Genomic DNA, 143,752 nt, shown 5'->3' on the forward strand with positions numbered 1-143,752 from the left:
TTAGCTTTACAATATCTGTTCTATGGAACCTAATGAGTGTACTTTTCTATCTCTTCCAATTACTGAAAATGTGTCTTTAATCCCAGGTGAAAAGTGGCTTTGAGACCTTGTTCATCATGAAGTAGTCAGTGTTGTAACTGAAGACTTTCATTTGTTTGTGACATTGTTGCTAGCAATATATTATATAATATTATACTCCATACTAATGGAAAGAGACAAAGCTCAGAAAACTTAGTGATATGTTTTTTAAAAACTTCAGACTTGGTTACTATTGAAATGAGACGCAGAATTCATTTTGTATGTCAAATAAAATATGAAAATTTGGGAAATTCTTTGAAAAAAGCTAGGCCTCAAGCATCAGTATTTGAAGTGCTTCAAGGATGAAGGCCAAAGGGCTTCCATGTTTGTTTTATCTGCCTATATAGACAGAACTGGTCTTAACGAGTAGGCTTTTTTGGACCTTTGTGTTTCTCCTTTTCAACTATCCTACTAGATCAACTTTTTCTTTTAAAGAACATTAAAGTCTAAGTTTTTCCTTTTAAGATATTAACAAAATCATTCTTTCTCAACTCAAATTTTGTTTAAAAATGGAAGTTACAACAGGTCTTTAAACATTATATGAATTGACTTAATTCTCCTTAAAAAAAATCAAATATCTGGTTAAGTCCTTATTGAAAATGATTACATTTGAATGCATTATCCTTGTGTGCCTTTACTTTTATGCAAATAAAACTTGTTTTGCCAAACTTTATTGCCGTCCAATTCCATCTTCTCTTTAACCATTATACCACATTTCCTTCAATCTGTTAACATTCTAGAAATTTCTATTCTGGTGAAACAATTCTGATATCTGGCCTCGTTTATCAATGCTGTTCCATTCTTACTTCAAAATGAGAAAGTTTTTCAATGTTTCATCTAGAAATTGTGGCTTTCTTAGCTCTGTGTGAATTCCTATTGTGGATTTATTCATGATCCTGAGCGCTTCTTCTGAGTCCACTAGGAGATGTAATTTTCCTTTTTCAAGGGGAACTGGATTATGGATTATTGGTAGCTTGTTTTTCCTATATTCAGTATTACTCAGTAATAGCAAAGAGCATCTTGCTGGACTTGCAACAACCTTCTCCTGGATCCAGCTTGAACAAGTCTAACCTTCAGATGTCTGATGTATCTACCGCCTTCTTCAATGTTCTTTTAATAATTGCCTTCTCTTAAGCTTAAGGTTGCAAATACTTCTGACTACTGGGATTTCTCAGTCATGCCTTTATACATCTCTGCCAGTTTTACTCAATGATCATACTCAAAGTATTAGCCCTACTAGGGATTTCATGTTGCACAAAGTGAGCTGAATTGACTCCTTACCTGAGAACCACACTTACATTGTAAGTCTATAATGTTTCTTCTTTTCTTCACTCTGTTTAGTGAAAATGTTGCTTTCACATGTGTTCAAGCTTAATAGAGCAGAGCTATCACTGATGAGTCTCTTCTCATGGTCCACTACATTTCACTGGGTTCCAAATCCTATCTTGATGAATAGCTTTCAAACCCACATCCTCTTCCACATACTTGACTCATACAGTCCTTCATTGATTGCTTCTTACATGAAGCATTGTTTTTTTTAATCTCATAAATATGTAAGATAAGAAAATTAATCAATATGGTTGTTGAGATAAAATATGTGCAAGTCACTACTGCATGAGAGAAATGCAATAGATGTTGAATGTAATTTGCTTTCCTCTTCATTACCCATAAGAAGACTGAATTGTTTTATTCTTGTTTGAACATGGCTCCCCTCTCTTGTTAGCTGGAAGCTATTTGAGAGGAAAGGCGATATCTACTCCCATGTAACAACAGTGCAATAAATATTTTGAATGCTGATTACCTATTAAATCATTTCTGTTTGACTGGGGTATAATAATGACAATGCCATTCTGGATCCTTTGTTCCCATTCAAGCTAAGATTGTCTCTGCTTGTCAATTATATCATCAACTTTATATCATCAACTTATATGAATTTTTGATTAATTGTAATTTGAATACTTATTTCATGTGAATTATCAAGCGATATCTCCTTCATTTTCATTTCACATATTTCAGTTCTTTATCTTTAAATGTGAGAATTTTGTAAATATTTTTGCTAATCTCAGAATTTGAGTCATCAGAACTGTTTTGAATCTCAACTCTGGTAGCTCCATATGATTTCAGCCAAGTTTTACGTGGAAGTTTGTAATCATCACTTCAATGTCTTCAACCTAGTCACTGTTTTAGTCACTGTTCTAAAAGATGTAAGAGTATGTAGGTAAGGCTAGACCTTTGTGATACCACACTAAAGACCTATCTTCATGATTACAGAGCCTGGTACTTATTAGGATAGCACAGTGCATGTGAAAATACGTAAAACACTACAAAACTAGGCATATCTCACATCTTTCTTACAAAGAGACAATAAAAGAAGGTCCACGAATTGTCAAAATTACTAAATCATGCTGTCCCAAGTCCCAAGTTCATCATGCTTAGCATCAAATTAACAAAGGGCTAATTTGTCAGTTGCTATTTGAAGTTTTCCTCAAAGACCCATCTGTTAAAGCCTGACTCCAAGCCATGGGGTTATTGGGAAAAAGTAAAGCCTTTAGGAGGAGATGGGCTTTGTTGAAAAACGTTAGGTCACTGCAGAGATGACCTTGAAGAAGACAGTGAGACCCTGTCCCTTCCTTCCCTCCAGCTGCCAAGATAATAGCTGCCCTCCTGAGCCACACTCCAGAACCAAAAGCAGGGTCACACGACCATGGCTGAAACCACCAAATCAGAGGGCCAGAAGGAAGTTTTTCTCTTTTAAGTCGATGATTTGCTGTTTGCCTGCAGTGGAAAGCTGAAGAGTACAGGTTGCCTCTCTCCTATGTTCTCCTCAGTGCCTGCCTAGCACTGGCAGTTACCTAGTGAATGTTAGTTAGTCACACTAACTATTACTAACGTATCATTTCATAATTTCCTCCTCCTCCTTTCAAAAAGCGAAACATTTATCTTATTCATAACTCTGTTCACTTTTTCACGCTTAGTCACCTTTGAAAGCATATCTCCAGGCTATAAAATCTAGAGCAGGTTATGGAGTCAAGTCTTCGCCATTTATGACTTTTAAATAATTATGTCTGCCTCTTCCATAAAGGTGTAATGCTCACTAGGGCACATTGTTACCAAGTTCGCCAGTAACTTGCATCAAGGACAGCCCTGACACACTTCAGTCTCCACTTTTGTTTTGTTTTGTTTTGTTTTGTTTTGTTTTGTTTTTCAATGAAAATGGTAAGAAAATAATCGTATGTTGCCTTAAACTCATTCAACCTTTAGACTTCCCCATCTCAACCTGAAAGATTTGGGTCACTTTTCAGCGTCTGTGCTAATACAGCACTGCATTTCTTCTGTATTTGTTCCAGTAATAGAAAGATTGAGCACTACAAATTAGGTTTGTTGTCATGGTTACCTTTTTCATTTACTGAGAAATTCTTTATCCACACACCTTTCACATCCCCACACAGCTCAGAAAATTTGAAGTTTCTCACAATACCCCTCCTGCAAAGGGTAACAGCCAAGGCTTGGACAGCAAGGAAGGGGTAACTACACCAGAAATTATAAGCAAACAAACAAATAAACAAAAAATCACAGAGATCAAATATAAAATTGATATCTGTACTTTCTAGTACAGATTAGTGCTAAAATAAAATGATAATGATATAGTTTCCTTAGAAAATAAAGGGAAATTCACAGAGTTGGTAGGAAAAACCCCGTTCTCCATCTCTGATCATGAAGAATCGTGTCTTTTTGAGAGTGCCGCATTAATCAGTTTAATAGGAGAGAGGAGAGGAGGAGGGACAGTGATTGAGCTGTTGCATTGTAGTGCTTATCTTCAAGGCCAGGCTTGAAACCAAATGGAAGTTCTCTTGGTTATGTCAACTGCTGATAAATGAAACTTCAAGTTCTCTGGATAGCTTAGAATTAGATTTAAAAAATAACTTTATTCTTCAAAGACTGTATCCATCCACATACTTAATTTATTCCAGTTCAGATACTGATTGAATAAAGATGATATGCAAATTTAGAAAGGGTTCTTTTTTCCATTAATTCATTAACTCACTTACTGTCTAAGAATCTAAGAACAAAGCATGACTTGGCATATGTCTGATAAATTGCATCCAAAAGGGGGGCTTTCCTATCTCTACCTAGGGAGGGATTTTGTTTTAGTTCAGTCAAACAAATGAGCTGAGTGGTTCATTGTTGCTTCTGGAAAACACATTTTTTTGTTGTTGTTGTTGCTGTTGTTGGTTTGTCATTTTAGTTGTTTGGTAGATTTTACTAAGAATAACAGAGTCAGGGTGGAGAGATGACTCAGCAGTTAAGAGCACTGACTGCTCTTCCAGAGATCCTGAGTTCAATTCCCAGTAACCACATGGTGGCTCATAGCCATCTGTAATGAGGCGATCTGATGCCCTCTTCTGGTGTGTCTGAAGAGAGTGATAGTGTAATCATATACATAAGATAAATAAATAAATCTTTAAAAATAAATAGGTAACAGAATCTATAGCTTAATTACTAATCCAAGGTCAGTTAGATTGCTTCTCGTGTGACCAGCTATGACCTCATGTACATGTTTACTCTATGATGTCTTTAAAATACCTAACTGGATTCTGCTTAGGTGTTTCCTAAGCAATGGCAAGATGAACAAAGCATTAAAATTGCTCAGATGTTCTAGGTCCTATGATGTTAATTGTTCCAGTAACCAGACTCCGAGGCAGAGTTTGGTGGCCCAAATGTTTATTAAGAAATGCTTTGGGGCTCCAAACCTGGAAAAGAATAGAGAATGAAGCAGGTGTGGCTAGGAGCTGAGTTGTGTGATACATACCCAAAATATCCACAACTGACAGCATGAGGAGCGCCAGAGCTACACATAGCTGAACAGCATCCTTCCCAAGAGGAAACTCACCCTTGGTAGGGCAGTTCTCTGCAGCTGAGGCAGCTCTTGAAGGAAGATAGCAAGTGCTGGGGATGCTGCCAGCTGCTAGGCCACAAGTCCCGCACTACAGGCACACTCTAGTATCCACCACCAAACCAAGGCTATCGGCCCCTCTGTTTCTAGAGGTTTATTTTTGTCTTAAATTATGAGTGGGTGTGTAGGTACACACACATGGGTGCTGCTTCCCTCAGAGGCAAAGGCACTGGGTGCCCTGGAGCTGTAGTTACCCAGGTGTATGGGTTGCTGCCTGGCATAGAAGCTGGAAACCCATCTTTGATTCTCTGCAAGAGGAGTACCCCTTCTTAGCCACGGGGTGTTATTGGCTCCTCTTACCTACACATTCCCAAAAATGTTAAATGCAGCTTACAAACACCATTAATTTGACTTTTTTTTTTTCAAAAAAAAAAAATCAGAAGCAGAAAATATTGCTTAATCCTGTTTCCCATGCTTCCTACAAGATAAATAACAAAAGAACTCAGCCTTTGGCAAGATCATTCTGAATTACTTAACTAAAGCTTAAAAATTAATTTTTTAAATACAAAGCACACTTTTATTTGCTAGGGCATTAAGACAATTGGGTGGAAAGATATTCCTTTTTTAAATTTTTTTATTTTTTAATTTTTATTAGGTATTTTCCTCATTTACATTTCCAATGCTATCCCCAAAGTCCCCCATACCCACCCCACCCCCACTCCCCTACCCACCCACTCCTCCTTTTTGGCCCTGGCGTTCCCCTGTACTGGGGCATATAAAGTTTGCAAACCCAATGGGCCTCTCTTTCCAGTGATGGTCGACTAGGCCATCTTTTGATACATATGCAGCTAGAGACAAGAGCTCCAGGGTACTGGTTAGTTCATATTGTTGTTCCACCTATAGGGTTGCAGTTCCCTTTAGTTCCTTGGGTGCTTTCTCTAGCTCCTCCATTGGGGGCCCTGTGATCCATTCAATAGCTGACTGTGAGCATCCACTAATGTGTTTGCTAGGCCCCGGCATAGTCTCACAAGAGACAGCTATATCTGGGTCCTTTCAGCAAAATCTTGCTAGTGTACGCAATGGTGTCAGCGTTTGGAAGCTGATTATGGGATGGATCCCTGCATATGGCAATCACTAGATGGTCCATCCTTTCGTCACAGCTCCAAATTTTGTCTCTGTAACTCCTTCCATGGGTGTTTTGTTCCCAATTCTAAGAAGGGGCAAAGTATCCACACTTTGGTCTTCGTTCTTCTTGAGTTTCATGCGTTTAGCAAATTGTATCTTATATCTTGGGTATCCTAAGTTTCTGGGCTTATATCCACTTATCAGTGAGTACATATTGTGTGAGTTCCTTTGTGATAGAGTTACCTCACTCAGGATGATGCCCTCCAGGTCCATCCATTGCCTCATAAATTCATTCTTTTTAATAGCTGAGTAGTACTCCATTGTGTAAAGATATTCTACAAAGGGATTTTAAAGTGTTTTACCCTTTTATTGACCAAAAGGCCAACCAATCAACACTGCAGAAGTGGGGAGTATCCCTGCCCTTGGAAGTTTGAAGATACAGCCAGCTCTTCTGCAATCTAATTCTTTATAAAATACAGCTTTTAGCCGGGGTGGTGGCGCACACCTTTAATTACAGCACTTGGGAGGCAGAGGCAGGCAGATTTCTGAGTTCTAGGCCAGCCTGGTCTACAAAGTGAGCTCCAGGACAGCCAGGGCTATACAGAGAAACCCTGTCTCAAAAAAAAAAAAAAAAAAAAAAAAAAAACCAAAAACCAAAAAACAAAAAACAAAACAAAATACAGTGTTTATCTCTGTTTTTAGTTTGAAAACTCCAAGCCTTCCTATTACGCTCTCCATTCATCCTCACCCATCTCTTGTTCTATCTTAGTGGTTTTTTAAAGTTTATTTTATTTTATGCATAGAGATGATTCGTACATGTATATGTCTCTATATAGATGCATGCCTAGTGCCCTTGGAGGCCAGAAGAGAGAATCAGTTGCCGTGGAACTAGGGTTGTAAACATTTGTGAGCTAGCATGTGTGTGTGCTGGGAATCGAACCCCATCCACTGCCCACTGCAAGAACAAAGACTCTTAACCACTGAGCCTTCTTTCCAGTTCCTTCAGTTGCTTTTCTTTTTTCTTTTCTTTTTTTTTTTAAGGCTCTTCTTTTTTTTTTTTTTCCATTTTTTATTAGGTATTTAGCTCATTTACATTTCCAATGCTATACCAAAAGTCCCCCATACCCACCCACCCCCACTCCCCTACCCACCCACTCCCTCTTTTTGGCCCTGGCGTTCCCCTGTACTGGGGCATATAAAGTTTGCGTGTCCAATGGGCCTCTCTTTCCAGTGATGGCCGACTAGGCCATCTTTTGATACATATGCAGCTAGAGTCAAGAGCTCCGGGGTACTGGTTAGTTCATAATGTTGTTCCACCTATAGGGTTGCAGATCCCTTTAGCTCCTTGGCTACTTTCTCTAGCTCCTCCATTGGGAGCCCTGTGATCCATCCATTAGCTGACTGTGAGCATCCACTTCTGTGTTCAGTTGCTTTTCTGAAAATAAACAAGGAACTCCATTTTATTTAAAGTCAACTTTGTTAAAATTTTAGTTGCAGCTTTAGGATATCAATCATTGACAAGGGGAATGGGGACGGAAATGGGTTAGAAGGCAGACTAGCGAGCTGTCTTAAAGTTAGCTGAATTACAAAGGACACACACCTTAAACTTGGATTTTATGTTTATTTAGGGCAGCGGTCCTCAGCCTTTCTAATGCTGCCACCCTTTAATACAGTTCCTCATGTTGTGGTGACCCCCTCATTACTGTAATTTTGCTACTGTTAGGAATCATCTTGTAAATATCCTATATTGCCAATGGTCTTAGGGGACCTCCATGAAAGAATGAGTCTTTCAACCCCTAGAGGGGCCGTGACCCACAGGTTGAGAACCACTGATTTAGAGGTTTTTTTTTTTTTTTTTTTTTTTTTTTTGTAAATGAATGGATGTTGGGAGGTAGTTAATGTCCACAGATATTGTGCTATTCTCTTTGTGGGTATAATGCTGGGCATTGCCTGTATTCATGTAATTTTTAAAATATGCTTTTATTTTTAAGAATGTGACATTTAAACAAGGTGTTGTGGCTCTTGCCTGTAATCCCAGCATTCAGGAAAACTGAGGCAGAGGGATTACCATGATTTTTGGGACTGCTTGGACTATAGAACTACAGAGTGAGAAATTCTCTCTTACACTTGCACAAGCGCGCAAACACACACACACACACACACACACACACACACACGGCACAAATCATGGAGAAGAAGCTATGCAAACAAGAGTTGAAACAAAAAATATATTGCAGCCATTTAAAGAATCAGGTTTTGTTTCAGACAAAATGGCCCTGGAGAGGTCTGGATAGATGGCTCAGCCATTAATGGCACTGACTCTTGTTCCAGATGGACCAGGGTTCAAATCCCAGCACCTACATGGCAGCTTACAACTGTCTATAACTCCAAGATCTGACACTCTTACATAGACATACATGCATCCAAAAACACCAGTGCACATAAAATAAAAGTAAATACATTTTAAAAGATAGCCCTGGAGAGAGACCTTGAAGTTTGGACTTTAAACAGTGGGAACAGCTTATACTCATTTTATTTGTGCTATTATCTCCATGTGCAAAAATGAAAGAAAAATTAGATGAAAATTCAGATCAAAAGAGCAGTAGCAACTGCCTCCCATTGAATAAAAGGCACTATGTGCTAATGGTATGATGGTCATGTCCACGCTTGCTTTCTGTTTAAAGTATGCAGGCATGGATCTCTGTGTCCATTAACAATTCTGCATTTACTGCTATGGAGTACACATTTCTAGTGCCAATTTCATTCTGACCTATATCTGATACCTTCAAACACTGTTGACAAATAAAGGGGGCTTGAAAATAACTGCCTTTATAACTTCTTGTCCAATTGCCACACGTGGATGAAACTAAACTGGGTTCACTCTGTACCTAGGCAGAGAACCGATTCCGGCAGGAACTCTGAAGAGCCACCACGATGCAGCCGTGAATGATGAGTAGCACCTACTGTGGCAATTCTTCAGCAAAGATGAGTGTCCACGAAGTCTCTGAATCCTCCCTGTCTCTGGAGCAAAAGACCGGCTTTGCCTTTGTGGGCATCTTGTGCATTTTCTTGGGACTTCTCATTATCAGATGCTTCAAGATTCTGTTAGACCCATATAGTAGCATGCCCTCTTCTACATGGGAAGATGAAGTTGAAGAGTTTGATAAGGGGACCTTTGAGTATGCACTTGCCTGATAGTGGCTCTGATTCATGGTATTCCCAGTTCCATTGAGACATGTGATAAACACATCTGTAATTAGCTTGCCTGTGCTGTTGGAGAGAAAATCATTCCATTCATGACATTCAATAAACATCTATGATTGGTTTATCCACCATGCTGTGTACAATCTTGTGTTTTCCCTGGTCTTCCTCCTCAGTGGAGGTTTCTATCCATAGAGCGGAAACCACACCTCTTCTGCCATATTCTCTCCTCTGATATCTGCCCAGGCTAATGAGCTACCTAAGGGATTTTGCAAAGCAAACCTATCTACCCTCCCCACACTCCTGACTGGAGTCACAGCATAGCTTCAGTGACCCTTGTGTTGTGTGATAATATGTCTTGAAAGAGACAGGAACACAGTTCTACTCAGCCTGGTGATAGACTGGGGTCACTTCTAGGAATATGGATGAAGAGTTACTTATAGGAGCAGAAATGACACAACGGTGAATCACCAATAGCCCATGCCAGCATGAGCTAGTGACAGTTCACAAAGGCTGGGAACCTGGAGTTCAGGGCACAGCCTGCAGGCAGCTCCATCCATGGGTTAGACAGTGTCTCTTTGAGGCAGCTCATGTGATCTGAACCTCTTCCAGGCATCTCGGCTTGTCTGAGATCACCTCTCAGCAGTTCGTACTGCTTATGTACATTTGGGGGAGGAAAGAACTAGGGTATCTGGTCAGTTTCAGAAACTTCCTGGGGCTTTTTGGTTCCTTAATGGACTGTTTTACCTCCCCTTAGAGCATTCTGTGACTTGAGGAACTTCTTTCTAAGATGAGGGCTTGTCTCAGAGGAAATCATTACACAACACTTGGGCTCAAAAGTCTTTCAGCCCCCAAAGGAAAGAATATTTTTTTCTTAAACAGGGATGATAGGTCAGAAAGCTCACTGTGGAACAAATTCAGAAAACTAACAGGCAAACCTTGCAAGCTTGCTGATGTGAAGGGTCTCAGAATTCCCGCCACTCTTCTCTGCCTTGAAGAACCTCCTATGGTGAGATCCTGTAGTGTAGAGTCACCACCAGTCCTGCCTCACACCAGCTTCACCATCCTCCTTCATGGCTAGTACTAAAGAAACAGCTCCAACATCACCCAGTAAGAGGGATAATTGTACTGAGGCAAGGTGTCCAGCCTGCCACCTCTGAAGCCATGCCACCAGAAGCCAGTTGTCTAAGCTCAGTGGACTTCAGGGGAGAGCTAGCCATAGGGTATGAAACTATTCTTGAGGAGGCATGAACACATGATAGACTGTTGTAAACACCAGCAGCCTAAACATGCCACAGGTTTTATCTGGGAAGTCAGAGAGCTAAGGAAAGGATTAAAGTTATCGTGCATGTTCCCTGGGTTCCAATGTTGGCTCAGCAGAGGCAGTTTCCATATCCATGAAGCAAGGGTAAGAAGCCTGGGCTGTGTCTCTCAGGAATGCTGGTAAGAGTATGGATATGTAAAGAATGGAAAAGCACTCTGAAAACTATAGAGCGGGTAAATACGTCATTCTTTCTCTGTCTCCATACCACTCCCAGCCCAGCACTGAGGCTATAATGCTTCCCCCACACCTGAGGTTTGCATGCATGGTAGATATCTGAACTCGGGTCTCTGCTTGCACAGCAGACCCTTTCCCCATTGAGCCAACCCCTTGGCCTCTACAGTTTTTTACCAAGACTCCTAATCGTGTCTGTGGCATTCCCAAATAGCAGCCCCAGAAAGATGCCTGATGGGCCTTCTGTTTGTTTGCTTACTTGCTCCTAGTAGATTTATAAAATATCTATGTTGGCTATGGTTCTTCCGTTACAAGCCTTGACATCAAAGATGCTCTTGGTGCCCCAGGTGGTTCAGAGACCCTCACACCCAGTTGGTAATCTGGCCCAAGAGTAACTCAGTAAATTGAACTCAGCTGACTTTGCTGAAAGGCATCTGTGCCCAAACACAGGGCATCATCTTTGTGATTCTGTGCCCACCCCCACCCCACCCCCCCCGTGCCCAAAATTAATGTCCAACTTACAGAGGTTCCATTCACAAGACTTTCCATTTCACAATATCAGATTTTTATTTCAGAAAGAAGAAAAGAAAGAAAGAGGAGGGAGGGAGGGAGGGAGGGAGGGAGGGAGGGAGGGAGGGAGAGAGAGAGAGAGAGAGAGAGAGAGAGAGAGAGAGAGAGAGAGAGAGAGAGAGAGGTGTGAGACATGATCATAAGGAATGTACCACTTCAGGTCATCAACTCCCAATACACTACCACTCCCAGCATCACACTGACAGGAAGTACTTGATTCATGGCTTTTATTTTTCATGTGTGCATCTTACTCTTGGGAGCTGGGGGTAGGAGAACGGTCATCATCTGTGTTTCCAGAGTGAGAAGTGATCACTATAAAGAGTTGGTTATTGTTGAGATATAATATGGAAACTTCAAGAAATGTTAATGCCTCTAAGAATAGATGGCCAGTATCATACCCAGATGAGCCCCTATTGCCACATACAAGAGCCTGTTAGGGAGAACAGGAAGAAAGATGGTGTCTGTACCTCCAGATAGTTTCCTTACCCACCTGCCTCAAAGGCTCGACTTAAGCTCACCATCCAAGGTTGAATGATGTCATCTCATCCATATCCCCTGACTATCTCCCAGCCACTCTAGAAGGTCTGAACCCCCCTAATGAACAACAGAGGCTATCATTTCCCCGTTAGAGATAAGAGCCTCAAATGAAAATGTCTGCTTGATGGAAGACTGAGACCAAAACTAATTCATACTCACTGAGGTCAGAGAGGCATGCAGCAAGAAAAAGAGACTGACTCCAGAGGTGCTCCCAGCCTCTGAGGGAAGAAAAAGGCTGAAGAATGAAGAAGGTATTCCTGAAGGCAGGTGAGCAATGGATGCTGCCAATCATCCTGGTACAGGCAAGAGAACGTGTCTTGGGTCCCAGCCTCATCTCAGCAGCCTATTGATCTATTAAGTATCCCAGCACCCCCTACCTGAATCTGACACCTGACCTCCTGTACAGAATGCTCTTCTTCTAAGTGAGAGTTGCAACCCCTTATTGAAGAAATAAATTTCTTCAATTAAAGTGGTCTTCATGAGAAGATAGGGGCTAACAAGATTACTCAGTAGGTAAAGGCTCTCGCTGCCAGGCCTGACATTCGAATTTAAACCCTGGGGCAGACATACCTGGAGAACAGACTCCTCTGAGGTCGGCCTTTGACCTCTCTGTATAGCATACGGTGTGTACACTCACACCCCAACACACAAATCGATAGCTGTAAAACCAGAAGAAGAGAGAAGATCAAGTTACAGCTGTCTCTTTATAATTCTGATTCCGGCAGAACCTTACAACGTTAGCTCGGCTTAGTACCAAGGCACTCAGCTGGCAGCAACTGGGTTTTCCTCCGGCATCTGCATGTCCCTTTGTTCAATCCTGTGTTTGGTCACCAATTTACCTTTCCCTTGATTTTAAAAGGTGTGATTCCTATCCATGTCTTTAATGGTTGGTCTCAGAATCATGAGTTAGAAACAAAGTTACAAATAGATAATAAATCCTGCTAAAATAGTCCAAGCAAGCACTGTGCTCAAACCGGCGCTATTTAGAAACAGACATAAATGAGCTCGTGTAAGCCTCACGGTAACTCAGCAGGCCACATGCTGTTAGTGTCTGCATATTGTGTGCCTACGAGGACATTGAAGCATACACGGTGAACGAGTCTCCTGAATTTCCCCAGGCAGGAAGTGGCAGGGCCAGAACTGAAATGGAGAATTTTTCACTCACAGCTCACACTTAATCACTACGTCACACCACAGCAGAGCCACCCGGGCAACTGGAAATCACTTGAATAGCTTCTTATTAGATCCAAAGAGGACTCATTCGATCATCCTGATTGAAAACCAATGACAGAGCCTGCAAGGAGGAATTGCGTGTGCCGTCTTAATCACCAGCTCACAGGTTGGAGCCGTACCGTCTTCTGAGCAAAACTCAGAAACTAGACGTGATAAAAATGGCTCCTCCGCGAGGAGACAGAAAAGCCATTTAGTAGTACCACTGGGAAGTGTGCCCGGTTTGACTCGAGCAGCTTAAAGCGGTTTTCACACTCAGCAGAAATCTTTTTAATACTTCACTAATTCTACCCTCAGTCTGCTCACTTCCTATGCAGAGAGGAGGCAAGGTAAGTAAGGTCAAATAATTTCAGGTAACATTTCCTAACCACAAAATATTGAGACCATCTCTTGGTATTTTGGTTCCTATGCTGAGCAATATGAGGTCACTGGGTCTCATCAAAAACAAGGTGATAAGCTAGGCCTGGTGGCAGAGGCTGCTTCCAGCTCCTTGGGAGGCTGAGGTCAGGAGGATGGTGAGACTCCAGGGGTACAGAGTGAGCTCAGGCCAGCACAGGCAATTAGCAAGGCAAGACAGTTAGAGATGGGCTGGGGAGCTCAGGGGTAGAGCGCTTACTTAGAATATGTGAGGCCCTGGGTTCGATTCTTACTGAGAGAGAGAGAGAGAGAGAGAGAGAGAGAGAGAGAGAGAGAGAGAGAGAGAAACAGAAATAGAGACAGAGACAGAATGGCAGACCATAGAACTAAATTTATCTAGTCCCAAACAACTGAAGCAATATTTTTTGAAGGATTTGTTGTTGTGCAATCTGTAAATTAAAGAAACTTTATTTTGTTTACTGCCTAAAAGGATTAATGATTTACTACTAGTTACTAGTTGATGTGGTACTTACAGTTGGTTCCTCAGGGCTAATGACTGGTGTGGGGCTTTTCCCACTATTCCAGGCCAATGACTGAAAAGTCATCGCTTTCAAGAAAGTTTTTAACCAATGAGCAGAAGCCTAAGGTTGTAGCTTAAACTCTAAGGCCCCATATATGCGTGTGCGACGCTAATGTGGGTTACTGTTGCTCAGAAGAAGGCTGCTGGATGGGGCGGTAAGTGTCTGGGCTGGGCAGAAGCCTCAACTTCATATCATGTGGAAACACAGAGCCTGAGGGCTGGACTGAAGACGCCAGGGACTGTGAGAACTTAAATGTTCTAAAAAGCTAAGAGATGTGGGCTGCATGGATAACTTCACCAGGAAAGATTATTTAAGAGTTTAAATTATGTGTATTTGTTTGTTTGTTTTATCCAAAGAAATGCGTTAAATAACTGTGCAAGAGCCAAGCTTTTGTTAATATTGTTCTCGTTTTCTAGTTTTCTTTGGAAAAAAAAATCAACTTGTAAGGTATTTACAAAGAAATATTACCCCAAAGACAGTATTTAAGGTTGGCGCTTACTGTAGAATTGTGAAAATTACCAGGTGGTTTATTGAACTCCTGAAACATTGCATTAAGAGGAGCCAGCAGAACATAAGCCTTTACTGAGAGCTGTGGCTGCTTTTTGTATCCCAAACACTCATTTTTTTAAGGTTTCCATAATAGCATTATGAAAAACCACAAATATGTGAGCAAATGAAATGTTTCAGAGGCTACTAAATTTTTTTTTTAATTCACAGAACATCATCTTAAGAGACTTAGTCTTTGTTTTTTGGTGTTTGTTTGTTTGTTTTAATTTCATATTCTAAAATATACCTTTTTACATGTTACACAGGTGAAAGTTTTTCTGGGTCAAATTTATCATTAATGATATGTAGATTTTTTTAAGAACTAGCAAAATATACTTTTCAAGGTTTTTGTGTATCAGACAATGGAGGATAATGTCATTAGTGTAAAATGCTTTGCAATGCTGGCATTTAGACCCTCCGTGAACTCTCTTACTGTCCTTGACTACTAACATGCTTTCTAAATGTCCTGGTGACTTCCAAGCAAACATGACCAACAGTCACATGCTAGTGACTTCCCTGGAATTTCTGTTTGCAGAACCCAGTCCCGTTTCCTTGCTCAGGTAGCAAGGGTTTGAAGACGAGAAATTTTTAGTGAAACAAACATAAAATTGGACATCTTATGAAGGAAAACTGTAGCTCCAGCCACAGCCCTTCTTAAATATGTTTGCAATTGCCTGGAACAAATATAACTTTCTTTCTTAATAGCAGCCTTGAGGACCATTCTGAAGTTTGCATGGGAGACCACATATCAACAATACATCAGGGATCTAGCTATCGGGTCATCTAAAACCGAAGCCAAGCGCTCCGTATTATAACCACACTATTGTCTATTTTAAAGCAGAAATACGTAGATTAAAACAACAACCACTATAAAATAGGTAGTTCCACAGTAGATTTTGGAAGATGTCGGTCAGCATCCCTTCCAACTCAGTGCCCAGTAGTGCCAGTCGCTTTCAGGTCCATGTTATAAACGAGGGCCATGGCAGTGCGGCAGCCGTGGGCGACAGTGCAGACCCCCCACATTATGAAGAGACCTCTTTCGGGGACGAAGCCCAAAACAGACTGAGAATCAGCTTTAGGCCTGGGAATCAGGAGTGCTATGACAATTTTCTCCAAACTGGAGAGACTGCCAAAACAGACACCACGTTTCACGCCTACGACTCTCACACAAACACATACTACCTACAAACCATGGACGCCGTCCCCAAGATTGAATACTACCGCAACACAGGCAGCGTGAGCGGGCCCAAGGTCAACCGGCCCAGCCTGCTGGAGATCCACGAGCAGCTGGCTAAGGTAAGCATCCTTCCGTGCTGTTCCCTCGGGGTGAAAACACTGCATCATAAGTGGTGGGCAAACAAAGAGAACTAGTCCACGCCATCTAGCCTCCTTATGCGGCTGTCTCTGGGTCCCAAGAAACAGAAACTGTACAGGTGCTTTGCAAATGTTTACTGACTTGGGAAAGAAGTGCAGAGTGAACTCGGGAAGTTAGGCAATGTATGCTATGGTGTTTGCAGTAAGGACACTCAAGTCCCACTGGGCTGACTGCGCCACACTGAATCCTACGCCGTTTCCAGTTTAGTGTTAAAGATTCCACAGCAATCCTTAAACAAACCATTGTGCTTTCATAGTTCCTATTGTGGGGGCCAGCCTGTAGTCCAGCCACATTGTGGCCTTAAGACACAGCTACTCTGGAGAGTAGAGCAGAGTTATGACTAGTTTTTCTATTTTAAAAAGAAAGATTCGAATTGCATAAGATTCAGCCCTTGCGTCCCTCCTCTTCACACCTTTGCCTGAGGCTCCTGGCTCTTCTAAATTTAAGCCCAGGAGCACAGAAGTGGCCAAACTTCCTGTTTAAAGAACGTAAAAGGGTTCCAAAGTCTCCGAAAGACTCTAATCTATACCTCATTTAGACGCTTAGATTTCTTCTGAGATTTCCTCGGAGATACACTGACAGATCCTGCCTTTCTGACAGCTCGTAATGAATAACCTTCCCTTTTGTATGTCTCTGCGTGTGGTGCTGTGCATGTGTGCCTATTTGCATGCGCATGGTTGTGCATGCACGTGCATGCCTGTGCATTTGCAGGTGTGTGCAGAGGTCGATGCTGGGCAGATTCCTTAGTTTCTTCACCTTGTGCACTGAGGCAGGCTCTCTTACTTGAATCCCAAGCTTGCCGATTCTGTTAGTGTAGCTAGCCAGCCTCCTCTGGAGACCTCATGTCTCCATTTCCTCAGTACTGAAAGCACAGGTGGGACACCATTGTCAGCCTCTTTGTGTGAGAGCAGGAGACCCTGCACACAAACTCTGGCCCTCACACCTACCAGCAAATGCTTTACCCACTGAGCCATCTCCCCAGCCCTGGATATCACTTTGTGGAACATGGTTGCTCTCTGGGAAGATAATTGAGTAATAGTTTCAAATGTGTATTTACTTACAGCTGAGCTTTTAGGAGAATGAAGAATGCACAGCTTATTTTGTAAGCACTCATTTATTCATTTATCCATTCTAGTTTTTAAAAGTTAAATAAATAAATAGCAGGCTGTGTGGTTGCTCAGACCTTTAATCCTAGCACTCCAGAGGGAGAGGCTGGAGGATCTCAGAGTTCGAGGTCAGCCCTGTCTACAGAGTGATTCCTGGACAGTCAGGGCTACACAGAGAAACTTGATCTTAGAGCATGGGGATTGGGGGGAGGGGGTGGCAAAACAAAGTTAAACAGTCTGCTGTCGCCCCCAGCTGGGCTCAGGACAGCTTCTCCCAGGAATGATTCTGGCATGGGCTCTTCCCTTAGTTTCTTCTCACCTTCCTTCCAGAGGAAAAACATCTCCAAAATTTACTCTCTGAGCTGCAGGGGGCCCAGCTCTCTACTAGGACTTCCAGAGGAAGAGTCTGTGCTCTCAGTCCGCACTTGTACCCTCATCCACAAACCTTCCTTGTTTATACCCTCACACACAAACTTCATCTGTCCAGTGTGCTGCATTGGTGGCAAGGTGCAAACCTTAGACTTTGTCTGAAATATCTGGTGCTTTAATCAAAAGAAAAAAAAAATAGCATCATGGCTATTCAGTATCAGCTTCCATGCAGGGTTTGTTTTGTTTTGTTTTTGCCGGGATTGGGAAGGTAATTTGAATTTCAGACAAATTGCTTGTTAGTTTCTTTCTCTAAATGAGGAAAAGGAAAGGAGACTGGAAGAGACAGGAAGAGAGGACAGGAATGAAACAGAGGGTGGAGAGGGGGGCACGACGTGATGGCTCTAAGTTCTGGAAGGAGCAGAAAGAGAAGTTAAACATTCGCAAGGAGCTTCCAACTATCTGAGGAAGTAAAAAGAACCAAAAATGTCCAGAAAAAAAGTCGTGAAATTCCACCCCACCAAGTCTTGAACACTATACTTAACTTATAAAGCTGCCCTCTTCATTGAAAGTGATAAAAAATTTAAATATTCATTCATCCACTCACACAATTTACAACAAAGAAAAATAACACTTTAGTCTTCATTAAGAGGAAACTGGAAGCAGGGCCTGATTGTTCAGGTCACGATTTCCAGGTCAGAAAATTATGACCAGGGTTGTCCTAATGGGTAAAACGAGGGTAGGGAAGTAGAAGTTCAGGGCTCTCCTGGGTTACAGACAGAGATTGGGATCGGCTAGGGGTGCCTGGAAAGACCTTGTTTCAGAAGTAAAGCTCAAATTTAAAACAAAACAAAGCAAACAATCGAAAATGCTTAGTGATGCTGTGCTTGCCCAGAGTGTATCATACTATAGGTTCAGTCCCCAGCCCCATTAAGGAAAAGGGTTTTGAGTTGAGTGGAAGATACACTGTTCTTAGGACCAACATTCTAGAGTGAAACGTAGCTTATCTGTAAGTTTTAAACCCCTGGTTTGTGGAGATCTTTCCACTGGGGGAGTCATCCCAAAAGCAAGAGTTTTTTTGGGTGTGCCTTTGATGTGGCACAGTGAAGCTGTCTGAGATGCTTACCATGTTTGGAATGGACAGCGTATGACTAAGGCATTGACATTGTTTTGTGCTCTGCTCTTTTCTCCATAGGGTAGGCCTCAACAACCTCCCCATATCAAAGCATGTGCAGTGATTACCTGGTGTCTGATAAGCATTAAGTTTGCAGTTTTACTTCATAAAAAGAACTCTGCTTTCAGTTCCCCTTAGGTTTTTATTTATTTTTATTTAGATTTAGATTGCATGCAATTGAAGCTGTGTATTACTTTTTTTGTATTGGGAGAGAAAATCTTGTATCAGCTAGTCTGCCTTTCTCTTTAATACCCCTTTATTTTCTCTTCTCTGAATCTGCAATACACAAATGGAAATCCTGGTGAATGGATGATCGTTCCATAGAATTAAAAATTCATCCATGAGAGATTATGGATCATCATTTATGGAAGGCAAAGAAGCAAATTAATTCAAATTGTAAAGAAAGAAAAAAAACATGAAGGATGCAATCTCAGAACTTTCCATCCGTGAGACATTAACAGCATCCAGATGTCTGTGAACCCCTAGGCAGAGCTTAGCAACCTTCAGGTCCCCACAAGCCTCGACTCAATATTTGGATGAAACATTGAATGTGCTATTGTTCTGGTGTACAAAGGAAGCATTTATCAAAAAGTAAAACAAAGATTTGCTTTACCACATAAAAGGTGATTCTGCCTTAAACTACTTCCAGGTAATATTAAAAAAAAAAAAAAATCAGCCAGGCAGTGGTGGCACACGCCTTTAATCCCAGCATTTGGGAGGCAGAGGCAGGTGGATTTCTGAGTTCAAGGCCAGCCTGGTCTACAAAGTGAGTTCCAGGACAGCCAGGGCTAAACAGAGAAACCCTGTCTCAAAAAAAAAAAAAAAAAAATCTTGGATGTGTTCTCATTTCTACTTTCTAAGAAAGCAAAAATAGATTGCTGTAGGACATGCCCTGGATTAATTTCATGAAAAATTAGATTCCATGTGTAGTTTCTAAGGTACAGAAAGGGTGCATACCCTTTCTGCTCCTATGTATTACAGTCAGCGAAGAAAATGGCATTGGCTCTTGTAAATTTACTATTAAACATTTAGTCACAAAAGAAAATATAGTCATAAAAATTCAAAATCACTGGCCTTGACATAAATATACTTAAAACTTCAAAACACTAGCAAGTTTCATATACCTATGAAAAGAGTTGTCAGTCCTACATTGACTTTGCTTTTGAATAATTTAGAAACTCATTGCTGTCCTGACTTCTCTATGTGGTGGTTTCTCTGCCCTGCACTCAGATAACGTTCTCTTGGTTTTCTGAAGTCCAAGTGATGGATTGAAGAACGGTAAAAATGGCATCCATCAAGAAAAAAAAATCTTCATCTAATAGAGAAGTTTAAATATGCACTACATTCTTTATATGACTTTATGGGTTTTTTTTTTTTTTTTGCCATTATTAATGCTCCCATCCTCCAAATCTAAGGGTCAGAGTTGCCACTGGGGCTCATCAGAGAGCCCAGCAATCTCCCAGACCAAAGCCTCACAGGTTTTACCAGAAAGCATAGGTTTCATCCCCAAAACCGTGTCTATAGAGCAAGTGACTAAGGCTTTCTCATGGGACCCCAGGCATAGGGACAGTGATTAACTAGAGTACTGGTAATAAAGGTAGACTCTCCAACAAAGCGACAATTTCTTCACTCATATTAGCACAGCCGTAATTTTCACGCTTTTGACGACTGTAAGTTTTAGTCATGAGAAGTAAAAGCTGTCACTGGGACGTGACTTCAGGTAGAAAGCACTTGCAGCAACACCTAGTGTGCGTGTGCAGGGCTGAGTCCAACTGGCAAGGGAGAGAGGTGGAAACAGGAGACTGCCTCTCCAAGTGCTCTGAGGCCAGTCACCCAGAACAACAAAGAAACCCTATTTCAATCAAGGTAGACTGCAAGGGCTAACACCCAAAGTTGTCCTTTGACCTTGACACACATGCCTCAACAAGTTCTTGTCTGCATCATACACACAAACACATGCACATATGCACATACATTATATCCAACACAAACTCATGCATCATACATATCCATATACCTGCACTCACACATACAAACACACACACACACATATGCGCCGACATCACATTCACATGGCACAAATGCATACACCATACATACTTACACACCCACATTCATATACACAAACGCATACACATGTGCACACACAAAGGCAAATGTATAACTTGTTCACACACATCAGAAATACAGACACACACACCACTCACAACTGAAAATAAAATTTGCAGGTGATTGTTAGCTGCTTTATGTTAAAAGAAAACACTTTTTTAAAAAAGATTTATTTATTTATCTTATGTATGTGAGTATACTATAGCTGTACAGATGTGAGCCTTCATGTGGTTGTTGGTATTTGAATTTTGAGACCTCTGTTCACTCCAGTTGGCCCTGCTCACTCTGGTCAACTCCTCTCACTCAGTCCCTGCTCTCTCCAGCCCAAAGATTTATTTATTACTCTACATAAGTACACTGTAGCTGACTTCAGATGCACCAGAAGAGGGCGTCAGATCTCATTAGGGTGGTTGTGAACCACCATGTGGTTGCTGGGATTTGAACTCAGGACCTTTGGAAGAGCAGTCAATGCTCTTACCCACTGAGCCATTTGGCCAGCCTGAAAAACACTTTTTACTTGATGTGGGAAGAGTACCTAATACTGTCATCAGAAACTGACTGTACTATATAAGCTCAGATGAGGTAGCCCATGCATGACCCCTAGCTACTGACCACTGAAAATGAGGCTAGTCTAAGCCAAGATATGCTGCCAATGGAAAATGCACATTGACTTTTAAATATCTAGTATAAAAATACTTCTATAAAATCTTCCTGGCACTTTATACTGACTCTAAGCTTGAATGGTAATAGTTTGGACAGACTCAACTGAGTGAAGTATAATCTAAATAAGTATAAATCTGCCTTGTGATTGCAGCCCCTACTACAAAGTGAGGGACCATGACTGCTAACACACCCTTACATTTCAAATGTCAGTAATACAATTTCCTATAAGAATTTTGCAATCTGATTATCTCTATCTAAACTTAAGCTCTTTTGCCAGAAGATTTTTCTCTTTTATCGTAGTTTTTCTCCCTTGACTCCATTGGCTTGTTTATCTTTTTTGCATTTTAAATTCATTGAAATCCGACCACTTTTGTGTTGTTAATGGCGGGATGGCCCCTGAGCTGTCTACCATCCTGCAGCCTTAGCCATGGCTGGAAAGAACTCACCAAGGGAAGCCATTAACTCCCAGGGTAAGATACAATAACAACAAAATTATCTGCTGAGGTTATTGAAATACTTCCCCCCTCCCCCGCAGAGTTTTGTGGCTATTGTTTTGACTTGGCTTTGAAAGATTTAAGAAACAGTCCATTGATCCACTCCTATGTTTTGTTTTGTTTTGTTTTGTTTTCTTTTCTTTTCTTTTCTTTTCTTTTCTTTTCTTTTTATAAAAATGCAGAATGTGACTGTGGCCCCTGGTTCAGCTGACAGGGTTGCTAATGGAGATGGGATGCCTGGAGATGAGCAAGCAGAAAACAAGGAAGAAGACATGACTGGAGTTGTGAAGTTTGGATGGGTGAAAGGTGTGCTGGTGAGCAAAGTCCTGTGCTTACACTGAGAGCCATCCCTAGGATCCTGTTCACACTGAGAGCCATGCATGCCCTAGGATCCTGTTCACACTGAGAGCCATGCATGCCCTAGGATCCTGTTCACACTGAGAGCCATGCATGCCCTAGGATCCTGTTCACACTGAGAGCCATGCATGCCCTAGGATCCTGTTCACACTGAGAGCCATGCATGCCCTAGGATCCTGTTCACACTGAGAGCCATGCATGCCCTAGGATCCTGTTCACACTGAGAGACATGCATGCCCTAGGATCCTGTCACACTGAGATCCATCCCCTATGATTCTGCTTACACTGATTGCTGTCCCCTAGGTGATCCCACAGGGTTTACCAGCCATCCCTGGACACCAGAGTTACTAGGAAGGTTATTTGGGCTTGGTCCTGCATCACTTTCAATCCTCACTTTGATCCACAGGTGCGATGCATGCTGAACATCTGGGGAGTCATGCTCTTCATTCGCCTCTCCTGGATTGTAGGAGAAGCGGGAATTGGTGAGCAATTTCCCCTCCTAAATAATTTTTATGTAAATTGCAAGCTTAATAACCAACTTGGTCTGCCTTCAGTGCTGCAAAAGATGAAGGTCGCAGAAGTCATTTACACTTGAGCACTTTTCTTTTCTTTCTTTTTTTTTTTTTTTTTTTTTTTTTGCCTCTGACAATGTCAGGGAGGAGAGATCGGGGCACTAACTCCTATGAGACTGGAATTTTCCAGTTTTCCCAGTGAGTGAATAGTCAGGTGAATAGTTCGAGCTTTGTATAGAGTTTCAAGCATATAAGTGGATAAAGCGCATTCATTTCAAATAACTATGGTAGCACGTTGGGATATATTAATATTTGCATTTTATTTGCCTCGGACTATTCTGCTTATAAAAACCAGCAAAACTTCACTAAGCAAAAAGGACTGGTGATAAACTGGTAAAGATGTATATACAAATACATATGTGTCCTGATTAAGAAAGTGCTGCCTTATAGAACATTTTACAAAGAAAATAGCTGTTACTGTCACATACAAGCAATAAAAAGCAAATTCTCAAAATATTCCCAACTATAAGCTTAAAATAATAGTTGAAATGACCCCAGTCATTGTAAATGATAACTTACAATGTAGGTAACCAAATTTTTTTCTGAATAGAAAAAAGTAATATTATTCCAGGAGTTATGACTTAATGCTTTTCAAATTTCCTAATTTACCACAATAATCAACAGTGTTATGTTCTATATGTGTGAAAACATTTGGATTGAGTTTTGAGGAGAGACTCAGAGGGAATATTGATATGAAAACCCAGAAGCTCAGCTGGGCCTTCATATGCTGCTCAAGAAGATATCTTAATTCGTATATGAAAAGTACCTGGTGTTATCCACCTCCTCCAACATGCCCTTTGAACCATCAGCTGACAGCTAGAGCAGGAAGGCTCCACTCTAACAGGGAGCACTGAGCCAGCCCCATCGGTTTTTTTCCATGTTACTTGTTCAGCAGCTGCTATGTTCCTGACAAAAAGGCTGCTTGCTGGTTTGATGATGCGTAGCAAATGAATGCCTACAGCCACAGGGTCCAAAATAAGTATATGCTGTTCCATGGAAAAGCTGCAGCTTAATATTGCCAAGGCTTTGCTCCAGGGCTTCATGCAAAATTAGGTTTTTAAGGGCAGTTTAGTAACTTATTGAGATCATCAAGACGCAGTTCTTTGTGTGGAGGTGTGAGCACAGAGAGCCAACGGCAAGAGTAATGCTTTCTAATGTATGTATTTAACACCCATATGTTTGGGCAACAATCTGAGCTTTAATCAGATCTTACTCTACTCTTCACAGCCAACCCAGTTTTACATTTATTACAGAGGCACAAAGGATCCTCTCTTTGCCAAGCAATTTGCTTCAGTTTTAGACATTAGTGTATCCAAACAAAATTGTTCCATTTGTGTAGTTGCATCACTCATAAAAGTCAGTAGAGTTCATTCTAACCCAACAGTGCGTAATGGGTTTTCTTTGTTTAGAGTCGTTGGTGTTGTTCTTTCTCATGCTTTTTTTAAGTCTCAGAACAGAATTTAGTGAGTAGCCGAAATATCTTTTCAACTTACATAGTTATAAACCTAAAGCTAACTGGGTTAAGTCAACATTTGGTCCCATGTGGGTTTGTGCGGTGTGATTTTCTCCCACATTTTGCTGACTTCCCCACCCAGTGTAGCAGATATTCCTTTCTAGGGTTTGGATTGCATTTATATCCTCCTTCAGGCCCTGGATCGTTTTTGCCAAATCTTTTGAAATCTTCATCTGGCACTTTCCCAATGTCAGCATCTTTGAGTTCAAGTCTGTTGTTTTGGATAACTCTTCTCGGGAGGGAGTCTTCTTATTGTGCTTCCTGCTCTTTAAGGCTCAGTCTCTGGTACCATTTGATGAGGCAGCTTCTGCCATACACAGAGACACAGACAGACAGACAGACAGACAGACAGACAGACACACACACACACACACACACAGATACAGACATACACAAACACATACACTTTGCCAGGGGAATGTCCAGCTAACCCTGTGTTCAAGCTTACTTCTCTAAATTGGAGAAGAAAAACCACAAGTACAAGTATTTGCTTCTTGCTTTAGGCATAGTTTAGAGGGAGGGAAAACAAAACATTTTCAAGCCAGGACCCAGGAGACACACCAGGTGGAATGCGGTGACAGTAGTTACAGCCCACAGGCAGCCATGTGGGACTCTGAGCCTGGGCTGCCCAATTCCTAAACACATGTGATAGCCTGAGCTGCGGATGCCATCCGGTTGTTTCTCTCTGCTGGACACCTTTCTGGGGCAGTATCATCTCCAGTTAAATTAACCATTATGCAGGGACACTGGGTGGGAAACAAGTATGTGACCCAGAGCAAGTTACTCACATTCTTTTAAGTTTTACTTTGCAGCTAAAACATAGGAAACATGAGTTAACTCTCCCCCAATCAAGTATTTGAAGATACAGTTAAAAAATCTTGCTGAATCGGCAGATACAAGTGGAGATGGGCTGATGTTAAACTACTCTTCTTGCTGCAGAATGAGCAAGAGTTATCTAAGAGTGGAATAGAAGACTGCAGAAGCCTGGGGTTCACTTTCGAAGCTCTGAACCTAGCAAATGCGGGCATTTTAAGTAGGCATCTCCAGCACTTCCTGTGGTGGGTCATGCAAGGGCCCAACACACTGGAAGCTCTCTCAGCCACCTTTCACCCTGGGACTTGTGTTTTGTCTGCTTAATTGTGAGAGAGAAGCAAGCTTCTCACTGTTTTCAGGTAGAAAGTGGTGGTCAAGCCATTTACAGACATGTATGCAGCACCTTGCGTGAGGCAGGGATCGCTCAGGAGACAAAGACGGGAAACTAATGGAGTTAGCCTGGGAGTAACATCATGCCATGCAAGCTTGTGGGCCCGTACAGTGTCTAGAGTGTGCCAAATATCCATCCTCCAACATCTGAAATGCAAAATAATGTGTATCGGCTGGGAGTAACTTACATTTCACGGCACCAGCACCTGAGGCCTCACGGGAGAAGGGAAGCGGTGCTCCTCCCAATGTCGCCAGAACACAAAACACTTGGGATGATTGCCTCTTACAGTCCTTTCTAAGGGTCTGTGGCAGGGGTGTGGTGAAGTAGGAAGGCCTGCCCTATGGGTGGAGAAACACTCTGGGCAGAGCTGCTGAACTCCCCACAGTCTTCTTCCTGGATTCTGCACGAGCTTCTTTGAAGAGTCTGATACGGGGGAGAGAGGATAAATTCCCTTCTGTCCATCTTGGGTTCATTGCCTGCGGTCTCACGCATTAGACTGCCAGACTGTCAGGTTAATGAGAAAACAACATGTTTATTAATGCATTATGCACGCACATGGGAGGACTCCATGGCGGGTGCTGGTTCAGAGGAGTGGTTAGAACACTTGACAATGAGAAGGGAATGTGAGTTTCTTTGGTGGACAAGTGAGTGTGGGTAGGAAAATAAGTAGAGAGATTTGCTAGGAGAAAAGAACTGGTCAGGAAGGCTTGCTGGATTCCTGTGGAACCTTCTGCGGGCTGACGGGGTTTGCACGCGTCTCTGCGGGTGGTGTCAGTCCTTCCAGATAATGGAAGCAGGAACACACTCACACGTGCATGCGCCCACCTGGGCACATAGGAAAGCTGAGGGATTTACTTGAGCCTGCTCTACTTATGTTCACTGTATAGCTCAAAAAAAAAAAAAAAAAAAAAAAACCCAAAAAACAAATCTTTATACCATGGGTGATATATTCTAGCATGTTATTTGCATCTCTCACACTACCAACCACAGCTGAACATGCAGGAGGCTTTTCATAAACATAGCATTTATGAGTGTAGTGGTACACTGACAGAGTAGCCTCCATGAGTACTGCCCTTTGTGCACCATGACAGGGACTTCACACATCCACTCTGTAGTTTAACTGCCACTTGGGTGTCAGTAAATTCTGACGTCACACAGCAAATAAGCGAATGTCGCTAAATTTGGTTCTGTCTGACTTACCCAGCTCCTAATGAACAGTTTGCTAATGAAGCCATTTACCTGGAGAGTTAGTATAACCTTCATTTACACTAACAGCTGGAGGCTGTGTAGAACTTCATCAAAGACCAGGTTCATCCTACATTTGGCCTGAACGAAATTGTTCACTCGAGGGCAACAGAGCTCTGCACATTCCAAATCTTGAATCTCTTAGTACCCGAATGGCAGCGGGCCCTTGGCCAGCTTGTTAAATTCAAATGCGATCTTTCAGTGACTACATAGGTTTGTTTGCTTTTATGTAAATGACCCAATGAGCTGCTCCACCATTTAATCGCACTTATTTTTCCTCTCTCAACTGAGGTCTCGGTGTGATTATCATCGGCTTAGCCGTGACAGTGACAGCCATCACAGGTTTGTCCACCTCTGCTATCGCCACAAACGGATATGTCAGAGGAGGTAATTAAAAGTTGTAAGCCAGATCTTCACGTGTAAGGTAAAAGCAACACAGGCTCCATCCAATAGCTCACCACTGACCTTTCTGGGGTGTTGTCAAAGGTAATGCAAGCTGGTTCCTTTCCTCCCGCCAGGCAAAGGGGCGCAAGACAAATGAAGAAGGATTTAACCTTTGTTAAATCCCCACCTTTCTCCATCAGGTTCCTCTCAGGCAAGAGAGAAGGTCAGATGTCATGTTTTCTCTTTCTCAGCCAGGGTAGTTTCTCTCCCAGGACACCAACAAGAGTCAGCTTTTCCTTTCCAGGGCTGCACTTTAGACTGAGTTGACTCTCGGATGCCACCCTTCATCATAATGAGTGCCTCTTGGACCTGATCTTCATGCCGGGCACAGCAACTCTACCTTTGTACAAAGAAACCCCACTGGGCCTAAAGCACAGACCTAAAAAGTTAAATTAAAGGCAGTAGAGCTTGCAGGAGTGGGTAGTCCAAGGAAGAAGAGTGAAATGTAATATCTTCTGTCTTTCATTGCTAACAGGTCTTGGAGTTCTTATAATTCTTCTTTCCACCATGGTAACCTCTATCACTGGGTTGTCAACTTCTGCAATAGCAACAAACGGGTTTGTTCGTGGAGGTAAAATCTCTAAGATATCTAATATCCACGTCACATGCTACGGGTAGGCACAAGTTTTCTATATACTTTCTTACTGATGGGCACAAGGAAGTGAGAGGAGCTGAGTTCGGAGAACAGCTTGGTGAGTGAAGTTCAAGTCTACCCAGGCCATGGCTAACAGAATCCTGGCACGTGACAGGTCCTGCTCCAGGTCTACAGAGTTCTTGAGGAGAGCTCTTATTTTTCCAGGTCAGTCTGGACACTTCTTGCTGGCGTTTATCAGGAAACGACTCCTCTGTGTGGCTACGGTTTTAAAGTACAGTACATTTCAGGTGTCTCCCACGCTGTCATGGAATGGGACCGCTTAGAACGTTTCAGGTTTCTGCAGGGAGACTGGCCTTCTGTGACCACTTCCTGAAGTAATGGTGATTTCTCTGCCTGCTGGAGCCAAACACCTTTGTTGGGGGTTTTGCAGGTCTGGGCGTCATCATCATTGGCCTGAGCGTAGTTGTGACAACACTCACAGGTATTTCTATGTCGGCTATTTGCACAAACGGAGTGGTGCGAGGAGGTAAGCAGATTCACTTACTTGTCATTATAAGCTGTGCTTGCATATCCTGTCTAGAACTGTTTAATAGCAAAACGTGAAGATGCTAACTGGCTCCCAAGGCTTAAAACAAAACAAAATAAAGCAAAATTTAAATAACAGGGTAAAATTCTTCTCAATTAAAAATGAAGAGACTGGGAGAAAAGGCCCCTTTGATCCATTTCCTGTGAGGAATCCCACTGGGTTCTCAGTACCTGGGTGAGCCACACTGGCTCCCTCCTGGGCCCCCTCAGCCTGGGCGCTCCCCAATATCCTATCTCATGGTGGTGATTCCCATATTACCAACACTCTTGCACCCAGCCTTCAGGTTCTCCCTAAACACTGCTTCTATTGAGAACCATAAACAAAAAGGAAATTTAAATAAATAAATAAATAAATAAATAAATAAATAAATAAAAGAGTTACCATCAAGTTTCCAGGAGCAAGCAGGCCTGTGTAGAAAACAAAGTAGGTGAAATCTGTCAGTGTTCTAGTTGCCCTCACCATGTTCATGGGGACACCACTGATTCTTGCCTTGCTCTTTTATCCACATTCCCACTGCTTAGGGTTTGATGGTGGTGGTAGATGTTTCTGGTTTTTATGATTTATTTTTGTCTTTAATTATATGTGTGTGAGTGTTATATGTGGTGTATGTCTGGTGTGTATGGTGTGTTTGTGTGTGGTGTGTATGTCTGTGTGTGTGGTGTGTATATGTGGTGTGTGTCTGTGGTGTGTGTGTCTGTGTGTGGTGTGTATGTATCTGTGGTATATATATATATATATATATATATATATATATATATATATATATGTGTGTGTGTGTGTGTGTGGTGTATGTCGGTGTGTGTCTGTGTATGTCTGTGGTGTGTGTGTGTCTGTGTATGGTGTGTATGTATCTGTGGTATGTATGTATGTGGTGTGTGTCGGTGTGTGTCTGTGGTGTGTCTGTATATGGTATGTATGTCTGTTTGGTGTGTGTGGAGGGGAGGGTGTTTTCCAATCAGTATAGGTGCTAGAAGAGGCCAGAAGATAGAGTTACAGATGGTTGTGAGCTACTTAACAATACACACTCTCAACCACTGAGCCATCTTTTTGGCATGGTTTTGGTGTAGTGAGAGAATGTCTTACTCTGTGGGGCCAGACAGGCCTTCAGTCCATGATAATCTGCTTGTCTCAGCCTTCTAAATTCCTTGATTATAGGCTTGAGTCCCACCTCTGCCCCTACATCCGACCCCCCCCCCCCCGGCCACACATCCCCACCACCACCACCACTTCAGGGCCTTCCAAACATCGCCCTACCCACAAGACACCTTTTATCTCAACTTATATTTTATTAATTGACTTTCGAAAGATGTATCCTATTTTATGTGGATGAGCATAATGCCTGAACCCATGTGTGTGTGTGCCTGGTGCCCGAGGTGGTCAGAAGAGAGCATCAGATACACTGGAACTGGCATAGCATATGGCTGTGAGCCACCACATGGGTGCTGAGAAGTGAACCTGGGTCCTCTGCAAGAGCAGCAAGTGCTCCTAAGCGTTAAGCCAATTCTTCAGCCCCTGTTTGTCTCTTGTAACTGTCCAGCCAGTTTGCTGAGCCAAGTTGACTTTTAAAAACCCATGGGGATTTGCTCTACCAGATGACATGTTCCATTCTGAGGACGTTATCCACAGTGAACACAGTTCCTTCTCTGTAGAAGGTGGTTTTGCTCTGAGTTTGCTTGTCACAGGTTGACTCTGCAGACCCCGTGACTGGCTCCGCCTAAGAAGTCACTGTGGTGTTTGTGTTCCTCATCCAGCCTGTTTGCTGGTTTCTTGCTCAACCTGTGAGGTGCTCCTGTTCAATTTTCATGTCACAGGAGTGGGTAGCCATAGACAAAGCTATTGCTTAGTGTTCAAGGAAGAACACTGGTTCCAGGCCCTGTTCCCCTGGGTTTCCTTTCCATTTCTTGTTCTTATTGTAAGAATTCAAGCTTCATTAGGCTAAAACCAGAGAACAAAAGTGGGAATACACACCCCAAGACCGATGCTCACTTTACTGACTAGCTATCAGAAAAGCTGATGCAATAAAATGGAAGTTAGAAAAGAAAAGATCAACTGCTTTGTTCTTCAGGGTCAGGGCTTTATGTAACTCAGCCTAACCTCAAATTTACAATGGCTGAGGCTAATCTTGCCTATCTAATCCCCCTACCCATCACCTCCCAAGAGCTGCGATAACAGGCTTGTGCCACAACACCAGAATAAAACAAGTTCTGCCAATTTGTTTTCTACCCTGGTCTGTCAGTTTCTGAAAACTTTGAATGTAAAATTTTTATTTGTTACCATATTAATTTGGATACTGTAGTGATTTTTTTTTAAAGACAGCACAATTTGGGTAAAGCTTACTGTTATTATTCGTAAGATTAGATTAGGATTCCACTGGTAAGTTTTGATAGAGTGAACTGTATTGTTACTTACTTGCAAACTGTGTACAGAGTCCAAGGCAGAGCTGGCTACAAATACTCATGATGACATAGGACTCCCTAATTACTAGGGCTCGATAATATTTTTATTGGGATGATTATACTTAGAATTTAGAGACTGAGCTCTTGGCATCCTGCTCCAGCTGACACCCGGTGCTCTCTTGTCGCAGGTGGAGCCTACTACCTGATTTCCCGGAGCTTAGGGCCTGAGTTCGGTGGGTCAATAGGCTTGATCTTTGCTTTTGCCAATGCAGTGGCTGTCGCTATGTATGTGGTGGGATTCGCGGAGACTGTCGTGGATCTTCTTAAGGTAATTAAAGCTTTTCTGTTGTACCCACAAAACAAACAATGCAACTTAACTTTCTATTACAGGGCCCTAGGGGATAGTTTTATGTCAAGGTAAGAGGAGGAAAGTTCCGTATTAGGGCAGGGGCCCCATGCATGACCTCAGGTGACCTGGCTTTGAGTTCAGCTCTCACCTTCCCATCTGAGAGACTCTAAACCAGTTTCCTATCATCTGAGGCTTATTTTCTAAAGCTGAAAGAGGAGCTAATATTACTGCTTTGTGCATTTCACAAGAGCTCAGTACCAATCAGGTAAAAAAGATGTATATGGAGAATGTGTAAAATACGAAGCTTTGGGTAGACAGCAGGCATTCTCTCCTGCAGCCACACTGCTGTTACACACAAGGTTCCCGAAGGTGAAGAAAGTTCGAACATGAGGACAACACTCTGTACAAAATGAGGACTTCCTTAGCTAAGTGTCCCCACCCACCCAGGTGCTCTGGGAAGAAGCTCTGTGAGCCCATGTAGTGTGGCAACTCCTCACCTTCCTCTCATGCTAATAAAAGGTCTGATGGAAAACAAAACAAAACAAACAAACAAACAACAAAAAAAACCCAAACCTCTCTGGGAGAAATTACATGAATAAATGAGCTCATTGTGTATTTCTTAAGGTATGCTCTCTCCAGGAGACGCATTACTGAGTCTGTGTTCTTTGTTCTTGAGTTAAACAACACTAATTTTCTAGTATTCATATTATAAGAATAATTTTTATTCTTCTGAAATTCCCCTTGGCACATAAAAGTAATTAGTCCTTTTGCTAAAACACAACACAAAAGGTGTGGATGTACATATATGCTTTTGGGTGCTACAACAGTTCCCAAAGCTGTGACTTGAAGGAATTTCTAACATCTCTAGCCCCTAGCCTTGCCTATCAAAGGCCTACATCACAGATAAAATAAAATTAGAATTCTTTTGACTCCTGGAACTTATGAATATTTCATTTTCTTATTGTCGTATGTGGCCCCACAACACACTGTACTTGTGTACAGTATCTCTTCTTGTTGACTGTTATAAGGAAGACTGAATGCAAAGAGCTATCTCTAATCATCTGAGAGATTCCCTTTCCCCAGGAGAGCGATTCAATGATGGTGGATCCAACCAATGACATCCGCATCATCGGTTCCATCACCGTGGTGATTCTTCTAGGAATCTCAGTAGCTGGGATGGAGTGGGAAGCAAAGGTGAGCATCTCTAAATAACACTGTGACAAGTGCTGGCCAGGCCCCGAGTTCATCACAACAATGAAAGGAACACCATACTCACAAAGAGAAGCTCATTACAACAAAAGACGTTAAGTCCACGCTAAGCAGGCATCATAACACTAAGCACCAAGTCTGGTCACGACTGCCTTATTTCACCTTGCTTCCTGCCATTGTGGAGACACAGCCAGCAAGACTGATGCACCCTTATGTGCAACCATTGTTCATAACAGCAGCATCACACACTGCAGACCCAGGTCTCGTCTTCACTCGCTGAGCAGAAAGGAGGGCAATAGATTAAACTTCACCTGTGCAAGGAGAATGTCCAGATTTGAATAGTCGACATGGTTGTTGCTTCAAGTTGTCCCCTTCTCTGTGGTGTCACAGGCTCAAGTCATTCTCCTGGTCATTCTTCTCATTGCCATTGCAAACTTCTTCATTGGAACTGTCATCCCATCCAACAATGAGAAGAAATCCAGAGGCTTCTTTAACTACCAAGGTAAGTCATCACGGGTCAGATTCCTCTCAGTAAATGTGTCTGTACTATTCTCTCCATTATTACCTTTCTTACCCCATCCGCAGTCATCGGAATCCCAGTGTGATCCAGGAAAGGGCCTAGAATTGGATTCAGGAGGCCCTGTTGGGTTGGGTCTTGACTCTTGATCATCAGCTGAACAGGTTATACATATCCTGTTCAGTTCTTAGATTTCCCCACTAAATGAATAATGACAACATCCCAAGGAAAGTTTAATGTAAATATGTAAAATATTTAACATTTAAAAGTAATTTTGAAAAGTAAATCTTTTTCAGTTGAAGATGTGAAAGTCTCTTGTGAATCCTTGAATAATGGGTGGTCACTAGATAGTTAAAGAATAAGAATAGAAGCTACATGTAGGGAAAGAAAGCCTGGAGCTGGGGAAAAAATGATCAACCATTGCAGAACACAAATGTTAAATCAAGTCCTCTTGTCTTCCTGGGAGACTTTGTAACGTCCAACCTTGCTGGAACATGATCTACAAGAATCACTGTCAAGCTTTCAAGCATTATGAGTTAGGGGACTGGTGAGATTGCTCAGCCTTTCATAGCAGCTCACAACCTCTGTAACTACAGTTCTAGGGGATCTATCACCCTCTTCTGGCCTCTGTAGTCACCAGGCAGTCACACAGTATACAGACATGTATACAAGGTAAAACACATACATTAGAAAAATGGTTATGGGTGAATTACTTGTGTATCTCCTTGTGATCTCCCCACAACATGCACATTTGACTTTTCTTTCCCCTATTCTGTTTCTTTTACGTTCATAATTTCTACCCTAGTGTACTCAAGAGCACACAGCTGAGGTACACATCACATACATGTATATGTACATATATGTCATATACATGTACATCATCTACATCTACATACTCATATCTTCATTATGTATGTAGTTGCCAGTACCTGTGACACCCCTCACTATTTTTAAAGTCATGTAGTTCTTTTATTTGCTTTTCTCTGCAGTAGTTTTTTATTTCTTTGGGCTTTACTGTCCTTTCTTTTCTACCTTTCCCCCACTTTACATCTTCTGATGTTTTCAACTTTCTTTCCTCCTTTTCTCACCCTGCATTCCTTTTTTTGTCCAGCTTCTTCCTCTTTCTCTTCTTTATGACTTTTCTCAAGATTGCTTCCTTTTTGTCTAAGCAATTTGGTGACAGCCTCCAGTGTTGTTAGTGCCTCACCATGGTCCTATTTGCTGAGAATTTGGTAGAAGGACCTAAGGTCTGAACTCTGGAAGGAAGAGTTGAGAGAGTAGAAGACTAGGAGCCAGTCTGCTGTCCAGCCTCCCTCCCACTGCTCCCTACAGTTCATGGAAGTCCAAGAAAGGCAGATTGTTTAAAGATACATAGACTTGAGGATGTGGCTGTGAGGGGGGAGGTGAGTATGGGCAATATATTTGTGAGGGAGCTAACATACTCCTGCAAAAACTATGTTTTTTTGGTGGCAATATGAATCTTTATGTATTTTTAATGTAATTTCATGTAGTGCACTCTGACTATAGCTACCCCTCCCTAATCCTCTCAGTTTCCCCACAGGCAGAACTCCACGCCCTTTCTCTCTCTCTCTCTTTAGAAAGCAGGAACAGAATAAAAAACTAAAAACAAAGAAAACTATAGAAACACACACACATTTACACAAAACCAAATCCAGCAGGGCAGTGGTGACACTCATCTTTAATCCCAGCCCCCAGGAGACAGAGGCAGGCAGATCTCAGAGTCTGAGGCCAGCTTAATCTACAGAGTTCCAAGACAGACAAGGCTTCACACTGGAACCCTGCCTCAAAACCCAATCAAACAAAAAGACATTAAAACACAAAATTGGAAACCCATAGTACTCAAGCAAAAGAAAAAGTCCAAACAAAGCAATACAAGATAAAAAGTCTTTAAAAATAACGTTGAATTTCTTTTGTGTTGGCCGTCACTGCTCCTCATGGACCCTCTCCTAAGTGTGGTTCATATGCCCAGTGAGACTAATTTTTCCTTCTGCAAGAATTCCTTATCCTTTCCATTTTCTTTGTATTCAAGAAGACAAACAAGCATGGCTTCTAATGACATTTTCAAAGCTCCTTCTAGATGTCTTAAGACTTAAATGTGTACCTACAATGATAGACACCTCGGTACTCAGAAGGATAAGCAACAGTTTCAAGTTGACTCTGCTGCAATTCTAAGGATCTGTTTCCACTTATAAATACAGAAGTCAAGAGCGTAAGCTTCTCCTATGTGGAAAACCCAACTCAGTGATGTTTCTCTCACTTCCATTTCAGCATCTATATTTGCGGAAAACTTTGGGCCAAGCTTCACAAAGGGGGAAGGCTTCTTCTCGGTCTTTGCCATCTTTTTCCCAGCTGCTACTGGGATTCTTGCTGGTGCCAACATCTCTGGAGACCTGGAGGTATGAAGTTTCCTCTGCTTTGTAGCTCTGGTGGTGGGAGTGTGGTTTGATTATGAGAAGCTATACAACTAAATACGACTTAGAAGATGAGAAGTCCTGGAGACTCAAGAATAAGGGTTTCTACATGATGTCCTAGTTACTTACAAGCTCTTTCTCACCCTCTCTCTCCTTTCATTCTAAATATGGCCTCCCAACAATATAGTGCAATTCTGAAGTCTTTGTTCAGTGGCACCCACAAACAGTATACTCACAGTAGCTCATTTTCCAATAAAATGAACAGAGCTCAGTGAGTTATTATGAGAATCACACCTTCCCCTGTATAATAGATAAGAATACAAGACATTTGAAGAAACACAAAACAAGCAACAACCAGCCGCACGAACACTTAGACCTCAGTTCACAGCGTTCTCCATTAGGTGCTACTCGGATCACTGTGTCAGCTACAATGGTGATTTCCATATTTCAAAGAGGATCACTTACTAGCTACAGCCAAAACAAAATCAGACTTTGTGTTTCTTGCACATATATGTTGGAGATTATAGGCCATCCAAAAAAAAAAAAAATTAGAAAATCCACTTCAAAGGAATCCCAAGGACTTAGAGAGCCGTCCTGTGTCACTTCTGCCTTAAGATTTATCCCCTTCTTCAAGGTCCTAGAGTAATCACTTCCTGGTTCACACTCTACCTCGTAAGCAGAGGACTGGGATCATAAAGGACAGCTTGCATGAACCACTTCTGCTGATATCCCATTGGTCTGGATTTTGACTATGTCCTTACCTAGTTCCAAAGGATTCTACAAAACACATTCTGAAGAATAGCAACTCTGTAACCCAATAAAGTCTGAGGTGTTCCAATATTACAAGGAGAAGGCTTAGAACATAGGAAGAGTTTCTTTTGAAAAAAGGACACTGACTTTATGTCACACACACACACACAAAAGAAGACACAAATCTTAACATATTTATAATAAATTTCAGAAGATGAGTATTTGCAAGAGTCATCAGGAGATATGTGTTAAATGAAAAGCATGCATGGGCCAATCAATGAGCTTGTAAAACAAAGATACCAAACAAATAGCTGTTCAGTTGGTCAGGATTGGTTTCTTCAAGGAGGAGTATGAGGGGAAAGGCTGGAAGTTAATTATTAGGGAAGAACAAGGCAATCCTGGGCAGAGGAAGCAAGCAGAGTCTGGTGTGAGAAACCTGAGGACAGCAGGGAGTCTCTTGCTTGACAGCTGAAGTAAACCTGATGAGGCTGGGAGGCCTCACCAGCTTCACCCAAAGGGAGCTGCTGGGAAGATGCTCTCTGTGGAGCATCAAACTCAGGGGAAGCGGGGACTTTGCCTTTGGGTTTATTCATTGTGTATCTTCAAAGATAGCATGGTCTTAGTAGATGCTGACTGAGTGAGTGGGTTAAAGCACTTAGATACTAGTGACCCACCGTCATGGTAAATTCTTGAGCAGAGCGTTGATGGCAAAAGAAAGGTCATGTCAAAAGTTAAAAAGTCAAAACCTGTTCAAAATGGTTCAGCTCCTTCCCTCATTTAATACAATTTAGTTATGAGCTCCTGCTTCCTCTGTAGCCAGGAAAGTTCACTGATAGGCGCTTCCAGAAGCTACCAGCAGGCTTTTAAATTGGAAAATATTGTACTTTCTTTAGACTCCTTAAAAACAAGTTGCTTAGTTAATTCATCTTACTTCATGCCCGAATTAAGGCCATTCGGGAGAGGTAAAAAGCTCTGCTTTTGTTAGAGTTAGGAACAATGGAAAGAATGTCTTTTACTATAAGCCATTACAGATTCTATTCCATCCTGTTCTTTTAACACTGGTTTCACCTTATTGGATTGATTTTATGACATAGTACACGAGGAAGGGGAGGCTTGGATTTAGCAAATGAGGCTAAAACAGGTGACATCCTCCCACCTCCTATCCAGTTATGCTCAAATGAAGTTGACGTGACATAAGCACGTCACCCAGATCCCATGAAATTTGTGTGTGGGGTGAGCATGTGCCTGCTGGTGTGTGTGTGCGCATGTGTGAGTATACTTATGAAAGCTCCAGGTCAATATGGACACTTGGTTTTGTCATGATATACCGGAACCTGGGGTCCATCAACTAGGCTAGACTGGCTGGCCAGTGAGCTCCAGGCATCCACCTGCCTCACCTCCCCAGTGCTGGGATTGTCAGCATGCCCCGACACCTGTTTGCTTCTCAGACACTCATGCTTATGCAGTCAACACTTTATTGAACCACCTCCAAGTTCCGAATGCATTCTTGAGCAATAAAATACAATGAAAAGACCATGTAAATTAGGAGACTAAGTAGGGTCTATCTCAGCCACCCTGCCCTCTCCTCCTTCCTAGGAGCTGTTTTGTTGCACATGCCTGCTCTTTGGCACTGGAGACCATAGGATAGAGGGAGGAGGCTGGATGCACTTGTATGAGCGCTTGCATTATGCAGATGCTCCTAGAAGAATTGGAGCCTATGGATTAGTAGCTGCCCAGAGCTGATTACACCCATGTGGGGCAGTTTTGCTTGGTTAAGTCATGATCTCCAGTGGTCAGGTTGCACCCGCATTCACCAAGTGTGATGTTTTTGATCAACCTGATCATTATATTTAAGTTTTAAAAACCAATGCTCAAATTTCATTTGCCTATATTGATTGCTCCAGGAGACTATTGTCTGCTGGAATTGTACTTAATTTGGTATTTATTGACTCCTCCTGATTGTCAGGTAACTGCCCTGGATAAGAAAAGCATGATGAAAATATTTGTATAAAAATTGAATTAAATATAATTGATATGCTGCTTGGAAGTTGGTTTGATATAATTTAGCAGTCCCGTTTCCAAATCACATATACTGCAGTAAATGAAGTATCCTGTGGACTCAATTTAATGTATGTCTATCCATTCATAAGCAAGAGAAAAGGTCACACTCCAGCCTAGGCTTGACCTTGTAAAATGACCTTGTAAAATGAAGAGACTGGAGAATTTAGGAGATGACCCTTTTTTGCTCAGCCAGAAAGGTTTCTCATTTGGTTGGTTGGGGTTTGTTTGTTTGTTTGTTTTAATTAAAGACAAGCCTAAGCTCAGTATAAAACACACTTATGCCCAGATATTGTCAATATGCCTGATATGTTTGTGTATCTGATGCATCTACATACAATTCACAAGGAAACAGAGGTCTGTTGAACTTCTACAACATCCCTTTCGATGGGAATTCAACTGTCCTTAATTGAGCACTGAGTTTTTGTTTATTTGTTTTTGTTTTTTTACCATTTGGATTTGTTTATCAAAAATAGAACTACTTTTCTCCTTTTTCTTTTTATTGAAAATAGATTTTTTTCATATGATATATTCTGATTACAGTTTCACCTCCATGTACTTCTCCCAATTCCTCCCCACATTCTCTCCCATTCAGATCCACTCCTTTTCTGTCTCTTTTTAGAAAACAACAGATACTAAGGGATAATAATAAAGTGAAATAAGATAAAGCAAAAAAAAAAAAAACCCAAATATAGAACAAAATAACCAAACAAGAAAAGAGTAAAAAAAAAAAAATCAACACACACACAAATAAATGCATATAGACACAGAGATATACATGTTCACAGACACAAGAATCCCATGAAAACACAAAACTGGAAGTCATAATATATCCATAAAGGACTTGTAAGGCAAAAACAAGCAAACCTGACTTAACATGACAAGACAAAGAACCCCCAAAGACGCTGATGAGTTGGTTTTGTGTTGGCCATCTTCTGTTGTGCACTGGGCCTGCTCTTGGGAGTAATTTATTTCCCCAGTGAGACTCCCTTGTAGAAAAACTCCCTTGTAATTACTCATTTGCAAGTGGCTATCAATCAGGGACTGCTTTTGGGTTAGGAATGGGGGTATGTATGTACTTTTCTTTTCAGCTCTAGGTCCCCATCTGGTACAGACGGGGGCAAGCTCTGTGCATTTATAGGCGGCACCAGGTTTTATATTCTGTTGTTCACTCTAAACCAGTGGATCTGTACCTGTGGTCATGACCCCTTTGGGGGCTGCATATCAGCTATTTACATTATGATTCATAACATTAGCAAAATCATATTTACGAAGTAAGAATAGTTAGTTTTATGGCTGGAGGCCATCACACATGATGGAGTGTATTAAAGGGTCGCAGCATTAGGAAGGTTGAGATCCGCTGACAGTCTGCTCAAAGACTGGCTCCTTGGCGCTTTGCTAGTTGGTTTCTTTAGCTTTGCCTTAGGGAGCATAGTTTAACATTTTGAGAATACCGAAAAACTCCTAGCGCTCTGATCATTATCCAGTTTATCCTCTCCTCTGCATAATGTTTCCCCAGGATCCCCAGGACGCCATCCCCAGAGGGACCATGCTGGCCATCTTCATCACCACCGTGGCCTACATAGGTGTTGCTATTTGCGTAGGTAAGAGAAACACCTCTGAGCTCAGAATTGCAAGGAGCCCAGTGGTTCTTTGTGTCTGATAGATTTCAATGAAACAGAAGTAAGCAGAAAGGTTTGGGTTTTTTGTTTTTATTTTATGCAGCAACTTTACTTCCTTTCTTAGTACTGAAGAGTTTGTATCTTGGGGGTGGGGGTGGGTGATGCAATTGAAATGCAGTGCAGGCATCTTCAGATCAGTGTCCCGCCTTGCCACCCTTGCTGACTGTAGTGTTGAGAAAGCTATCACTCCCACACTCAGTTCTCTTGCCCTGTGAGGTAAGTGTGAACCAGAGCAGAGCAAAGGATTAAAAAAAAAAAAATCAAAACCTAAACTCAAACATGGCAAAGGAAACCATGAAAGATGGCGAATTCACAACAATATCGCCAACTTGGAAGTGTCATTGACACCAACTGCCAGAAATCAGAGCAGCCCCAGCTGTTAGCCGTGTGGAAGCCAGCTCCATGCTTCTCAGTGAGCAGAGCGTGCATGTGTGCCTCTTTCTTCTGCTCCCAAGGCAAGCTTTGTATCTACCTGCTGCCTGAGGCCACACCTCCTCTTGGGGCCATTGCACACTCGTGCGCTTAGTGGGAAGGAGGGAGTGTGCTTTCCAACAGGCAGAGAAGAAAGCCTCTCCAGTGCATAGTGAGAAATGCAGGCCCAGCTTAGACAACTAGGGAAGCTGGGGGCCATGTGACCAAAGAGTAAACTCTAGTAGCCTCTGCTTAGTATAAGAAAACTTGGGAGAGTCTGTGTATCTTAAATTGGTTTCTGAGGAAAAAATGACAACCAAAAAGCAAAAAGCTAACACTATTGCCTGTCTTGCTGCATCTCGTATGAGGAACCTGGTAAAGTAAAGTCCTGTGGCATTCCGTGCTGAGTTACACAGGAAGACATTTTCTGATTCAATGCCCTAGGACATCAACAACCAAAGAGTAACACTGAAAGCCACCTGAGTTTAAGTCTTCCAAATGTGGTTTTAGGCGAGCACATGTGTGCTTAAGAAATAGAAAAGTTGAGGGAATGAGTAGCTAGAGAGGCTCTTTGAGTTTCAGGCAGCAATTTGTGTCTGTACTTTGCCAGGCCATGAAGACCCGACATAAAGAATCGATGTTAGCAGTGGCTCATGGCCTGACATTTCAGGACTTGGGACAGATCTTTTATGCAGGTCACAAAATATGTGGTTCCAAAAAGATGGTTGGATGTAAAGTGGCCATTACAAAGAGGCAAAATCTAGGTGGATATTTTTTTCTTAACAATCAGCAGTCATACGTTCAAAGTGTACAGAGAGGCTAGCAGGTGACCTTTCAAGTCTGTGATAAAATGCTTTAGGAATTTCATGATTGACAGAAGAATATACTTAATTCTCAACCCCTACAAATAATTCCTTTTCTATCTATCTATCTATCTATCTATCTATCTATCTATCTATCTATCTATCTATCTATCTACCTACCTACCTATCTGTGATATATGTATGTTCACATGTATGTTTGTATGAATGTGCATTTGTGAGTGCAGATGCATGTATACCAGGAAGTGCATGAAGATCAAAGGACAGCCCGAGCCTTCACCCTCAAAAACAGGGTCTCTTTGTTGCTTACTGTTGTGAACAACAGTCCAGGTGACCTGCTGTCCTGCAGACAATCACTTGCCTCCCCTTCCCATCTCAGCACAGGAGCATTGTGACTCCAGGCCTAGCTTTACATGGGTTCTAAGGGTTCAAATGAAGGTGCTCATGTACGTACAGTGAGCACTTTACTGACCGAGCCATGTCTCCAGCTCCTGTCCTAATGATGAAAAGGCTTATCTAGGATTAGAACCAGTGACCTCTCACACTAGAAGTAAAGAGCATGCCCTCAGACCAATGAGCCACCTTGCAAGCTGTCTTTAAGGTAGTAATAATAAAAGACAACACTGGGGGGAGTGAAAAAGCAAAATGAGAAGCTTTAGTAGTTGACACTTGGCTTACAAAGAACCTTTTATATAGTTTTTAAAAATCCTAACATAGAGTTTACATACATATCTATATATTTCAATAACTATCAAATACATAATGGCAGAGATTACAGCCAGAAAAACCCATAGGGGTAGTAAAAAATTAAAATATATACTGAGTCTCTTTTCTTTGTTTCATTTCCGTGATATCTTATTCATATACATCATTGTATCTTCTCATCCATGACCCTATGACACTTTCCTACACCGCCTTCCCCTCCATTTGTTACACTCCCTCCTCCTAAGTTCCAACTCTACTTTCCCATCATATATATGTGTATGTGTAGGCAGATGTCTACGTCTACATTTATGTGTAAGTATGTAAGTAGATACAGATTTAGATCTAGATTCTCATATGAATGGAAACCTGCAATCTCTATCTTTTTGAGTCTGTCTTATTTTGCTTGGCATGATAATTTCTAGTTTCAGCTATTTTCCGTCAAGTAACATAGTTTTCTTCTTAAGAACTCACGAGAAGGACCCAGGTTCCGTTCCTAGAGCCTACATGGTGACCCCAACCATCCATGACTCCATTTTTTAGGGACTCCGGTGCCTTTTTCTGACCTCTGCAGGGACCAGGCACATACATGGCACACACAAATACATGCAGGCAAAGCATGCATACACAAAAAGAAATAAGTAAATCTAAAACAAAGTTTTGTTTTTTTAATACAATTCTGTTTCTGAGAATCTACCCTGGAGAAATATTCTAAGATTGAGAAGAAAAAGTTAATGCATAATGATATTCATGAGGCAATGTTTATGGTATAAAATAATAGAAGTATTCAAATGTGTGAAATTAATTAAATAGAAAGAAGTCTGATTGTCTCATCATTAATATTAATGGTTACTTAGGAAATGTTAATATTTTATCCAGAATATTGCCTTATTAGTTATTTTGTTTAGTTCACATACAAGGAGATGGATTCCATCACAACATTGACATAGGCATTTGTCAGTGCACTTGGTTCTTCGTCTTCACATCCCCCTCCCACCCCTGCTCTTCCCCACGTCTTCTTCCTGACTCTCTCTTCCCCATGTCCGGTTTCCTCTTATCCATGATGTCCCATTAGCCTCTCTGTCTTTCACGTCCATTCTCTCATAATCTCCATTCTAGCTACATGACCTACAGACACATACATACACACACGTGCATGTGTAATTTTAAATCTAGACTCTACATCTGAAAGAAAACATGTAGTATTTGTCTTTCTGAGCCTGGTTTGTGTCACTTAGTGTAATGATGTTCAAACATGTCCATTTTTCTGCCACTATCCTAATTTCATTTTCCTTTCTGACAGCACAAAATTCCACTTTGTAAACATAGCACATTTTCTTCATCCCTTCATATGCAGATAGACATTGATGCTACTTCTATAGCCTGACTATTGTGGACAGTGCAGCTGTAAGCATTAATGTGCATGCATTTTTGTGATATGTCTACCTAAAACCTCTTGGGTATATATCCAAAAGTATATGTGGGTCTTACATTCAATCTATTTTCAGTCTCTTAAGCAATATTCATGATGGTTTCCATAAGGGACTACACAAGTTTGCATTCCCACCAACAGGACTAAGAGCTCATCTCTCACCATATCTCCACCAGCCCATGTCATTCTTTGCTTTCTTGTTTTCTAAATTAATTTTATTTTTTGATATTGTACTATAACTACATGACTCCCTGCCCTTTTTTGTGTTTCGTGTTCCTTTAAGCATCTTCTGCAGCATGGCTTTGGTGAGCATCACTGCCTTAGCCTGTGCCTGTTGTGAGATGCCCTTGTTTCTCCATTGATTCTAAGAGATAACTTTGGTGGATGTGGCAATCTTGGTCGACAGTTACTTGCTTTGGAATATTTCATTTCAACTCTTCTTGGCTTTGGGGTGGCCTGTGAGATGTCTGATGCTATTCTGTTGCTTCTGCCTTTGTATATAAGTTGGCACCGTCCCTTTACAGCTGTGAAAATGCCTTTTCACTCTGTATTTTTGACATCTTGATGGAGAATCTTCTCTCCTCACATCTATTTGGAGTCTTAAATGTTTCTGGAGCTTGAATGTCTGTGTCTTTCTCTGAATTTAGAGAATTTCTGTTATAATTAGTATTTTTTTTCCCACCTGTAGTGCTGGCCTCTTTCTTCTGTGCTGTAGGTTCTGAGCTCTAGTGTCTTGTTCACATCCCAGAGCCCTCAGACGTGGCCATGCTTGTTCGCTGCTGTGGGTTCCTATGCTGACATCTGAGGGCCATGCTCTATCAACCCCACCCTCCATCTCTGACTTTCTTCCCTCTGCCTTTGAGATTCCCTGGAACCAGTCCTGCGGCAACATTTATTTCAGCCACCGGTTTTTTGTTTTCAAAGCTTTTGTGTTCTTGTTTGTTTGTTTTGCTTTCCAAAAAAATCTCAGTTGCCTTGCTGACGTTTCACCTCTATTGCTGATCTTTCCTGTTTTCTCTGTGTTTGCTGTTTCTTCTCTGTGGTCTAGATCAAATTCATCTAATAGTTTATAATTTCTTTTAGGATATTGATCATATTTACAAGACAACTGAAGTTGTCAACCGGCATTTTGCACACGTTGCTGTCTTTGGGTTTAACATTTGTGGAGTTAGCTCTCCTGGATGAGTCATGCTGCTGGTTTGCTGAAGTTTCTTTTGTTTATCTGTTGTAATTTATGCATCTCCTGGTTTAGATATCTCTTCTGCATGATGTTTTTTAAAGGGGAAGGTCTTTCCTGTTTAGTCCCTACTACCAATCAAGAAGGAGGGAACAAACCTCTGTACCCACAAAAACATCAAACCACGGGGACCACATGGGAGCAGCCACAGCTCTGAGATGGAGGCAGAGGACCTCACTTGGCACTGCCGAGGGCTCCCGAGGGCTGGAGGGTGCAGCTGCTGGTTTTACACACACCTCTAGAACTTCGCAGTTCTTGGCCTCAAAAGCATTGAGTCCAAATCTCTCTCACTGCTGCTGCTTCATGAGCTGGTGAAATCCCTGTCTTTCCAAATAGTAACAGAGGAAGTTAAGGGCATGAGGGCTTTGGGCTTCTGGGGGCGGGGCGGGAGCTCCCTGATCTTCATCTAGTTTATCTTTCTGCAGTGGTTTCTGAGTCCCAGCCATGGGCCTAACTACGCAGATGCAGTTAAACACTTTCCCCACATTTCTATTTGGGATGAAGTCTAATATTTTGTATTCCATCTTTTTCACCAGTGCTCACATAGGCAGACACCATTCAACCATCTTCCCAGGAGATATTGTCTTCATTATTAAAGCATTTGAATTACTTATACATGACCTGAACAAGGAGGGCGCCAATAGACATGCCAACATGAACGGGGGTGGGACATCTCAAGGCTTCATCCCTACACAAAAAAACTATAGGGAACTAAGAAACTCTGAGAATAGAAGAAATGGTCCTCCCTAGGGAAGAACACAGTAATTTGTGATCCAATATCACATGGTCAGCCCTGAAAACATAGACAAGTAACAGTATACAGACAAAGCATGTTGTATTTGTATGTTTAGAAATGCACTTGAGAGCACACACAAAGACACTCCCATATGTAACAACAATTAAGGAAAAAGAGGCCATGAATTTGAAAGTGCAAGGCAGGTGGGTATGTGAGAGGCTTTCAAGAGAGGGAAGAGAAAGGCAACTGATATAATTACATTATAATCTCAAAAAAAAAAGGTTTTAAAAATTGCATCTAAAGTGGAATTATAACTTTCTAAACTGTGTGCAATTAGTTGAAAATAAGGCTGCAATTTTTTAGTTATTAGATTTCCCCCCTTGACTGTCTCTCAGGTAAAAATAATTATTAAAAATCATGTGGTCAGTAGAACTAAGGTAGATATGGGCTGTGTACATGTTATGCCAAAGCACTGCACATTTTGGGAATGAGAGAATAAGAAAGAGTCTCTGCAAAAGCCTCCTTACAAGATCGCCTCGGGAACAAGGACCACACAAGGCAGTGGAAGCAGCAGCTTGCAAAAACCAGGGTGTTTGTTCTGCATGGGTCTGACCAAGGCCCTCTCCACACATGTCATGTAGCTTGGTGTTTTTGTGGGACTCCTAACGGAGGGAGCAGGGCTGTTTCTGATGCTTTTACCTGCTCTGGGGACCCTTTCCCTCCTAGCGGGTTGCTTTATCTAGCATCCAGGTTGAGGGGAGGTGCCCAGTCTTATTGTAACTTGATATGTCATGTTTGGTTGGTATGCTGGGAAGTCGGCCTTAATATGTGGGAGAATAAATTAATTAAAAAAAAAAGTCATGCTGTTCAGGACTCAGAAGCTAGGGGCTCTAGCAACCATGTCCCCAAAAGGATCGACTGTATACACAGGCTTAGAATACATATGTTCAGACTCAGTGCCAACTTAGCGTGTTTTCAGAACAAAACCCTAAGAGAGCAGGCCTCTGTCAAAGGGATGACAAGATGAGGAGATGGTGTGGGGCTCAGGGACTTAGCTCAGCGCTGCAATGTTTGCCTCACAAATACAAAGCTCTTGATCAATTTTGTCCCAACACTGAAAAGGAGCAAGGGGGAGAATGACAGACAAATGTTTCCCCAGCCGCCTGTGTGGTCCGAGATGCCACTGGCAGCATGAATGACACCATCGTTTCTGGGATGAATTGCAATGGCTCTGCGGCCTGTGGGTTGGGCTACGACTTCTCAAGATGTCAACACGAGCCATGTCAGTATGGGCTGATGAACAATTTCCAGGTATGTACTTCAAAAGGATAGATAGATAGATAGATAGATAGATAGATAGATAGATAGATAGAAAGATAGATAGATAGATGATAGATAGATAGATAGATAGATGATAGATAGGTAGATAGATAGATAGATAGATAGATGATAGATAGATAGATAGATAGATGATAGATAGGTAGATAGATAGATAGATAGATAGATAGATAGATAGATAGATAGAAAGATAGAGTTTATCGGTGTCTGCATTTTCAGAATATCAAGTCTAGTGAAGCTTTTGGATCTGCAAATGATTAAATACTGATCTGAATTAAGCAAGGAGCAGGTGGTGTGGGAGGGAAAGAAGCCATGCAGGTGTTCTGTGGTGGGAACCTGTCCTTTGCAGGCACTGTTATTAGGGAGACAATAGGAGAGTCCTGTCACTCAGAGGGGAGCGCCATGCTGTTTCCTAGCTTCCAGTCAACAGTGTGAGATATCGTACTGGACAGGAGAGGCACAGGCTAGGGAAAACTCGGAGTGCATTTTGTATACAGGCTTTAGAGCAGAAAAATCTAAGGCAAGAGACAGGGTGAGGAGAAATTGTGAGTGAGAAATTTGGAGAGAAATGAAGGCCAAGCAACATGGAAACGTAGGACACAGTACGGACTAATTGTCCTATGTGCTTGGTAAGGAGAGGAAGAAGTGAATGGGCCGAGAAGCCTTCATCCATCTCATTTAACAGCCGACAGACTCAGCTGAAACCATTATTCCAAAATACAACTCAAGCTGACAGGCTCCTCCCAAACATGTACAATCTGTTCCCAGGGTCATAGTGATGCTGCTATCGTTTTCATTGTTATTCTGAGGCAAAGCATGAGTGTTTCAATTATGTCAAAAAATAAAGTTATGTTTAAAGAGCAGAAGACAAGCAAAGGTTTGGAAACACTTAGGAGAAAAGCTAATACCTTAAAAAAAAAAGTTGGAAGGCAGCCACGCCCCTCCTCGCACCTAGTCGGTACCACACTCTGGGGTAGAACTTCCTCCCACCAGAGCTACAGGGAGCACAGGGGGAGATGCTATGAAAATCCTTGGGGTGGGTGGGGGGGGGACGGACCTTCCTTCTTTAGTCTTTCCGTGTTTTCTAAATATTTTTGTGGTGGGTGGCTAGTGCTTGGTAAAGAACGAAAAGAGGTCATTTTATCTTGAAAAGAGAAGTGTTACAAATTCAAGAGGGAAGCAGGGTGGAAATCATTAGTTTATGCGTGGGAATTACAGGAAGTGAAGAAGGAATAAACTGTGTTCAAGAAGAGTTAGCTGTTCAAACCGTCTGTTGGGTAAACTGCGTAATCCAAACCACTCTCTTCTCAAGGTCATGAGCATGGTGTCCGGGTTCGGGCCCCTCATCACTGCAGGGATCTTTTCGGCAACACTGTCTTCCGCCCTGGCCTCCCTCGTCAGTGCGCCCAAAGTATTCCAGGTAATACAACCGTGAAAGCGTGCACTGTCTTCCCTGCCTCCGAAACAAGCTGAAATAGCGGTTCCCACCAGCAATCACTTTCCATCATTTTCTGCAACCGTTAATGTTTGCATCTAGCTCAAGTGCTGTGCCTGCCACATAGTCAAGATCGATTCCGATAATATAAAGAATGATGAGCCGCGGTGTTAACGTGCGCCTCGGATTGTGCATCGCTTAATCTTTCCCAAATCTTCTTTTCGGAATCACCTAGAGAAAACGAGTGCACATAGATACAAATGACAAATGTCTCCTCTTTTTTCCCATTAGGCTCTGTGCAAGGACAACATCTTCAAAGGACTGCAGTTCTTCGCAAAGGGCTATGGGAAAAACAACGAGCCCCTGAGAGGGTACTTCCTCACTTTTGTGATAGCCATGGCATTCATTCTCATCGGTGTGTAGTTTTCTTGCACTACAGAAAGCCAAGGACTCTTCTGACTACTCGGCCTTTTGCTCGTAGAGTCGTTAGCAGGTTTATGGTTAAGACTCCGTCTGGGAATGCTAGTGTTTGTCTAAGAGGGAAGTGAGACAGTTTAGTAAAGAGGACCTTTGAGGAAGTGAAGGAGAATCTACCCTTCTGTTCTCTGAACCTGAATATTAGAAGCCCATCCAGCCAAATACAACCGAACCCTCCCTTCAAGTCAGTATGCTCTCACCACGGCAGCTCCTGCTCTATGCACTAGCCTGATAGCTCTAAACGGCAAGCAGAATTATGTAGGCCAATGTTTCCACAAATGTAGTTCCTTGACCAGCCTCTCGGAATCACTAGAGTGTCTCTGAAAGTCTAGATTTTGCAGGCCCAATTCCAGGGCTGCTGAGTTAGAATCGCTGACGATTTGGAATCTGCGTTTTACAAGCTCTCCAAGTCCCTGCCCCCCAGTCCCCCCCCCCCACACACACACTAAATCTTTTGAAAATCACTTACCTGGATTGTGATTTTGTTTCCTTTCTCAATCCCAAGCAATCTAGAAGTAGCCACATGATCTTGAAAAGAGGTATTTGTCAGCTATACAATCCTTGCTCTCCCTTAACCAAAACCAAACTAAGGGTTCTCCTTTGTATGTGAAACTCTAGGAGCAACTGCAACTTATTTGGCTTATACAATGTGTATGCAGTTGGAAAAGGGCTACATATAACTCCAATTAAATTTGTTAGATTTTTAAGAAAATAAATAAAAATAGTTTATATGAAGATTCCAGTAATATAACAATTATAATCTAACCGTAATATTCAAACTGTTGCCCTTTGCTGTATTTAAATGTTTTATTACATTTGTGTGTGAGTGCCTGAGTGTGTTTGTGTGACGTGGTTTGGCTGAGCAAACCATTACCTACTGAGCCATCTTACCAGCCCTCTTCTTCAGCATTTAAATGATCACACATTCCACTTTTTAAAAATGCATATATTAAATTATCTCCATTAAAACCATTGAGAAGCGCATGGGTTTCCGTCCTACAGAACCTCTTGACTGTTTATATAGCAGACAAGGAATCCAGGGCCTGGTACATCAGAAACTGCTATAGAGGAGTTGTTGGTGTGCTTAGCTCTTGTAGAGACAGAGGTTTGGATTGTCTATTTTCTAACTGGCAGGTTTTTCTTGAGTCTCACTCCGTGGAAACCTCGGCTGTAAGTATGTATATCGTCTCAAAAGAAAAAAAAAACAAAAAATCAAAACAAAACACTAACTTCTTAAACTTTGACAGCTGCGAGCTATGTTTTCAATTTCCAGAAAAGTGGCGCTTCCAGGCCTTAGCAGCTGCTCGGCCGCCCTCCCGCTGCACACATGTCACTCATACTGTTCTTCTCTTGCAGCCGAGCTGAATGTCATTGCCCCCATCATCTCCAACTTCTTCCTGGCCTCATATGCGCTTATTAATTTCTCCTGTTTCCATGCCTCGTATGCCAAATCTCCAGGTAAGCCTAAATGAAAACATAAGCCTAAGCAAACAGTTAGTCTCGATAAATGAAATAAGTCCGTGAAAAGTGTTCAATCTGTGTTTTTATGTTTTCTTATATCTTTGTAGGCAGCATAATCCACTTTATTTTGGTGAGTTGGGGGATGACTTCCGAAATAGAAAAGGAATCATATGAGCAATGGCCTTTTTGACCAACCGTAAAGTCAATTTTCTCCTGTGGCAATAAATTATTCATTGCAAGAGAAACCACATTTATTTCAGCAGTAGAAAAACACCACTATTTATTTCCAGGGTAAAAGTGACCACAGGAGTGGAATAAATGTATATATTTGAGACCTCCTCACTATCAATTTGTTTCCTGCCCATGGTGCAGAAGAGAAGGATGAGCGGTTCCCATAATTACCTGCTGAATGCGGGCAATGCAGATCTACTGCCGTGCCCACGCTGGGGGCATCGGTACACAACTGCTCTGTGGTCTTAAATCGTTTAAAATTCCACACCCAAGAGCTGTCTCCTAGCTCATCACCCCTCATCTCTCATTTGCTCCCACTGTCCTTCTGACCCCTCCAGAAAGTCACCTGAGGGTCATATGACTCTCAGAAAGTTCTTCACTGTGAAGACTTTTCCTCCAAGCTACTAAATAAGTATTCTTTTACGATTTGCCCCCATCCTCAGCGTGTTGACAATGATGTTTGCAAAGAGACTGAGGGGCCTGTGTCCACACAAGGCCACTGGGTTACAGAAAATAACTGAAGATGTTTAGTGTAGTGTGGTTTGTCTTTAAACACAAATCCACAATCCTGTGCCATGTTTTGCTATTAAAAACAAAAACAAAAACAAAAATAAAACCCAAAACCCAAAACCAACCAAACAAACAAACAAACAAAACCAAACAAGCCAGCTACAATTATCAGAAGAGTAGAAAGGAGTAATGGGAAAGAGAGAAAAGGGGAAGAATATTTTTTAAAAAGTATGCAGGAAGACACCTGTAGATACACAAACCCCAAAATGACTCTCAAAATCCACCCTTCCCCTCCCCACCCACCTGACCTCCATCCTCTGTCTCTGAGAGGAAGCAGAACTAAGAACACCTGGGGCTTCTCTAATGGCGTTCCTGGAGTGCTGTTTCCACCTTGTGGTCATTGAGGGAACTGCTCCTCTAGACAGACTCCCGCTGAGTTGCAGTGACTCCAGATTTAAAGTTGCATTGACCCAGTGACCAAATGTGTCCTACAAATCAGGTTTTCCCATCCTGACTGAGCTGTTTCCTAGGCTCTTTCACTTCAGAAAACTAATAAAACATAGAAATCTGTGTGTATAGGAACTGTGACAGACACTTTAAAATCTAATGCTGTACATATCAATGTGTTGTGCCTAAGGACCACAGATAGCAAAATGTCTCCTCTTCTGTGAGATTATTGCTCATTGCTTCTGATGGAGCAAACATCGTCTTCTTAGAATAAGAGTAAGGCAGGCTACCTCTATTTCTCTGTGCATGGAGCAAAAGCTAACCAGCTCTCGGGAAGACAGGACATTCTTCTGCCCACCTGTTGCCAGGACACCACTTTTTCCAATGTACCCTCTTCCCTTAGCTTCCTGGTGGTGTTGATTTTATATTCTTGAGGTTTGGTAATTTGGGAAGACAATCAGGACTCACAAGAAGCACAGAGGCGTCTGTGACCATCTGCTTTTCAGGCGCTTTCTATTTCCCAACGTTTACAGCATCATCTTTGGTACAAATACTACTTTTGTAGATCAAGGATGCAAGATCATAAAAGAAAAAACAGTTAAGAGCTAGGACATGGACCTAAAAACTACAATTTTATGCCAGAGGAGGATTTGTTAACTGCACTTTTATAGTACAGAGTGGTACAGTAGCATTGATGTGTGCAGTTTTTCTTTATTATTTCTCCTTCCAGGATGGAGGCCTGCATATGGGATTTACAACATGTGGGTATCTCTTTTTGGAGCGATTTTGTGCTGTGCAGTCATGTTTGTCATCAACTGGTGGGCAGCTGTCATCACTTATGTCATTGAGTTATTCCTCTATATCTATGTGACTTATAAGAAGCCAGGTAAGAGAAAAAAGGCCACCTAGAATGGACTTCCGTGGCTGTCTCTATCCATCCATTTGTATGTTTACCATGTAGCTTCCGTGTGCTTACATGTAGTGTGTGCAAGGCAGTTCATCACAATGCTATGTTACTTAAGGACAATGATGATTAGCACCGTGGAGCTCTACACACGCTGTCTGCTCATTTAATCCTCACGGTGATGCTGCGCATTTGGTGATGGGAGGCTTGTTTTAGAGACAAAGAAATTGGAGTTCAGAGTGTTGGTCATTTACCAAAATAAGAGTCAGGGTGTGATCGAGCTGAACTCAGGCCTCACAAGTGTTTCCTTCTGTCACCTTCTTCCACTGTCCTAATGAAATAAGACCCTGTCTCTCAAGGAGCTCTCAGACTCAGAGAGGCAGTTGACTATAGCACAGCATAATGCATCACAAGAGCCGTGTAAACACGCTGCTGAGAATAGGGCAAGGCGTGAGCAAGCTCGGAGCTGTTCAAAACTCTCTCTGGGTTCATAGCTCGTGTTCACAGAGCCAACTACTCTGCGTGAGTTTAGTGAATATTTGTTGAATGAACAAAGTAAGTTCTAAAGCGGCATCAGGCCATGTGGAGGTGGTTAATGGCAGGGCAGGGATGAGGTTCCGTGGAGAACAGGAGTGAACTGAAGATGCACACACGGCCTTAACAGAGATAGAGTTCTTGAAGACTCAAGAGAAGGGCCATGAGGTGTCCTGGAAGTAAGAAGTAATCTGGATACTGTGGACACTGAGGCCTGAACTTCAGCTCTTAACTTCAGAACCCAGGAGGACGGAGAGCACAGTTAGAAATACCCAGGGCTCAGAAGTCAGCATTCAGAAGCCCAGCTCCACCATTGTGTCACCGACATTATTCTGCCAGCCAGGCAGAGATGGTAACAGCCAGTCCATACTGTAGCATGTATAAGCAATTTGTCCTTTGATATGGATGAATGGCATATCATATATGAACATACCACAATACATCTCTTTTGTTGATTGACAGTTGATGGGCATATAACTATATTCACTTTGGGATCTATATCTATATATAATTTAAGTGGATCTCTGTTTTCATTTTTGTTGAGTAAATGCCTAGGACTAAGACTGCTTATACATGGTGTATGTGACTTTTCTTCCAGATTGTCTGCCAGAGTAACACCGTTATTTTCCCCTCCAAACAGCAGTTTATAACAGCGCCCTAGCCACTCCACACCCTTGGCAACATGGAGACTTTAAAAAGCAAGTCGGTTGCTTTTAAAAGTCCTTTTTAATAGAGGTGTAGTCTTAGCCACTGTTGCCTGTAGGCTTAGATTTTTCAAAATATACTTTAAGAAGGGTTCTTAAAGGCTTCAACCTACCTTCTAGTCCACATCTACTAGAGGTAGAGGAAAAAAAGAAACGTTCATAGGAAACAGGAATGTGAGCCTGTTTAGAAATAGTCCCTGGGTGCAATTCCAGTCTTCAATGTCAGGATAACAGCAGCAGTCCAGTTCAGTCTGAGACACCAAACGTAAATCAGTAGCAGTTGCTCGATCCAGAAGAACCCACGAGGCTCCACCAACTTGGCATGAGTCTGCAAACGGCAAGAACCAGCCAGAATCCCATGAGAAATGCTTTGGCTAGTTACTGTCCTTGAAGTCATGACATGCAAAGTCCACTGAAGCCCAGCAACACGTTGCAAGGAGAACCAATGCAAGAGCACCATTCACTGTCTGTGGAGTTGAACTTATATTCTTTCCAAACATCACAACCCTCTCAAGCTTCCCTCCCAGCAGATCACATGCCCTTTCATAAGACAATTTCCAGGAAGAAAAAAATCACATGACCCAACTGAGTTTCCAAAGAAATCAGAAATTTCCACTTCAGTTCCCCAATTGGCATTTCCCAGTGACCAATGACACTGAGAATCTTACTTGCCATTCATATATCTTGTTAGGCAGCTACTTAAAACTACGCCTCTTGTTGTTGTTGTTGTTGTTTTGCTCAGTTGTGAGGCTTCCTGGTGTATTCTGGCTCCTCTTGCAGTGTGTACTTTCTATTTTCCCCAGGCCTGTGGCTTCTATTTTTATTTCCTTGGTTGTTTTTATTAATACAAGTTCTTAACTTTTATCAGAACTAGTTGATTTTTCTTTTTTCATTTGTATTTGTGTGTGTGATCTGAGGCATCTTTCCTTAACCCAAGGTCACAGACATTCAGAGCTTTTAGTAATTGATTAAGGTCTATTATCTACCATATGGAGCAGTGTAAGGTGTATTTTCAGTAAGGTTTGTCCTTTTACATATGAATGTTGAATTGACCAATAGAGGTTTTAGCCTCAAAACAATGAATATCAGGCCAGCAACTTAGTTCACTAGGTAAAATAAGCCACATAAGCTTGATGACTTGCATTCAATCATTTGAGCCTATTTTAGAAGGAGAAAACCCACTCTTAAATCTTGTCCTTTCACCCTCCCCCCAAGCATCATGTGCTGTGAGATGCATGTGTTGTAGCATGCATGTGCTGTGACATGCATGTGTTGTGGCATGTGTGGGCTGTGACATATATGTGTGTGACATGTGTGTGCTGTGGTATGCATGCTCTATGACATGCATGTGTTGTGGCATGTGTGTGCTGTGACATGCATGTGCTGTGACATGAGTGTGCTGTAACATGTATGTGCTATGACATGCATGTGCTGTGACATGAGTGTGCTATGACATGCATGTTCTATGGCATGCATGTGCTGTGGCATGCATATGCTGTGACATGAGTGTACTGTGGCATGCATGTTCTGTGGCATGAGTGTGCTGTGACATGCATGTGCTGTGACATGAGTGTGCTGTGACATGTATGTTCTGTAACATGAATGTACTGTGGCATGTATATGCTGTGACATGCAAGTGCTGTGGCATGCAGTGTTGTGGCATGTATGTGCTGTGACATGATTGTGCTGTAACATGCATGTGCTGCGACATGCATGTACTGTGACATACATGTGCTGTGGCATGTATGTGCCCACTCAGATTCATGCACAATAATAATAAAATCAAAGGACGGACGTCCTAAGGTCTGCTGGTCTGGTACGTAGTCAACGCTTCACATCACACTGTTCAGTCTGCAGCTAAAACCCTCACAGTCCTCACCCTGCAGAGCAAGCCCTGAAAGACTCTCATCAGAGGCGGGTCTGTCAGCTCATCTCTGGCAATTCTCATCATAAAACTTAAGAGAATCCAGTTAATTTTTTAAGCTTACTGTTTCTGAGGCAGGGTCGAGTGCTGAGCTTCCTCTCTTGAAGGTTGGTTTCTGTCAGGTCAGACTCTCTAAAGAGCCTAAACTCTCCTCATTACCCCCACAAGTAAGAATTTCCAAGCTAGTCAGCAATGCCACTCAAAATATAAATATATTTCTGTGTGCACACTACTCCCGCATAGAGAAATTTAAGAATTTTGTTTCTAATTTAAGAATTTGTGAAGGCCTTGAGCTTTCTGCCTACCTGGTCATAAGCAAGGTTTCTGGGGCTTCAGATTTACAGTGTGATCCTGGCTGGAAGGAAGTCTCATGCCTAAAGGTCACATGGGTGCTCATGGGCGTGTAGGATTCCCATGGGTGCTCGTGGGAGGGTACAACACTCTTTGCAGGAAACACTATCTAACTAACTTGGATTCTCATCACTGTTTGTATAGGCAAGGAAGGTTGTAGAAGAGAATGGCTTATTAAACATTATTCAATGCATACAGAGAATAAAAAGGTTGATTTGGGGGAGTACAATTGCCTCCTTTGTCCGCAGATGTGAACTGGGGCTCCTCCACACAGGCTCTGTCCTATGTGAGTGCTTTAGACAACGCTCTGGAATTAACCACAGTGGAAGACCATGTGAAAAACTTCAGGTAAAGTCGGCTTTCGGGATCCCATGGTGTTTCACATTACAAGAGTCTTTCCTTAGAGGAATCAAATGCATCGGAGTCTCTGCAAATTCTGTGGGCACATTTCAGACACGCAAAGTCACATTTCACAGCGGCAGAGGCCTGCTTGCTTGGCTATAATCCACGCTGTTACCAAGGACAGAAATGAGTGTGTTTTCCTTCTGTTCTGAGCTCTGCCCTCCAGGTGCCACAGCTGCTCACACTGCTGTGGCCTTTTCCAGGCCTAGAGACAGAAAGGCCTGAAGGAGGTGACTTCAGAGGGACATCCCCCAGGTCCTTGTGCACCTTAATCATTGGTTTTATCTACGATCAATCTGGGGCTTCATGATGTAATGAATCCCCTGCAGAGAAGTTATAATCTTAGATCTTCGTTAGTTATTTATTATTTCGGATGGTGCCTCACAACATGGACTAGCAAGGCAGATAAATAAAAATATCAGCGAGTGAGGGAGATTTGGGGTGACATATTGCACACCAAGGGAAGACAAGGGAACCCCGGGTACAGGGCTACCCTTTCCCTACTTCCTACTTTTGCTGTGATTAATTAAATGAAAAATACTAAGATGACAGGATGTAGAGTCAAGATAACTCAGGAATTCTGGTGGGAAATTCAAGAAATAATCGAGGAAGGGGTGTCTCATTTCTCTTAGTTTTCTATGCATTTTATTTCCCTTGAGGGGTTCTGGGCTCACAAGCCTCCGGCACGGGCCAATTCTCATGTCTTCTTTGCTTTCAGACCCCAGTGCATTGTCTTAACAGGCGGACCCATGACTAGACCCGCTCTCTTGGATATAACCCACGCCTTTACGAAGAATAGTGGCCTCTGCATCTGCTGCGAAGTCTTCGTGGTAAGAGCCACCTCATCTGGAAGCAGTGCTTTCTCTCTCTGTTCACAGTGGGTAATGTTAGGTGGCACAGAAGATACCCATGGAAACAGGAAAGAGAAGAAACGGCTTGGACAGGAGTTCACCTCCTTGAAAAAACAAACAAACAAGCAATGTAACCGTGGATGTAAATAGATAGATGAAATATATTCCTAGTTTCTTAGGAGACCAACTAAAAGTGATAAATATTCTTAAATGGTGGTCTTTGAGTCAAGAACTGAACTGGCTCCTTAATAAAAGGAAGGCATCTGGGCTGAGCGAACCAGACCAGAGCATTAACTAGCCTACAGAAGCCAACGAGAAGGAAGCAGACATGATGGTCTTAAATGACCATACATGGAATTCAGATGAAATGTCTGGCATTACAGATACCTAGGGAATTGAGCTCAGTTTTCTGTGCCTTTGACAAACAGTCAGAATCGAGCTAATTCCCTTCTGTTCACGGAACATGTTGAGGACTAATATCTCATTGGAGGTATTCAAAATAGATTCTAAGAAGTCTACCATAATTATTTACCAATTCTCCAAATGGGAAGAAAGCATTGAAATTAGAATAAAAAATATGTCCAGATCCTCCATACTAGCCTACGTCTGTATGTCTCCTCATGTTCCTTTCTCTCTCTCTCTCCTCACTCTGTCCCACGCTCTCTGTGCGTCTTTCTTAGTTGGAATCTTTACCGACACACGCTTATATTACTAAATACTTACCTGTTCTTCAAAGCATTTCCCCAGTTTCTTATTTGATCCACAAGCACGAAAGAGGCAGAAAACAAAGAAATGCTTTTTTCTATTTTACTAACTGGAAAAATGAGCCAGGAAAATAAAATCATAGACTGGGCCATACTGACAAGAAAATGCCAACTGGGATGGCAGAGGAGACCTGTCAGGGCACCTCTTGTTAGGCCAGGAGGAGAAAGCCGAGGCAGTCTGACCCCTGGGAGAACTGCCACAATCAAAGATCCCTAGTTACACTTCCAGTATCTGTCAAAGAATGGATGTGGGGAGTCATGGCCAGCCCACACTGCAGTGATGTGGCCGACTCCTTTACTATAGACCACCCTGAGAAACACTCCAACATCTTTTTAAACTTAGCAGTATCCTAATGCTGTGGACGTTGGCCACATCTCTTTCCTATCTGCTTAGATGACAGTAACTCAAACACTCTAACTAAATACAGTTATCCAGTAGGGGGTGGAGAGAGAGCTATTGGGTGGGCACGATTGACATGTTAAGTTATGGCCAACCATGACTCCAGAGGATTTATTAAAAACTTATCAAGAGCCTTTCTCTCTTATTATCAAGTTTAGTGCTCTGGATTAGTGGATTTCATTTTGGCCAATATAATATAGGAACCGGTTTTGATGGAATAAGCAGTTTGGGGTGTTTTTCTTCTCTAGCAATTTAGAGAAAATTTGGTTTAGCAAGAAATAAAATATCTTCAGGACTGGAGAAGTGAACAAGAAATATAAACAGTCATATAATGTCAAGGGAGAAAAGCTCTTTCACAGAGATTTTAAAAACCCTGCTTTTAATTAACCCTTTGAGTCTTTAACTGCACAAAGGACTATGGTCCTAGAAGACCCTATCCTGCGAAGCAAGGGCCGAAGTCATGTGATCTGGTAGCTTCACGAGTGTTGGACAACACTTCGTTTGTTGTGCTGATGTCTCCATGAAAGGCCCACGAGCCCTGCTCCCCAGTGCTTAAGTTCTCTTGGGAACAGAAAACAATTATTGCATCAATTAAAGCCTTCCTCGTTAGTTTCTTCCTGTAAACTCCTTAGGCTGTGGATGCATTTTTAGATTCGAGGCTCAGCTGTCAATCATCTTTCCAGGGGAACAGATGGAGACGGGTGCAGGGGGAGGCAGCATACCACTGGAAATTTTTCCCCAAAGTATGCAGATGATGGTTAAGCCAGCCTTGTGGAAATGTTAAGTAGTGACAATGGAAAAGGAACCGAGCTTGTGTTTTCCACTCTAGGAAGCATTTTCCCCTGGGCCTTTGAAGCTAACAGTCAAGTTTGGAATCACTGTTTTGACATTTACTAGTGTTGATTTCCTTACACACATAGTTTAGTCTCTCTGAATAAGAAAGCACCTGTTTTAAGGTCATTGTGAGAATTATACTTGCTTTCAAGCACTGTTTTATGTCTTTCAAATACTGAATGCTGGATTAACTTTCTTTGTTATTATTGATAATGTTGTTGATGTTATTATTGTGGTAATATGATCATTGCTAATTCCATTCCTGAACTATGGGGTCTTCAATAAAACCCAGATACCCTCAATCCAGAGAGTAGATTGCTAGACCCCTATTCACCTAACTCATTCGGCCATCGAAGATCTCCTTTCTCTTCCTCCCTCCTCTTGTCTTTTTCTTATTCAACCTCAAAACATCTGATGAGGAACACTAAGTCCTTTATGTCAGTGGGCCTCTATCAAGATCTTAATAAAGCATGGCTGTGGTGGTGCATGCCTTGAATCCCAGCATCTGCAGGCAGATCTCTGTGAGTTCGAGGCCAGCCTGATCTATAGAGGGGGTTCCAGGACAGCCAGAAGTGTTACACAGGGAAACCCTGTCTAAAAATAAATGTTAATAAAATAATAACATGATCAAATATTGGAAGAATGAAATGATCTGTGAAAGGCAGTAGGATGCATGGTGAGATGGCTCGTGGGCCAAATCAGAAGAAGGGAGATATTAGCCTTCTGGTAGTTCCAACCACAGAAATAATGAAAGCAAAGTCATGAGACTCTCAATATGTAGAAGCATAAGTTGATATATAAATGCACAGATTTCTCAAAGTTTCATTGTTCAAATTGGGGAATTAATTCATGGGCTCATGTTTGGAAAGTTAATCTCTGCAATGTATTAATTGGATGGTAGAATCCATTTTTGTGACATATTTGAATATTGGTAATTATGTTCCAGGATGTCTCCCCTCCTGTTAGTTTTTAACCTCCTTACATTAGCATTACAGTCTACTTTCATATTAATAAGTATGCTACAAGGACATCATAATCCCTTTTAGCCAAAAGAGATTGTACATGAAATATTTTTATGAGTTCTCAGTATGGCAAATTCAGTCATTAAAATAAATCTCTCTGATACAATTAATGTTTAATCCAGATTTTTGTAATACTAACAGACATACATTAGACTGTGTTTCTTTAACTAAGCAGCACTTTTCCCAGGGGCTTACAGTCATTGCAGGATAGCTCAGAGCTCTGATGGTCTACCATCTTTCTAGCTGTTGGTTGTTCTTCTATCTGATGGTTGTTGTCAACAGTAAATGACCCTCAATACAACATTCCTCCTCCTCCTCCTCCTCCCCCTCTTTCTCTTCTTTCCCCCTCTTCCTCCTCCTTCTAGTGGGTGAAAGCTAGAGTGCCCAAGGAGAGACTGGTAGCTTAAATGTGCTGACATCCTGGAGGCCTGAGTGAAACTTCTCCTCTAATAGCATGTCTTTCTCTGGTCCAGGACTTCTGGTTCAATAACCATCCCCCCACTGTCTTGACCTTTTTTGTCATCATTGAAAGTTCTTGTTTTTAGACTAATACATGACAATCCAATTGGTTTTGTAATATTGGTAACTTCTAAAACATATACTGGAAAACAACTGACTATACAAAGAACATGACCCAATTTATACAGAATTTGAAAATGGAAGGGCCTGAGAGCCGAACTATTGCTACATGGTAGAAATATGTGCTATGTGTATAATTTAAAATTTTCTGATTGCCAATTAAATTGACAAAAAGATCGATCAAGTTATTTTTAATAATTTCTCTTGTTTAACTCAAATATGTCCAAAATGTTATTTCAACATACAGTCCGTATAAGTGTTGGTGGTATTTATTTTACATATATGTGTATGCTAAGGCTCTCTTAATATGAACTCCATCGCAAATGCTGAATAACAAGGTGCGGATAGGAGCTGTTATGCTTGGCAGTGATGACCCAGCAATTGCCTTACTTGATAAATATATTTGTCCTCAGGAGAGGATGCCCATTGTATCAGGGAGTCAATCCAGAGCCACAGTTAAATCCAGCACTCTGCCTCCCAGTTCAGTTCCATTCCAGCTGCCCCAGAGCAAATACATTGTAGAATTAGCCTGGAGTTTCAGTGACATTATAAACACCCATTTGCAATGATAAAAGTCAGCTGTAGGTAGGACCTAGTACTTTTCAAGCTTAGTACTAGATATCTTATTTACTTAAAATAACCATGCAGGAAAAGGGGTGTTTATTCCCATGCCCAGAATAAGATTTCAGATCTGAGAGATAACCCATGAACTGCAAAGTAGACAAGCCAAGGGCTAGACAAGTTTTCTTGTATCCCAAAATCTGTTGTTTCCTATCAAAGACCATTAAGACTGTCATTTTAGATGCAGTGTGAGGAACCAGTAATGTCTAGGTCTCCTGGAAACTTACTACAACTTCAGATGCCTAAGCCTTACTCCACACCCTCTAGGGGTTGTCCACTACTTGTATCAAGATCTCAAGGAACATGTATGAAATCTACCACATCCAAACAAAATACAACTCTTTCTATAGACTGAAGAAAGTAGGTGCTCCATCTGTCCTGCCAGCTCTAAGGCAATAACCAGAAACACCTTTTGAACTGAATTAAAACATGAGAAGAGAAGAGCTAACTTGATCTTCATGGAAGAAGAGTTGCTAGGTAAACATTGGGTCTCCAGAGTTAAACCTTGAGATCATAAGGTGCCTGAGCATCACCATGGCTCTCTCCCTCAGCATCACCATGCCTGCCTCCTGTTCTCTGAGCTTCTCTCGCTCCCCTTACATCATAGACTTGTGATCCCTTGTTCCCACCAAATTCACTGAATGAGGAAGAAGCATTAACTCGCCCAACTATAAATGCATGGATTCAAGAGAAGCGTGGGATAAGGGAATTTTTAGCAATCAAAAAGCAGTGCTTAGGCACTTACAAAACTGTCGGGATCTGTGGCTTGGGGCAGGCATGCTTGGGGTCCCAAGAGTTCTGTCTGCTTCTTGACATTGGGATCTAACTGAGATTTCTTTAGGATCTGTAAACACGGCTCTCACTGTTGAGTCACAGGTTGGCTGTGAATTTGTCTTGAGCCTCTTTGGTCACATCCTGTTTTCCCTGTGTGCTGTCACACCCTCGGCTTTTCTTTCCACTCTTCACAAGGCAGTTATTTAAGGTGTTATTAAACCTGGGCATTTGGGGGTGAACATGAGTCGTGTGAACAGTACAGGTCCTCTCCAAAAACAAGGTTCTGGACAAACTTCATTTAAGGAGGTGCCTTTGCCTCTGTCCCATCTCTTAATCTAACAGGGTTTTACTGGTAGTTTTATCACCTGGTAACAGTAGTGTGAAGTATAATAGCAGGGCTTCTAACCAATATTTCCTTGTGTCCTACAGGGACCTCGCAAGCTGTGTGTTAAAGAGATGAACAGCGGCATGGCTAAAAAACAGGCCTGGCTTATAAAGAACAAAATCAAAGCTTTTTATGCTGCAGTGGCTGCAGACTGCTTCAGGGACGGTGTCCGGAGCCTCCTTCAGGTAAGGCAGGGTGTGAGTACAGAAGTAGCATCCAGGCAGATGATGCTCCTAAAAAAGATGGCTAGAATTAGGCCAGTCACAAGGCAGTGTAGGAGATCAGCGCAGCGGTCGGGGACCTCAGGATAAGCCAGCTAGAACTAAGGCTGAGGCTCTATTACCATGAACTAGGAATGATCCACCGGAAATGGAAAATCGGATGCCTTTGGCCAGCATCATTCCGTCCCCGTGCTCACTGAAATGTGATGGGTTCTGGTGGTTGAGGACTTTCAGACTCCTGCGTCTCATACGAGCAGGTAGCTATGGTCTGCTTTGGCATATTTTTCTCTTTTTTCTTTTGCAAATGCCAGGTGGGCAACTGCTAGACTCCACTAATAAATGCATGTGGGCCAGGGCAGAAAATCTCCGCAGCCTTGGGAATTATTTCCGGAACATTAAATAAATGTGATCGTCTCTACAGCTACATGCTGAAGTCTGCAGTCTTCTATCCATCCCCGGTTCTTCCCTTTGCCCGTCCCTCTTCTACTTCCATGGTGACTATAGAAACTTGTTCTTCAGTTCTCACCTCTATAATTTGGAGAGAAAAAAAAATCTTTAAAACAATTCAAGAGACTCTCCAAATGTAACATTTGTATATTTCAAAACAGGTAGCCAGTGGCCCCAAGGACGTTAGATGGCATGGTGAAAAGCAATAAATAGTTATCTGGGAGATAAATTGGTTCTGCATTTGCAACATTCCAACCTCTTCGCAGCCCTGGCTCAGTCAAACAGCCTTTGTAGTCTTTCTGGGACTTCTATAATACTAACCTGAATGGAAAGCTATGCCCACAGTGGCATGACTGTTATGAAAAACACCAACCACTTTCTCATTGGATTTGAAGCCTATTCTATAGAAGGGAACTCATGCCTTTGAATACAAACTGGTCAAGAGCCTACGGCTAGAGAGATCATAGACCTCCGAGGAGAGGGTGCCCTTCTTCTTTCTCTAAATGGACCTGATGATTATATCCATAGACTAGTGCTGGTCCCAGCCTTCATCAGCTTCCTTTTTGCAATCAGTGTTACCTAATGATGAGACCCGCCACAAGTTAAAGTATAAAGAATCAATTTCTGTGCGGTGCTGGGCTCTAAAAGGGTTGTCAATATTACCCCCTTCTAGGCTCATGAACACCATAGGAGTGGGAGGATAGAGAACGTAAGAGTTGGGGCCGAGGTCTAAGCTGCTACAAAACAGTGTCTTCTGGATATGACATGGGCATCACACCCACAAACTCACTGCAACTGTGGTTACCTGCATAAGACTTATATAAAATCTTACCTGTGACCATTTCATTGTGTATGGGGGAGGGGCCTCATGCGGCTCCACCCCTTCCAGAAGGACTATGGGCAATTCATAGGTGCTGGAGGAGGGAGGTCATTTTCTTCAGTGCTGTATTCACCAATAGGTTGACTGCATCCAGTTAGTAGCCTCACATATATTCATGTCATGCTCATGCCAGTGACCACATTTGAAACTCAGTGGGCTATGGCAATGGCCACTGAAACTGGTGGAAGCCTGTTAGGGAGAAGAGCTTCGGCAGGAGGCAAGGGGTGGAGAGGGGACAAGGGAGGATAAAAATGCTTAGATTTCAGCATAGACATGAGTACATTTGTCAACGAATTTTTTTTAAATATTAAAATAATCATGGAAATGAAAGTAAAGAAATATACAAATAAATATAAAATAATGAACGTGCAGCTTCACAGGAAGTGTGTGCCAAGTGTGCAGGACAGGCTCCTGCTAGCAACCCTTGACTTTGTCCATGCCCTTCTGTTCACCACTGTGTCCCCTAGAGTGGCTGCTTCTGGTAATTTCTTTAGTATATTCATGACTTAGGTGACCTCTCTTTACGCTCAGCTCTCCTTATTTTTGTCTGTCAATATCTAATTAAACTTGAAGATTCAGTCTAAATGCCACCTCTCCATGAAGCTGTGCGACATCAGCTGGAACACAGGTCTCCCTTGGTACTTCCACAAGACTCTGTTGCATTTATTCGCGAGTTACAATTGCTTAGGTATAACTTGTCTCCGCCACACTATTCCAAGCTCCTACCACCAGTGCCTCAAATGTCACTTTGCAATTAATACAGGCTTGATAATATTACCACATTAAATGTGATTAACCGGAAGTCGTATCTTGTCCTCTAAAGATGACTGAAGTTTCTGATATGAAATATCACAGCTAAGGACATAGTCACGCAAGAGCATTCTGTTTGGGAAGTGCAGCTCAGTCATTTTCAACAAATAATACGAGGAAATTTTCAATGGTCCTTGTATACAGAGATCTCTGAAATGTGGATTTTTACTGTTGACGTCATTTTGGACATCACAAGTGGAAATGGAATCTGAACCACTGCTATAACGTGCACATTGACAGTTAAGCCAAGCCTTGCTTGGCTTTAAATTATTGAACCATTTTTAATGAGTGTGTCAGAACTAATGCAAATGACTGCTAATTTAGCAAGGCTACACTCCTGTCATTTGAAATCCATTTACGAGTGAGATGATTTAAAGCTGATCTTCCTATTTTATGCTTGGGTGCGGGCATGAAGGACATGCATTAAGATGTAATCTAATCTTCAGAATCTTCAGAACATGACTTCAGTGCTCTTTGACGTCATTTGTCACTTGCCAGTGTAGTTTTACCGGTGCGGTAAGGACGGCTCGTGTGTTTACGTCCTCTGTTTAGGCCTCAGGCTTGGGGAGAATGAAGCCAAACACTCTCGTGATTGGATACAAAAAGAACTGGAGGAAAGCTCCCTTGTCAGAGCTGGAGAACTACGTGGGAATCATACAGTAAGTGATGGCTCGGGGACGAGCCTTTATTTACAATGTGCTAACCGGGGCAGTATACAATCTGTACACACAAAGCTCTCTTGCCTCAGATCCAGTTGCCAGAAAACACATTCTTCACCAAAGGAGGAGAAAACCCCACACTGCCCATAAACACTTGGAAAGGGGTGGAGTAGCAGAGGAAGTGAGGTGGGTGATACTAGAGTCAAGAAATGCAAATGTGTGAGGCTCTGACCTAAAAGCCTATGTACTAGATTAGAGGGCGTGTAGAGGGAAGGGGGTTTTCTTTGAAAACATTTAGAATCCAAGTTTGGCTATTTTACCAACAAACAAGGTGGAGAAAGAAATCTAAGCAGATTTCAGAACTGCATACATCCCCAGTGTCTTGTAATTGATGCAGCATCCCTGTGCTTAGCCCCCCTCCCCCATCTCAAACACTCAATTCAAAGGGTCAAGACGACTGGGCCTAGTCACATCAAACTGAGGAAGCCTCTGGCTCTTACAACATGTTAGCAATTGGTCTTCTCAGCAGTAAAACTCAGTGTTAACTAAGGTGGTCCAAGCTTGCACTAGTATAAAATTGAATAATTTTAGCACAAAAGAGAAGACAGGAGGAAGGTAGCCACACATCTACCCTCCGTTTCTTATTTCTAGTGTTTGTTGTTGCTTCAAGTAAGATACACCGTTATTGCTAACATTGGGCTGTGGTTACAACTGAATATTGTCTTACTATACTCCTTTGAATATAAGATTTTAGTTGTCTGCACCACTCTTAGGAATGGTTTCTTTTCCTTAGAATCGTCTTAGTTTTTAATGGTATTTAAAACAACAAAGTTTTAGCTTGCAGGGGTTTTTTTGGTTTTGTTTTGTTTTTTGTTTTATTTTGGTTTTGGTTTTTCGAGACAGGGTTTCTCTGTGCAGTCCTGGCTGTCCTGGAACTCACTCTGTAGACCAGGCTGGCCTCGTACTCAGAGATCCACCTGCCTCTGCCTCCCAAGTGCTGGGATCACAGGCATGTACCACCACTGCCCGGCCTTAGCCTGCAGTTTGATGAATTAGAACTCTAACAGTTATCTTACTGTACCCAAATCAAAGTGTATCAGGCTAAATTGTCCATAAAGGTTCTAGCAAAACATCCTATCTTCTCTTTCTAGCTCCTAAAAGCTGCCCGTTAGTAGATGTGGCTGGTGGCACTTTTTTCTCATCTCCAATCCAGCAATGGCCACATTGGATCGGCACCTTCTGTCACTCAACCTCATTTTCAAACACCTTTGTCACTGTATCAGGCCCAGGCAGCTATTGCAAAATACTCTCTTCCTTCAAAGCTCTTGACCTTTTTCCTTGTGAGGAAATACAGTCATAGGTTTTAGGAATCACGATGCCCTTTAAATCTGCCTATAAAAGAACAACATCTTTTAGGTAAAACAAATTGTCTAGTCTTTCATAATCAAGTTTAAATAGAAATAAGGTTTTCTTTTGAAGAGTTCTGTGTTAGGATAGACCTATTTTGTTAATTGAAGATAATTTATGTTTTGAATTTTGAGTGGATATTTATATTATATTGAACTTCTTCATATCATTCCCTGAAAGTTCAAGTTGAATTCTTATTGGAAGCTTGTTGCTTATGGTGACCAATCACAGACTACAGTGATGCTGTGGAGGGTGGCCTTATTGTACGGGCTCTGGGTCTCAGTTCTGCCTATGTGTGAACAGGGCACTTCCAGAGGCAAACGTTTAGTAACACAAATAAGAAATGGGCTTGCTTTCAGATTTACGATGTGTACTACAGGATGAAATAAACCAAACAGCTTTCCCTTCTCTTCTACGTCCTTTACTCTCTTTAGACTGGTGCAGAGAAGGCATCAGAGCCATCTGCAAGTATGTAGGATTTCCAGGGGGAGGCTCTTCTCTGAACACTGGAAACGGTTTTTGTTTGTTTGTTGACAAGGTTTCAACTACGGAGGCCTGGCTGTCCTGGAAGTCACTATATAGATGGGGCTGACCATAAACTCAGAAAACTGTCTGCCCCTGCCTTCTGACTGCTGTACTGGAGACATTTTAGGCCATGGGCTTAGTGTCAGACATCACTGAAGATGTCTGCCCAGTGGCAGAGAGGAGAGGCTGATAATCAAAAGATTTTGCAATCTATAAATGTTCCATTTTAAATACATCAGATTATTTAGATCACTTAATAACAGATTGATTTTTTTACAAGTATGTAGAGATCTCTTAACAAAAATATCTAGCTGGTGGGACTATTTTAACAAATCAGCTTTAGGGTGAATAGTCTATTTACCTCTACACAGAATTTATTTTTTTAAAGGCACAAAGAAAGAAACAAAACAAAACAAGACACTGGCTCTTAGCTGTATTCTAAAGTGAATTTTAATAGTTTCATGATATCAAAATCCTAGAGATGAGTTTAATGTTCACCCCAAGTGTGAGGGTTAAAGAGAACACTGGACACATTCTAATGTTGCTTCCTCTTTCAGTGACGCCTTTGACTTTGAGATTGGCGTGGTCATAGTCAGAATCAGCCAAGGCTTTGACATCTCTCCGGTTCTCCAGGTACAAGGTAAATATTTTCCTTATCCACTCAACAGATGGTGAATTGTTTTAGGTGGTTGGATCAGAACAGCGCTCAGTGTAAATAAAATGATTATGCCTTAGCCCATGGTGTGTGTGCTCCCTCTGTGCCTTCTCATGGAAAACACATGCAGCCTTTGCCTTGGTTATCAGAGATGTAGACCAACTCAGGCTAGTTAATGATTTTTCTTACTTCAATACCACAGCATGGAGGTAAATAAACACCTCCAGTAAAGTAGCCTGCCAAATTAATTTTTGCAAGATGTTTCAAAAAATGAAGCTGTTTTTGTTTTTCCCATGGCAAAGCATGTATTTGCCTTTAGGTGACAAGACATGAATGAAATGAATCTGAATGTGTCATGCCTGTGAATCACTCACTTAACTACCACACAGGCAGAAAGACTCATTCTGACTAGCAACTGTTTCTTCTCTATAGATAATTTGGTAGAGTTGTTTAGTCTTAGAATGTAAACATATTCTGTTGGTATATGAGGTAAGGAGAGCATATAAGAGGTATTTCTGAAAGATACAGAGAGAACACAAATATCCTCTTCAATGGAACTTAATGGAGTCCTCTAATGACACTGAGATGAGGGGATATTTTGCGATGGATGCCTGTCGTGTAATATGCAGAGTGTAGGTGAAGATGTTAGTGTTGATGATAATAATAATAATAATATGTTAATAATAATTAATAATCCTGGTTTATACACTTAAGAAACTGGCACTGTAGTGGGGAAATAGATATTACTGTGATTGTTACATATGAATGAGAAATTGTAGAAAAGAAGGCATATATAATCCCAAAAAGGCTTCCTGGAAGAAATATGGTTTGGAGTTTAGCGGATAAGTATGAGTTAGGTAAGCAATGTGGAGGGAGAGAAGACTAGTAAGACTTGGGAACGAGCATCTCCTGCCCAGAGGTGAGTGTGAGGAAAGGCTGAGATGAGAACTGGGAAGGGGTGGGTACATGCACAGTCAGAGCAGACTAGTACCACCAAAGGGGAAAGTATGACTGACTCTTACTCTTAGGGGCTCCCTGAGCTTCTTCTACCATACTGAAAAAGGCAGATCATAGTTGGTCACCAACAAGAATGCTCAGAAGAATTTCAGTGAGGATATAATGGTCAAACATGGGTTATAAAGTTGATACTATTTCATTCATTTGGGGCATGACTCAAAGAGGCCTAGAATGCAGGAAGGAATCTCATTTTCTTTCATATGTGAAATCTAGATTTAAATATGTATACATATGCATACATATATGTGACATTGAAGCATAAGTGGGTATATTTGGAGGTAGAAAGGGAACCAGTAACAGAGGGCAGGACAGATAGTAGAGGGTAGTCAGGGGGTACAAATATGAGCAAGACACAATGATATATATGTTTGAAAATGTCCAAAAACCCCACAAAATAGTAAGATAAGAAACTAATTTTTTTTAATTGCAAGGGTATATATACATAGTCTAGATTTCTCTAGAATAATAGTGTTGGAATCCTTGTTCAGGTCTTGCTTAGGCAGCCATATTGTTGAGTTGTCACAGGAAAAACTTGCCGGTCATGTCTAGGAGACACTCTCCCACAGCAGATTTCCTGGTTCTCTAGCTCTTACAATCATTATGCCACTTCTGCCATGCTGTCCCCTGAGCCTTAGATGCATGAGCTGTGTTGTAGATGTGCCAGTTGGGGCTAGGCAACACGCGGTCAGTTCTTCTCTGCATCTTGGTCAGGTATGGTTTCTGTCATTCTCCCCATCTACTGGAAAGAGAAGTTTCTTGGATGAGGAATGAAGACTACTCTTTTAAGGCCCTGAGTATAAGCCCTTAGAATTCAGTTAAGGATGTTGCTGCTTTAGTAAAGTGGCAGTGGTATGTTCTCCTCTAAGATCCATGACTTCACGAGTCGTGGGTAGCTGGCAGGTCTCCAGAACTAGGCATGGTCTCCCTCATGTTGAGCTGGCCTTAAGTCCAATTAGAGAGCTGTTGGTTACTGCCAAGCTATAAGTGCCACTATTGCATCTTACCATGCTGGTCATTGTTGTAGTTCATGGACATCAGAGCTGGGTAAGGCTATGAACTGCTTCCCTCCTATGGAAGCTTCCATAGAACCTTCTGGTACTATAAAAGCTAATCCTCAGGAAAAAGGCTTCCTGGTCAGATCCACCTTGTAGCCTCGGAGTCCTGTGTCCTATCTACTTTGACTTTTTTTTCTGGCTTTGCTGCCGTTATGTTTTCTATCTAAAAGCAAGAATGAAAAACATGCAGCTTGCATTTAGTTTGTGCATTTGCTTTGTGTATTATGTTAGTCTCTTCAAGCTGATATATGTGATGGAGCTGAAAACATCACCTCTACTACCTCTCACTGCTCCAGGCACCGGAATGTACTGCGAGTTTATTCCCATGAAGCCACTACTAGAATATGTAGTGTTTCTCAAAGAATCCTGAACTACAGCTCCTTTAAATTTCCCAAAGAACAAGTAGTGTTTAGATCAGCTTTGATGTTTGGATACTTTCTACTTCTTAACTAAGATGGGAAAATACAGTTAGATGTTAATAAAATAAGTACCAACTGTCTAGGTAAACAAAAATGCAATGTCACACAAATACACAGAGAACATGTGAGATAAAAACAAACAAACGTAATGACAGAAATTAGCTTGATGCCACAGCCCCATGCTTTGTTATGAAGCTTCAGTAATTTATGGCACAAGCCTCATAGTAGATTTTGGATTAGAAAAAACAAACTTGCAGTTCATTATATTATACTGTAATGTAGGGCTTAATAAGAGCCTGATAAATCTTCAGTATTGCATTACAGTATGTTAATGATTATCATCATAGCTTTCCCAACATGGGCACTGCAGTGTCATCACAGATTATAATTTAAGGGAAACATTAGCAATTCAGAGCCCATATACTACAGTTAATAAACCACTGAGTAGAAATCAGCTTTCCTGGTAATTTACCAGCTAATGGCAGTCGTTTCTATACTGTGTCACAGACTCATACGACAATAACTTTTTGTATAAATAAGATCGATGCTCATAACATTATAACTCGTTCACTGCGGCAAGTCACCCGGTACTGATGACTAATGTTTCTTCTTAATAAATTAATTTATTGCCTGACAACACACCAAAAAAAAATGTGACATTTCATATTTTTCACATCCCAGAGGTATTTAGCAAGTTTGCCAATTACAACAAAGAATCCAGATTGCACTGGTGGTAAACAAAGTGATAGAGTGTGAGTCACAATTGAGTACCCTGTGTAAGTACCACGCGATTTATGACCCGCTCAGAGCACGGTGATACTGCTGTGTCTGATCGAGTGGCTTTGCAAAATAAAGACAGATGGCCTAGCAGTAAATAATTGCTTGATTGGAAGGCAGGGCTGCAGGACTGCTCCCTGCCATCCTGCCGTCAATCCAGCCTGACTCCACCTAGGCATCAGCAACTGATCCATGTAAGCACGTGCGGCTTCAAGGTGATTGGCCAAGGAAAGAGTTCTAATTTAATAATGAATAAAGGAAAAGGGGGTTGTGAGATGGGCGAGAATACGACTGCCCTCTGGCTTTCTCTGCTCCTCCTTCTGCTGTCCTTAAGATTCAAAGCAGATGGTGAATTATAAGCCCCTAAATGACGTCTTTTTAAAAAATGGCACAGTAGAACTCATGAGGCAATTTTGGCCACTAAATCCAATTTCAAAATGCAGTCTCTCCAGTCATTTACTGTGTGGCTGGTTTATGAAGCACTTGGGAACACGGTGATGGCTATTCAGCAAAGTCTGGGTATCTGGTCTCACTAGAGTTGTTTTGGGGTGTGCAGGAAGAAAGTTATTCAAAACCTGCTCTCAACTGACAACCTCAAGGTCATTTACTTCCTCCACTACAGCCCTGGAATTCTCTCTCAAAATCTATAACAGCGAAGGGCAGGCAGATATCATGATTGAGTCACTGAAAAGGAGTAAAGAGTAGCAGTTCTCAACCTGTGGGCCTTGACCCTGTGGGAGAAAACAGAGATGTTTACATTATGATTCATAGCAGGAGCAAAATTACAGTTATGTAGTAGCAATGAAGATAATTTCATGGTTGGGGGTCAATAGAAAATGAGGAACTGGGTTAAAGGGTCCCAGCATCAGGAAGGTTGAGGCCCACTGGTAATGGGGATTAAACAATAGGGTGTGGAGGCACATTCCTGTAACCCCAGCACTAAAGACTCAGAAGTAAGAAGACCAGGAGTTGAACGAGAGCCAGCCCAGGCTACAAAGTGAGCTTGAGGCTAGCTGAGGCTACAAAAGACTCAAAGACAGGGGTGACAGAATCTAATGTTAGAATTAGACGCAGAAGACATGTCACTAGCTACATGACCTTGGACGAATCGCCTGGGCTGGCTATGCCCAAGTTTCCTTTAGAACGAAATGCAAACTAAAACCAGCTTTCCCTACACACGAGCATCTGCAATGAAAACTTCCTAAATACCGTCGTTCCTCAATCTTCAAAGTGGAGTTGTAGCTGTGCATAGGTGCACAGGCTGCAATCCCAGCACTTGGGGTGAGGAGGCAGAGGTTAAAGACAGCCTCAGCTATGTGCAGACTTCTAGGCTACAGAAGAAAACCCTGTCTCAAAACAAACCAAACCAAAAAGGCAGTAGTGATGGTGGTGGTTGTGGCTATGGCTGTGGAACGAGTAATCTTTAATGTCACCCTCCTGGCTCCATTAAGTCACCTCCTCCTTTGTGACTAATGGTTATTTTTGCAACACAACTGGCCTGGCCGGGATCCTTCTGAAATGTTTTAGCAAAGTCTACTGTCCTTCCTGCTCCTCATTTCCAGTGAGAACAAAGGTGTGCGGTACATCAGATATAACTGAAAAGCCAGACCGTCGAAGGCCACTTCTGTTTCACACTGTGATGGGAGGAGGTGTCCGGGATGGGGGTCTTCCAGCTTCCACAAAGTAAACAATGAAGAATAATCTCTGACAAAAACTGGAAACCTCACTGTGCAGTGGAGATGGCCCCACTTTGTGGCCCTGAGACCCAAGATGGCTAGGCAAGCTGATTTCACACTTTGGCCTGTCTCCTCCTGGATCTGGGGTTCTGCAGTTTGCTTGTCCTGGAACAAACCTCCGGAGTAACTAAGACAGCAAACTCCTTTACAAAGGAGGATGTAAACCATCTTTGCCCAAGCAGAGCACTAGTTGGGGTGCATGGTTAGTAGCTAGAGACAGAGTGGGCTGGAGCCTGTCAAAAAGGGAGAAGCTCGTCCTCTATGCTGCCGTTACAGCCATCTCCAGGAAACTCACAGCTAAACTCCTGGAAAAGACTGTTCCAGCTGGAGCTCTGAGAGGCCTCCCATACAACCCAGGTCATGAGAGCCCGCCCTAAGATGACAAGCTCCAGAACCATCACGGGGGGTATGGCTTGGCATCCTGTGCCTGCAAATGTTTTAGTTTGTTTGATGAAGAGGCTGGCAGTTAATAGAAACAACTGTTAAGTCATCTTAACAAGCCACAAGAAGGCCTTCCCACTGGAGACAGAGACTGACGCCTAACTAACCTCTGTGCTCAGGTCCTGACCTTGCTCCATGACAGTCACGCACATTATTTAACCTCTCGGAACTCTGGTTTCTTCCTGTACAAAACAAAGAGAATAATTGTAGCTATTTCCAAGCTGTTTGGGAAAGAATAAACCATAGTGCCCAGAGAGTGTGCAATAAGCGGTGTTAAAACAGCGCCTGGCCCTCTCAAACGCTTCATGTGCTTTTCATGAGAAGACCCACTTCCAGAAGAAACAGAGAGAGAGAGCCTGCCTGAGGCACACATCACTTCTCTGTTCCTCCTGAGGCTCCAAGGCGGACTGCTGTTTATTTGTTTTATGAAACTCATCGGGTAGGGAAGAGAAAGTGTTCTGATGTCTCAGTCCACAGGAGGCCTGAGGCATAGAAAGACTGAAGCCACAGAAAGCCTGCTGTGGAGCTCTCCTGGGCTGTGGCCCTGACACACTGTAGATTGTCCTCACCTTTTAAAGTCAGGGCAAAAACGACCCGCCCGAACTCTAACACCATCAGCCTTCCTATGGCTGCTCTTCTTGAGACCCTTTGAAGCTTTGGGGAGATCACATGGGTGACTCGATTCTAAATCTCAAGCCACTGGCAAAAGATTAGTTGCTAAACCTGGAAAGGGGCCAGGTGGTTCTGAGTAGCTGGCTAACAGCAACATCCATGGGGTGCGACAGTTCTGACAGATTTAGTTAATGTGGAATTGCCCCTTCACAGAGAGCTAAGGCAATGGGTTCGGAGGGCTGACATTTACAGAAGTCCTAGCAGGGTTTTGTAACAGGGAATCTACATTTTCTGCATTCTCCCTTGGAGCAGGGCTTACTTCCCAAGGCTGGATTCTCAGCGGGCAATGAGATAGGAAATCTGACACAAGTTGAAGAATATGCGTGTTAGCTCAGCACTGTCCTGTGACTGTAAACTCTCACTTGCTAAGGTCAAGGAGAGATATTATATTATATAAAGAGAGGGAGAGGGAAAGATAGGAGAGAGACAGAGAAAGAGGGAGGGAGAGAGAAAGAATTTGAAACTAGGAACTTCCCAACACAATCAAAACTCAGAGAAGCTAAAAAGGCAGCCAGATACAACATCAAAGCCTGGACAGTGGCCTGAACCTTCTGAAGGAAATTTTGCACAGTTTGACTCTCGGTTTAGACTCAAGCACTGTGCACAACTTCTCAGCCACTGTCTGGCATTCTCTCAGAAACCTCAGCTCTCTTTCCTTCTTTGGCTCTGGGGGCTCACACCATGAGGTTGTTTTGTTTTCTCTATGTAGGAGACATAATCGGTACCTGATATTTTGTTCACTGCAGTTTATGTTCAGAGATCAGAGATGTTGGTTATAAGATCTGAATATCTTTCCATAATTTGCTCCCCACCCCCTTTGGCCTTTTGAGAAAGTCTTGTAGTAGCCTGAGGCCGGCATTAAACTTACTTATGTAGCCAAGGAGGACCCTTCGCCTCCGACGTGCTGGGATGATGTGTGCGCACTGCCAAGCGGTACCTTTCTGTGGTTCCTGCTCTTAGTTTTATTTTCCAGTTCAGAGGCCTTGCTATGTATGCAGGCATTCATGCTCAGCATATGTGTCCGGCATACTTCTACAATTGTTTCTGCTGCTGTTTGAAAACCTTACCTGGTAACTTGATCCGTCAGTGACTTAGCAGTGACATCATCTCACTAGATGGGTTTTCTCAATGGTTTAAATAAGTAGCCATTCTTGCCCTCACAAATAAAAGCCCCGTGACTTCATGCTGTTTTTCAGAGCCAGCTGTTACTACTTCCTGAATACAACTTACTGAACATATTACATTTTTATATTATTTTTTAATTAGGTATTTTCTTCATTTACATTTCAAATGCTATCCCAAAAGTCCCCCATACCCCCCCCTGCACTCCCCTACCCACCTACTCCCACTTCTTGGCCCTGGCATTCCCCTGTACTGAGGCATATAAAGTTTGCAATACCAAGGGGCCTCTCTTCCCAATGATGGCCGACTAGGCCATCTTCTGCTACATATGCAGCTAGAGACACGAGCTCCGGGGGTACTAGTTAGTTCATATTTTTGTACCACCTATAGGGTTGCAGATCCCTTCAGCTCCTTGGGTCCTTTCTCTAGCTCCTCCATTGGGGGCCCTGTGATCCATCCAATAGCTGACTGTGAGCATCCACTTCTGTGTTTGCAACATATTACTTTTTAATGATTGAGACAGAAAATTATCAAACCATGTGCATATTTGCATGCACTCTATTGTATTATTATATGGAATGCTAGATTATGCATAAGATTGTTCCTAGAGACTTTGTTCCTCTGAGTGAAGGTGCTGACCGTGTCTACTCTCTTCAGACGAACTGGAGAAACTGGAACAGGAGAGATTGGCTCTGGAGGCCGCAATCAAAGACAACGAGTGTGAGGAGGGCAAGGGGGGCATCCGAGGCTTGTTTAAGAAGGCCGGCAAGCTGAACATTACCAAGCCAGCCCCCAAGAAAGGTGAGCACTTTTAAATCTTAAGAGCATGACTTCAAGGTGGGCACAAAGCTGATCATCACGAAGGGGCAGAGGAAGCATCTAAGACCCTGAGTATGGGCAGGCACCAAAACATCACTTCCAGGAAAGTGGCATCATGAAGCACTGTATGCCTCCTTACTATTAAAAAAATATTAAAAAAAAAAAGTTAGCTAGTGCTTAGACAGACTGGCTGCCTCAGAATGTCTGCTGAGATGGAAAAATAGAAAATTTAGAACCAGCAATGCCCATCAATGTATCTTCCTTACAAATATGCAATCCTTACCTTGCAGATGTGTCAGGGGCATATAGTTAGCTAGTATACAAGGCAAAGGAAATACAGCTAGAAACATCCCTGTCACTAACCATAATGAGAGACTTGGTGCTCTGCTTACACGGATTACTGCCTGTAGTTTTAGTTTAGTGGTAAGCTTATCTCTGCATGTCTGGAAGACATCCCGAGGACAGAGGATCAAAAATGAGAGAATTTGTTTAAGTTGTAGAAACAGGAGACTTGTTTATCCATTTACTTTTGAAAATCACCTTCTTTCTCAATGGAGAGTAAGTTTGATTTTAATCAGGTCCACAGTGACCTCTGCTGGTCGAAAGTCAGAATGCACATAGAACACCAGAGACCGGTACACACTGGTTCACTATCAGGGGCAAGACCCAAACTGAAGCACTGCTGGCTCCTGGTCTAGGGTGACAGCAGCATTAGAAGACCACTTTCTGACCTGTGAATAATCCAATTCTGTTGCCTTATGCTGGTGCATGTAGCCCAAGGTTGAAATTTCACCTTGGTAACATAAGGGTGACAGGAAATACAAACACAATTTGTATCCCACACATTGTGCAAAGCCTTATTTTTTGCACCAAGTTTAAAAAAAAATCATTTGTTTTTAAATGTATGTGTTTGTGCTTGAGTCTGTATAAGTATCAGAAGAGGACACTAGATGACCTGGAGCTGGTGTGTCAGGGGTTTATAAGCTATCTGACATGGGTGCATGGCTCCTGGGCTCTGAACATCTGTCCTTCAGAAGAGCAGCACTCAAACACTGAGCCATCTCCCCAGCTCCTTCTCAAGCACTTTAAAACGTCATCTCCCTCCCTAAACAGTGGCACACACCTTTAATCCCAGCACTCGGGAGGCAAAGGCAGGAAGATCTCTGTGAGTTCAAGGCCAGCCTGGTCTACATAGTGAATTCCAGTATATCTAGAGCTATGTAGAGAAACTGTCTCAATACACACACAGACACACACACACACACACACACACACACACACACACACACACACACAAGACACACACACTCCCATGAGAATAGGTTTGAATCTGAAGTTGGAACTGATGTAAAATTAGTAATAAGGGCCTTTGAGGTGGCTCAGCAGGTCAGGGTGCCGGCCACCAGACCTGATCACCTGTGTTTGATCCCTAGAACCCACACGGTGGAAGGAGAAAGTAATTCCCCCCAAATTGTCCTCTGACTTCCATATGCATGCTATGGCACATATGTGCCTGCACATACACATGTGCAAAATAAATAAATGCTTAAAATTTGTGATTAGAATAAGGCTTTACATTTTTTTCTTTTCCCATTATTGTCTTATTTGTATATTAGTCTCTAGTAAATGACACAGTCTGGAAAAGCAATGGAAAGTTCAAAGTCAAAGCTCAGTCCCCTGCTCTTCCGATTGAGAGGGAGCACGGACGTCATTCATCCTCCTCCCATTCTGATTGAGAGGGAGCACCAGCGTCATTCTTTAAGCAAGGCTTGTTCGAGCCTCCATTACAGCACTTGTTTTGGTTCGGAGGTACTTTTTCTGAATGTCAACCTACCATGGTGTTCAGAAAAACAAAGTCATAACGCTGTGTGCTTTAATGCCTAGGAGTTCAAACACTGCTCTACAGGGGTTCTACACCAACCCAGGGGGGGGGGGGTTTGAGGTGGTGACAACTCTTTTGAGCTATAGATCAAGCCCAAACCTGCAGGCTCTCCTAATGGTTCCTCCAGGAGTTTTGATTTGCATGGAAGGAAGGGCAGAGTTTGGTCCATTCTACAAATAAATGTACTTTCTGTCTCAGAAGTCTTAAGGATATAAAAACAATCTGAGATACTTGCCTCAGAACCGACAGGCTCAGAACGTGGCAACAGAGGAGAACAGAGCAAAGCACCCTCAGAACCTGCTAGATCAGAGGGGGGCCCTGAAGAGGCTCCCTCAGAAGCCGCTTTCGGCGCTGCACTGAGCAGCAGTGCCAGCTCTGCCTCTTCACATCAGAGCCAGGAAATAACAATTCTCAAAGGCAAGGACACTAGAAATAATACGGACGGCATGCCAAAGGATACCCAGTGATGAGGATTAGGAAATAGGCCTGGCTCACCTGATACTCCATCTTTGTATCCATGTCAGAGTCAAAAACTTTTAAACATGGTGCTGGAGAGATGGCTCGGTGTCTAAAGGCACTGCTGTTTGTCCAGAGGACCCAATTCCTAGCACCCACATGGCAGCACACACTTGTCAACAGAAAAAGTGTAACATCCTGGGCTGAACTCCAAGGATGCACATAAAAGTAAATAGGGATCGGAAAGATGGCTCAGCAGTTCTCTTCTTCCCGAGGAAGAGGACCAGGTTCAAGCCCAAGTACCCACATCAGGTGGCTTAAAACCTGTAATTCCATCTCCATGAAGATTCAATACGTCTGACCTATCACACACACACATGAAAAAAATAAAAATAATCTTTAAACAAATTAATAAATATTTTAGAAAAATATTTATCACTTCTAAATCCATGTCTCCTGGACTTTTTTTTTATCATTTACAAAAACTCATACAACTTAACCTTAATTAAATTTAATTTAAAATTTCAGAAGGTTGGGTACCTATTTAGCGTTGTCACAAACCATACTCATAACTGGAGCATAACTGGACTAAAACAAGCGCACATGCCTTTGTAGCTCTTGTAATTCACTTCTTCTGAAAAGAGTCTTTTTATTAACATACAGAATTGGGGTTCATGATAGTGTTTTTCAGGCAAGGTTTGGTTTTGTTGTTCCTTCCCCCCTTTGTCCCCCTTCCCCCTTCTCTTGTTCCTACCCCACCCCCTGGCCTCCTTCTACATCCATGTCACATGTGACACTGTTCTCCCCTCCCAGCCATACTCACTGCTTATGCTTTCATGGTCTTCTGAACAAAACCGAAACAGAATAAAAACCCCCGTAAAGGAGGAAAGATTTACTTTGGCTCAAGATGAGCCATCATGACTTGCTTCATCTCTGGCAGCAGAAGCCCGAGGCAGACGCTGTTCAAGTCGGGCAGACCACAAAGCACACAGGCCCTATGAATCAGAGCCAAACTATAATGGAAGGACCACCTCCACTGAACTACTTCCTCCAGCTGTGCTGAGCCTCTTAAAGGCTCCTCAACCTCCCCAAACAGCACCATCATCGGGGGGGGGGGCCTCAAAATGTAAGCTTTTCATATTTGGGGGTATCTTTGACATTTAAGCCACCACATGCTTAAGTTATAATTCCATTGTGAGAATAAGGAGCTAAAACTAGCCCGCTGTTTCTGTCCTCAAAAGACAAATAGATGCTCCACTGTGTCCTCCATTTCAGACGGCAACATCAGCAGCATCCAGTCAATGCACGTCGGGGAGTTCAATCAGAAACTGGTGGAAGCCAGCGCTCAGTTTAAAAAGAAGCAGGGAAAAGGCACGATTGATGTTTGGTGGTTATTTGATGATGGAGGTAAGCCATCCAAAGTGTTCACTGAGAAGCAGAACTCCTGCCTTGTTATTTTAACAAAGTTCGCGTATATGAGAAGGGTGTCGGCTCGAGAACCCAGTTTCTGAGTTCCCAAAGACCACAAGTCATTTAACAGCTATGATAATGGGAATGGATAAAAATAACACTCTCGTCTTTTCCTCTCAATTTCTCTCATCTTCTCTGTGGTTAACTCACTCTTTATTCCAGGGTTAACACTGCTTATCCCATATATCTTGACTCTCAGAAAAAAATGGAAAGATTGTAAGTTAAGAATCTATGTTGGAGGAAAGATCAACCGCATCGAAGAGGAAAAAATTTCGTGAGTAACTTGTGACTGACCTTTCTGGGTCCTCTGAGGACAGGCTGCTCCGTTGCTTTAAATGTCTTTGGGAGAACTAGGTATGAGACATACCATAATTACCAGCACTTGGGAGGCAGGCAAATCTTTCTGAGTTTGAGCCCAGCCTGGTCTACTACATAGGGAGTTCAAGGTCAACTTAGTTCACATGTTGAGTTCCCAGCAAGCCAGGACTATATAGTGAGACTGTGTGTCTCAGAAGGAAGGAAGGAAGGAAGGAAGGAAGGGAGGGAGGGAGGGAGGGAGGGAGGGAGGGAGGGAGGGAGGGAGGGAGGGAAGGAGGGAGAAGTGGAGGGAGGGAGGGAGGGAAGGAAGTAGAGGGAGGGAGGGAGGGAGACAAACAGAGACAGAGACTTTTAAATTAAAATTGCATCATATCTTGTAGATTTTTCATTAGTGCAGTCACTGGGAGCTGAAGCATTCATGTGAGAAGAACAAATGTCCAAGAGCATGGCTTACTCACACTGTCATGAGAAACCTGGGGAGATGCCAGCAGCTCTTGGTCTTTCATGCAGGCTTAAGTCCTGAGATCTGTGACTCCCAGAATCCCCCAATAAAGACAGGACTCTCATTCCATCAGTTTTCATAGTGTCTTCTCCCTCTGAGGAGAATGTAATTATAGTATATCCGTATGTGCATTTACATTTTATAGCAAGAATATAATTATATTTATATATTTACTTTCAATGGAAAAATTACAATGCTCATGCAATAATATTGTACATATTGATTCCTCTTATGAAGTGGATAGATAGATAGATAAGTGGATAGATAGATAGATAGATCTAAAGAGAAACAAACAAAATAAATAACAAACCAAACTGAAAATCATTCCAATGACAAGTCTGGGGGCCTTAGTACAACCTTTACAAGATTTCTGTAGCTTTAAGTTAAAAGTACCAATTTCCAGGTGGCAGCGGGTGGAACAACATATAGCCACACACTATTAGTCTGTTGAAAACATTATAAAAGCTTCTTCAACAAGAATGCCAAGTTCTGGTAGCAAAAAGAGTTTCCCATTCTCCCTCAGGAAGATGAATGCAGAGTCCCCTTTGCCCTCTCAGTTCTCTGCACTCCTGGGATCTCTCTATTTTTATCTCTTGGATTTTATTTTTATGACAAGGTGTCTGTGAGTATGTCACGCTGGCCTGGAATTCACTGTACAACCAATGTGGCTTAACTCACAGTTCTCCTACTTCAGAGCACTGAGTTAGCAGGTGTGACCCGCCTCAGCTGACCGCTGGGCTTGCTTTCTGCCTTCAGTGGAATACACTTAACATCCTATCAAGTATGTTAGTTAATGCAAATCAAAACTGAAAAGCCTCTGTCTGAAAGCCACACTGATTGCTTTTGATACCTTAACTCAAACACAAAGGCACTTTTGATAGAAAGTAATTACATAGGCACTAGTGATGTAGGTTTTTTTTTTCTCTCTCTCTTTTCAGAATGGCTTCACTTCTCAGCAAATTTAGAATAAAATTTGCAGACATCCATATAATTGGAGACATCAACATTAAGCCAAACAAAGAGAGGTATGAATTGTTTAGCAAGCTCTGCTGACCCCTGCTTCTCTTTCTCGTGTTGCTTAACAAAGGGTGAAAATGTAATGCATTTACTGTAATGACTTCTCGATAGATGTTAAAGAAATGCTTTCACTATGTGCAGAACCACCCAGTCCATTTTAACAGAGAGAAGAGGGTTTTGGTGAGAAACTTGAGGAGAGGGTCCCCAACCCAGGGTGTTTTTGGTTCCAGGTACTCAGTGGCTCAATGCTTGGGGCCTGTGAACTTTTAATGGAGGCTCTAAAGCTATCTGAGACCTAGAATGGTGATTTATAAACCCCACTCCCAGAAAATACAACGCTGAAAGTTGAAATAATCATTTAAATGTCTCCAAAGCATGGCAGCATTTAACTCTATCAACTGTCTAGTTTCTCAATCCTATTATCATCTTAGTCATTTACAAAATGCCATAGGCCGGGAAGCTTGGCCAACCAATACTTGTATCTCAGTTCTGCAGGCCAACCAATCCAAACTCAAGTAGCTTTGGGATATGTATCTGTGAGCATTCTCTTTCTAGTTGAAGCTGGTCACATCTATGTCCAATGAAGAAAGAGTTCTGGTATCTCTTTCTCATCTCCTAAGGCACTGATTCCTTCATGGGACCTCCATCCTTATGACTCTATCTAAAGATAAGTGCTCCCTAAAATCCCCACCTCCAGACTTTACAACATTGGTGGTTTAGGTTTCACCATGTGAACTTTGGCCAACTGCAAACCTTGCAGTTCTTAACAATGGTATCTGAAAATCATTGGTATCACAGGTTATGTGTTGTCAGGATATCTCAAAGTTGCAAGGATATTGCCTGGAATCATGATCAATTATAAATTAAATGAATTGGGACTGGAAAGATGGCTCAGCGGTTAAAAGCAATAACTGCTCTTCCAAAGATCCTGAGTTCAATTCCCAACAGCCACATGGTGATTCACAACCATCAGTGGTGGGATCTGATGCCCTCTTCTGGTGTGTCTGAAGACAGCAACAGTGTACTCTTATATATAAAATTAATTAATTAATTAAAAAATACGTTAAATGAACTGCTTAGACTTATAATTTAGCAGCTACAGAAAGTTTTCTGTTGTTAAGACTAGGCTATATTTACTCTATCTTATGGATACAACTTAATACATTTGACTTAGAATAGACTAAGAACTATTAGCCCACAAAGAGAACCACACAGTGGAACATGAAGGCTTCTAAGTGCCTGGTGTCCTACAGTCCTATTGGACCTTCTTTGTTTCTGCTTCCTCTGGAAATTCTTAACAAGCTCTCATTCTACAAACCCCAAGTCTTCTCACCTCTTCCCTTCTTGTAATATAATGTTTCTTTTATGAATCTGATAAATATCTAAAAATATTAAGACTTACAGGGCATTTTATTGACCAGATAAACTTGAACTTTGTATTGTTTTGGGTGTCTTTGAGCTCCCTAAGGCTACAGGTCAGGTATAATGCTTCACAAAGCACCTTCGCTAATAAGAAAGTTGAAACGGATATAGGTAACCAGAGATGCTTCGTAACATTTCCTGTATCCTATATACCTCAAATGCCCGGCGTGCTTATGCTTCTGCACTCACAAGTGTGGAAGTAAAACAACTTACTTATAATTCCCTCTGGTAAGTGGAAAAACTGTTCTTATCAGAACTGGATTGTCGTGTGATCTCTTTTCACTTAAAGAGTTGTAGGTCATTGGGTCAATGCCTCGTGGCGTTTTCAGTCATGGGACCCAACAGGTTCATTGTGTGATTCCAGTTGGTAGAGAGAATCCTTCATAACAAAACAATCTGAACAAGTTTTAGCATGAAGCCCTTAGTGAGTGGGTTTAGAGATCATTGTACATCCTGGTAGAGAAACTTTTCTAATATCTGGGGGGCAGGGGTAGCCACTGCTTCTCTTTAAGCCCTTGTTCTTTGCTGAGCACAAGTTAGTCACCCAAATTAGTCTTGTAGTAGTGGAGTTTGTCTTCATTGCTTATCTTCCTAAATGAGTAGTTATCTCCCTTGTCCTTTACCCCTCAACCTGGTTTTATCTCCTCAGAGAGTCCTGTTTCCTTCCTAGTTTGCCATCCTAGCCTCTGTTCAGCTGCTGCAGCCACTGCCCTATGTCCTTATACTTTCTGTTCTGTCACTGAGCCTGTGATATGGTACCTTTATGAACTGGCCTCTCCATTCTTGGAGTACCTACTTGTCACCATACAGACACATGTTGTTTTACTATAACGACCCTTGCCCCATGATGTCTTCTTCTCAGGGCATTTTCATTTTTGCCCTGTGTCTAAATTTTATTCCATACACCATTGGTGTCCCTCACACAATGCTATCCTCCTCCTCAAAGAGAATGACTTCCCTTCTGTAAGAAACCAGTAAATTAGGTTTCAGAGTTTTACAGATTTTCTCCCTGCTGTATCAAAGTTGCAAAGTAAACTAACATACAAGAATGGAGGTGCCTATTGTATAATGTCCTGAGAAAAGAGGCCATCTGCCAGAAAGAGGGTGCATCTCTCACCTGTCTACTACCCTTCGGCCATTGCTTTGTAAAATGCCATGGACCCTCCTGGCAACTCACTCCCCAGGCTTTGAAAGTGGCCCTAGTTTAGAACAGAAAGTAGTTGTTTGGTCCATGGCACCCATGGCCTCTGGCAGCAAGTTGGATAGTGCAATCAAACAGAGAAAGCTCTTCTGGATGGATGCAGCGCCAGGCCACCGATCTAAGACATCAAGAGAATACTGACCCAGGAGCTGGAGAGGTGGCTTGACAGTTAAAAACACTCGCTGCTCTTACAGAAGATCTAAGTTCAAGTCCCAGCACCTACGTGGTGGCTCACAGCCATCTGTATGGGATTGGTTCCCTCTTTTGGTGTTCTTGGAGACAGAGCACTCATATGCATAAATAGGTGAGTAAACAAATCTTAGAGAGGTGGGTGAGGAAGAATGCTGTCCCAAGTTCAGCTCCCATCATGGTCTTCATGGCTGAGCAGTCTTTGTCACCACTGACAACTATCCCCAGGTCACTATTTTTGTCTTGTTCACCTGGTGTTATACAAAGTCAGTGATTTGCTTGTGGAGGCTAGTGTTAAATTATCTTTCAATCACTTTTGGTAAATCTTTCAATAACTGTGAAATGTCGCCACCTCAGAGGCATTTGACAGAACAAAAGCCAACTAAATGAGAAAATAATTGAGCATGAGAAATGTTGGATATATAGTGGTTAGATTCCATTTTTATTGTATAAACTGAATTAAAAGTCACGGGCCAAAGACAACAATCTTTATATGGAAATCAAGAAGAAACTGAAGGCAATTAACTAGATAATTTAGCTTAAAGATACTAGATGTTAGAGTAATCCAAAAAAGAAAAAAAAAAACGAAGAAAGAAACACTATTAAAGATTACTGTGAAGAAAGAAATCTTATGTAAGCCAAGGAGAAAAATTTAAATTCATATCCTATTTGTGAAATGCAAATATATCATTTTCCTCTTTCCCTTTCCCCTCTCAGGAAGAAAGCTTTATACAGTTAACATAATGCTAAACCTTGGTATAAAGAAAATTACATAGAATGCAGGACAGTTATTAGTTAATTTTAAAATGATGAATTAAACTTCATTTATATTTAACGGCAGATATTACAGATAAGTCTGAGAGTCAGTTAAAAGGCACTTTTTTAAAAAAATCACATGGGGCCTGGAAAGATGGGTCAGCATTAAGACCACTGGCTGTTCTTCCAGAGGACCAGGGTTAAATTCTTAGGACCTACATGGTGGTCCTAATAACCATCTATAACTCTGGTTCCAGTGAACTGTTCTGGTGTCCCTGGGCATCAGGCATTTTTGGTGCATGGACATGCATGCAAGCAAAACTCCCATATATATAAAATAAAAATAAATAAATCTCTTTTTTCTTCAAATTTAAAAAAGGAAAGAAAAATTAGGTAAAAGAAAATGGAAACAATGACTGCTTTAGGATCAGCTGGCTGGGACAGCAAAGGGCCAGCTAGGGACAAGCAATCAGAGGAGGAGTGGGCAAAGACAACCTCCTCGAAATGCAGTGTCCTTAGCCATGTTTCAAATGCAAGTGAAAGAAAACCTCATAGTGATTTAGATGACAGAAATGATTGTCACATACAATCAAGTACAAGTGTAGGCTGGTTTCAATTAAACAACCTAGAAAATAAACTTTATAACAAAGGACTGATTCTTTTTTCATTTTTCCTGTTCTATCTTCTTGAATAAAGCTGCCAATCAAAGTTTATTTAGCTTATCAAAGCAAGATGACTGACAATAGCAACTAGGACTTGTTCCCATCTATTCAGTAGGAGAGAAAGTCTCCTACTAAACTAAAAAGTCTCTTTCTAGTCATTGAAGTCAGGGCTTGTACTCCACTGAGGATACATTGTCTCCCTATACCACAGGGCCATAATAGGCACCATAATCCTGGGTGTATATTGGTTCAAAACTGAGTTTTGCTCAGCCCTTGTAGAAATGTGTCAGTATTAGTTGATGCTGTAGGTGGAACAGTTCTCACCAGAGATACTGTGGAAACAACTACAGATTTCCACTCCACCTCTGTTTCTTGGGCAATCATTTTTATGCTGTATTTTTGAGCCAGGTTCCAGATGAGATGCAAAGAAAAATCTAACTCTACAAAAGTAAGAACAGGTAGAGTTTAAACAGTGCTTTCCACATTAAAACCAAGTTCTGGAGCTGGTCAGCATGGTGCTGCCTCACTTTCCCAAGGCACTCACCCACACCATCCACTGCTCTCAGAAGACTACCAGTGGCCATTGTCACTCCCTTCTCTAGGCCAGGTTAGCTACACCAAGGACAAAAGTTGGAGCAATAATCCAGGATCTGAGGTCGGACTCTGCATCTTACTGACTGTCTTCACAGCTCTCTAAAGGCTGACACTGTTGGAAGTCACAGCAAATGAAAGTATTGTTGAAAGAATAATAGGGTCACTTCAGTTCTCTTGCTCATCCCCTACTTTCTGTGAGTCAGCACAATAGAAATCTATGGCACTCAGTATCTCTTCAGTCCTTAACAGAGGCTTACTGGCAGAGACAATTTTACTCCTTTGTAATCTCTGCACTTTTATCTGCAAATCCTAAATCAGGCCAGCTGATAGGATAATTAAATTCATCACTTCGTATTTTAATGTCTTAACCCCAAAGCGTATGGATTCTAATTATCATTCATCCCAAAGTTACTAAATTGTAAGTAAGCTAAATTATATAAAACCAAAGAAAATTATTCATATTGAGACCTTCTCCAGCAGAGGTCTGAAGACAAGTCCTTTCATAAATTATAAGCTTTACTTTGCGCTTTGGTTTGAAGAATAAATCTTAAGAGATTATCATGTAAGACAAGAATGAGATTCTCCTTGCAATTTTTAAATGTTCCATAGCTCTCACACACAGCTTCTCGCTTTCTCCTCAATGATTTATTTTTAGATGCCCTAAGATGGCCTCAGATTTTTAGGCATTAAATGTTATTGATTTTTGTCCTCTCGCGTAACACAAACATGAATAATAGTCATTTGAAAATCTCAGACAGCAACATTAAACATCAGGACAAGGACACCATTATTTTTGGCAGACATTTTTGCACAAGAAGTGTTAAGCCTGTGGGAGACCAGGCTAGTTTCCTCTCTGCCCAAAGCCTTCTTAGCAGTGGGCATTGTTACTTGACTTCCAGTGAGGAGGGTCCCCAGCTCTCAATGAAAAGAGATCATCTCTCATCTACAGAAACTGATAGTCTCCCATTGATCAGCATAACAAGCAAATGGAAACTCAGGTGTGGACTTAAGTGGGTACAGCATAAGTGTGTCTTTATCCACATTATGCAGAAAACATATCTGTGCATTAATAATACTGATGATCCTCACAAATGAACAAGGCCTCAAACACACCACCGCTTACTTTCACTATGGAGGGAGTGCTGTGCCCATGGTTTCCCTCATTGCAAGTTCCCCTGCAAAGATGACTCCTAAAAGATTTGCATACTATTCAGCTCTGATTCCATGCATCTGTGAAATAATGAGTCCATTTCCCACTGTGAGGCCTCCTTTACAATTCCAATTTCAGCTGGAAAGTCTTTGAAGAGATGATTGAACCTTATCGGCTTCATGAAAGCCACAAAGATTTGACCACTGCTGAGAAATTAAAAAGAGAAAGTCCATGGAAAATTACAGATGCAGAACTGGAAGCAGTCAAGGAAAAGGTAAGGACTTGTCTTCCTAAGTTTTCACTTTACTGTCTAATTAGATCAAAGGGGTTGATTTAAAAAATGAGACATCTGGTCAACCTGTCTTCCTGAGCACCCTGCATTTTTAAGTACTTTTCAATCATATGACTGCATATAATCGTTTAGAAAATCTTTTCATTTTTCTTCCTAGAAAATGACCTATTTTTAACTTAACAAAACAAGTTATTAGTTCATATTGTGATGTCTCCTTTGAAATTTATTTTTAATAATCTAAAATAAGTCATTAATCATGTGATGTGATAAAGGTAAGTTTAACACAATTTAAACAATAGCAGAGACCTTCAACCTGTTAAACATAGCTGTGAAAATTTAACAAAAACATCTATAGAAATTTATGATGTTTTGTTTAGAATAAAGAATACAGATGTTGTACCTGGTGCTAGCAAGATAGCTCATCAGATGTCCTGAGTTTAGTCCCCAGGTCTTATTGTTCAGGCAGAAAATATATTCATAAAAAGTTGTCCTCTGATATCTACAAACAGTGCAATACACATACAGGAATAATAAAGTAATATTGCGTGTGTGTGTGTGTGTGTGTGTGTGTGTGTATGTGTGTGTAAGTTGAATCTGGCACACACCATAAGGTGAATGAAAAACGATGAGCTTTCCTAGACAGCCTGTAATGCCAGCATTCTGGAGGCCGAGGCAAGAGGATCACAACCCCTAGGCCAGCCTGAGGCAGACACAGAACAACCAGGAGTTTCTCTCTGGCCTGAACTTAAATTCAACTGGTGGGTAGTACTGATAATGAAAACAAAACAAAACACCAAACAGGGATGCTGATCTAAGTACAAAACTCAGCATCTTAATTGGACGTTAAAGAACAAGAGTCAAAGGAGCTTCAAAACTACAAACACAGAAAAACTGTATTAGGATCTAAGCTGGGAAACTTAGAGGAAGAAAATATTAACTCTTCCAGTATTAGGAAAACAACCCTAGGATAGAACAATAAGTATAATTGTTCTAAGAGACATAGTGTATAATTAAGCAACGCAGACACCTGAGGCTGCTTCTGAACCAGTGAGATACAAAAGTAAGTAGTATTCTCATCACTGCAAAATAATTTTCCAATGAGTTTACTGGTGGCTTATTACAGAAAACTAGTCCCATAGGAATATTGTCAGGGAGCTGAAAGAAAACAGAATAGAACAAAACCTATCATCTTAGGCTATCAAAGCAATAGCAAGATTCAATTGGCTTTCTTCAAATGAAAGCCTGTTCCCAAACTCTCTGTTCTAGTCTTTTTGTTTGTTTCTTTGTTTGCTTTGGTCATCTGTCGTGTTTGCTTTACACCCCCAGAAACTAATTAGCCACCATATTACAGTGACAATTCAGACTCACTTTACATTTCTAAAATTTCCCATGAAGCCTTGCAACATTAAATCGTCATTTTTAAAAGCACACCCTATTTATTTTTAGAAATGGCTTTTAAAAATGATATCTTCTGCTTATCTATGACTTGAGGTGAGGAGATAAATTCTCATCCAGAATTCTGGTAGACCTGCACTCAACTCAGTCTAAATACTGTCCACAGAGTTACCGTCAAGTTCGACTGAACGAGCTCTTACAGGAACACTCCAGAGCCGCCAACCTCATCGTGTTGTAAGTGTCGCTGGGCAGTTATGATTGGTAGGAAGAAAGGATAGGGTGAGTGGGCTGATCAGACTAAAGGCCCATGACTCTTCCAGTGCGAAGTTTTGGGGGTTTTTGTTGTTGTTGTTTTTTGTTTTTTAAGATAGGTTGGCCAGTATAGGAGTGAAGGAAGATAAATGTCTCCCTTAAGACAGGATGACAGAATCCTGGGGACTTCAGCAGAACTTGCTTGAATTTTCTAGCAGTCCAACAACACTCATGGGGCTGGGAACATGTGTCCATGTTGGACTGACACTACCCTTATCGGCCTACATGGTCCAGGCTCCAGGAGCCTGACCTCTGAAATTTCCTCCCAATAGCCCAAGTGGGCCATGGGGCTCGCAAGCATCTTCCCTGTGGGTGCTCCCTGAGCTGTGTATGTCCGTGGCTAACTCTGTACAGTGTACAGTGTGGGAACAGGTCAACAAAGAAAAAAGGCCACGAGCTTTTCCATTTTCATTTCTTATCGCATGGCCCTACCAATGTTAGGAAAATACCTACTGAAAATATTACTCATGAAATGAAGATTGGTGCTAAAAATGGGGAAATGTCCAACTATTTCATGTTTACCTCATGAACTGACCCAAATGTCAAGAAGTATGTGTCTTAAAGTATGTTGTGGCCTGAAGAACTGCCACATCTAATGTCCCCTTCAAAAAACCAGGAAATATTGCAGGCAAAAGTAACTGCCTCCATACGATGGATGGAGATTTTTGATTAGATTCTTTATTTAATGAAAAATCAGAAGTTACAATTCTATTTTGTCTGTATAATGATTAAGCCACTTTTCTCATTTATAGATGTTTGCATTATCTGAAAAATGCATCAATTTAATTTCTGTAGTCAAAGTAACGGCTGTGCTTTCCTCTGGGGCGGGGTGGTGGTGGTGTTGTGATAAACCTTTCGTTACTAATTCAGAAGAGCAGATAATGTCCCTGCCGGCTGTAACTTTCTCTTTGGTTTTAATTTTTCTTCCCTGTTGTCAGGAGCCTTCCAGTGGCAAGAAAAGGATCTATTTCGGATTTGTTGTACATGGCGTGGTTAGAAATCCTGACCAAGAACCTTCCTCCTGTGTTACTGGTTAGAGGAAATCACAAAAATGTCTTAACATTTTACTCTTAAAGCCTGAAGGATGAGAAATGTTGTGCCTTGGTGTCTGAATAATTCTGAAACACATCTGGTTCTTTGTGTTTTAAAACCTCTTCTATGAATATACAAACCTCTGGAGACTAACCTAACCGATTCTACATAAGTTTTGTCTTTTAAAAAAAAGTTATTATTAATGGGAGGTTTTTTTCCCACTAGCTTAAAAAACATTGAAAGCCATGAGACTCCTAGAAAAACACTTTTCCGTTGTTGCTGGTAAATAAGAAATTAATAAAAGCTGGCTGACATGCTTACAGGATATGCTAATCTAGCTGTGAGCTCCAGGCAAACTTTATCTCGTTTCTGTAGAGTCTGCCGCATGGCCCTGGTGCAGGCCACAGGCCCACAGCGGGCTCTCCTTAAGTTCTTATTGACAGGCTGGTATGGTGAAGGCAGGTGGCTATCATAGGAAAAGGCCTGCTGGGTCAGTGGCCTGATTCTGCTTGGCCTCCTGAGAAGTTTGTGAAGATTTAAAAATCAATATCTGGAAACTCTAAGAAGGACTGAAGTCTACAAAGTGTTCAAAGCAGTTACCTAAATAAGGTTTATTTAATGCAGCGGATAATAAGCTTACCCTCTGATCACATGTAGCTTACACTTGCTGCTAGCTGGAGGTATATTAGGTAGGTGAGCAAGAGACCCATGTTCCACTTACATGAAATAGAGTCTTAACATACAAATATCTATTGTCTTCCTGGCTAAATATTTTGGTATTTCTACCTTAGTACTACTTTATTTTTTTCTCTCTCTAAGTGGTATGCATAGATGAAATAAAAATCGATGATCTCATAGAAAATTAATTTCACAGGTTTCCAATCCACTATTAAAAATGTATCCAGATCCTACATTTATTTACTTTCTAAATATATAGGTATTTAACCCGTGCTTTACAGAATAACAAAGATATAAATGGAGACACATGTAAAATTTAAAAATAGAGGTGCTGATTTTTCTTCTTGTTAGTGTGTGTATAATATTTAATCACAGAAAAAATGCTTATATGATAAATGGCTTGCTTTTGGTTTGTGTCATTTCTTGGCATATTTTGACTGGGGGATGTTCGTGGGGGCAAATTGACCTGAAATAAAATCACTACATTTTGTTTGCTTTGGCAAAGTAGTGTATTTTCCTTTTCTGCACTGTGAAATGGTTCGCTGACGTAAGCAGGAATATTGCATCGGGTGGTCCCACAATGTTTAATGATAGGGTTCAGGATGCGTGTTTCTAACCTTAGCTTCACTCAGAGGTAGGCAGAACAGAAGCAAGGAGCAAGGCCTGAGCAGCAAGCTTCCCTAGTCCACCTCCGTGGACTTACCTCAGCCTCTTGGCCCTGAGGCTCTGAAACCTGACTATTGACCAAGTGAAGCAGACCCAGATTCCTTTGAAATACTAGAGTGTGTCTCTAGGAAAGGCATGGCGTGTATCAGTGAGCAACACGTCCCCTCGCCGTCGACCTGTTGGGATTGGGAGGAGTCTGGAACTGGAGGAAGGAAATGGTGAGCAGAGATGTGGGGGCTAAGGACTGGCTTGCCCAGCAATCTGGAGCTGGAATGTTCCTTCATCGTAGCCCCAAGAAGGGAGAAGAGTGCCTGGACCTTGTACTCCTGCATGATTAGGGTGGCTCCCTGGCTGTGGGCTGCCCTGGAGGGTGTGTGAACTTGTTCTCTGAAGGGAACTGAGGTCTGTCTCCCAGTTCACAGACAGACAGCAAGCTCTTCACTAACAACTCTGGGAAAGGTTAGCATCATTTCTGCCAAGGGGAGAATAGACTAAAAAAACAAAAGCTCTCTCCTCTCAGGCTGGCCTGGGTTCAAGTCTCCGTGTATTAATGGGGCGCACTCCTTAGGCATTAAATGATAGACTAAGCCTAGGTTTGTTTGTTTGAGGGTGTTTGTTGTTGCTGCTATTGTTTTTTTGTTTTTGTTTTTGTTTTTGTTTTGTTTTGGTTTTTTTTGGCCAGGTAGGGTCATACAGTTCAGGGTAAATTCAAAAGGACCTTGAACTTCTCCTCCTGCTACATCTACCTCCCAAAGCCTGGAATCTCAGTTCTACACTACCTTTCTAGCTTATGTGGTGTTGGGGTTGAACCCTAGGCTTCATGAACGCTAGGCAAGCACTCTCCTGTAGCTGGTCTCTGCTACTTTGTGGACTCTTTTTTTACCACCCTTGATCCCCACCCCTGGTTTCATCCCCTAACACTGGATAGGAGAGAAAGGAGAGAGAGAGAGAGAGAGAGAGAGAGAGAGAGAGAGAGAGAGAGAGTCCTGAATCTAATTTCTTTCCTTTTGTTTCTTCTTTGAGCATGCCTACTAACAAACCACAACCAACACCCTTGAATGACCACCGCCTATTGGGGCTCTAGCAGCAAAGAGGTGGCAGCAGTGACAGAACACTATCTGCCACTCGGAGCTTTGGCACAAAGGGAGGGAGTCAGAGGCAGGAGAGGGAAAGCACGGCTTTCTCTCTAGAACTTCTAGAAAGAAAGGCAGCCTTCCCAGTGCCCTGTCAGGTTTAGATAGGTGAGAGCTGGGTTGGACTTTTGACTTAAATTTAAGACAGTGTTTAAGCCCCTGAGACTGTAACACTTTGTTATGCCCAGCAATAGAAGACTGAGAGTTGCTGGATCTGGTGGTGCAGGTCTGTAATTGCAGCACTCGGCGGAAGCAGCAAGATCAGGAGTTCAAGGTCATCCTCCTCAGGGAGTTCAAGACCAACCTGGGCTATGAGAAACCCACCCCCAAAACAACAAACAAAACAAAGGCAAAGCAGAAAAAGAAAAGAAATTTAAAGAGGCCACCCACTAGAGGAGTGGTCCTCAACCTGTGGGTCCTGACCCCTATGGGTAGCAAATGGACTATCCTTTATATCAGATACTTACACTATGATTTATAACAGTAGTACTAGTCCTAAAGTTACAGTTATGCAGTAGCAGTGAAATAACTTTCTGGTCGGGGTCACCACAACACGAGGAACCGTGTCAAAGGATCTCTGCATTAGGAACCCTGAGAACCAGTGACTTAGAGGTCGGATTAGCACAAGAAGCAATTTTCAGTCTCTACAGCCTTTCTGGTCTCCAGTTACCTTAGAACACCTTCCTCTACCAAACTCTTCAGTGTCGCAGCACCTAACCCTTTAGGGAGTCTGCAAATGACAACTTTGTTCACAGCAATCTGCCGATTGCTCATTTACTGTTGCTTTTCCTTGTATGTTTTTAGGGCTGAGCAGTCAGTGTTAGCTACCCAATCAGGGGACTCATCTCTGGAGAAGACGAATTTTCCCTCTCTCTACAGTTGTTAATTGGCTCTAGTTTGTCATGCAGGGATGGAGGTCTCCTGTCCACGTTAGGGTATCTATTGGTGTTGTATATGGGGCCACTATGCATTTCCCAACTCGGATGCATTTGGAGGGGCTGGCTCAGATGGCTATGACCCACAGGGAGGAGCAGGGCTGTGCTTGCTCTTATCAGTTGAGTTGGCTTCTTGATGAGACAGGTTCTGGGATGTAGTTAGTGCCATTGCCTTTCTCTTAGCCACGCCCGGCTTCTGTGAGAAGCCTTAGTCTGTTAGGGTATGGGTGGGCACTGCAACTGTAGTTACCTCCCTTGTCTTAGCTACACCTGGCTTCTGTGAGGGCCCCAGATTATGTGAATAATTTCCACCCCAGCATTATTTCCTGATGGAGAAGTATGTACAGATGGAGAAGTATATACAAAAGTATGTATCTGGGGATGTGACTAGGGAACAAGCTTAGCTTTTCTTCTTTGTACTGTGTTATTGTTAATGTTGTCTGTGAACTGTTGAGCAGGCTTTGAAGCCTTCTAGAAGCTCACTAACACATTTGGAGTTTTGTCAGTCTTCCTCTTAAGAATGCCAACTTGGGGCTGGAGAGATGGCTCAGCGGTTAAGAGGACAGACTGCTTTTCCAGACGTCCTAAGTTCAATTCCCAGCAACCACATGGTGGCTCACAACCATCTGAAATGGGATCCAATTCCTCTTCTGGTGTGTCTGAAGACAGCTACAATGTACTTATCATATATATATATATATATATATATATATATATACACATATACACATATATATGTATATATACACATATATATGTATATATATACATACACACATATACATATATATATGTGTGTGTGTATGAAATAAAAATAAATAAAATGCCAACTTGACCCATATCTTGTAATATTTTGCCTATAAATGACCTATATAGACATCTTGGACATTTTCTCCTCCTCCTCCTCCCCCTCTTCCTTCTCCTTCTCAAATATTGCTTCACCACTTTACAAGTTCAAGTGCTGGTCTTGGTCACTCATGTCTGCCAAAGTCTCTCCTACTTCAAAAGATCGCATCCCACTGTGAGACTCAACAGAGCCACTAGTCCCAAGCCATCCTAGTCCCAAGGTCCCTGCTGAATCAACTTCCTTTGTATTGCCAGGTGGACATCGTTCCTTCTGGCTCGGTGAACTGAGGATCAAGCCCAGCTTCCCTCAGTCTCCTCAGTAACACACACCCTTCCTCTAGGGCCCTCCATCTCCTGATGTTCACAGAGACCTCAGATGGACATGGCCAAGTGTTCCTACAGGCTCTACCTAGCCAGTTCTTCAAGGGCTGATTTCCCTCATACTGTCTCAGGTGACAACTCATTCAGTCTTAAGGAGGTCATTGCATTGCTCAGTTTTTCCTGTCCCACATGGGTTAGATTGATCCCATCTGTTCCCATGTCCCACAGCCTCAGTAGTCAGGCTGTTGCTAGTTTTTTATTGCTTGTTTAGAAATCTTCCCCAATCTTTATGGTTTCCTGTACTAGACAGTTGTTAAGGCCCCTATCTGCATGTCAGATTAGAGATCCCCACCCACCCCCCATTTATCTTTTAAAGTTCCTACACAAGGGTGACTTTCTGTTCCTGTTGCATGTTTTCTTCCCCTTTCTCCTATTACTTCCATAAATTCCGGGTTCTTGGATCCCAGGTAGGGCTTCTTAGCACAGACCTAATTTGTACTCTTTTCTCATCGGCCCCCAGCTGTAAGGAATGACAAGCCAACACTTCCATGTTCTCCTGTTTTTTATCTAATTCACCTGCCAAATCAGAGGCGACCAGGGAGAATGCTAACTGTGCCTCCCTTTCTCATCATACTTTCTCCTGCTTAGCTCTGGCTGCACAGCTACCAGGCCCTACTTGCATCTCTTCTTACACCTAACAGTGGACAACACCTCCACAGCCTCTTGCCAACACCCGCAGCTCTTCAAACACTGCAAAATTTGTCTGTACAGTTGTGGGAGATGAGAGAGAACTATAATGCCTTTTCTGTCACAGGTTGCATAGGAAAAGATTTGGCAAAAATCCCTCCTGAGTCATCGCTGTCCTGAAACTAAAATGTGTGCTTGAGGCTGCTTTGTCCACTCAAGGCTTCATCCTGCATGTCAACTGCTCTGCCTTAAGTTAGCCAGTCTCATAAGAATGTGAGGCACCAGCCCCCTTTAGGACTAGAAAATCCAGTGGGAAACTTGCTTGCTTGCTTGCTTGCTTGCTTAAGCTTGCTTATGTACCCTTCTCTAGAAGTTAAAACTTTTTCCTTTCCATAATTTTTGGTTTAGTTTGGTTTGGTTTTGGTCTTCCAGACAGGATTGCTCTGTGCAGCCCTGGCTGTCCTTGAATTTCTCTCTCTCTCTTTCTCTTTCTCTCTCTCTCTCTCTCTCTCTCTCTCTCTCTCTGTGTGTGTGTGTGTGTGTGTGTGTGTGTGTGTGTGTGTGTGTGTAAACCAGGCCCTTCTCCAACTCACAGAGATCCACCTGCCTCTGTTTCTCAAGTGCTGGAATTAAAGACATGAACCACCACCAGCTCCCTTCCATAATTGTGTGCTCATTTTCTTAAAACCCCCAGACCCAATTCTTATACTTTTAACTGTTCTCAGAGCACTCAAGTGGTGGACTCCACTCATTAAGTGGAGTGTCACTTACATGCCAGTAGTACACCTCATATAGAGGAAGACTCTGGGATTTCTTGCATAGACACTCCAATTCCTGATGGTTCAGCCTTTGTTACACATCTCACTACTGATAGCAAGAACCATGAAACCACCCCTAGAGCAAAAAACAGTAGCTATCACACTCTGCATAGTAAAGGACCTCTGTGTGGGAATTCCCTCCTCAATTGCTCTACCCCACAGACTTTTTAGCCTCAGTTGCATGGCTTGCTACCCATAGCCAGGACCATGCAACCACACCTCCCTGACTCATTCTTGGTACCCTTGTTTGGATACTAAGTGTTGTATAAAAGACTTTTCTCATAGAGATGAAACATACGCACACACGTACACAGTTACTCTCCCCAGAATGGGAACCCAGGAAAATTCAAAGCAACAATTGACCAAAGTCCAACTTCATGAACCAATATCCAACGAGTTGTTCTGGGGTTGCTAGCAGGGGTAAGGATGAGAACTTACTCAGAGCAACAGGGAAGACTCAAAAACAGTTACAGCACTGAAAATCCCACCCCAGCACAGCTTCTACCCCTGGAAGCTGCAACCTGGAGCTTTCTGCACAACTTGCCGGCAGCCCAACACCAGGGAGGAATCTCTCAGCCTCTGAGGTCAGCCTGGCTGGTCAGAGTCCCCTCCACCCCTCCTGCCCCAGTGGTTGCTTACAGTTTCTCAAAGCTGAAGAGGAGTCTTCAAGAATGTTTCAAGTTTCCAGTTTCCCAGGCACATGGTCTTTTGCTTTGTTTTGTGAGTTTGTTTGCCTCTGCACAATGAATACACAGAAGCGTAGAATCCTCCTTGGCCTTCCCTCCCCTCAGGAAGGCCTTCTCACATGCATAGGCCTCTTCCCACCAAGAAACCAAGACAACCTCCCCCATCTTTTCCTTAGCACACAAACTCCTCTCTTCTACCCTGAGAACTTGCCATCCCTGAGAACACCACCCCGTATATCAAAGTAATCCTGGTTTCCAGAAACACCTACCACCCCATCACCCCAACACCTACCACCCCGTCACCCCAACACCTCCACCTGTCATGGGTCCAGGTTGCAGCGGCTGTTTGGTTACTGGTGTGGACACAGTGATATACTCAGGTTGAAATCAGAAAAGGTGGTATAATAATTCATACTTGGTTTTGTTTCTAATTTCCTTTACATGATGACAAACTATTTAAGAATAACACCTTAAAAAAAGGAAGAGGCACTTGCTGACAGGAACTTACTATGACTGCTCTTTGGGAAGTTCAGCCAGCAACTGACCAATTCAGATGTGGATGCTCGGAGCCAGCCATCAAACTGAGCTCAGGGACCCTGGTGGGGAAGCTGGTAGAATGACTGGAGGAGCCGAGGGGGGTTTCAACCCCATAGGAAGAACAACATCAGCTGGCCAGACCACCCAGTGCTCCCAGGGACTAGACCACCAACCAAAGAGTGTACAGGGAGGATCCATGGCTCCAGATACATAGATAGCAGAGACATTTTGTCTGACGTTAGTGGGAGGGGAGGCCCTTGGTCCTGTGGAGGTTTGATGCCCCAGCTTACGGGGATGCTAGGGTGGTGAGGCCAGAGAGGTTGGGTGGGTGGGGGAGCACCCTCATAGAGGCAAAAGGGGGGGGGGAGGAAACTGATGTTGTGGGATGGGAAGCTTGTGGAGGGGTAAACAGGAGGTGGGATATCATTTGAGATGTAAACAAATGGAATAATTAATAAAAAAAAATAATAAAAAGAAAAAAGGGAAGATTTTGCTTTGAGTCAATGCTTCCAGAGTTTTAACCACTCTTAGTTGCCATGGGGGAGGCTGAAACATCTAGTAAATGGTGAAGAGAAGATGGAAACTGAGGAGGAAAGGACAGAGCTAGGGGAAGGAGCCCAGGACAAGAAACACCTCCAAGAATACTCCTTTAGTGACCTACTGCTTCTCAGAGTGTCTCCCACCTCCCCAAAATGTCAATGAATTATGAATCAGTCAGTGAATTAATTACTGAAAAGATCAGAGCCTTCATGATTCAACTGAATCTTGATGGTTGGCTCCAAGAACTAGGATTCAAGCCTTCAACAAATGAGCCTTTTAGAGGAAACTTCATACCCTAACCACAACAACGTGATCTTGGATATTCCTGAGGGAGAGTTAGGGAGACATAAATAACTAGGAGAGTGAAATGGGGTTCTCTGAGATGGCAGTTTCTGGTTCCCAGAAAACCTTTGGAGGAGAAACCAATGAAGTGAGGACTTTTGCTTCCTGGTCTATAATGTGTGACCAACCAGTGTCATGAGCTCCTGCTACCATGACTCAAACCTCTCTGCTTTATCTTTATTACACTGTGATGGACTGAAATCTGAAAATGTGCATTGAATGAACCTGTCTTTCCTCAGATTGCCTCTGTCAGGTATTTTGAATTTAGTAACAGAAAAGCAACGACTACTGTAGGGGGCAAAACAAAATGCCTTCAGTTCTGTACTGTCCTTCTTTGTGCTGTTTCCCATCCTAGTGCAGGAGACCATTCCATCTTTGTAAGTAATACGGGTGTGTAGTGAGAATTTGGGTTTCTTTAAAATACCACAAAAATATTGCAAGAATATGTTTTCATTTTCATCCCAGGTGTGGGATATTGGGCTGCTTCAGACTGTCCACAGCAGCTGGCTGTGATTTGCCTCATGCTCTGGTGGGGGTATGATTTTGCTAGCTGCAGATAGTGTCTGTGATTGTGTGACATTTGGAATTCTGGGGACTTTTCAGAGGGTATATAAATGCTAGAGCCCCAAAAGGGATGGTGGATTTTTGGGTGTTGTTGGTGGTCACAATTTGTTAAGTAGTTGTGTGCAAAGAAGAAATAACAAGAAATTAGATATCCTGACCACAAAGATCAAACTTGCCCCAGGGAACCCCTAATCATCAGGAAGTGGTCTAACAATGCTGCCCCCTTTCTAGCCCCTGACTTGATTCAGGGATCTCTTTCCTTTCCTTTCTATACTTTTTTCTCTCTTATGTAATGTTAGGGAGTTGAAAGGTGGAAGAAAAAGGGTGGAAGAAAGAAAAACCCACAAAGTAGCAAAACCCAGCTTCATGGGTGTGTGTATGGGAAAATCTGGATAATCAAAAATTCCTTTTACTTTGACTCAAATTGTAAATGCAAATGGATTATAAACATTTGCATGAAGAGTGTCTAGGAAAATTGTAAAAGAAAAATTAGTTGATATGCTGGAATAAAATAAATGCGGCCCCCAATGGCCAGATGGAACCTTATAATGATGCTCTGATCAGGGACCAGTCGACAGAGACAGCTACATTATAAAGTTATTTGTGTAGTCCAATAATACTCTTCAAAGATGAGAAAGGAAGGCATGCTATAAAGACGCACCATTGGCCAGGCAAGATGGAGAAATGCCATGCTCCTCAAGGGTTTCCCCATTCAGTCCGTGTAACCTGCCTCCATTTACAGTCCCTTCTGGCTCCAGTGTTCACCTCATATTAGACAGGCAGTTCAGCTTCAGTCTTTCAGTCCCACTCAATTGCAGATGGAGCAACTTTTGTGACTTATCTTAATGATCTCCGTTCAGCTTAATTTAGAAAGCAGCAGACATTCTGAATGCTGTCTGTTCCATAATTACTAATAAACTTATACCACAAAAATAGTGCTAGGAACAAAATACTCTGGCCTAACTAGTATATTTAAGGTGATGCTGAGTCTATCAAAATGTTCAGCACAACAGGTTTGGTAGAGCTGGTAATAGTGATTAAATGCGAAAACATTCTTTCTAGGGTGTGATAAACCCACAAAAATTCCTAAAAGTAAATCCTCAAAGCAATGATATCGACCAGGATGAGCAAACAAAGCATCCTAAGGTCTGGACATGGGCTTTAGCCAAAGCTCTTTGATGATTGTCCTGTGTGCTTTTGGTCTAAGAGCTTTTACACTATATACTTCATAAGAGCTAAATGATGCTTTTAAGTGTGATAACAATAACTCATCCCAGAACTATAATTATGGAGATTGTGTCTCCTGACACGTCTGCATAATCTAGAGTCAGCTTTTCATGATGGCTGCCCTCGTTAAGTTAGATTGAGTATGAAGTGTCTTCAAGAGAATGTCACACTCTTAGACTTTATGTTAAGTATTCTGACCCCCACCAAACTGAGCACAATGAGGCAATAATTTGTGAGTTAGTTTAAATAGTTTCACACTAAGAAATTCTCGTGTAATTAGCTTCTAAGCCACTTAACTGCCAGCCCATTTTGTATCAATTTAGAGAGCCATTTCTTTTTTATTTTTATCTTATACGTATGAATGTTTTGCCTGCATTTAGGTAAGTGTAATTCATGTGTCCTTGATGCCCATGAAGTTCAGAGGAAGGTACCTGATCCCCTGAAACTGTAATTAAGATGGTTGTGAGCCTTTCTGTATGTGCTGGGAACTGAACCCAGGACCTCTGCAAGATCAACCAGTGCTCTTAACCACTAAGCCTTCTCTCCAGCCTGTCCTATTTGTACACTTAAATAGTGTTCATGGGGTCTCGGTGCTGATCCCATGAAATTAAAATCCTGTTTCTGTTCATTGTCTTCTTCATGAGAACCTTGTAGAAATAGCCATGTGTGGTTTCTAATTTACACACTGACAAAATATTTTCAAATATGTCTGCACACACTTCTGGGGTACACAAGATATTCTGAGAGGATTCCCAATATCATTCTTTTCTAAGTGTGTGTGTGTGTGTGTGTGTGTGTGTGTGTATAAACCAGAGGTCAACCTCCAGTATCATTTCTCAGGAGCCATTTACGTTGTTTTTATAGGCCCCAGTGGGGTCTTCTTTCTTGTTGGTTCTTCTTGAGGCAGTGGCAGGAGAAGAACCTTGGTAGAGGGTAAGGCTTTGCCTTAGGAGATATTTAGGGTTGCTGTATAATAATAAAACATTTACATATCAAAGTCTAGGTTACCTTGCTACTGTACCTGACTTGCCTTTTGCATTCCTCAGAGGCCAGAAACTGCAGACTAGCATTTAGCACCTCATCCATAGCTAGAGCCTTTTCCCTTTTGTCCTCTTTGTCAGGCTAGGTGGAAGTTTGGAGCAAAGAACTAACTTTCTTCCTTTCTTTCTTTCTTTCTTTCTTTCTTTCTTTCTTTCTTTTTCTTCCTTCCTTCCTTCCTTCCTTCCTTCCTTCCTTCCTTCCTTCCTTCTTTTCTTTCTTTCTTCCTTCCTTCCTTCTGAAAGTATAACAAAGTAAAAAACAAAATTCTAGGCCTTTAGGCCCAGACTTGGGAATGTGGCCTTTGTAAAGGTATGCTAATCATAAAACAGATAGCAACATTCCTCCACCCACCCGCTTCCTGGGTTCAAAGAGTACTCAGTCAAAGAAAGTCACCCTGACCATTACCGGAACCTACAATGCAAATGTGCTATTGTTAGGGACTCTTAGAAACTGTCTTGAGAGTTAACAATTACCAGGTATTCCTTGTGACTCTTGTAACTTTGCACTTCCTTGTGACTCTTAACTGGTATCTTTGGTATCTTCCAACAACGCCCTCCCCACTTCCTTGAGTTGTGGTTTCTTCCTTTAAATACCCCCTTATCCAGCTACTCGGGGCGCCACGGTCCTCTACCCCTGCGTGGTGTATGACCGTGGGCCCGAGAGCGCTCTTGAATAAAAATCCTCTTGCAGTTTGCAACAAGACCATTTCTTGTGGGTGATTTTGGGGTGTTGCCTCTTCTGAGTCAGAACGTGGGGGAGTCCTCACATTGTGGGTCTTTCCCTTCCTTCCTTCCTTCCTTCCTTCCTTCCTTCCTTCCTTTCTTCTCTTCTTTCTTTCCTTCCTTCTCTTTTTCTTTCTTTCTTCCTTCCTTCCTTTCTTTCTTTTTTCTCCTTTTTCCTTTTTGTTTTTTTTTGTTTTTTCGAGACAGGGTTTCTCTGTGTAACCCTGGCTGTCCTGGAACTCACTCTGTAGACCAGGCTGGCCTCGAACTCAGAAATACGCCTGCCTCTGCCTCCCAAGTGCTGGGATTAAAGGTGTGTGCCACCACTGCCTGGCTTCTATTGAACTAAGAACTGCTATTGAGCCAGGAACAGAGAATAACACTCACAGAAGGAAAAACTTTTACATAACGAAAATATACATAAACACACAAATTCATATACAGATTCACACATGTGCATACATATATTTCCATTCAAACCAATTGGGTTTAGCTTGCATACATTCTTGTAATTACATATTTACACACACACACACACACACACACACACACACTTATATATGCATTTGATTGAGAGCAAAAGACCAAGCACCAGTGCAGAAAGAACTCACTCATTCTGAATGAAAAATGAGCTCCAATCTTTATTGCATTGAGAAAGAAAAAACTTCAACCCTTTTAATGCTAAATTAAAACCAAGTTTGTAAGAAGAAAGCTTTGTTCCTTTAATAAGACTAAGCCTGACTTGTTATTAAGAAAAGACCTGTTCTGTCCCATGGCAAGGAGAAGGCTGCTTGCTCCTTCTGGTCTCTTTGCAGTTTCTTCTTATTTCCTCTTCCCCTTGGCATTCTGTCCATTGTTCTCTTAGTTGTTTGTTTGTTTGCTTGCTTGCTTGCTTGCTTGTTTTTAATGCTACATATAGTTTCTAAGTTATTCCATTCTGTGTTTTCCTTCTAATCTTGCTTGATTTTCCTGCTCTGATGTCACAATGATGTTCTTACTCTCAATGCCTTTTCTCCCAGTGCTATGCCTACACTTCTTGAGTTCAGTTCTGTCTAAAACATATGCTGTCAAAAATGTTCTCCTCAGCTCAGTTCTGACTCTTCTTTTTGTCCTCAGCACTTATACATCTTTCAGAATACATGATCACATGTTAAAAAGTTCATCACAAGTTTACACAAATCCAAATCATAAATGGAGTAAGTTTACAACAGTGAATGTTTACATGCATATCCATTAGTAATAATTATCTGGATAAACATTTATCACCTGTCACAGTTCCATAGGTTCATTGAAAGTTAAAAAACCATAACTAAGTTATTAGTGAAGTTCTGTATAGATAAACCCAGTCAATATTTTATCTTCTGTCCTAGCACCTATAATAAATGGTTAGTTCTATTTTTATGACCTTTAGTTAATGGTTTTACAACCTTTTGGAATGTGCTGTTTAGCATAAAGTTTAGTTACTACCTATAAGCAATTAACTGGTGACACATGGGAGACTGGCAGAGTTCTCCTTGCAGTTTTGACTATCAGAAAAGGACCTAATAGCAGTCCCACTATAAAAGAGTTTAATAGATACTGATGCAATTTTAGGAATTCTTATAGAATCATCATTAAGAATTAAGAAATCATCTACTTGTCTATATAACATCACTACAAGAAGTCCATCTTCATAGATCTGCAGAGTTCTGCTCAAAAGGGTGGGCTAATATTTAGTGATTGTCATATATGTTTAATAATAACAGGAAAGGCATATTAATAGCAGAAATCTTTCCTAAAATGATATTCTCCTGGGCCTTGCCTAGTGGCGTTCCATCGTAGATGTTAATCTAAGGCAGTCATCTCAGGAAGATCACTTGTTATTAGCTTGTCCTATGATGGCTCCTGACAGACAGGGTCTTTCATTGACCAGGGACATGAGAAACAAGATTACTTTGGCCCATTTTTGGGGCATGTTTTAAATTCAGATAGAGTTGGCTAGCTGAGACTAAGGGCAGCTTTTTACCACTGCTTGCATATCTTCCATTCCTGCATTATTGTCTGAGAAAATATACTCCCACTGAGAAGGAACACAAGAGTTTTCAAGCCCCCAAATCTGAGAAAGCTCCTCTATGAAGATCCTCCTTCACAGGACAGGTTGGATAGAAAAACAGTGACACAGGCCAGAGGTCTGAGACATGGGAAGACAAGCAAGAGATCAATACTTGTGGTAAATGTGTTGGTTTGGATGCATTAGTGATGCACCCAGCCACCAACAGTGCTCTGTGCCCTGTTAAGAAAAACAAATTTTTTTTTTTAATTTTTTTTTAAGATTTATTTATTTATTATATGTAAGTACACTGTAGCTGTCTTCAGACACTCCAGAAGAGGGCGTCAGATCTTGTTACAGATGGTTGTGAGCCGCCATGTGGTTGCTGGGATTTGAACTCCGGACCTTCGGAAGAGCAGTCGGGTGCTCTTACACACTGAGCCATCTCACCAGCCCCAAGAAAAACAAATTTAAAATCACTTCCACTTGGTGTAATTTAATCAAGAGTGAAGACAGATTTGAGTTATTACCTTCTTTTCCCCTGTGTCTTTGTCACCTTTGTCTGTTCCGTGAGATTCAATCTGTGCCTGACTGGATGCTGTCTTGTGAATCTTACCCTGTGTAGGTCTGTGTGTCTGCATCCCCAACAAAGGACTTTGCTCTCTCTCTTTTATACAACAGCACCAGAGGCATCACATGGGGGGGGGGAGGAGATGAAGGATACTTTACAGAAATCTTTAACAGTTCTACAAGGGATTAAATCACTGACTCCAACTGACCCAGATAACAAGCAAACAAATCTTTTCAAGCAATATTCACATTTTGTCTTCAACATTTATGGAAAAGAATCATTTTATAAGGTTGCCTTCAACTATTTGCTGTTTCTAGCATCTATTAGCATAGCATGCATTGCTCTCTGGATCAGAGAATGGAAGAGGACATAACAAGATTACAACTAGGAGTTAGCTGGGGGTGGGGGTGGGGGGCAGGATGGGACGGGACCAGAGAATGCGGCCCAGGGAAGGAGCGTTTCCAGAAAGGCAAATCAACTCTGAAATGAAGGATCTTGATTCCTCTATAGTCATCTTAGCAGACCCAAGGAGCATGGGCAGAGACAGACTATGACTTGCCATGGTCTCCCCGGGACACATGGAGACTACAGAGAATGGTAGGGGACAGACATGGACTCTGACTCCAGGGTTGAACAGCAAAGCTCCCACTTGATCCTCAAGTTTCAAGCTGTCACAGGGGCATGCAGTTAAATTAGTCAGCAGGACTGATGGCTGTATCTTGGTAGAATAAACCATGGTGGGAGGATGTTCAGTTCTTAAGTGTGGTGGCTTAGATTTCAGTCCAATGTTTATTTTGAGCTAATTTCCACTGTCTTTAATAATGCCCTGTCATGTGTAACACCTCAGAATCCAGATACCTCTTTTCACTTGGCACTTTTGCTTTTCAGTCTAAAATAACCTCAAATGAAAAATGATCAGAAAAACCACTTTCTATACCCAAGTTAACAAAAGATACTGCAAGACACATACTAGCTTGGTGCTAAGTATTGTAAGCCAAGCAATGTTTTTGTTTGAATAGAACACTCAGGTGAGCACTTGGAAGCATTCATGAAGTTATATGACTTTTGCTAATCTAGAACATGAGATACGAGACCGTATAACAAGGCTAAGTGAGAAGAAATGATTCAGTAAGTGATACGGGAGATAAGATGAGGGCAGACATCAGTTACTCCTGGATGTAAAGTTTCTGGAGTGACACGAGGTCTGAGACTAGGAAAAGGGAGTCCTTTCAATTATTAGAAGAGAAGCGGGGATTCCAACAATTTCTCATGTGAACTCTCTTCAGAAACTATGAGAGAAAGAACCCCAGCAAAATGAAGGAACAAATTAAGAGAGAGGCCCTTGAACCATGCTCCAGTGTGAGAGAAGCTCAGCCAAGGTTTTCAGAAGGACAAAAGTCACCACCACAGACCAGAACCAGACCATGGAGGAGGGGGCTCTGGGCAAAACAAAAGAAAAAGAACAGGCCAATTAGAGGTAGCCCCAGTAACTCAAGTGGAAAAACAGCTTGAGACTGCATTTTTTTTTTTTTTTTTTTTTTTTTTTTTTAGTATGACATTATTTATGTCACTAGAGAATGCTAGAGTCATGATGAAATGCATTCCAGGAATGACGTAGAAGTCCTCACTAAGATACCCCCAGGCCTGGTGCTTAGGAATTGTTTAAAGACATATCCTAATTCAAAAGGTGAACTCTATATTCTTTAAAAAGAAATATCATCACACAATCTAGAAACATGCAAGTAAATTCCAGCACAAAAAGCCCAGAATGTTGGGAGTATTGCCCCTCAGGAGTGAGACTTGGAGTGGGTGTGTGCAGAAGTTTAGGGAATACAACATGCCTGATTCTTATATTTGAATAACAATATAGGGAGGAAACGTCTTCAATTAAAATAGAGGAACGAGGGAGCTGGGGAATATAGAATAGTTCATAAAGTACTTGCCTAGAATGCATGAAGCCCTGGGCTCTACCCTCAGGCCCTGACAAAATCAGGCATGGTGGCTCACATCTGTAACCCACCCCTATAGGGGCTGAGGCAGGAGAATGAGAAGTCTAAAGTCATCCTTTTCAAGCCCAGTGTGGGTCTTACATGAGATCCTGTCTGGAAAACAATGAATTGAGAAAGTGAAAACCAAGGGCAGAGAGAGCCCCGCCTCTCTCCCTGAGAAGCTACAGACATAATGGTTGCCCACCCAGCTTCAGGGAGGCAAGTCTAGTTAAATGCTGTGGGTTCAAAAGAGAAAACTCAAACAAGCAAACAAACGTTTTTAACAAAATCTCAATCATTCAATTTTACCAAAGACGACTTGGGAGCCAGATGTTGGAGTGAAAGACTACTAGCTCAGAGGGGCAGTGGAAGCACCCAACTGACCTTCTAAGTCCCCAAAAGGAAGTTCTCCACACCATCTCAAAAACTGTTCAAGCTGAATGTCCCTCCCTTAAATTCCTGTTTGTCTCTCTATCCATCTTCCTGACATCCTCTTACTCTGAACTTTTTTCCCCTGTGTTCACTTCCTGTCAACTTGTTGCTTGCTCTGCCTCTTGACCTCTGGTTGACTTCACTTAATCCTGTTTACAATGAACAGAAAGCTCTTGGATGAAAGGTCTGTGCTAGACCACACCACAACTAGAAACAGGTCTGTCCAGTAAATAACACAATCTGTGGGTTCATAGTGTGATGACATATCCTGCAATAAACAAAACGAAACACCAGGAGAGGTACTATATGGAAAGAAGTGGTTTGGTGTCAGGAAAATGGGGTAAGCAGTTAAGAACTGGAGAATTGTGGTCAAAGCATATACACATTTATATGCAAAACTGAAGAGAATATATGTTTATCTATCTGTTCCCGTGGACATGATTGTTTGTGTGTATAAGGTGCCCTCCAAAGCCAGAGGACATAGTTGGGTCTCCTGGAGCTTGAGTCACAGGCAGTTGTGAATCACCAATGTGGGTGTTGCTAACCAAACTGGGTCTGATACAGGAACACTGAGTGCTCTTAACAGCTGAACCATCTCTCCAGGCCCAACAATAATCTTGTTTTAAAGGATTAAGCACCAATATTAAGATTTCTGAGAAGAAATAATGCACAGGAGCCCTCCTTACTAAACAATGCGATCACCATCTGTCTTAGTGTTCTACTGCTGTGAAGAGACACCATGACCAAGGCAACTCTATAAAGACAGCATTTAACTGGGGGCTTTCTTACCGTTTCAGAGGGTTAGTCCATTATCATGGTGTGGAGCAGGCGGGCATGGTGCTGAAGCAGTAGAAGGGAGAGGGAGAGTGGGGAGGGAGAAGGGGAGGGGGAGAAGAGAAAAGGGAGGGGGGAAGGGAAGAGGGGGGGGCAGGCGCACCTGTGAGGGCTTTTGAAACTCACGGTTAGACTCCAAGAATACAAAGGCTGGATCAATTTCCCTCATGGACTTTGAATCTAACCAACAAGTAGACATTAGGCAAGAAAATACATGCATGTGCAGACTGTAATAAGAAGAAATGTAAATAAAAACATTCTGAGAGTAAAGAGCCTGGCCACCACAGGTCTAACCCTAAACCCACCTAAAGGTGGAAGGAACAAGGAGAAGATAACCTCGCACTGGCAATGACCTGCAAGACACACAGACACATCGTGGGACTGCACAATAACAGATGCTTTAAAAGAGCTTCAAGAAGTGTAGTGTATTGCACACCCATCAGGGGAACCAATCGCCCCAATATGTATAGTCGGTATTTCTATAAAAGTGCCTTGGGCCTTCTATTTATCTTGAAAATCGAAGTGCACCACAACTTGAGTTCCACGTGTTTATGGTATAGTCCAGATAAAACCGGAGACTCCAGAAAGATCTTTAATTATCCTCTCTGGAAAAAAAAAGTTTGACTCCCAACTACCGGCGAGGGGGTGGGGGTGGGGGTGGGGGTGGGGGTGGGGGTGGGGGTTGGCTCCTTGTTGCTTTGGCTGAGGTCAAGGAATTTTAAAATGCCCTGCAGGTCCGGTGGTGGAAGGCAAAAGATCTGTTCAGGTCAGGGCGAGGAAAAGCACGTAGGAGGGCCGCTAGGCGGAGCGCGGGGCGGGGCAGCGGCCTCAGGGCCTGCAGGGCCTCCAGCGCCATGCCTCTCCTAAGCGTGCTGCTGCGCGCCCGCCTGCAGGCCGCTCTGCTCCGCGGGCGTGCGCTCGGGTCGGCGCGGAGCCGGAGCTGCCGAGGAAGCCGAGGAGCTCCGGCCGGGAGCGCGCGCGCTGGTGAGGGGGTGGGGGGCAGGGGCGGGAGCGCGCACGGGGTGGGGAGGATTAGGGCAGTTCGAGAGAGCGCGCTAGTGGGGGAGTTGGAGCGGGAGCGCGCTTGGAGGGAGCCCTGGTCTGAGCAGGTAACGGTGAGCCAGGGCCTGGCCTGCAGCGCGGGGACGAGTCCATTGCGGACCCCGAGGAGGGGAGCCTGGCGAGGTCGGTGCCTCCTCTAGGCCGCGCTCGAGCCCTTTGCGGAAGGCCGCGTCCCCTGTCCTGCGCGGTGGGCTCGTCCAGGCGGGAGATTTTCGGCGGGTAGGCTCTCGCACGCTCATTGCTTTCTGCTTTTTCCACGCCCGCCGCCATGCCCTGCTCGGAAGATGCCGCGGCCGTCTCTGCCTCCAAGAGGGCTCGAGCGGAGGATGGCGCTTCTCTGCGCTTCGTGCGGCTCTCGGAGCACGCCACGGCGCCCACCCGCGGGTCCGCGCGCGCTGCCGGCTACGACCTATTCAGGTGAGAGCCGTGGCCCGACGGCAGGAATGCAAACACCGAGCCCGGGTGCAGTCGTGGCTCCGCAGAGACCTGAGTTCACCTTGAGCAAATTCAGTAGGGGTTTGGGCGAGCGGAAAGTAAAGGGTTATAACATTTCCAAAGCGTTACTGTGCAGCGTGCGCTCCACCCTTTCCAAGTGGAAGGTCCGGATGTGCAAGGCTTATTCTTGACCGAAGTGTGACTGTCTGCAGTGTGCACGTTAAAGTCTAGGAAAAGGATCTATGGAAGCTGTGTACTTCTCTTATCCCGTCCAAGGACTGGGAACTTAAGGAGCTCCATCCAGGGCTAGCTTATGAGGTGGCTCAGTGTAAAGTCACCAAGCCTAATGACCTGAATGTATGCATCTAACATGCCCTGTCTTGGGAGAAATTAGATACTATGGCCATTTTCTACATAAGCGGGTGTTTGCTGTGTATTGGGAATGGCTGATGTTACAGAGTGAAAATTCCGTGTGACTGAACGTACTCTTCTACCACATGCCAGACTTCCAGCGCTGCTCATTGTAAAGTCTGAAGTTTCGTTGGATCAGGAAGGGAGCTGCAGTAATAAGAGACTACAGTAGTATTTGGTAGATGGACTTTCTAAAATCGCTTGTGATCAGAGTCCACCCCCAAGAGCTGCTCTGGGAGACCAGCTCTCTTCGGCCACTGAAGTTCACAGCCATAGCGTGGAAGGCAGGGGGAATGCAGTGCATCTCTGCCTCTCACCTGTGTTTTTTTAACATTTTCTTCGGGAGGTTCATTCTCATCAAGAGAAGCGTTACAAAAGTAAAGTATAGGTTTATATGCGTTCGCAGGCTCGAAGTGTGCCTAGCGGAGTGAGGCCCATTGAGTGTTAGATGTTTGCTCTTTGGTTGGCTTTTCATATTCTTTCTATGAATTAAGTCTGCCTTCCTGCTCCTCATGCTAATTTGCCAGCCTTCACTTTCAGAGACAAAAACCACAGAACACATAGCAGAGACAATGTTGGCATCTCCCTGTTCCCCACTCCCACATTCAGGGTTTTGTCTTCTTGCTCTGCCTAGGTGCTAGGATTAAGGGCCTGAAGCCATCTTTCTAAAGCTAAAAGAAAGTGCCTACTACCTTGTAAGTAAACCTTTTTAGGTGAGTTAGGAATCTGCCATAAGGTTGTTTATAGGATCTGTTTATATGAAGTAATGGCACGCATTTTATATGCATTAGCGTAAGAAGGAATGTTAAAAACACTTTAAAATACTGATTTGCCTTTCAGTGCCTATGATTATACAATATCACCCATGGAGAAAGCCATCGTGAAGACAGACATTCAGATAGCTGTCCCTTCTGGGTGCTATGGAAGAGTAGGTAAGTAGCTAAAGAAGCCGGTAACTACTTCTCATACCGGTCCTTTATGATAGCGTCTGTCATCTTAGTGTCCTTAGTGTCGTGTGGCCACAGTGAAGAGATAATGCTTAGCCCATTTTAAAAACAAAACAAAACATGGATTCACGTGTCTGCTTTTCCTTTTTTTTGACTTTGTATTTCAAGTATGTTCTCGAGCTAATAGGATGATCACATTGACCCAGTTGTTGGCTCTCATAACTTCACAGAAAAGCGCAAAGTTTAGGTGTTCTTTAGTTGGAGCTTTTCCAGTCTACAAATGAGGTCACATTCTTTTTAAATAACTATTTGCATAAGAAGATGGGGCCATAGAGTGATGGGTTTTTGGCATTTTATATTATAGGGGAGAAGCTGCCAGATTGTCTCAACCTACTGAACCTTGGCTTGTCTGCCTCCTAGAGATTAGAGTGAGGGGCCGTCCACTCTAGAGAAAAACCTTGTATCAGTTACTGCTGAGGAAAAGGGGGCTGTGAGTTCGTGGGTTTGGATTTTTCTAGGGCATGTCACTTGTCTAGAGCGTGAATTCAAAACTTGCCAAAAATATGAATGCTTTTTGTAGCTTAAAAAAAAATAGGAGAGAAAAATATCAAGTCCTCGGATAAGAAACCATAGCACTGCCTTATGCATTGTTGAACCTCCGGTACTTTGGCCGCCCAAAAAAGCAAAATGGGTTTTCCTGGTCTCTAGCATCATTGAATTAAAGTCCCAGGCCAGAAAAGCAAAGAGTTGGAAAGAGGTACCATCTCAAGAAGAGGTAGCAGCTATTGACACAGCGCCTTCTACAGGTTACTCTGAAACATAGTTTTAGATACTAGGATTACTGAGGTGGGCCTGTTGGCCAGGCCAGCAAGAAAGCTATAAAATGCTTCCCATTTTTAGAATTGAAAATGTACAAGAGTTTGATATTTGATGCATAGCTATACATATTTTAGTTCATCAATGTGAGGGCTTTGGCCATTACTCATGTTCCATGCATACAGGTCTCCTAACCTGAATAATGAAGAGAAGCCCCGGGTTCTCTCCTAAGCTCTGCTGTTCAGTTACCCTGATTCCTTCTTCCCATCTAGGATCTGCATATTCAACTCTCCAGTCTTGAACCACAAGCTGGGCCAGAAAGATGGCTCAGTGAGAAAAGCACTTGTCACAAAAGCCTTGACGCAAGTTCCATCCCAGGGAACCTGCGTTTGCAGAGTTGTCTTCTGACCTGCCCCACACATCATACACTTAGGCAGTCATGATGAGTGACTGGGGGTGTGTGTGCTTGCTTACTTTCCAGCTCATTCCAGCAATCCATAGCTTGCATCTGCAAGTCATGTGGTCGGGCTTTGAGATTGTTTTTAAACTTTCTAAACTAGCTCTCCAACTTTAGTGGTATAGTATGATAAATGTACTCTTTAAGAATGATCTGTTGAATGCCAGGCGTGATAGCGCACGCCTTTAATCCCAGCACTTGGGAGGCAGAGGCAGGCGGATTTCTGAGTTCGAGGACAGCCAGGGCTATACAGAGAAACCCTGTCTTGAAAAATCAAAAAAAAAAAAAAAAAAAAAAGTGATCTGTTGAAATTAAGATGAATATGTGAACATTAGAGGAGACCATGGTATTTAAATTATGCCAAAAATAGTGTATCGTTTCCCCTTACCATTTAAAATAGCCACTGTTTTCTGATTTTGTCTTTTAGCTCCACGTTCTGGCTTGGCTGTAAAGCACTTCATAGATGTAGGAGGTAACATTTCTTTATTCTATGAAATTTTGTAGTATCCTTGCCACTGGGAATTCGTAAGTCTGAATATGCAATAGCATTGTTTGATGGTGTCTAATTTTTAATGATCATATTATGTGAAATGCATATTATCTACTAATAGCAGGCACAGTGTGATGAAGGGGTTTTACCTTGCTGTCCTGATAATCTACACCTTACTGCAAAATTGATTCTTAAGCTAGGAAAACCTTCTGTGTGGCTATTGGGTTATAGTTTGCTGAACTAATAATAAGCAAAAGGTTCTGGAAAGGCATTTCCAGTTTGTAAAGGTTTTCTTAGCTCTGGGAGAAGGAAAGGCCGGACTTGTTTTGTAAAGTGGAACAAGGTACTTTCCCCCATGTTGCTTTCCTGCATTTACCAAGTGTCTTCAGAGACACCTGTTACCCGTGTTGCCTTTGTGGCTGTGTTGTCTAGTAGCCAACTTTGCTACAGGTGTAGTTCCTAGCCATACATTAATATGTAAAGAGTCTTCTCTTTCCTGATAGGCTTCTTCACATATGTATTGATTTCGTGTATGCCAGCCTTTTGCCTGTGTGTTTGTATATATACGCACTGTGTGCATGCCTGGCTCTCCTGGAGGCCAGGATGGGGTACCATCCCCTGGACCTGGGGTTACAGAAGGTTGTGAGCTGTCCTGTGCATGCTGTTAACTAACCTAAGGGTTCCTCTGCAAGACCAACAAGTGGTGTTAATCACTGAACCATTTTTTTTTTGTGGGTGATAGATTATTTTTTCTCCACCACTAGTAAAATGAGCCAATTCAAGCCAGATTAGATTATATTAAAAGCGGGATTATTGGGAAGTTGCTCTTGGGCAAGTTCACCGGCCCCAAGGATTGAGGTTGGAGGGAAGAGAGAAAGGGAGAGTGCATAGAGAGACAAGGAGGAGACCAAAATGTCTGGATTAGATAATAGGCTGGCGCCCCCTCTGGCCAGGGTATGCCAGGTAGTGAGGCCTGGCCAGATATGCTTTGATGTGTAAAATACGCACTTCAATCCCTTGTCCCAGGCAGGGTCAACAACCAAACCTCTGGCCCAAAGGCTAGGTATATTTGTTTCTGATCTTTTATTGGGGCACATAGCTTGACCTTTGCCTTCATCCAGTGCTTCACTTCAGGCATGCTAGCCCTCACATATGGGTATGCTAGATTTTCTTGCAGCCATTTTTTTGCAGAACCATGCCTCCCAAAATGGTGTTGTTTTTTAAGATGAGAAAACTGGCTTAGAAATGTGTTTCTAACAGCAGTATTGTCACCAGTGGGTTAAAGCCACCGACAGGCTTACTGTCCTGTATTAACTGCTCTGTGCCAGTGTAGGGGTTAATTTAGTACCCACTGACCTACTGTTTTGGAAGGAACTGGTGTCTCCCATGGTGTCACTAGGTGGTGCTGTGGGGCAAGGCAGATAGATAGATTTCTGATCTGTGTAGCCTCAAGGTTGATATTTATGTCCTCTCTGGTTGAGAATTCCCAGGGCTTAGTGAGTTACATTTAATTTTCAAAAAATACTTGTAGAGGCCAGAAATGGTTCAGCAGTTGAAAGCACTGGCTGCTCTTCCAGGTGACCTGGTTCAGTTCACAGCCCCCTTGTGGAAGTTCAGCTGCCCGTGTCTGATGCCCTCTGTGACCTCCTCACGCACTGAATGCACGTGGTGAACAGACTTTGAAGCAGGCAGAATATCCATGCCCATAAAATAAAAATAAACCAACCTTTTACTGACTCAAATATGGTCACTTAGGATATACTAATTACCAACTTAAAGTTATAAAAGTTTTTTTATATATTTTAATGAAATTTCGAAGGTTTTTTTTTCTAAGATTTATTTATTTTATGTATGTGAGTACACTAGCTGTCCTCAGACACACTAGAAGACGGCATCAAATCCCAGTACATATGGTTATGAGCCACCATGTGGTTGCTGGGGATTGAACTTAGGACATCTGGAAGAGCAGTCAGTGCTCTTAACCGCTGAGCCACCTCTTCAGACCTCAAAGGATTTTTAAAAGGACAATCCTTGTCTGTATAATAGAAATTAGCATACCTACCTCTGAGGGGTAGGAGAACTAGGTAATGTGTATGAAGCATCCAACAGTGTTTGGCACACACTAATTCAAGTCGACAGTTCTGTCTCCTAAGGACATAGCAAATTTTTTGTGTGGAAACTTCTTTTTCCTCTCCAACTTTGTTTCTAAATTTTACTCTGCTTAAAACAACTGTCTGGGGGAAAATCAGGTAGTTGGAAAGTTAGTTTGCCTGTTGCTTGGTATGAGGTTATTCATAAAATCACATTATGGTATGTTCTTGGATACAGAATATCTAAAAAATTTCTCTTAGGTACAAGTTTATCATAGTTGGCAAGTGAAGGGGGATGCTATTAGAAGCCTCGGGCTGTGAATAAGGGTCAAAAGGAAAAGTTGACTATGCAAGATTGTGTTCTGAATTCACATCTGGAAGGTGTGGAGCATTTTTACCAAAGAAGTTTCCAACAATGACGTGCCAAAGTCTTGACACAGAAAACCTTGCCTGAAGTCGGTTAACCGCTGCCAGTTCCGATGCCTGGTTTTTCCACTTATAACTTGCCAAGATACTCAGTGCATTCTCGAGAAGAGATGTGAGGACGCAGAGCTCATAGGCACGCAGAGACAAGATCAGTCTGTGGCTTGCCTCTTTTTTGTAATAGAAGCACTAGGATTGAACCCAGGAACTCAGACACTAGGAGCAAGTGTTCTGACCCCCTTCTTTAGTCCTCTCTTCACTTGTGGTTGTCTTGTAGGGGCTGGGAACTGAACCCAAGTCCTCTGTAAGTACAGCTGGAGCTCTTAACTGCCGGCCAAGCCTCTAGCCCGCCTTTTCACATCTTCATGAGATAAAATCTCACTAAGTTACCAGGTGGGAGCCTTGAACGTGGCAGTCATCCTGTGTCAGCCTCCAGGTGGTTAGAACTGTAGGCCGTTGCCACCAGAGCCAACCTTGTTTCAATTATTTACTCGCCTGCTAGTCGAAGATTTTCACATTTTCATATTCCAGGCATATAAAATGACCTGACTCTAGAATCCCAGGCACCTAACTATTTGAATTCTCTCAACAGGAGAACTTAGAGATACACCATGGAGGTATATAGTAATTTTCTAGCAACTCATGAAAAGAATACGTTAAAAAAGAAATAATAGATAAAATGTAGGAACGTGTATGGTCCTGCAAGAATGTCCAGCCACGGAGAGACGGGAAGTAGGGCTATGGATTGTCTTTTATTTATTATGTTGGCCAGCAGTTAGACTGTTGCCATCTGTCCCAGCACAAATGGACACTCAGATGTTGCTGATTAAGTTGGGGTGGCTGTGCTGCTTTTGGGGGTGACCTAGCAGTGGCCTCATATATGTAATACATGTCTCCATCCTTTGGCCCAGGCAGGTTTTTGTAATGTACCTGAGTTGGCACTAATGTACAAGGGTATACATTGAGAGCTTTCTGTGTGTCTCCTAGCAAAAAAAACATGAAAGCAACATGACTGTGTGGTGTTATGTAAGATAATAAAAACATTGGCATTTCCTTTCTACGTGTGTATCTAAAAGGAATGACTAGAGTTTATGCTATTTCAAAGAATAACTGCTTCCTTGGTGTGAATGTCACTTGTATTTCCTCAGAGGGTAGATAAGATGAAAGTCATACCCAAGCTGTATGAATGTCAGCTTGGACGGAGCTCAGAACGTTTCTTCTAACTATCCCTAGACCTAAGCCTGGAAGCTTCTAGCCTCTGTACAATCTGATCTTCCAAGCTGACTGATTTAGTCCAGCTTCTCTTGGCTTCTGACTGAAGTGCTCTGCTTAACGGCCTCATCATAACTTAGGCAATATGTCCTAATCTTCTGGCTCCTTGTTCTCTGGCTCATTCTGTCTCCATCTGTGTTTAGCTTGTTCTTTCTGCAGTCTGTCTCTGTACAACTACCCTGATAAAACTGCTGTAGACACATACCATCCCCCCCAACCCCCCCCCCCCGTTTTTTTTTTTTTTTTTTGGTTTTTTTTTGGTTTTTTTTTGTTTTTGTGACAGGGTTTCTCTGTATAGCCCTGGCTGTCCTGGAACTCACTCTGTAGACCAGGCTGGCCTGGAACTTAGAAATCCACCTGCCTCTGCCTCCCAAGTACTGGGATTAAAGGCGTGCACCACCATTGCCCAGCTTCCACCCCCTAATCCCTTAAGTAGCCTCTCTTTCCTCTGCCTTTCTTGTGTGAGTTGAGTGTATCCTACTCTGACTCATTCTGTCAGATCTTTCTCTGACTTGTCACTAGATGTCACTTTCAAACATGGCTGCTTCCTTCTACAAACTAACCTTACCTTCACTGTTAGGGATTAAAGGTGTGTACCAAGGGCATGTCTGTATTCTGACTGGATCATAGAGACAGAAAAGGTCTTTGGATGTGATCCCTTGCCAGAGCAGCCATGTCACTGGGTTTAAATTCCTCTGCACTTTGGGGCGGAAGAGTTAAAGTAATTATAAACTTCGTTACTATAAGATTGCTGTTTACCTTGTGGGTGGTGATACTGTTTGAGTAACCAGAAGAATTTGGAAGTCAGTCCAGGTTATCTTTCACAGATTCACTTGTAATAGATAGGCCTAAGAATAAAATGTTGGAACCTCAGAGGGCTTCCATGGTGGAAAATTTCCAGCCTTCTGTGGTCATTCATTCTAACATGGAACAACCTGCTCTGTACGAAGGAGTTTCCTTGTTAAGTGCAAGCTACATCACCCTGCAGTCAGCCTCCCTCCGAAGAGTCTGGAAACAGCTGGCCCAATCTTCACGTCGGTTCTTTTCCTAAGTATTAAGGACTAAACTAATAAACTGGTAGAAAGGAAACCTTATATAATATTTGGATTGGTGAAAGGTTTGTTGCTGTTCTACTAGAAAAAAATAGATCCTCAGTCTAGACAGAGTGAACTGCCTTTGACACGTGAATCAGGTCTCCATGTTAAAAACAGAACCAGAGGGCTGTTAGCCACATTATCTGGGCTTCTGTAAACACATCAAGTTCCCGACTCCAGGACAGCCCAGGGCAAGTCTGGGGCATGTAGCTCCTGGGCCGTGGCAAGGTCTCCTATAAAGATCTATTTTACTTTATAATATCAAACAGGTACCAATTGGACACTTAAAAATAATCTTGGGCCAGCAAGATGGCTCTCTGGATAAAGGTGCCTGCTGCTGAGCCTAATGACTTGAGTTTGGTCAGACCCACGAGGTGGAAGGAGAGCCCTGACTCAATGGTTGTCTTCTGACCTCCACACATGTGATGTTGCAACAGAAATTTCAAGTGAACTCATTAAGTTTACCAGCTGAAGTTTGCTGAGCGATTGTGGTTTAAAAGGGATAGGGTTGGAAATGAAATGAGGAATATATATAAACAGTGGTTCTCTGCTGAGCATATAGCACTGGCCTCCCGCTGTAGGTCACCAAGCTTTGGAGTCTTGTTTCTTTATGATTCAGTCAGAGCATCAGTGGAGCTGTTGGCAGAGCAGACGTGAGGTCCTAGTCTTTCCGGTGGTAGTCATCTGGGGGGGTTGGAGGTGGTGCGTCCTATGCTCAGCCTGCAGTAGGAAATGCTCACCACTTGATAAGCATTCAGATTGGAAAATCGGGACACGTTTTTCAAATTCTTGCATTTTAGTAAAACTTGTGTTCAGACTCTGTAGGGCCTAAGGGTGACTTTGTCAGTTGTAATCTCAGGAAGTCTTTGGCAAAGTGGTTTTGAGGTCACTGCAGACCCCTGATGAACGAAGCTAACATTGCTGTCTCCTCCAGCTGGTGTCATAGACGAGGATTACAGAGGAAACGTTGGGGTCGTGCTGTTTAACTTTGGGAAAGAGAAGTTTGAAGGTGAGTTAAGTCAATATGTTCATGGAAACATTTTGAGCTACCTGTGTCAGTAAAAAACTAACTCTAGTTCTCACTGAACAAGGCAGGTTACAGAAAATGGGTCAGTACACAGCGATGGTAATCTGTGTTCTGCTTTTTCTTTGAAGTGAAAAAAGGTGATCGGATTGCGCAGCTCATCTGTGAGCGGATTTCTTATCCAGACTTAGAGGAAGTGCAGGTGAGTACTGGAAACTGAGCGGAGAATGCCTGGTGTGTGTGTCCAGTGGAGGAGGGGCGGCTCAGCTGATGAGCTGTGGGGCTAGTGACTGGTAGTCTTCAAGCAAGGTTAGGTGTTTAGTTTGAGACTTGATTGGCTTTCCTCAGAATGGGTCCGTGCAGTGTGCAGAGGCTCTGACTGCCGCTCCTTTCCCTTCCTCCTAATAATGTCTTTCAGACCCTGGATGACACCGAGAGAGGCTCAGGAGGCTTCGGCTCCACCGGGAAGAATTAGAACTTTGCTGGAAGTATCTCGCTGTTTCAACACTGGAAACCAGAAGCTCTAACTTCGGAAGCATTTGGTGTTCTAGGATGCAGGAAAGGAGACCTCGATCACATCACGTTGGAACGATTCTGTTCCCTGGTTGAGGTCGCCTGTAAGTCTGCACTGTGAGCATGGCATTGACATGCAGACTTGGTAAAACCCAGGGTACAGTTAGATTTTTTGTTGTTGTTGTATTATTTAAATTATAGCCTTCCAAAAACTGTTTTTGATCATAATTGCTGTATCATTTGTAATTTTTTTTAATCCAATAAAGTTGTCTTTTAGCAGATATGATTTTACATAAACTGACTGGAGAACATGGAGGCTGAGTCAAGAGGATTGCAGTGACTTAGGCTAGCCTGGGCTAGTATGAGATGCTATCTAAGGAAAGAGGGTCATGTTAAAAGCTACTCCTTGTTCTTCTCTGCACTGGTGCTGTGTGACACTGGGACTTAGAAGATCTGCTCACCCCAGATTTTGAACCCACAAAAAATACAATTTAGAGTTTATGGTACTGTGGGGGAGGGACTACAAACAGGAGCAGAAATGACTTAAAGGTATCACTGAAAGCCTGCCCACCCAGCATGGTGATTGCTCCTTAAAGCTGTGAACCGTGCAGCCTCCAGGCAACTCTGTGGATCCTAGGGCCTCACCCTGTGTGTAATGGTGGAGGTCCTTCTTCCCTGCAGTGGCTTTTCCAGCAGTTTCCTGCCCGACACGACTGTCTGCCACCCTGATTGCTTCCCCTCACAGTCCCACTGTCTGTGAATAGAAATCTTAAAGGCCAAACCAATGTTAGTATTAGCAACAGATTTAGGAGTGTCCGAAGATAAAACAATGCAAGGCATGCCATCCTTCAAATGATAATGCTATCTGCGGCTGGACATTTTGGCTTTTTCTGCTAGTGTAAACAAATCCCCCGTCCCGCCCCGCCCCACCCTGCCACCAGGTAATTGACCTGATCATTTTAGCTGAGAAATGCACTCTTTATCATCCTAAGAAAGGCTGGCTTGGCTATCTTCCCCAAACAGAAAATAAAGTATCTTTGTGTTCCGAACTTCCCCATTTGGAGGCTGGCTGTGTGTACACAGGTGTCCTGTTGTTGCTTTTTCTAATAAGAAAAGAAAACAGAAAAGGCATAAATTAAAATTTTAGAGGTTACTTCAAGAAGTATATGTTTTAAGGTGTCTATTTGAAACTACATGGTTAAACTGGGGAGGGTTTTTTTTTTTTCTGTAATTTAGCAGGTCTAAAGGAATAAGTCTAGTATCTATATAAGACTATAGACAAATTAAGACTGTCTTGGTCCTAATTTAAAAATGAGTTTCTGGGGGTAGGAAAGACACAAATGTAACTATTTTTAATTCTCTTGGAAAAGACACTGTTGGGCTTGGTAAATTCTTTTTCTTTTTTGTACTTTCTATAAATGTTCAAAAACATGGTTCAGGAAAAAGATTACATTTTTTATGTGTTGTTTGAGACGATGTTTCTCTGTGTAGCCCTGGCTGTTCTAGAATTTGCTCTGCAGACCAAGCTGACCTCGAACTCAAGACATCTGCTTGCCTCTGCCTTCAAAGTGCTGGGATTAAAGGCGTGCGCCACCAGCATCTGGTTTATGTGCATCTTTTTATTATTTTTCCAGACAGGGTTTCTCTGTGTAGCCCTGGCTATCCTGAAACTCACTCTGTAGACCAGGCTGGCCTTGAACTCAGAAATCCGCCTGCCTCTGCCTCCCGAGTACTGGGATTAAAGGCATGCGCCACCATGCCAGGCATATTTCACTATATTCTTAATGCAGAAAATATATGTAAGTTTTGAAGAAAACCCAAATATAGAAAACGAGTTTGGAAACTTTACATTCAAGGTTAAGTTAGGTTCTTGCCAAAATATTGAATAAATTTAACAGCTCTCCCAAGCTTTTAAATCAAAGAATATGGTTCATATGTGGGAGTGAGGTCTCGGCTTCTGTGAAGACCAGACTGACCATGGCAAATACTGCCACCTTGTGGCATCTTACTAAAACAGGGCTGAAGTGGGGATAAAAGCCCCATCATTTCTAGTGTGTAGGTGCTAACTGCTTTCACTTCAATTGTTCTCTTATTAGATGATATAAATGAAACAACTAAGGTAATGGACTACCGCATGCTACCCTTGTGACCTAAAGGGCAATATTTAATATACTGAGTCTGAAAAATAAAGACAGATATAAGAAAAAGTAGAGATGGTGGATCTAACATGCACAGCAAAGAACGCCTGGCCAATGACAGCAGTCACTCTCAGCGGAAGAGAAGTTTAAAGACGTGAGTGGTGATACACACCTGAGATTCAGTACTTGGGAGGTCGAGGCAGGAAGATCCCAAGTTTGAGGCCAACAGAGGCGATCATGCTATGAAAACAGAAGTGATGTAGTCATTAAACAGCAAAGGCAAAGTCCAAATCAGCCAGACTTAATGCCACCAGGGTGGTGGTTTGTCAAATGGGAGAGAAGTCAGGACATGTGACGGGAAACTGAGGAAGTATATTTTGAGGGGGCAAAAGCAAATAGGGATAAAATCCTTACGCTGCATGCTGGGAGATGACAGGTAATAGTGTTGGGGGCAAAAGATGGATGCCACGCCATCCTGTCCCGTGGGAAGCATGTAGTGATGCGATAATAGTGAAAAAGCTGCCTGTCGGCTGCAATTATCTCAGAAGTGAAAAAAAATATATGTGTATATGTGTGTGTGTGTGTGTGTGTGTGTGTGTGTATACACACACACACAGGCAAAGCAAAGAAGATGTCTGATGACAAGCTTCAGAAGGTTAGGTTGAAAGTCCTCATTTCTTTCAGTTAAAGGATCCCAGTGCCTAAGTCCAACCAGCTCTCCCGTGACCTTCCCAGACTCCTTGGGAGGGAATGGTAACTCAGTCTCCTGGGGAAAGGCAGTAAAAAAATGGTATGCACACCTTTTGGGGAGTTTGGACAGTAGCTGAATCTTGCTTCAGATCTTTGATAAGACCCCATCTTTTCCCCAAGTAGACAAAACTGTTAAAGGAGTTGGGCCAGCTGAAGCTAAGGAACAGAGAGGTTGCCTCTCAGTACCCTCAGGGCAGGCTGTGCATTCATATTCCTCAGTGTTCCAGGTGAGCCATGACTGTGTGGACTTTGGACGATGGGAAGAACTGGAGGGGTAAGACATGGATTTTGTAAAGATGGTTTTATTTGTGCACAGCACAGTGTCTTTTGAACATCTTGTGTAGGCAAAATAATTGCCCATTAGCTGTCTTCTTTCTCTTCGAGACTTTTCTGTAGAGCTTTATCTTTCCAACTGCTTTGCCCTGGCACAGTCATCCATGCCCACTCCTTGAAGACTCAATCCTGGGCGTTTGAACTGGAGAACACAACAGGAAGAGAGGGGTCCTTCAAAGTGAGTGAGGAGCCACGTGTGGAACCACGTGTATTACTTTGACCTAAAGGAGCTATTCTGCACACCCTGGTGGACTGCCTAGGGTGAAGGTGGAAGTCCGTTCCTTTGTCTTAGTTTCTTCCAGGCTACCTGAGTAGGAGTTTGCTTAGGCAAGCCTGAAAAGATGCAGGGAGATAGAAGGGACTCTTCAAATATGGATGAGGGGACATCCAGACATGGTAGGGGACTGATGGGAGAAGAGACCAGTGAGAGACTCCCTGCCTCCAGTATTGCCAAGAAACTTGCTTCTTTGAAAACATAGATGTTCCAAGCATGAGTGAAAGTGGTGCAGTAGGTCCCATGTCTCCATAGTTCCAACAGCGCTGTGGTCCCATAGCCTCCCATGGTTCTGACAGTGCTGTGGGTGACGGTGTCCCGTGTCACCCTAATTTTCCCACTCCCAATTCTTCCCCAAATGTTTTGAACCAACCCCCAAGCTTCCTAGCACCATGGTGACATTTTAATCTGTTTGCTGAGCCATTAGTGCTGAGCTTCCTGTCCCTGTCCCCTCAATTCAGACTAATTGACCACTGTATTTCCACACCAGTAGTGCTTTGGGAGGGGATGAAAAGAAAAAAAATACATTCCGGTCAAAGTGGGGGAAGACAAATGACATTTCAGACAGTGCTCTGGGTGCACGGAGCACTTGGAATCCGGACGGTAAGAAGTTTGGTTTCTTCAAAAGCCCAGTTAACGTCGTGTAAATGTTTTTGTTTTAATCCCAGGTGTGGGATATGAGCCTGCTTCAGACTGTCCACAGCCACTAGCAAGGATTTGTCTTGTGTTCTAGATGGTGTATGATTTTTGCCAGCTGCAGATAGTTTACATTTAGAATTATGGGTACTCTTGAGAGGGTATAAATTTGAGAGCCCTGAGAAGGCCCAAGGTAGCCGCTACTCCTGCCTCGGCTGGTCCCTGTTGCTGCTGCTCCTGCTGTGGCTGGACCTTGCTGGTCCTTCCATTTGTGGTTTTGCTATTACTGCATTGCTTTTTGCTTGTTCGCTGGCTTGCTGGCTTGCTGGTTGGCGATATCCTGACTACAAAGAGTGGACTTGCCCCTAGGAATTAAATGTCCCTAATGAGCTGTGTCCCCTTTCCCCACTAACCTTTCTCTCCTACCCAGTGTTGCGGTATTGTAAGGGATAAGGGTGGCAAAGGGTGGTAGATATAAAAACCCAACTAAGTAGCCAAAAAGTAGGATTACAGTGAGTGGGAAGGTGGGGAGAGGAGATCGAAGGAGTTTTGTGGAAAGTTTCAGGAGAGCCTGTGCCCTGTGTGAGTTTGCAGGTTATCAAGAAAGAAGATTCCTCAAGACGTGGGGAGAGCATACAACTGGCATTTAGGTTACAGCTGAGTGTTTCTTGGAAGAAAATCCTGAACACCATCTTTCACATTCGCAGTGACTGATTTCCTTTTCTGTCCCTTTCACAAATCCAGGCTGTAGATGTCCCTGTGTGCACCCACCTGGACACCTCTGATACATGAAATGCAATTGTGCAAGGTCAAGGTTCAGCTTCCCTAATCCTAATTAAAATCTCAGCCGACTCCATTGATCACTTAGGAAACCAGCAAAGGCACCCACCAGTGTCAAAAGCCTGCGTGCTTCCCCGAATTTGAGGGTGGGCACTCGAGGAAGTAGATAGATTTGTTCATCTTCTTAAGGCATATCAGCTGGGATCTGTGGCTGGCTTCCTGCCTTGTCTGCATGCCCACATACATGGTTGGCTATCGCCCTCATGGTCCCCAGTGCCCAGTAGCACTGCTACTGTTTCTCTATGTTTCTCTAGTGCTTTATCTCCAAAGTTCTTGTTCATATTTTTTGAGAAGAAAAATGTTTTTTTGTAAGGAAAGAAAACGACAGTTTGCAATTCTTTTTTTTTTTTTTTTTTTGGTTTTTCGAGACAGGGTTTCTCTGTATAGCCCTGGCTGTCCTGGAACTCACTTTGTGGGCCAGGCTGACCTCGAACTCAGAAATCCGCCTGCCCCTGCCTCCCGAGTGCTGGGATTAAAGGCGTGCGCCACCACGCCCGGCTCTACAGTTTGCCATTCTTAACAGTCTTTTTATCAAATAGGTTTTTTTTTATTTCCATCTTAGGAAGATAAAAGACTATTTGAGAATCAAAATAATTAAATATTTGTAAAATACAATATTGAAATTGTCATCCAGAGAAGCAGTTCTCAACCTGTGGGATGTGACCCCTTGGGGTATTTAACGACCCCGTCACAGGGCTTGCATATCAGACATCCTGCATGTCAGATATTTACATTTCGGTGGGAGGTCACCACAGCGTGAGGCTCTGTGCTAGCATTAGGAAGGCTGGGAACCACTGATGCAGAGGCTTTCATCCAGGTGCCCACTAGATGTCACTTTCTGTTTGCTTTTTAACTAAAAAAAAAAAAAAACCAACTCAATTATAAATTGAAGACTCCCAGTGGACCCAAAGCCTGGCAGAAGATGGGATGTAGCAACATTTGAGAGCAAATGGGCAGGAGTTGTTTGAAAAGTGAGATTATGTCCTTAAGGTTTGGCTGGTTGTGGACTTTGTCTAATCGCCCCCTGGCATTAGGAAGGCCGAGAACCCAGCGGGCCCTGCCCTCCTGCTGTGTTGAAACAAAAATGAAAATTATGCCAAGGAACTAGATTTTTCTTCCATTTTCTCTTTTCTTCTTCCCCCTCCCTATTTTAAGGAGAATGTGGCTTTTTCAAGAATTACCCTTTAATGAAATCACTTACAACATTTTAAGATCAAGTCTTCTTTGTTTGAACTTTCTAACCTTAAATTAAAACTGCCTTAATCTTAATTATCTGCGTGAAATGCATGTAGCAGGGACAAGAAGACTTCTAGAACTTTCCCTGGAGTTGTCTGAGGTAACCCACTTCATGTATTTGCCAAAAATCTAATAGCTGGATTCAGTGAAGGCCATGTCCCCAGTGGTTTTGTTTTGTGTCACAGCTGTTTGTTTATTTGTTTTAAGCTGTCATTGTATTTTGGCTGCACGACGGGTTAAATGCCTCGGTATTAGTAAACGTCGCAGGCCTGCCCACTTCCTGTCCCATCAAGTCTCCCCTTGTAAGAATAACAGTGTTCTTTTATTTGGTAGTGCACAGCGTGATGTTTTTGGCATTCCCAACGTTTTTTTGACTTGCAAAATTGTGTGACCTCGAGTGTGAGAGAGCTGAATGCTTTCCTCAGTACCTCACAGGGTTCCAATCTTCAAACGTTTCCTGGTGCAGATGTGAGAGAGCTGGGAGAGAATTATCAGCTTGCTTTGTCATCACAAACAACAACTAGGAATAATTGTCAGTATGTTCCTGAAAGGATGAAGCCCTGAGCACTTGGACTGCTGCTGCTGCTGCCACACTCTCCCAGCTGGCTCCTCTGGACAAAATGTGGCACTTGTATTTGCAGACATTTTATTCAGATCTTTAAAACATATTGTTTTCAAACCAACAGCCATGTTGGGGCTGAGGTTGCATTGCTACTCACGTGGAAGAATGGAAAAAATATCTGTATTGTGTGATCTTACATACCCAGCTCTGGTCTGCTGTCGGGTGGGTTCTGTAAGGCCATTGCACCAGAGGTCTGAACCAAAAGCCACCAGCTGACGCCATTTAAAATGCACCTGGTCTCTCTATCTCTTGGCTTATCTTTTCTTTTTCAGTAATGTGAGCATTATGACAGTGAGCATGTGGCGGACATCTCCTGCACTTAATGAGTGATGGCTGCTAATTATTTACCTCCAGATGTTGGGAACTAATTATATCCTGAAGAAAACAGATGGGGACAACCCAAGGTATCAGGGAGTACATCTCACAGTCACACCTTGGCTGCTCTGCCAGTGTTCTCAAAGTCTCCACCACCGACAAAAGTCTAAGTAATAGGAACTGGTGGAACTTGGTGGTGATAAAGGAACCTGCCAGCAGTCCTTAAGCCTAGAAATAGTTCCAACAGAGGCAAGCAGATCTCTGTGAGTTTGAGGCCACCCTGCTGTACAGAGTGAGTTTCAGGGCAGCCAGAGCTACAGAGAAAAACCCTATTAAAACAAACAAACAAACAAACAAACAAACAAGGTAGTCTTCTACCAAAGACCTTGTGATCAGAGTAACAGACAACAAGCCTCAAGGGTGATGTGGCAGCCATCATTGTAGCTAAAGCCCAGAGACAGCTGTTAACTCAGTCTTCTTGTTAAGCTTTCCTACGACTCCCTGGCCACCAGGTATGTTTTCTTTTCTAGAACCAAGTCCAAGGAGATTTGAATTGTATTACCAGGATTTACCTCATTTGTACCAAACACACACACGCCCCACAGCCAAGGGGAAGCCCTGCTGAGCTGCCCCCTTTATGAAAATCATGAAGTGTGCTGACACGTAGATACTGGTATAGTACACTTTGCAATCTTTACTTTTTATATGAAGTTATAATATGACATAATGAAATGCAAATTATGTTTTAAAGAAAAAGCCAACGTACATTAAAAAAAATCTAGCTTTCGAGTGAGAAATTGTGAAAACCCACTATGATACTTGTCAGTTGCTGGCAGCCTGAGCTTTGTTGGAGAGTGGTAATGCTAGCCAGGCCTGGGAGTCTACTGTCTGTGTTCTAACCCTGCCCTTCACCAGCTGCAGATTTGGGTGAGCTAATTAACCTCTCTGCCTTCAGTGTAACAAAGGGAATTATACTGCTTAGGACCGTATTTTTTTTTTAACTATTTTTTAATTTTTATTATTTGTTTCTTATTACAGATGGTTGTGAGCCACCATGTGGTTGCTGGGATTTGAACTCATGACCTCTGGAAGAACAGTCAGTGCTCTTAACCACTGAGCCATCTCACCAGCCCAGGATAGTATTTTTTAAGCCCAAATAAATTAATTTGCAAAATGCTTAACCCAGGGCCTACTCCCCAGGAAGTGCTTGGTAGAATCCACTATCCTTATCATTGCTGTGAAGTTATACAGGGAAGACCTTACAAATCTTGTCCTATTGGAATTAATGGCGTGTTATGTATTCTAGTGAGAACTTAGGAAAGAATGGAGGGCTTGAAGTCCAACTTTCCATATCTCTGAAGGACCTGAAAATAGTCTGTGTTGTAATCAGCTTTACCACCTTAATGCAAATGCAAGACTCAATGACATTTTTGTCATATATTGTCCTTCATGTTTGTAATGGGGTAGAAAATATTTTTTAATTGCTTTAAAACATTTTTACTCTACATGAATTTTTATAAAGATTTATTTATTTTTATTTTATAGTATAAATGTTTTGCCTTTGTGCGTGTATATATTCCTGCCTGATGCCTGGGAGATCAGAGAAGAAGGCATTGTTTGTCCGGAAATGGAGACATAGCTGTCTGGGAGCTTTCATGTGGGTACTGGGAATTGAACGTGCTCTCTAGAAGAACTAGAGGTCTTAACTGCTGAGCTCTTTCTCCAGCTCCCTACAGGATATATGTTTAAGTGGTTAAATAGTTGCCCACTAAAGAGGAAATGGGAAGAAATGCTGATCAATATGAAATATTTATCCTCTTGCTACTTGCTCTCTACGTTTAAAGCATCCGAATGTGTGTCCATCCGCTTAGTCTGAAGTAGAATCAGTGTTTTGTAAAGCACCGACCAGTCACCGTGCAGCTCACACCCACACACCACTCTGCTCCGTAGCACACCACATTTGAGATTGTTTACGGTTCTCTTACCCCTGTCTCTCCTGGAATTTGCTCTGTAGAGCCCAGGCTGGCCTCGTACTCAGAAACGCTCCCGCCTCTGCCTCTCCAGTGCTGGGATTAAAGGCGTGCGCCATCACCGCCTCGCTTTGTTTAGGAATCTTGTAAAGGTTTATTTTCATTTTCATGTCTCTGTATGTGTGTCTGAATGTTTGTCAAGTGTGCGAGTGTGCTCACAAAGGTCAGAGGAGGGCAATGGCCCCTGTAGAGCTGGAGTTACAGGTGGTTTGTGAGCTGTCTGACATGGGTGCTACGAACTTAAGTTGGGTCCTCTGGAAGAGTAGCAATGTACTCTTAACTGCTAAGCCATCTCTCCAGCCCCTATTTAGCAATGCTCATTTTTATAGGTCAAGAGGTGATCTGACTTACACAAACAAATGTTGTTAGAGGCAGAGCAAACTAAGTACTGTGCTTCTCCCGTGGCAGCATCTAGCCTAAACACGGAAGCTTACCCAACCCTCAGTTACTGTATTCACAACAAACACAGTGGCCAAAGACATGCAAACAGAGTCAAAGTGACCATGAATCTCTCTTGAACACTTAATGCCTGTCACGATAGTGGTTTTTTTTTTTTGTTTGTTTGTTTGTTTTTATCCTTGGTTGAGGGTAGAAAGTTAAAATTATTTGGATTTCTTCCCATGGGCCATTTTCTCTTCACTCATGGACTTGAGCTAGCAGAACCATCTCTATGGGTATAATTTATGGTCTGTGTGGTCTAGGGTTGCAGTGGAAATCTGGTAGATGTAATAGGTGCTCCTTGTCCCTTGGAAGAAAGTAGTTGGTGGGCTTGCAGGCGGCAAGGTCAAAGAAATCAAAGCTGTACAGGAATCACTCAGTTTTACTTGTTGAAGGTCTCATACTGACAAGTAGGTATACATTTCCTATTACAGCTTTAAAAATCTTCAACAGCACTTGGTATTCTCATACTGACACCTATTGTAATTCTCATAACTGCTGAACACTAAGCGTTACTGTTGTTGTTGCTGCTGTTGTTGTTTTAAGACAGGGTTTCTCTGTGTAGTCCTTTTTTTTAAAGATTTATTTATTTTATGTATATGAGCACACTGTCACTGTCTTCAGACATACCAGAAGAGAGCATTGGATCCCATTACAGAAGGTTATGAGCTACCACGTGGTTGCTGGGAATTGAACTCAGGACCTCTGGAAGAGCAGTCAGTGCCCTTAACCTCTGAGCCATCTCTCCTGCTCTTCTCTGTGTAGTCTTGACTGTTCTGGAACTTGCTCTGTAGACCAAGCTGGCCTGGAACTCAGGGATCTGCCTGCCTCTGCCTCCTGGGATTAAAGGCATGCACCCCCATGCCTGGTTTCAAACTTACATTTTAGATTGGAGTAAAACAGACACAGAAATCATAATGAGCTTAAGTGGCCAGTCCATTAAAGTTTTGTGTCCATGCATGTTCCTGAAACCTCCACCAAGTCCGGTGAGCAGGAAGGAGAATGAATAAGAACAAAGAATATATGAACATGCCAGCATGAAACTCATGACTCTGTATGCTAATTTTTGAAAGGTTGTGCCAGGATTTAGAGTATGGACCATTTACATCCCCTACTCTAGCATGTTTAGATGTCTCTTAATCTATACCCATCACCACCCTCCGCTCTATCCCAGATGTGCATCACCATCTCACTCTGCCATTAACAGCTGTGCTTGTTCTTGAGTGCCATGCTAAAGGTTCAGATGGCGTGCTCTCTTGTTCTTCTCTACAACTGAACCCTCTGTGTTGGGACCAGCTTCAGTAGCTAACTCTTCCATTTGGTTTTTGGTTTTTTTGTTTTGTTTTGTTTTTGCCATATGAATACAAGCTATTTGGGGAATTTCTACATGGCTGTTGCAGTCTTGTCTGTTTTAGGAGCTATCACCTAGGAGTGGAACTGCTAAGTTACACAGTGGTCATGAGCTTTCTAAGAAATAGTGTAGTTAGAAATCTTTTCTATAGATTGTATGTCAGTCTCTGCTGGAACATGCTACCAAAATGAATGCACCCCATTTCTCAGTGGCTTAAATACGTGATGTCTCTCTGGCTCGTGGGTATCTGAAAGGAAGGAAACTGTCCACAGCAGCTGTCCTCCATGTAGTAACTTTGTGATACAAACTGCTTTGATGTGTGTGTGTGTGTGTGTGTGTGTGTTCTGCACACTCTCTACCACCAAGCTACCCCTCAGTTCAAACTGTTTCCATCTTAAGCCTTCCATTCATTTCAGCATCAAGCCTCATCTGAAAGCATGGGGTTCAGATCCCTGGCTTCAGTGCTTTGACCTGGAAATGTCACAGGTCAGGTCTACTCACAAGCACTTGATCAGAACACATGGGCTCCCATTTGGAAAGGAAGTGAAGAGTTCTGAAGAACTAAAGAAAGGAGAAGCAGATGTTGGCCAGGATAAGTCATGCTGACCATCCTTCACACATCTGACAGAACCTTGCTTCTGATGTCACACTGCATGAGTTTGGTGTTAAAGCCTCAGAGAAGTAATTGTTTTCTTTGGAATCTTGATTGTTTTCTCCCTCATCTTTGGCTTCCTGTCTACTGTTAAGAAATCCAGTGCCAGTGTGATTCATTATGTAGGAACAGTTTTCCTCCTTGAAAAAAAAATGTTCTTAGCAGTTTTTCTTTATATCCTTAGTTTTCTGACGTTTCACAGTTTAGTATTTTACTCTTTTGATCACTGTTTTTCTGTGCTACACTCTAGACACTATTGTTTTGCTTTCCAATCATTTAGTTGATTTAAAATATTTGTATGTGCATATTTAAGAGATTTATCTTTTGTATACTATTAATTATAGAGCACACTGCTATTTTATTAATAAACTCAATTTTGGTTAACTAATGGCTTTCAAGGTTTCCTCTCATGTATCATCTCTCCTTTTCTTATGTTTGGTGTTTAGTTTAAATTGTTCATTTAAAAACAATCTCTCTCTCTTTATTTTTTTAATTAGAGGATTTCCTCATACACCTGAAATCTTTGCTTGCCTGTCTTTATTCCCATGCTGAAGATATTTAAAAGATGAATGAAACCCTGTATTTTAGGGTAGAGCATTCAGAGGGATGGGTTCCTTATAGAAAGATGAGGGGACTCCCACGTCAGGTCCAGATGGCTACTTACTTCCAGGCTGGCCAGTTTCCCCACAGGTGGGTAAGCCTGAGTTTGGTGTTCATAGAGATAAGGAGAGTGTAGTGGTTTGGCTATGGCTCAGGGAGGTGTGGCCTTGTTGCAGTATGTGTGGTCTTATTGGAGGAAGTGTGTTACTGTGAGGATGGGCTTTGAAACCATCCTTCAAGCTTCCTGGAAGTTAGTCTTCTCATGGCTGCCTGTGGATGAAGATGTAGAACTCTCAGCTTCTCCTCCAGTACCATGTCTGCCTGGATGCTGCCATGCTTCGTACCGTGATGGTAAACTGAACCTCAGAAAATGTAAGCCAGCCCCAGTTAAATGTTTGCCTTTATAAGAGTTGCCTTGGTCATGGTATCTCTTCACAGCAATGAAAACCCTAACTAAGACAGGGAGGTTTGGAAGTCTCACCTGTAGGATAAGAGGGCAAGTCCTTCACTTCCTCCTCCTGTTTCTGTGTAGCCCTTCACTCTGCTCTTTGGTATCACTGGAAGGGAAACACTGCTGGCCCAGCATCTCCAGAGAACAAATGGCTGCCTACTTCCAGGGCAGTGAGAGATGTTCCTCTGGACATGAAGAAGGGTTGCATAACATAATGCATGTAGACTTGAGTGCCCTTCCTCTTCATTCCTACCATCCTTAAGAGCAGTTGAAAGCATCACTTCTACTGACCTCTCCAAGTCCTTTAGAGTAATATACTATTGCTTAGTTGTATTAGACTTAAAGAATAACCATAATTTCCCTACTGTGCTCAATTATGGTTTTACCTGAAGGTAGGAGCTGATGCAGAGGCCATGGGCAGTGCTGCCTATTGGCTTGTTTCCAATGGCTGTCTCTAAATGCTTTCTTATAGAACCCAGGACCACCAGACCAGGAATGGAACCAACAACGATGGGTAATCCAGACCCAAATTAAATGTTTTCCTTTGTAAGAGTTGCTGTGATCACACTGTTTCTTCACAGCAATAAAACCCTAAGACTGCTCCTCTCAAAATCAAAATTAAATACTTTCTTCAAGAGGGAAGAGCCAGGGTACAATCACAAATAAAACCAAACTCCAACAGTATAAATAACTCAATGTCCAGTTATCTGGGATTTGCTCACAGTCTTCTATGTCCCTCTAAGTAGCTTGAGTCACTTCTTTAGCTCTGTCCTCTGCAGCACACATAGCTTGTTTTCTAGGCTCTGGATGGTTTTACACTATTGCTGCTGCGGTTCTTGATGGTCATCCCATAGTACTGGCATTTCCAAAACGCTGGAGTCTTCTGCTGCAACTAGGCTGCACTTTCACCATTAGCCTCTCATAGGCTCTCTTCATGTGTCAAGCTTAACTTTCTTTGCATGACTCTGTCAGTCCTGAGCCATCAACTGCCACTGAGGCTATACCTTCTCCAATGGTCTCTGCTAGCTTCTCACAGCACTAAGTCATTCCTTCATGCCTTCAAAATCAATACCATCTGGGTGGCCTTTACTTGACCTTCCAGTGTGAGGTGTCACCCCTTGAACACAGCTTCTATGTACTGACTCTCAGAAAAACACTTTCCAAAAGATTTCATCTTTACAATGCTGCTCTCTTCTTAATCATTGTTAAATTTTCAGCTCTAGCTGACCACCATTAAGTATCCCAGCAAAGGAAAAGTTTTGCTTTAGTAGTTCTGGTATCTTGTTAATTACAGATAATTCATAAGCCCCAGAAAACCAGAACAACAGAATCTTAAAATAGCAACAGCTCTAATAGAGTCTTTAATCTTCCCCCTGAAATGTCACAGGCCAAGCCTTCTATTGTCTGCATTGCTCTCAAGATTCTTATCTTCCAAGCTCCCACAAAACAGCCCACTGAGCTCTCAACACTCGATGGCTCTTCTAGACTGAAGTTCCAAGTTTTCCAAGGACTGAAGTTCAGTCCTTCTGAAAACAAGGTTAGGTCTGTCTCTGCAATACCCTACTCCTGGTACCAACTTGTCTTTGTTAGGATTTTTATGGCTGTGATGAAACACTGTGACCAAAAAGCAAGTTGGGGAGGAAAGGCTTTATTTGTCTTATACTTCCATATTGCTGTGCATCAAATGAAGTCAAAGATGGTAGGAACCTGGAGGTAGGGGCTGATGCAGAGGCCATGAGGTGGGGGTACTGTTTATTGGCTTGTTTCCAATGACTGTCTCAGAATGCTTTCTTATAGAATCTAGAACCACCAGCTGAGGGATGAAGCCAACCACAATGGCTTGGCCCTCCCCCATCAATCACTAATTAAGAAAATTAATAGCTAATTAAGATCCTCATAGCTGGATCTTATGGAGGCATCTTCTCAGTTGAGGTTTCCTCCTTTCAGATAGTCCTAAGCTTATGTGTTAAGTTGACAACGTAAGACTAGCCAGCACACCCTTCTTCCTCATCCTCCCATCCTCTTTCTTGTCTCTTTACTTTCTGAAATGTAACCATCAGCCCTTGTCTAATGTCTACTCTGCAGCCGTCTTTGCCCTCATGGTCATTTTCAATAGATTGTTTTCAAAGGGTACTCATATATGGTTGCTCTTAATTTCAATGCTTAATTTGAAGTACAACTATATATTTCTTAAGTTTAGAAGTTAGGATACATATGTATCACTTCCCTCAAAGAAGCACAATGCATACAGCATTAATCTTAACTTTCTTACATTCAAGCATAAAATCATTTATTACTTATCTATGATATCTGGAACAAAGAAATTGCCTTCTGGTTCCTAAATATGCCAGCTCCTCCCAGTCTCCTAGCTAAATACATATATTGACCTTGCAGTACATGACCAGGTCTACTTTTTTTTTCTTCCCCCCAAAAAATCATCCTATTTCCTCCTTTCCTACATTCTTTGATTCTGCTAAATCAAAGTAGGCCTCTTGGGTATTCACATAAAACTGAAAGTTGTATATAAAAGCTATATTTTCCCACTCCTGTGGCAGAGAATTTAGACATGGTGGTTTCTGTCTCCACAGTGAAGAACTGCTATGGAAAATACTGCCCCAGAGGACAGAGGCTGTGTCTCAGTCTTCTTTCACTTTTCCTGCACTTAGCAAAACATCCAGGTGATATGTGAGAGAATAAAGGAGCGACAACTTGAGTTGCCGCATCTGTTGAGAACTAAGTGTACCCAAAGGCAAACTTTACTAGGAAGTCAGATACACAAAGGTCTCTGGATCTGCCCAACCAGAGCTTGCTATATTAGGCATCACTCACTCCTACTTTTCTGCTATCAGAATTTTCTCAGCTCCAGAATAGGTACATCTTTTAGAACACCATTTTTGGGGAGTGGTTAGGAAGAAAGCTATGGGTTCCAAAGCCTTTTGGCCAACTGTTAAAATAAAAGTTACAGACAGGCCCCAGACTCTGAAACTAGTTGTTTTCCTAAAGGGTAGCAAGGTCCTTGATCCTAAGTATTTTGACAGGAAGTCATCACTGCTAATGAAGGCCCCACATTTAGTTACAATAGCACTGCTGTCCTGTTCTTGGCAATTCAACCCTTTGGGGAATATCACTAGGCTTTTTACTAGGTGCCCCCTTCTCGCCTGACCTCGTTTGCTTAACACTGACCTCAGATGAGGCTACAAACAAGTCCCACCCTACAGCTGCTGTCCCATTGTGTCATCGTGTCTTGGGCTGGGATTTGTTTGTTAAAAAAAAATTAAAAATCCATCTGTATGGAAAGTCCCAATAATTGCAGTCAATAGAACAGAATTCCTAGCTCTTTGTAGCTGAAACTTTCAGCCAGGAAACCATGTGAAGAATCCATTCCTCTTCAGGCATTTCACCCTCACCTGTGCATCATTTCTGACAGTGCTGTGGGAGACCATTGAGACAACACATTTTCCTGTCAGAGCACCAGCATATATTTGAACAGTTACGTTTTTGTTAGGTAGGGATATTAGTACTTCCCTAAGTGCTGGCTGTGTGGGCCTGATGGCTGTTTCTTAAGTGACTGGCAATGACACCCCCCCACCCCACCCCATTTAACGTTTTAAAAAGCTAGTCACTGGCTGTCACTTGTCAGCATCCTTGCCAGTCCTGTGGAACACTGTCTAGAAAAAGCATAATTTGGGGTTTCTGCTTCTTCCTGGGTATGCCCTTTCTGGCTAAGGTGTAATTGAAGAGAAAGTATAACAGGGTTCCCAGCTTCAAACATAGCACAGCCCTAGATTTGACAGCGAATATAAATATGGAGATACTGAATCTAAATAAGAAATTTCCAAAATTAAAACGAAATACAGCTAATATGTCAGGAACAGACATACAACCCTGCAATATATAGTTTTTTTCTCAGATTTTTTTAAATAAAAATTTAGACACTTAAGTAATCTTTCACTTTCCGTTGGAAATTTCCCTTATGTGAAAGCCATTTGCAACTAATTATGAAGTGACATCATCCAAGACTTTACAATCTTACCTCTGGAAACTCCCATGATAGGATATCACTAGGTTTTTCCCTCTGGCTCATTTAAGAAGAGCTGGCCACATGTCTAAATGGCACTTCCTGAAAGCAAGGCAGCTTACCTGTCCATGAAGTTTGCTGAGTAATTGGCTTCTAACGTGTCACCAACACATAGCCACACATAGGTGCAATCATGCTGGTTCTGGGGCTTCCAGGAGGTATTGGCGAGGAAGATGCCTGGCACTTATGCATCCTGGGGCAAACCCAACAGTTGACACACGCACCATTGTCTGAAATTGTCTGTTCTTAGGCTTGACATGCGTGTTCCAGACCATTCCAGAATTCTCATACATGCACGTGGGGTTTGAGTAGTAACATGATAAGCTGTTCTGAGTTCTACCTCATTCTTCCAGCAGTTCATTCACTCTACATCCCAACCTGACTCTTTCCTCCTCCTCTTCAGCCTCCTGCTCAGTCTTGCTCAGGAGGAAACTCATGTTCTCCAGCTTCTCTAGCACAACGTTAGGAGTAGTATTTAGGGCTCTCTCAGGAGGCACTCCTAAACACCCAGGTCCTCACTTTGAGGATCTGGAAGAACAGCTTTCAAGGCTCAAAGTGACATTGTGTTTTCAAATGGATAATGAAGACACACAGCTCTGCAGTCTCCATATTCCTACCTCTCTGTGTGCTCACCGCATTCCTCAATGCTTTCTCTGAGGACATGTGACCCACTGTCCACTGGAGACATTTTCTTTTCTTTTTTTAAAGATTTATTTTATTTTAATTATGTTTGTGTATTTGCGACTCTTGTGGGTATGCCCATATAAGTCCAGTTGCCTGAGAGGTCCAGAGATGTTCCATTCCCTGGTACTGGAGTTGCAGGTGGTTGTGGCCCATTCGGTGTGGGTACTGGGAACCAAACTTGGGTAAGTTCACACTCTTAACTCTCAGCCCTGAGAATTTAGTTCTTTTTATTTATTTATTTATTTATTTATTTATTTATTTATTTATTTAATGTGTATGTATGAGTGTTTTGCTTGTATCTGTGTGCCTGGAGCCCTTGGAGAACAGAAGGGATACAGATCCCCTGGTACTGGCGCTACACAGGTGTTGGGTCCTCTGGAAGAGCAACAACTGCTCCCAACTGCTGAGCCCAGAATTTGGTTCTTATCAAAAGCACAAAATCTTATCACTTGCTATGCTCATTTTCAATAAATCCTAAATATTATCATTACTTTCTTTGTAACTGCAATGATTTTCTTAAGAAGTAAACTTCTGACATCTGAACCATTAGGAGTAGAGAGTTATTGTGCTACTTTCAAATTAATAATTTAAGTTACCCAAGAGGAGAGTTTTCAAACCAGCCAGGAGACAAACATCAGATGGAGAAAGGAGTTGTTTATTGTTATCAGCAAATTTTGTCATTTTTTTTAACTGTCTGAAAAAAGCGGATCAGTTTCATGTCACTATTGAGAAATAGGGCCCACCAATGCTAGCTAGCATTGTAGTCTGTTTTTCCCATAAAGAGTGTTTTGTGAAAGACACACCCAAACCGTACAAGAGCAGAGCTTGGGAACCTCGCTCTGTTCCAGAAACCAGAGTTCCCACATAACTGCATAATGCGATGCTATCAGGTTTCCAGCTCCCCACAATGCCTGGTGCAGCAGCGAGTTCATCACTGCCACAGGGAGGTGTAAGTACCAGGAGAGATGACCCAGACAGAGTGTTTGGAGTACTGGGGATTACTGTGAAGAAGCCAGGGCAGCCTAGCCCTGCATCTCAGCTTTCAGCCCCAGGCCAAGTTTATCCAGGATTAAGCAGGCAGCCATTTTCTCCTCCTCGCTGTGCTAACATTGTGGGTTGGTGTTTCTGTGAAGGTCCAGGAAGCAGAGCATTTATTCTGCTGATCTTGTTTTCCTGCTATGAAACACCATATTTCCAACAGCAGTTCTTCTGATTGTCCCTTTGCAGAACAAAAGAAATTCTCATTGATTTTTGAAGATGAGTTCATGATGGTAAAGATAAGGATGGTAGCTCATAGGTAAATGCCATCATGGCTGTACTAGGTTTTAACCTGTGTTCACTCTTTCCTAAGTCATTATCCAGTCCCAGATCCTGACCTGAAGTGAGACAAGCTTACCAGTGGAGTGGATGGAGTTTATTGAATCCTTCCCTCCGCATTCATTCTCATTTCCCATTTGCACAGCACACATCCCATGCTGAAGGCCTGGTTGCTTCAGCTTTCCTCTGTCACAGCCTGGGTGGGCCACCTCCTGTGACCTGATGACCAAATCCCCATGACTTCTAATCCCATGTCTTAAGAATGATCATCACCCTGGCTTCTAGATCCTATGTCTCTGTTTACCTTGCTAGTGGCAAATCCTTTGGCTAAAAGTTATCCAGATGTCCCGAAGAGCTAAGCACTGCCAGAGGTTAAACAGTCTTGTAGAATGACTTCCAAAGATTTCCCCCCAAGTAACAGAACGCTTTCTTCTTCAAATTAAATCCCATGCAGATGCCTGATATCTAAAACAGATGAATGTGGCATGGCAGACAATGTCCACAAGGTTCTCCTACTAACCCTGAGGAATCGTTACAAACTCGAAAGGCTCCTCTTACCATGGCTTAGAAGCCATTATCAGACAGGATGGCAGAGGGAACCAAAAGCCATGTGCATCGCCTCAGCAGCTCTTCATTCAAGAATTGCAACTTCTCTTCAATGACCTGCCCCTGAACTCAAGCTTCCTGGAGCTCCCTCAGAACAGAGGATGAGGGTGGCCTAGAGTGTCACTGGCTCCCCACTCCATTGCTCAATTTGTCCTTGTTAGTTCTCCCCAACATCCTGGGAGCCTCTGGTCAAACGAATTAGGGTCCTCGCCACTCCTTCCTCTATCCATCTGTGTGAGGGACTTATGAATGTCTATAGCCTTGATTTGTTTTTGGCTTGCTGAAGATTATATATATCTTCACAAGGTATATACATATACATGAAAATAAGCTAGCTATATAAAAGTATTAAACTATTATGTGTACTTTGAAATACTTTTAGTGATATGCTTAAGTTGTAACAGTGAATTTTTATTGAATTGCAATCACCACTAAAAACCTAGTTGGCTCTAGAGACACACACAAAGATACAACACTGAAGAAAAACATGTTTTCAGCATCCCTTAGTGCCATGACTACAGTTTATCAGTGATCTAAGTACTATCAGAAACTTTTTTCTAACTTTTAAAAATTAATTTTTTTTACTAATTCACTTTATATCCTGCCCACTGCCCCTTCTGATTACCCCCTCACTCAATCCTTCCCTCCTCCCCCCTCCCCTTCTCGTAAAGGTAGACACCTCCTCTAGTAATGTTCTGAATGGCGAGGATGGGTGAGAAGCTCACATACTTGGCCACACTTGGAAAATTGTGACTTTCTAAGTAACCAGCACGGCAGGTTTGAGCAGCCCATGTGCAGGCTGTGGAGGAACAGGCAAGTTTCAGCATTGCTCTGTGTCATTCCTATGACAGTAGCCATAGAATTCACAGAGGCTTCAATGAGGTCAGAAAGATGCTGCCATCAAGATCCTAGAGAAATGGTGCCTAATGACAGAAAAAACAAACAAACAAACATGTGTTTGGGCAGTAACATAGGCAGGTAATGTCAAAAATGATCCAAAACCTATCAGAGCATTTGACAAAACAAAAATGGAGGCACTTGGAGATGACCTGTGAGGAAAGGTGAAAGCCTAGCATATCTGTAGTATCACTTATCTGCCCCAAGCCTATGACATACAAATGAAACAGGGAATCATGGAAGTCCTGATCCACAAGTGGAGTTAATCACACGTGCACATACTCCATCAAAGGCGGAGATTTTGACAGGACAGACAAAGGATTTCCCCTCTTCCCATTAAGCCATTTAACATTTTCTTGGTTAGACTTGTAGTCCTAGATCTCTTTCAACGCAGCACTCTAAAAAGCCACTTCCAAGATTCTAGAAGAGACTTAAGGGCCATTTCTGTGATTCCCACTTCCCTCTTCTCCTGTCCTTGATCCACCACTGGGGTTGTGACTAAGGAATTAAGCTGAGCGAGAAGAAGGGGCTTCATCCTAAATAGCTACTACAAAGCAAGACCTCCATCAAAGATGTGGACTAGTCACTCTCTACTGTAATGATATTTGTCTCAGTCAAAGTACTCGGAGGGAAACTGAGGAGGCTGCTCTCTGCTGAGCACGAAAAAGGAAACCGCAGGGTTTTATATGAGAAGAATAAACCATGACTTATCCTGTTTGAGCTCTCAATGACAAGATTCCATAGGGCTGATATGGACTGTTTCAACATTAATTACATAAATTTGGCAACCACAGCTGGCTCTATCCTTAAGATTTTTAATAACCTCTTAATTTGCCAAGCTTCCCGATGACTTCAAATAGTTGTCCAGCCCAGGGGCCCTCCTAAGTGGGACAGTGACTCACTGCCCCGAGACTCCCCTTGCACAGCTCACTGGACTTCGGCCATTCTCGCTTTCCTCCTCAACTCTGTCTTCCTCCCATGCTCTCCCCAGATGGATTGTTAAGTTCCTTTGTTTGGTCTACTCATTGCCGGGCTCCACCCATGATTGCTTCACCTTCTCCTGGCTGCTCTTATCTGTCTCAACTGCCCTTTTAGCAACCCCGTGGTGCAGTGGGCTGCATTCTCTGGCTCTAGCCCACTCTTCCCCAGTTCCTGTCTTCCCATCCTCCGTGCTTCTCTGTTTCCCAAGTCCCCACCCTTCCTGGTCCACCCGAGTGTTCCTCTCCAAGGTCTGTCCTTCTACACAGGTTTCTTGTTAAATGTCCCCTGCTGAAATTCAACTTCAAAGGACCTTGGTCATTTTCTTGTCAAGAGGTTGGCATTTGTCTTGGTGCTCTCTTCACAGGCTCTTGCTCCTGTCTTGTCCACAGATAGACTTTAGTCCTTATCATGTGGGCCTTGGAAATACAAGTTCAAGCTTGCTTTCTTCCTTACTGGAGTGAGTGGGAGGATAAAGAGCAGAGAGCCCTTGTATGAGTTACTTGTGTTATTGTTGTGATCACATACCAGCAAGAAGCATTTTTTTTTTTAAGAAAGAATGGAGGCCGGAATGTCATCAGCCTCCCCAGTACCTGAGTGGAACAGGGCATTCTGTGTCGGGTAGCTGAGGCAGACAGCTGTAGTAACCATCACATCTGTCATTTAGGGTTTCCAGCCTGCCTGCTCCACAGGCAATAGTCAGATGTTAACTCCCCAATATCTGTTTCTAAAAACCCTTCCTCTGCCATTTTTATTCTTCTGTGAAATAAATACACACACACACACACACACACACACTGCCCAATTGATTAACATAGGCCTTGAACCTTTCACTTTTTCCTCAATCTTTCTGCAATTCTTAAGTCACATAAATGCATATTTTCAAACCCTTATTTTAATGTATGCACATATTTATATTTTTGCATGTGCTTATGTGCATAAAAGTGCAGGTGCCTGCAGCAGTGTCAGATTGCCCTGGAACTGGAGTTACTGGCCATTGTGAGCCATTCACTGTGGGTGCTTGGATATGAACTTGGGCCCTTTGTAGAAACAGTAGGTGTTTTTAACCCATGGATACCTTCTCCAGTCCCTAAACATGTTATTTAAGGTCTTCTAGGTTGGCAAAAGAAGAAATAAATGTAACAACACAATCATCAACAATAAGGAAGGCAATGGAGGACTTTTTTCCCTGAATATTCCGTTTCCCTTCATATTTCACCTCAGGTTTCTCTCACCTCCCCTTGGCTCTGGCTGGTCTGCCCACTCCCATAGGCTCTGGCTCTTCTGCCCACTCCCACGGGCTCTGGCTGGTCTGCCCACTCCCACGGGCTCTGGCTGGTCTGCCCACTCCCACGGGCTCTGGCTGGTCTGCCCACTCCCACGGGCTCTGGCTCGTCTGCCCATTCCCACGGGCTCTGACTCCCACGGGCTCTGGCTCGTCTGCCCACTCCCACTGGCTCTGGCTGGTCTGTCCACTCCCATTGGCTCTGGCTGGTCTGCCCACTCCCACGGGCTCTGGCTCGTCTGCCCACTCCCACTGGCTCTGGCTGGTCTGTCTACTCCCATTGGCTCTGGCTGGTCTGCCCACTCCCACTGGCTCTGGCTGGTCTGTCTACTCCCATTGGCTCTGATTTTCTTTTCCATTCACTTTCAGTTCCCAGGCCTTGAAATCCCTGTGCTGGGAAGCCTCTCTACCTTCCTAGCCAAGGGAGCCAGTCTTGGGACAGTACCACCAAGGGCATCTCAGACTGACTCGACTCAAGATAGGAATGGTTCAGGGGTGGCAGGTCAACAAGGAGCTTTGAAATTGTTCTTTTACCATTTTCTTAGAAAACTTTGAGGAAAGGAAAATGTTTACGAGCACATGGTGCACAGCGCATCCACCTGCGGATGTGAGCTGTTTAGCAGCGGGGTGTGAGGCTGTAGATGGTGACTCTTAAATAAGTTAAACTAGACAGGAAGTGTGACACTTTTCTAGAAAAATAAGGCTGTGCTTGCCTCAAGCTACTGAAAAATATACTTCAGGAACAAAATGAGAAAGAAAACAAGGGAGAAGAGCCACGAGCTCAGATCTCAGGAGCAGAACCCAAGAACAGAGCAGGGGAGTCTCAGAAGCCAATTATGAGACAGGGGAATGAGAAGCTTGGAGAGGAAGCTTTGTTTCCCACGCTATGACTGGAGGGAGGAAGCGTGAGAAAAGTCACACCCTTCTCTCCTTAAAGACGTAAAGGCAGTCAGGCAGTGGTGGTGCCGCCTTTAATCCCAACGCTCCGGAGGCAGAGGCAGGTGGATCTTTGAGTTCAAGGCCAGCCTGGTCTACAGAGAGTTCCAGGATAGCCAAGGCTACACAAAGAAACCTTGTCTTGAAAAACAAGAAAACAAAATGAACAAACAAACAAAGAAGGAAAAGAAACAAGTAAAGACAAGGAACACGGTGCACAGTGAATGATGGGGTGGGGTCCACCTTAGATGGCTACACTCCCCCACTAACCCCGTACTTTTATTTTCAGTCTCATTTGTTCTCCAGGCTTGGGCTCAAGTGATAATGATCCTCCTGCCTCTGCACCCTGAGTGACAGGGACTCCCCCGGCTCACTACAGAGCTTATGCCTCTCTTGCTCTTGTTTCAACTGAAGATGCTGGCTAGGATAGGATGAAGCTTCCAGAGGCAAAGAAGACTGACCGGAATAGCACAGGCTCTTTCTGTCCTCTCCAGCTCTGGATGTCGTGAGACTGTCCTGATGTCCCACAGAAGCCTTAAGTCTGGTGATCTCTACCAAAACCTTCATCTTCTGAACTGGTACCAACTAGCACATTTTTCTCCCCAGAGAGCAGCCAAGTCTTTGTTATAGAGGAAACACCAGGACAGTCTGTTCATGGTGACCTTTTGTAAATACACACACACACACACACACACACACACACACACACACACACACACACAAACTATTGGCAGCTTTTCTCTCTAAAATGTGTTCAAGTTATATTCCATTGGCTGTCCCTCCCCAGTGACTGCTTGGGTATGGTCATTCTGGCTCCAGGTACTTTCAGTGTGGGCTTTACTGGGACTCTTCAGTTGTTGTGCAAGTGTGACATCAACCCTGGGCAGTGTTCTGAGTCTTAAAACACCAGCTCACAGTGAATCCTAGGCATCTCTTACCCATTGCTACCTACCTCGATGTACATAGTAGATCTACTTCATGCTACCTATTCCCTCACTGTACTCAAACACATTGGCAGGCACTACACAGTAATGCACAGAAATGAGGGCGAAGCTCTGAACTCAGGACAAGTAAAGAGGAGTTAAGTTCTTTCAGAGATGACTTTTAAGCAGTTGATAATGTGTGAGGAAAGGGAATCTTGTTTGTTCTCAGTGCATACAAGAGAACTTTTGAGAAGAAAATGCAAGTTAGCATTAGGTTTAGAAGTGAGCAATGTGAACTCAGATAAAACAATATACTGAGTGTTAACTCTGTCTGCTCAAGAT

At 42.6% G+C, this 143,752-nt stretch overlaps 3 protein-coding genes and 2 long non-coding RNA genes across 19 annotated transcripts in view; 3 read left to right on the forward strand and 2 right to left on the reverse strand.

Annotated features, from left to right (window-relative positions):
• Ctxn2 (cortexin 2) overlaps positions 1-9,432 on the forward strand; it is an 11,778-nt gene extending 2,346 nt beyond the window's left edge. For 3 of the 4 annotated variants that reach the window (XM_006499833.3, XM_006499835.3, XM_006499834.4), the window contains exon 2: positions 8,990-9,432. In XM_006499833.3, the coding sequence (XP_006499896.1) occupies positions 9,044-9,292 (249 nt within the window). In that variant the 5' untranslated portion in view covers positions 8,990-9,043 and the 3' untranslated portion in view covers positions 9,293-9,432. The remainder of the gene's footprint in view (positions 1-8,989) is intronic. The other variant, NM_001162934.1, reaches the window with a different exon arrangement.
• A 4,666-nt stretch (positions 9,433-14,098) lies between these two features.
• On the forward strand, positions 14,099-91,591 carry Slc12a1 (solute carrier family 12, member 1). 10 transcript variants are annotated; one of them, XM_030248885.1, is made up of 29 exons: positions 14,099-14,222; positions 15,320-15,910; positions 22,084-22,215; positions 22,665-22,740; positions 27,084-27,179; positions 27,712-27,807; positions 28,262-28,357; positions 31,002-31,141; positions 32,246-32,356; positions 32,762-32,873; positions 35,178-35,305; positions 39,648-39,732; positions 46,309-46,460; positions 47,800-47,907; positions 48,214-48,337; positions 49,756-49,857; positions 51,779-51,934; positions 55,714-55,813; positions 56,586-56,697; positions 62,142-62,282; positions 65,008-65,114; positions 67,604-67,686; positions 75,598-75,741; positions 79,373-79,504; positions 79,730-79,841; positions 81,326-81,412; positions 87,517-87,652; positions 89,232-89,299; positions 90,316-91,591. In XM_030248885.1, the coding sequence occupies exons 2-29, from the start codon at positions 15,518-15,520 to the stop codon at positions 90,449-90,451; spliced, it is 3,465 nt and encodes a 1,154-aa protein (XP_030104745.1). In that variant the 5' UTR covers positions 14,099-14,222; positions 15,320-15,517; the 3' UTR covers positions 90,452-91,591. The 10 variants fall into 10 exon arrangements, with proteins under 10 accessions (XP_030104745.1, XP_030104748.1, XP_030104747.1 ...); XM_030248886.1 differs by having other exon boundaries at positions 14,147-14,222; positions 15,323-15,910; XM_030248888.1 differs by lacking the exon at positions 28,262-28,357.
• Positions 56,459-63,077, reverse strand: Gm46760. The gene is made up of 3 exons (XR_001783449.2): positions 62,441-63,077; positions 61,684-62,330; positions 56,459-56,822 (listed from the first exon to the last, which is right to left on the reverse strand). It is a non-coding gene; the product is annotated as a predicted gene, 46760 (long non-coding RNA).
• Gm14002 lies at positions 67,665-79,943 on the reverse strand. Of its 2 annotated transcripts, XR_866695.2 has the most exons (4): positions 78,921-79,943; positions 78,137-78,459; positions 73,254-73,328; positions 67,665-71,700 (listed from the first exon to the last, which is right to left on the reverse strand). It is a non-coding gene; the product is annotated as a predicted gene 14002 (long non-coding RNA). The 2 variants fall into 2 exon arrangements; XR_374951.3 differs by lacking the exon at positions 78,137-78,459.
• A 17,245-nt stretch (positions 91,592-108,836) lies between the features above and the next one.
• Dut (deoxyuridine triphosphatase) lies at positions 108,837-120,638 on the forward strand. Of its 2 annotated transcripts, NM_001159646.1 has the most exons (7): positions 108,837-108,990; positions 109,353-109,485; positions 110,755-110,846; positions 112,562-112,606; positions 118,438-118,512; positions 118,659-118,729; positions 118,946-120,638. In NM_001159646.1, the coding sequence occupies exons 1-7, from the start codon at positions 108,861-108,863 to the stop codon at positions 119,000-119,002; spliced, it is 603 nt and encodes a 200-aa protein (NP_001153118.1). In that variant the 5' UTR covers positions 108,837-108,860; the 3' UTR covers positions 119,003-120,638. The 2 variants fall into 2 exon arrangements, with proteins under 2 accessions (NP_001153118.1, NP_076084.2); NM_023595.6 differs by lacking the exon at positions 108,837-108,990 and having other exon boundaries at positions 109,104-109,485.
• Positions 120,639-143,752: the final 23,114 nt, after the last annotated feature.

Source organism: Mus musculus, chromosome 2, assembly GCF_000001635.26.
Source record: "Mus musculus strain C57BL/6J chromosome 2, GRCm38.p6 C57BL/6J".
NCBI classification, from domain to species: domain Eukaryota; kingdom Metazoa; phylum Chordata; class Mammalia; order Rodentia; family Muridae; genus Mus; species Mus musculus.

What these genes read in the sequence shown, in the direction of transcription:
- Dut (NM_001159646.1), top strand. Translation starts at nt 108,861, where the DNA reads ATGCCTCTCCTAAGCGTGCTGCTGCGCGCCCGCCTGCAGGCCGCTCTG. An exon ending in GGCCGGGAGCGCGCGCGCTG is followed by an intron (nt 108,991 to 109,352) that starts GTGAGGGGGTGG and finishes CCTGCTCGGAAG; the next exon opens with ATGCCGCGGCCGTCTCTGCC. An exon ending in GCACTTCATAGATGTAGGAG is followed by an intron (nt 112,607 to 118,437) that starts GTAACATTTCTT and finishes TGTCTCCTCCAG; the next exon opens with CTGGTGTCATAGACGAGGAT.
- Slc12a1 (XM_030248885.1), top strand. Translation starts at nt 15,518, where the DNA reads ATGTCGGTCAGCATCCCTTCCAACTCAGTGCCCAGTAGTGCCAGTCGC. An exon ending in AAACGGGTTTGTTCGTGGAG is followed by an intron (nt 27,808 to 28,261) that starts GTAAAATCTCTA and finishes GGGGTTTTGCAG; the next exon opens with GTCTGGGCGTCATCATCATT. An exon ending in GTGGTTATTTGATGATGGAG is followed by an intron (nt 79,505 to 79,729) that starts GTAAGCCATCCA and finishes TCTTTATTCCAG; the next exon opens with GGTTAACACTGCTTATCCCA.